The following is a 142,952-nucleotide window of genomic DNA, read 5'->3' on the forward strand; positions in this document are numbered from 1 at the left end:
CCGTTTCTTCTACTCCTGACTGAAACAAATAAATCGTGTTACCCCTGCGTCCTCAGCCAGCAGATCACAGGTTGTACAGCTCGCAGCTGCTCTCGCAGTATCCATGCCGAGGTGTGGGTAGCTCAGCATGAAGGTGTTGCCTGGCTTTTCACACCTTCCTTCCCTCTGAGCTCTTTATTCTTTCGTGTCTTTCATAATGTTGGTCTCTTCTCAGCAAGGATTCGAGTTTATAACCCGCTCGTACTTAACAGCCTGTCTTATCTGCAGGCACGGAGTGGAGTTTGCAGGAATGTTTAACAAAATGAGCTGGGAGCGTTAGCTTGACTGCAGCTCAGCAGGAAAGCGCACCAAAATCCTTTCGCTGCACTTGAGGGTTTCTTCTATAATGATTCACTTTGTGCAGGGAAATGTTGTAAATTTAGGCAGAAATTAGTAGCACAAGTGTGTGAACATTTCTTCATTGACAGTTAAGCAAAAACAGTATAAAAATTAGCGGTGAAGTGGCCTTTAAATGAAAAACCCATTAGAGCTGCCTCAGCCTGGTAGAAATAGAATGCAAATGGTTTTGTTTCAAGAACACAAATGGTTTTATTTCAGGAGTTTTGATTGAATTAAATAGAAGTTCAAATTATCCTGCAATTGAATTAACTGGAAGTCACTGTATTTCTCACATTTTTCATAAAGATGAACAATCCAGTCATGTAAGATTTTAAAGAGTACTTACAGCAGGGTTTTGCTGCCTTTAAGACTGTATGAACTATGAGTGATTTCTCCTTTTCCATGCAGTCCATTCTGAGAGATCCCACACTGTTTATGTGATACACTCATTACCAAAGAACAAAGCTAGCACGTACGTATTCAGAAAGGAATTGAAGTCCTTCAATGTTTTTGCCTCTTCAAAATGAGAAACTAAATGGCAGAGAAGGAGGAAGAGGCCACCTGCAGAGTCAGGTTCAAAGTGTAGGAGTCCAAAAAAATCAGTGCAAGAGAGTGAAACACCTTTCAGACTGGTGGGCGTCCCTTAAATAACTGCATTGTGGAGCTGTTATCACCCTTCAGGGTGGATACAAGGATGTCACTGACGGTGACAAGCTCTTCGTGTGGGCTTCTGCTCAGTCATAATGCGTGTTGTACTACACCTGCTATTCACACAGCCAAATGTTTTGCAGAGACTCAGGATTTTATTAAAAGGGTGTTAGATCTGGTGGCTCAAAGCCCATCCAGCTCCTGAAACAACCACACCAGTTCTGCTGATATTCTATTCCTGTTACCTGCTGCAGCCAGAGAGGCTGGTTGTTAGAGACAAAGCCTTTTGTTGGATTTCTTTGACTTTGGGCACTGACCAAAAATACCCCACCTGACACTGACCCCATGGATGTGCCCACGGAGCGGCCATCTCTCAGTGTGGGACAGCAGACCCACAGATGATTTGGGCAGAACGTGAGCTCAGCTGCCTCCGTGAGGTTTCCTTGCCAGCTCAGCTTCACCTCTGCAGAAGTCCATCCAAGAATCCCCCCAGGGCAGTCTTCCTCTCTCAGGGTTCAGTGTCAACCTGAATTTCCTTCATTCTCTCTCTGGAGCCTTTATGCCTCTCCTCAGCTTGCCCGGCTTGCCAGGAAGAGACTCACAAGGGTGTCACTGTGGGACCTGGTCTTTCTCAGCCAGCCATGCTGGCCTGAAAACTCTTCTGTCTGCACACTTGCTCATTTGATTTCTCACACCCTCTGCTCATGCTGGTGTCCTCTCCCACCAGTTCCTCTGTTTGCTTTGCACTTCGTCAGTGGAGCTCCTTCTGCATGCGCTGAGCTGTGCTTCGCTGTCCTCTAGCCAAGGTCAGGTCCCCACGGCTCATGCACATTGCTGTGCTAGTAGTATACTCTCTCCTGCTGATGATCACATATGCTCTGCTCCTAAAATGGAAGGAGGATGCTGCCTTTTTTACAGGCAAAAGAACCTGAAGGAAAGTGGCACCTGGGTGAGTGTCTGTGTCATCTGTTCTCTGCACGAGAGAGCGATCTTGTCAGATTTATGTTGTCGAGTGAAACACGGAGATCTGCTCTCACCCCTTAACTCTGCCAGAAATCTTACGTGACCTTCAGCAAAACACCGAGTGCCTTCATCCCTAGATCACTGTCTTCAAAGAGGCACCTACAAACTTGTGGGAGAACCCAACTTTCTCCCAGAGCTGCCTGGCTGATGCTAGTCCCTAAAAGGTATTTCTTGCACCTCGGCACCTGTTTGCAGCTCTAAACCTTCCTCTGTATTGTTGGGAAAAAGCAACTCCCTTATGCCTTGGATAGAGCTGAATCCCGCACTGAGGTGAGACCATTCCCAGAGGAATGGGAAGGCTCAATGTTCTCCAGTTATCCAGAAATCACCTTTGCTACCAGGCAAATGTTGAGGTGAAACCAGAGAGTTCAATCATTACAATGCAAATATTGTCAGTATAGGTTTAAAGACAGGTACAGAAATAATGAAGCATGTTAACAGAGCTTTAAATTACCTCCAGATGGGTTGTTTTCTGTGATCAGTGAGCTGTTGGGACACTTACACAGTGATGTGGTGGAGAACCAGTATTTAAATAAAATTCCAGTCTTTGGCACATCCACAAAAGCATCCTGAATTAGGGACAAGCGTAACTTCACATCTCCAAACCTCCTCTGGGATTCTGGTGTTTCCTCACAGTGGTTTCCTGTGACACACAAGTCTCCTATGGACCGGTGCCATCTAATTTAATAGCAGTGATGTTAAATTAGCAGTGTGTGTGTGTGGCATTCTGGTCCTGACCAGATGGCACACAGACCCAGTGTGAGGACAGGGCTTAGCCTCTGGCCTTGACTTTGTCATACACTACTCAATATACTGCGTATAAACACACATGTGGACAAACGTGATTTCTACAAGCATATACCTGAAAATGTCTCTCTTGGATCAAGGTTTAGACATGATGGTAGCCAAAAAGCCGCTGGGGGAACAATGAGCCTGGTGTATATTTTAATTCAAGGAAAAATGTTACAGAGAATGACACTTATTCTTTTTTCTGACTTTTCTGTTGAGGATATGAATTGTTTGGGAGAGAGGTGACCTCTCAACGCGTGCCTGTGCAGTGCCTCACATCCTCCTCTGGGCCTTGGCACACCTGGCTAGCACAAACAGCAGACGTTAAAATAAACCTTGGTCACACTCTGTTTATGTATTGTACATTGCAAATAATGAGATGCAAACCTGTTTTGCCTCTTGGCACCTTGCTGCTTTGCTGAATGTTCCTGCCCTGCTCCGCAGAGGTCATGCTTCAGGTTTTCTAAATCTGACCCTTCACTGCGCGATTGCATTGTCTTGTACAGCACCGAGCCCCCCTATTCTGTGGCTGGCAATGACCTTTTGGTCCCCATGCAGAAGGTCCCATCGCAGCAAATTCTACCCATTTATTGAACACCTGGACAGATGAGCTTTCCTGTACTTCATCACAATGGCAAGACATGCATGGCTGACAAATGCACAAGTAGCAGGCATGGCTCGTGTTTGCTTGTGGAACCTGCTAGCACACCCGGGCATCCCAGGGTGAAGTCACCTCCACAAATGTTCCTGCAGATCTTTCACCTAGCCCTTTCACCTCTCGGTACCAAGTCTTTTCTTCAAAACTTGGTTCATTACCATGACCATGTCTGATGAGCAGCTCTGTGAGATAATTTTACAACGGCTACCTGTTGCTACTTAGAGGAAAGGGAACAATTAGTCTCCTTGGTCAGTAAGAACAGAGGTGTTACCTGACAGCAGATAAAATTTAAGTCTTGAAAACAGAAAACCAACAGTCAGTGCATGAGGATTTGGATGCTGGCCTGAGAGCCACCAGAGAAATCCCCCCGATGGTCAAGCTCACAACATTAGAGAGGCAGATGTAAATGACTGTATGGAAATATGACAGGCTAAAAACATTAAAGGCAGATGATTCAGGGCAAAATCCAACCAGCATGTTGCCTGGGGGTAGCAAGTCTCTTTTCCCTACACCATTCTTTTTCTTGAACAACTCACTACAAAGTCCTTGTACCAGCTTTCCCTGGTCACTACTAGAGGCAACTTACCGGGCTAGAGGACTAGCAGACCTGTCGCAGCACTGCAGATTGTTAGGAAACCTAAATCGCATGGTTCATGTATGAGGATCAGCCAGCTCTCCTGGGAGCAGACGTAATTAAATTTCGCTCAGTCATGCAGGTAGAGAAGAAGCTCTTGATAATCTTGCCTCTTGTCCTTGCACGCCTCCGTAACAGACTGCGTGGCAGCTGGCCTTGCCTCTCTAGAATGCACGAGCTGGAAACCCAGAATGCTAGAGGAGCTGAGTACACCCCTTAGGCTTCAGATGGTCTGTCTGGTTTCTCTCCTCAGAAAGAAGGTGTCCAGCAAAGCTCTCACCAGCACAGCACCCCTCAGAGAAGGAAACTTCATTTTTTTCAAAGGAAAATGTCTTATTCTGGGTCTGCAACTTCTCCATGCATGAAACCTGCATGCGTCTTGCTGCAAACATGTGAAACCTGCAGACTGCACCCTCACCAGGCTGGCCAAACAGTGACCAGCAGCTCAGGCAGCATCCATCAGCCCTTGAACAGCAGCTAGCTTTGGCAGATCTCAGTTTGCTTTATGTAGGAGATGCAACCCTAATTGAAATGAAGGAAACAAGACAGCGCAGGTTCAGGTGCCCCAGCTGGCCAGTCTCATGAGTAGAGCTAAAGCCTCATCTCTTTGTGACTCCAGGTAGGGAGGACACAGGCTCACAAGTCATCAGCAGTCAGTAATGAAAACACAGAGCTCTAATGCCCTTTTCATTGTAGATATCAAAAGACTGTCCCAAAAGGGTCAGACTCCTTAACTCCACCTTACACAGGAGAAACTGAGGCACAGAACTGTGACACGACCTCCCAGGAGTGAGGACGGAGAGCTGGTCTCAGTCCAGCACTCTGTCCAAAGGCAGCACAGGCTTCATCATACAGAGTTGAGAGCTTTAATCCCCAGCACACGCTGCCCTCCGCATTTGCAAAATTTTTCTTCCCACCCACTCCCTTTTCTGGTGATGTGCTCCGCTTTCTTAGCCAGCCCTGCTCACTGCTATCTTCTTGTTGGGTCACAGTCCTCTGATCAAAACGTTTCCTTCCTAGCACGGATGAGCTCTGCAGCACCTCAGTGGCTTCACTCCTTGCTTCCCAGGAACAAGACTCCTCTTCTTCATGGAGAAAAAGAATTAGATAGGAAGAGGCCTGAAGGTGAAGAAACCCTGCCTGAAAGAATCCAGACCTACCAGGAAGATCACAATTCCTCAGTCCCAGCACGACAAACTCCAGCCAGCGTGAGACGGCACCGCAGAGACTGACCCAGAAGGGTGCTGCCAAATGCCATCTAACCCGCAGGGCGCATGCGGTGCTCCAGCACTTGGTTCCGAGAGCAGCTCTGAGGTCCCCACGGGTGTCACCACGGTCTGGCCACGTCCTTTTGTTACTTCAGAAACTCTTCTTTTCCTGTTCAATTCCACCATCTAGTGGGCATCGCTGGAGAAGACACAGCGCAGCCATGCGCTGGGCAAGACGAGAGGAGGAGACCTGTCACAGAACTTGCAGTACACTATACACCTTCCTCAAACAGCTCTTATTCCTACATTATTTTGCATCTTTTGTAAGATCTGCCCAAACCCCTTTGTTACTCAGGGTAACAGATGTGTTTACTTTGCATTTTGGTGAAAACTTGATCAAGTTCAGAGCAGAAGTGTAGACTCAGTAAAGGATTTGAACACTTTACACAAAGCCTGTATTGATCCTGCACATGGAAAGCTAAAGGAGCCATACAGAAGATCCAAGGGGAACGTCCTGCTATGTGAAAGTGTGGGTGGACCCCACTTGTAAGAGGAGATTTTCTTCACAAATCAAATTCCGTACAGTCTGCTTGACACCTGCCAACGACTCCAAATCACCCCTGTTATTACAGTGAAACATCAGATGAAATCCAGTGGTCAGCACATTGTGAAAAGCAAACGTAGAAGACCTTCTCCAGCATGTTCCAAGGCCTGGCTGACCACTGCAGCAGCTTTGATCTGCATGTTGATGGGAATCGGTCAGGAGAAACTAAAAGATTTTGATTTTTACAGTCTTCTCTACAGAAGAAAGAGCAGTGTCATACCTCAGGTAGTACACACCTCCATTACTAAGAGAGAGCTGCCACTGCCACCACTGAAGAAGCCTTTTAGTAGACATTTGGATCACAGTAGGAACTATATCATCACTGTTTCAGCAGCCACAGAGTAAGAACTGAGGGTGACTCTGGAGAAGGGCAGATGGCAATCACTCTTATGTCTTGATTTTTAGCTGCCTGCAACATTCTGCATTAAAAACAGCCAATGATCATTTCCACAGGTACTCAGAGGCAGACGTGTCCAGGGCACTTCAGCAGCACCTGAGACAGAATAGAATAGACCATTTCAGTTGGAAGGGACCTACAATGACCATTTAGTCCAACTGCCTGACCACTTCAGGGCTGACCAAACGCTAAGCCATGTTATTAAGGGCATTGTCCAAATGCCTCTTAAACACTGACAGGCTTGGGGCATCGACCACCTCTCTAGGAAGCCTGTTCCAGTGTTTGAACACCCTCTCGGTAAAGAAATGCTTCCTAATGTCCAGTCTAGACCTACCCTGGCGCAGCTTTGAACCATTCCCACGCATGACGCTAGATCCCAGGGAGTAGAGAGCAGCACCTCCCTCTCCACGTTCCCTCCTCAGGTAGCTGTAGAGAGCAATGAGGTCGCTCCTCAGCCTCCTTTTCTCCAAACTAGACAAACCCAGAGTCCTCAGCCGCTCCTCAGAGGACATGCCTTCCAGCCCTTTCACCAGCTTTGTCGCCCTCCTCTGGACTCACTGAAGGACCTTCACATCCTTCTTAAATTGTGGGCCCCAGAACTGCACACAGTATTCAAGGTGAGGCCGCACCAAGGCTGAATACAGCAGGATGGTTACCTCTTGTGACCGGCTGGTCATGCTGTGTTTGATGCACCCCAGGATGCTGTTTGCCCTCTTGGCTGCCAGGGCACGCTGCTGGCTCCTGTTGAGCCTACGGGTCGGCAGCAGGCTTGGTAGGAGTCAGCAGTGTGCCCCGGCAGCCTGGCGATGCTCCGTCTTGTCAACGGGAGGCTTTGTGCGCTCCTCCAAGTGAAGAGCAGCATTCAGATACATTCTCTGCATCGCATTTCAGGTTGCTCCTCGTGGTTTGCAGTATATAGCAGTGTTTGTCAGTGCCACACAAACCAGCTGGATCTGCATGAATTACTGCTTTCTGCAGATGTTGCTTTGGTGTGCCCTGCACAGCACAGAGGAGAGCAGAGGGGGTGGAGTAGCTGCACCTCCTGTACGTCTGCTAGTGCTGTGTACATGTTCATTCTGGTGCACGGCTGGGTGGTGCCCATGCCTTCCTGTCTGGGAGGGTGCATTGGGGTAAATGTTTTGCAGTTTTCTGTGAAGCTCTCAAACTGCACAGCACAGTCAAAAAAAAAAAAAAGAAAAAGACTAAAAACTTCTATAAACCGCGATAAGGGCAAGCAGTAGGGTTTTAAGCAAAAGAAAAGGGCATTTTGCGAGACTCAGAGGGTTTGGCTCACCCCAGATACTAAATCAAGCTCTTAGGGACAGATCAGAGCTGGCTGTGGGCTCAGGCAGAGCAGGCGGCAGAGTGCTGGGGTGACAGCCAGCCGATTCAGCTTAAGCCAGAAAGGACAGCCAGCAAGTGTCCAGCCTGTGCCTGCTGATTGCAGCCTTCTCCTGCAAAGCCCTCTGCTGCCACCAAGGGACAGGTCAGGGTGGATGGGGATGGTGTCAGGGATGTCCTCACCCACACTGTTGCCATCGGGGCATGCGGAGAGCATTTGGAGTAGGCAACGGTCAGAAGAGTACGAGCTGAAACCCACCCAGCATGATACGACCGAGACAGCTGCTAAATGTAAATACCAGACGTGTGTGTTGATATGCAATACCGATAACAGTAAAGACAAAATGTTTTCTCTGCAGTGCTGCTCAGTGGTGGGGTGGCAGTGAGCCCACACAGCTGCCAGACTCTTCTCCACAGGGTCTCAGCCAAGCTCCTGGATATCCCATCCCTGTCAGAAACACTCCAGTGCAGGGCCATCTTTATCTGCTTCTCTCACCGGCCATAGAGAAGCAGAGTTACTGGCCTGAACTGATATCCCATTCTCAAAATCTTTGTGCAATAGGTCACATTTTCATCTTCAGGAGCAACCATGCTGAGAGGTGGCTTCAAAAGTCCCGACTGCAATAACTGTGTTCATCGTTACTAGAGAAGCAGACGCTTCTTGGATGTCGGCCATCCCTTCTCAGGGCAGCGTCTCTGAGAGGTGCACGCCTCGCCACTGCCTGTAAGAGGAGTATAAACAACTAGCTCAGGGGAACACATCTATGCTGTAGGCACCGAATACCATGTCAGGCACATGTAATTCCATCTGCGTTTGTTTGTTCTTTTGAAACTCAGACTTGTTTCAATACTTACAAACACAGCCCTGCTCATCACACACCACCCAGGAACTGCCGCACGGTACCGCCTAGGCAGCGCGGGCTTCCTGCTTCTCAGGTGGAACTAGAGCCAAGAAATATGGCAAAGCCACAGCTGAAATGCTCTGTTTTGGCAGCAAGATCTCAGAATACAGGGCAACAGTGTGATCCAGGTTAGTGGACAACTGGCTCACACCTGAAGGCTTAAGGTTCTGCATGGGCCTTACATGGTGATCATTATTAGTGAATGCAGAGACAGAGGCTACAAAGGCATAGCCACAGTGAGGAAGCAGAACACTCCCATCACCTCCAGCACCGTGGAGACAGCCCTTGGAAATGGCAGGGAGAACATCATGAGGCACACACAAACTAGTGACCTCACGACACCACCATCTCACATCAAGCCTCCGACACGCCTGCCAGGGTAGCTGTTTGTAGGACGCCCTGTCTCACACCACGCTAAGCTGACTTCACTGTCCATGCACCGAAGGAGTGCACACAGCACCAGTGTGCGACATTTTGCACCGACGTGGCAAATAAAACTCCATCACCTGCTTAAAAATGTTTGTGCACATTTCTCTTCTTCATCTGATAATTCTCCCATACACTCTTCGGGTGGATTTATGAGGGCCCGCAGAAGCAGGTTCGACAGGCCTCCTTTTGCTGCAGATCTGCATCTTGCAGATATTATAATTAGGCAAAATCAACTTTTCTGTGGAATTTTAAGGCAATCAAAGAAAAGAATGCAAAACCAATGATGAACAAAATGAACTTGTTAAGAAAAGCCCTCACCTGAAAAAAAAAAGTTAAATGTACCTTTCAGAGAAAATACAAATCCCAATACCTATAATCGGGATTATAATACAATATAATAATAAACAATATATTAATATATCAATATAGTAATATATAATAATTTATTGTTATTATCACCATTAATATTATATCATTATAATATGTTATTATATCATTAATATTATATAATAATCATCACAATAAGCATTTCCCTGCATCAACAGGCACCTAAACAATAAGGAAGTTCAAGTGAGTATTTGAGGATTCCAGCATATTCTTTCCTTGCATAATCCCAGGAACACATTAACATTCACCAGAACTATGCCAGTCCTCTGAGCAATGCTTTCCAGCTAATTTGTTCTGCTATGAATCAAATCCTGTTAAATAAACAGAATGGATCCATTTCATCTCATTTCACATTTCTGAAAGGAAAATATTCACAATCTGTATTTACTGAGAGCTGAGAACAAGACATTATAAGGGCAAAACTTATGAAGGGCAAAACTAAGGGTGAAACACCACCACCACTCTTCCCCCACTTCTCCTTCAAAATGTTGCATAACTTGAGATATTTGTGATTTGACTTTTCTGGGTCACAGTTATTCCATACCGTTTAATGTTCACAATAGCTCCCACTGAGTGTAGTTATCTCTTAAGCACCACTGGATATCCGACCCCTGAGGCCTTAATTAGGCACTGAGGGAATGGTTTATGTGTCTAAAAGGGGATGCTCACATTTAGGTTACATGCACCTCTGAAAGTAAGGACTTGCCGTCAGTCACAAAGCAGTTGCCACAGGCAGATGACTTATGCCCTGCTCATGAAATGGGAAAAGCTGGAACATCTAGACCCAGCCCTGGAACAGCTCGACCTCCCTGTGCCTTATCGGGATGTGTCACCGGACACTCACAGCCAGTGCACGCAGACGGTGCACATACACACCCCCCCTTTCCTGCATTTGTGCACACTCACTGTCACCCCTTCATCAGACCTATCACCACTCCTTCCTTAAAAAAGATGTTGGAAAGTGATGTTCTTCTCACTTTTGAGCTCCTTGCATAACAGAAGACAGCAAGAGGAGCCCTTCATGGAGAAACAAAGCAGCACTGCCAGGCAATTCTGAAAGCAAACGCTTTCTCAGAGAAGGCACCACACACCGTGCACTACTCCTGTGCACAGTCACTGCACACAGCAGCAAGGGGAAACCTCCTGCCTCTGGGGAAAGCAAGAGGCAGCTCTGCCCATAGAGCTGATCAACACGCAGGAGAACATGTCCATGGAGAAATACGCTGGCAGGCCAGATGAACGCTGGAAGAGGAGAAGACCGACAATGACAGAATCCATCGACACACACGTTTCCACACCACGGACAACAGACACATAACTGCCAGCAAGGAGAGCCTGGAACAGCATCCCCCCCCCCCCCCCCCCAATTCCTGGCGCAGCTGCCCGGGGACACGGCAGCGTGTCTCAACCCACCTTACAGGCTGACAGGGGCTGCTCTGTGCCGGCCACCACAAACACCAGATGACCTAGAATAGAATCCTAGAATCATTTAGGTTGGAAAAGACCCTTAAGATCATTGAGTCCAACCTCAACCTGGGCTCGCCTCGGTCGCCAGGCAGGACAATATATGCTTGTGCAATTAGTGCATGCCTCACCCGCACCAAATACTGCACCCGCTCCCTCCACAGCAGAGAGGGTGCTCACACTCCCCACGCTGGACAGGAACTCCGGGCAAAAACCTCACTTGCGGAGGGTCTGGGGATCCCACTGCCCCCAGGGGTGCTCGTGCTGTACCCTTCCCCAGGCCAGGAACACCTGGTGTAATTGCGATTAGGCATTGTGATTTGGGGGGGGCAGTAACTTGGGGGGCACATGAGCTGCAATCAACAGCAATGCATTTCACCCATAACCCATTCACTGTGAATACACACAGGCTGCTTTTCCAATGTGCACAACACCCACCAAAATGCCAATAAGCTCTTCAGAGGCAAAACCCTCCGAGTATTTGGGTCAGGGAGTGGTATTTTTAATTTCTTAAATCATTGGAATATGCCTTTTTGTATAGTCAGACAACTCCTCTTGCTGCGAAGGTTGTCACATCACCTGCACAGAAGGGATAATACTTTTAACAAAGATGAAAGAGCATGGATTGTGACAGAAGAACAGCCAGAAAGGTTGCAGCGCTGAGGAAGAGGAGCACAGCAACAATCACCAAAGTGAGAAGCGATGCTTTTCAAACCACAGGGGCCTAACTGCAAGGAAGATGCATGACAGAGAAAGGAAAGTAGGAGGAAATAGAAGGCGATAAACAGCTTGAGACAGCATTAAGTAATATCACAAAACCAAGAGAATGAGTGATTTATTTCTTAAGACTGTACTTCCATGTAAGCAATCGCATTTGTCATAGACAAGTGGGGTGATTAAGGCATATATGGAACAACTTGCTGCTCCACAGCTAAACATCTGTGAGAACATTTCTGATAACTTACGGCCAGGTGAAACTGAGCAAAGGGCAAGAGGAAAATGTGTGCGGCGCATCAGGAGCAGTATCCTGACAGTGAAATGGGTTGGTCTGTCCAAGAGTCAAGAGAAATCCCTTCCTATGAGATGCCACCCAACATGCTGAAGACAAAACACTGGTCTACCAAAGATCAAGGCAAAACTTCTTCTGGACCTAACAGGGCCTATCGGGGTTTCTCTCGATACTCCCCTCCATTTGCTCGGCTGTATTCCTTTTCCTGCAGGAACCGGCTGCCGGGGTCCGACTCACCAGCTGGTTGCAAAAGAGCACAAAAGTGATTGTAAAGAAACCTTTCTCCGATATTTTGAGGTCCTTGCAGTTCTGCTTCCCTAGCATACAAAGAGCAGCTGTTAGCACCCAGTCTGAAGGGAGGCCGAATCCTCCTCCTCCTCCTCCTCCTCTTCCTGACAGGGCCAAACCTCCCCAGGCTCCCTTCTGTTCTGCTTGAACCGCCCTCGGGAGCCACCACACCGTCTCCCGGGACAGGACTGAGGTCTGCAGGGCTGCAAACCCAGCTCTCCACGGAGCCGCTTCCCTCGCACCCGGCGGCGCCGGACCCCCCCGTCCCTCAGGGAGGGACAGGATGACAACCCCCAGCAGCTGGACGGGAGACCTGCCAGGCCCGGGACCCGCCGGCACCGGATTCCTCCCGCTCCCGGCCGCCCGGTGAGGCCCGGGGTGCGCCGAGGGGCGCGAGCAGCAGCAGCAGCACCCTGAGGGCGCTGAGGCGGGCGGGGCGGGGCGGGGCGGGGGGCGGCCGTTGCCTGGACCGCGCCCCGCCCCGCCCGCGCTGAAGCGCAGTAGCCTGCCCTCCTCCCCTACTGCGCAGGCGCCGAGGGAGAGCTGCGCCTGCGCTCCGCCGCGCGCCGGCCTCATGTGCTTCCCCGCCGAGCCGGCTGGCAGCAGCGCGGCGCGCGCTCCGTCCCTCCCCCCGCCCGCCACGCACCCTCCGCGCGCCGCCCCGGGGCCCGGCGGGCACAGGTGAGGGGCGGGGGGCGGCAGCGGGCGGGACCATGTGGGCAGGCGCGGGGGAGGGCGGGCAGCGGGCGGGACCACGCGGACCCCCGAGGAGGGGGGGCGGGGGGGGCGGACGACGGCACACACACGGGTGGCGGGCGCTGATGGCTCAGCGGGGGCCGCGACTACGGCGGGAATTTCTGGCGGGGGGGGGCAGGGGGGACCGGTCCTCACTGACAGGGGAAGGAATGGCGGGGGGGGGTCGCTGACAGGGGAGGGAATGGCGGGGGGGGGGGGGGGGGGGGGGGGGGGGGTGTCGCTGACAGGGGGGAATGGAGGAGTGGTCGCTGACAGGAATGGCGGGAGCCCGAGGCTCCTCCAGGCAGCGGGTCCGTCCCCGCCTGCCCGGGGCAGAGCCCTCGCTGAGGCGGTGTCGGTGTCGGGCAGCGAGGCAGATGAAGTACATCCTGGTCACGGGCGGGGTGATCTCGGGCATCGGCAAGGGGATCATCGCCAGCAGCATCGGCACCATCCTCAAGTCCTGCGGGCTGCATGTCACCTCCATCAAGATCGACCCCTACATCAACATTGACGCTGGCACCTTCTCCCCATACGAGCACGGTGAGTGGCCCTGCGGGGCCGAGCTGTCAGTAGGCAGCCGGCCCTGAGCTGGGCGCCGGGGTCTTCCAGGTGGGTCCCGGGGCTGGCTTTGCCTGGAAGGAGCCGTCTCCTTTGCATGACAAAAGAGTTTGTGTCTGATCCTGCGTGTGGGACCTGCAGGCTGAGCCTGTCGGCGGCTCTGGTCTGACCGGTGGGGCTGATCGTGCCACCAGCAAACAGCAAAGATGAGCTCTCTGGTCTTTTATCATTGCACCTGGTTGAGGGATTCAGTCCTCAATGTAGTAGTCCTCTTTGTTATATAAGGCTTTTAGTTTCATTAGATACTCCTAAACTTGCTGTAGCAATCAAAGAAGGTGTTTCCTTACATGGAATTCTTCCAGCTGTCACAGGCAAAACCAACAAATTGCTGATGTGGACTGTTTCCCCTTGACATGTGCACTTGTGCCTTTTTCTGTGTGCCACAGGGGAGGTGTTTGTGCTAGATGATGGCGGGGAAGTGGACCTGGACCTTGGTAACTATGAGCGCTTCCTCGATATCCGACTCACCAAAGACAACAATCTGACTACTGGGAAGATCTACCAGTATGTCATCAACAAGGAGAGGAAGGGAGACTATCTTGGCAAAACTGTCCAAGGTGATGTGAAGCTTCGTTTCTGATGCTTAGAAATATATTCTGTATTTCTGTCCTGGTTGGATGCTTTTGCATCTCATCTTAACTTGAGGTCTTCGTTATACGCTGTCCTTGTGGTGTTTTTTGTTTGTTTTTTAAAAGGGGTGGTAGAAGACAGACCAGTGCAGGTATACCAGCATGTGCCGTACTGAATCACGTTACCTGTAAACCCCTCAAAACTTTCCAGTGCTCAGCAACATACTGCCTATTGTTTGGACTGTGTGCTGGACTTGGGTCCAACTGTCTGATGTAGCCAATACTAAATGTGAACAGACTTGAGACTAATACACCTGTGGATTATTTGTTAGCCCGTTAAAATGGTTATTGCTTTTGATAACTGTCATGTGATTAGAAAACCCAAAGGCTCTTTGAGGATCAGATCAGTCCCTTCCCTTGTTGAGCACCCTTCACAGCTGGTTTGGATAAGGACTTTTACAGACAGTTTAAAACAGAGTAACACTCTCTGCTTAGAGCAAAGAACTGTTTGTACTTGAATCTTCCAGCTTAAAGGAAACGTTGCTTACATGTGTTTAAATTGAGGCAGGATTACATTTCCTGCCAAGGCACTTCTCTTGAAAATCACAGCCAAGAATAATCGCTTCAAAAATGCATACTTCTGGAAAGACACAAGTCTGTGCTCAAGTCATATGGGAAGCACTGGCTAGTTATTTTCAATAATTTGCTCTGTAGTGAGTTAGAGGGAGAAATGTGCGTGGGTTGTGGTTTTAACCGTTGCCTGGGTTTCTTTTTCAGTTGTTCCCCACATCACAGATGCTATACAAGAATGGGTAATGAGGCAGGCACGAATTCCTGTAGATGAAGATGGCATTGAACCCCAAGTTTGTGTGATTGAGGTTTGTAACTCTTAAAAAAAAAAAAACTTTTGCTTCTTGTATGGAGCAAACTGAACTATATGCATATTTTGCATAGTAAATTTTTTTTACAGTAATGTTCATCTTTGCATGTTGTTGAGTTGTTTAAAAATCCCCCTTGTTAGCTTCACTTTTCTGGTCTAATCTTTTGAATGCTCTGTAGAAAGACGTAGGTCTTGGACAGTTATATTTTTGAGATGCTTTGCTCTCTAGTGTAATGTGAATTAGTCTATAGAATGAATTTTAGCTCTTGTAACTTTATATGCCAAAGTCTGAGTTAATCACGCTGTGCCCTCTTCTTCCTTGGTGGATGGAGGGAGGGTAGGTAAATCACCCTCTGGAAACAGTTGTCTTTCCTCCTTAGCAGTAAAGAGAGCCTTGGAGTGACTAGTTCAAGCATAGACCTAGAAAAGGGAATGGCACAAGTTAGTGGTGACAAACCCTGTGCAGTTTCCTGTGCGTCCTATGGGACGTCCTGCTGCCAGAGGAGACAGAGTAGGGCGAAGGCTCTGAGGCTGCTGAGGTGGCTGGCGGGATATGCTAACACAGGAGAGAGGGAGCTTGTCAGAGTGCCTGGGTCATGGTGACTTAGGACTTTCCCTGCAGCTTGAGTGCCAATTTCTGTTCCAGGATTCACAAGCCTGGATCCTCAAGTACCTAGGAGGCACTGTCTGATGATGCACAGGAGGCTGTCAGTGCTCCAAAGAATGCCTTGTCTCTGTTCCTGCACATGTCCAAAACCATTCTATATAGTTACTAAAACTCAAGAGAAGTTTTGCTTCTCAGTGCCATCTAATGTTCATAAATGATAATTTTAACATCTAAATCTTTTCCCTGAAGAGAGAATAAAGGTAAAGCTAATGTCCCTGGAGAGGTGCTGCCCACATGAGAAGCTGTTTTTCTTGTGGCTGTTTGATTTTTGGGGAAATCATGAAGGTAAAGTAATAGTTGGGGTAGATTGGAGGCTGTGGAAGTAGTACATACAACTGGCAAATCCTGGTGCTTTTCATACTGGTGTTGATGCTCCTTTAGGGAATCGGAGGGAGGTGCTGGGCAGATGTTTTAGTGTCCTTTTATGTATGTTTTAGTATGCTTCAGCGTACAAATTCAGTAGGTGATGTTTTGGTACTAACTCTAATTCTAAATGTCTTTGTCTTTTTTAGCTTGGTGGGACAGTAGGTGATATTGAAAGCATGCCTTTCATTGAAGCTTTCCGCCAGTTCCAGTTCAAAGCCAAAAGAGAGAATTTTTGTAACATTCATGTCAGTCTAGTTCCCCAGGTAAGGACCCAAAATGTTTTTGTGGTCAGAGGCTTCCCCAATCCAAAACTTGCTTTCTAAATATGTGTTTCTGAAATGCTATATCTGTAGGCACTGTTATATTTGTGTTTCTGTATGTAGAAACTTCTGGAAGAAATGCAGAGAATATATGGTTACGTATTTAAAAAGGTTCACAAGAAGTGAACAGAAACTTTTCAAAGTGTGTAAATGTGTAATAAATAGTTGGGAGTTGCAGCAAATGTAGTTTTGTGTCTTTAACTGCTGTTTTTCTCTATGGAATTGTCTACTAGCTTTTGCAGGTAAACTTGCTTTCTAGGGCTGAAAACTTTCAGTTTCCTTTCATTTGCATAGCCTTTCATTTCTGCAAAGCTGATATAAAATTCAGTGACATAGCTGGACTTCACAGCCTTTGGACTGTGTGGAAAATGTAAGATAATTTTCCAAGCTCTTCCTGGAGTTCTTTAATATTTCTGTTGCTGTGTGCTTCCCCCCCCCGCAAGATTTATATTAGCTGTAGTTCATGAAATAGGTTGGGTTACTTTTTTAATTTCAAAACATAACACTGTTTTGAAATATAATCTGTTTTTTTTTTTTTAAAGACAGTATTTTAATGTGTGTTTTGATCTTTAACAGTAATTTCATAGACTCTCACATCTGACTGCTATGTAAGCTATAACAATCTGAGTGGCAGTTGCCCTTGGTTCAGAGATTCAACTAAGAAAAAGTATTATGAAGCAGTGCTATGGTAAGAATCAGTTAATTAGGAATCACAAAGAAAATATCCTTATGTGTCAAGTAGGTTAACTCCAGTTAATATCAAAAGCATATGAAGGTGTTTTATGCCATATAATGCCTGGTGGAACCTCATCTGTATTATCTGCTCTGGTTTTGGAGACAATTTATGGTCTTAACCAAACAAAAAAATCTCTACTGCAGGAGTCACTGCTGCAAAAATTCTTCCATGGTTATGTTAACAGTACTGGAAAGCATGAGTTTTCCTTGTCTCAAAACTGGATTTGACAGAGCAACTCGATAGTTACTGGAGTGCAGATCACTCTTTGTTCTCTTCTTCTCTCTCTCTCTCTCTCTCTCTCGCCTTCTGTCCAGGCCAGGTGATTTACGGAGAAAAAATTAGAAATAGAAAATGTTAGGTATTTGGAGGGAGCAGTGGATAAAAACCTTAGGATCTCTGCTCTCTCCTTCCCTCACTATAATGCATACCTACTTACTGTACAGACTTGAACTCTGGATTCTGCTGGTTGCTTTCAGTCTTTGATATTGAAATGATAGGGTACAGGGTTATTTAAAGTTCATGTGAACTGTCTAAGAACTGGGTCAAGGTTTTTACAAGATGAATAGGGTGGAGAGTCCCGATTTAGCTTGATGAATCATTGCTACATATCATCATAATTTGATATACCAACTTCTGCTTTTCTCTGACCAGCCAAGCTCTACAGGAGAGCAGAAGACTAAACCTACCCAAAACAGTGTTCGTGAACTCAGAGGTCTTGGTCTCTCACCAGATCTGGTAAGGTTTGCTGCATGGCTTTGAAGTAAAAAATGCAGTACTGGCATGTTGCAACAACATCCTAGTCTAAACAATGCTTAGGTTGAGAGCTCTTGTATATTGGTAATAAACAAGTAAAAGTACCTGAGTTGGGTTTTTTTGCCAAGTCACGGAGACTGCAGAAAGACAGCTTCTTTTAGAGGTTTGTTATATGAATGTCTGAGTACTTCTGTTTTGCTTCACAACCTTGATGTTGCTGTTCTGTTAGATTGTTTGCAGGTGCTCCACTCCATTGGATACCTCAGTAAAAGAAAAGATTTCCATGTTCTGTCATGTTGAACCAGAACAGGTAAAGATTGCTGTCTGCACTTCCTTGCAATAAATATTCTAGCTGTTTGTCAAATACTGAGTGGAGTTTTATCTGAGTGTAGCGTTTTTGTGTTCTAGCTGTGTCTTTTGTTAGCTGCATAATTCATTTGCTGCTTTGTCTTACCTACATTCCTTACACATGTAACCGTTGCAAAAATAGTCCTTTTTATGCCAGCACCCAGGTTTTCTTATAAGGTAGTTAGGGTAGGCTTATAGAATTCTATGGAATCAGAAAGGTATTTTCTGAATAGCTGTTTTTGACCTTAGTTATCCTTCCACACTTCTTCTGTGAATACAGGAGAATGAGATTTTTTTGGTATTTAGAGGCCAAAGAGTAGTTGCCCAAAATAAGGTTTAAAGGATACATGAATGTATTTCATACACTGCTCTTTGCACGGTATTATCCTTCTGCCCAAGATTTCATGAGGAGAGATTGCCCAGAAAAGTTGAAATGGTATTTGGGAGAAGCATTGCTTCACTTGAATGTTATGTGATATGCAAAAATTCCATGTTAGCATGATTCTTTTTATACTGAGACTACTCTGCATAGCATAGTCTGAAGTAGACCTTGGAAAATAATCAAACAGTCTGTAGGCTAAATATCAGTACTTTCCAATGCAGCTGGAGCTTGAAAAATTTTGTCTTTTTGTGAAAGACCGAGTATCACTTTACAATTCCAGGCTCTGTCAAGTCATTTTTATTAATCTTCTATATAACGAGACCAAACTGAGTCTTGCAGTTTCAAGTATTACATTCAGAATTAGCTGGCAATAATATTGATGTGTCAGCAGTACAATATCTACCTCTTGTTGGCCAGGAATTGAAAGTAAGTTGGCTCTTGTCAGTCACTTTCCAGGAAGTTTAATGCAATTTTACATAGTTGTTTCTCTGACTGCAGTTGCACTTGAACCGAGAAGTAAATGCTATTGACTATAAAGGAGGGAAATTTGCAGCCTAGGGGGTTTTACTGGTGCAGTGTTGAACTCTGCTTTCATTTGAGTCAGGAGAAATGAGGATTTAAAAATAGTTGTGCCAGTATATTTTTGATCCTTAAAGTACAGTCTCATTCTTGATGGACAGGTGACAGTTCTCCAGAGCTGTCTTTCCTTTTCTGAGGAAGTGCATTTCAGTGAACTAGAACCATTGACGTAGATATTCCTCATTGACCTAAGAATTCTTTGCTCATCGTTGTTTAATCCTAAGTTTGATGAAGGACACCCTGTAAAATTTATTGCTGTATTGAGATCACAGATTTCCCTGGGCTTTAATCAAACTGGGAGCCCTAGTTAAGAGTGACAATGGTGGGAAATGGGGAAGCTGGGCTTGTGGGCAGTTTAACTGTAGTTTCAATTAGGATTACCAAGAAGGCTGTATCACAGGAGAAGTCTTTTTGAAGTGTTCTTTGAACTTTGCTATGTGCTCGCATAACTTGCGTAGCAGCTGACTTTACTGCTGCTAGGTTATCAAGTTATAGCCCTTCCCAAAGAGCTCCAGGGAGCAGTAATACCTGGGAAGTGTTGAAGGATGAGCTTTTCAAGTATGTGGAAACTAGTATTAATCTATTCATATGTTATTCAACAGATATTATTTCCTGGAAGTTTAGGTGGTCATATGGTTGTCTGGTAGAGACAGAAGCTCTCTGAATATCTGTCTAAAAATAATTGCACAGGCACTTAGATCTGTTTTAACGACATTCATATTGTATGAACAGGTCATCTGTGTTCATGATGTCTCTTCTATCTACCGGGTTCCTCTGTTGTTAGAGGAGCAGGGAGTTGTTGACTACTTCAGACACAGGCTTGACCTTCCCATTGAGAGGCAGCCCAGGAGGATGCTCATGAAGTGGAAGGAAATGGCTGACAGGTGAGCTGCACCGCTAGGCATAGTTTGAGTTAAGACTCCAGATTAATTTCTCTTCTTTGTCACTGGTTATTAGGTGACGAGTGTTACTTCACATTCCTCAAGTGTTCTTATGTGCTCAAACTTTTTCTTTTTTTTTTTTTTTCTTTACTACAAAAATGCATTTTCTTCCTAGATGTTTAACTGTTTGGAAAAAAAATTCTTCAACGTGAGAATCATAGAATAGTTTGGGTTGGAAGGGACCTTTAAAGGTCAGCTAGTCCAACCCCCCTGCAATGAGCAGGGACATCTTCAACTCGATTAGGTTGCTCAGAGCCCCGTCCAACCTGACCTTGAGTGTTTCCAGGGATGGGGCATCCACCACCTCTCTGGGCACCCTGTGCCAGTGTTTCACCACCCTTATCGTAAAAAAATGTCTTCCTTATATCTAGTCTAAATCTACCCTCTTTTAGTTCAAAACCATTACCCCTTGTCCTATTGCAACAGACCCTACTAACAAGTTTGTCCCCATCTTTCTTACAAGCCCTCTTTAAGCATTGAAAGGCCGCAGTAGGGTCTCCCTGGAGCCTTCTCTTCTCCAGCCTGAACAACCCCAACTCTCCCAGCCTTTCTTCATAAAAACCTGTAAGATAATGTTACTGAGTTCCTTATCTTGTGTTGGTAGTGTACTGTCTATGTCAAAACCAGTTTGAAGTAATTAAAAGGGGGACAGCTCTGCCCTCCCTTTTTATACAAAAAAGCCCCACTGACATTACAAAGTATTGAAATCCTTTTGTAGGCATATGTAGGAGTCATCAGGAGTGTCAATAAAAATGTACCTTTTGAGTATGCTTTCAAGCAAGTGAAACAGTTGTTTTGTAACTGTTCTGTCTGAGGCTCCTAGGACACTATTTTCTTGTGGGGAACAGACTCCATGTTTGTGGTGAAGTAGTGAATTGAGTCTTTGCATTCAGCATTCAGGCCCTTTCTGAAGCCTTAAATGTGTTTGTCCTTGAAAGAAATGAATTTTCAAGATCTAGATGTTTCCCTTTATTTATATGCCCGACAAAAGCCACCACTGTCAATAACGTTTTCTTTTGATGCGGAAAGCCCTCAGTAACCAGCTTAGGTACTTAGCAATTCTGCAATAAACTTTAAGCAATCTCTTAGCTGTAGCCAGGATTGCTGTGTAAATCCCGTGCTGCCAGGTGCTGGGGATTGAAAGTGTAGGCAGTACAACCTTAGGACTCTAGAAGTCCTTTCTGTATTTCTAGCTGCTGAAGTGAACTCAGTCAGAAGCAGCGTGGGAAGATGCTGTACAGTATAAACATATGCAGAGTTGTGCTTTGATCCTCTCTCCTAATAGTTTACTGCAGAGTTTGAATCTAATACACCTTCCTGAAAAGACAGTTTGGATCTACTCAAAATGGCTTTTCAGCATAAGGAGAGATGAGTTAGTTAATACACAACTTTCTGCAACTGTTTTTCTCTGTCACTGGTTTTTTTTTTTTTTTCCTTTCTTTTAATCTTGCTTTGATGTTTTTAAGTCGTAATTATTATAAATGGTCATCTCTTCCAAAGTCGTCGTCTCTCTAGTGGGACAGGCTTTCAAGAGCCCAACTGTTTATGTTACTTGAAAAGCTGAATAAGAATGTAGGTGATTCTTGCCCCCATTTCCTGTTAATGATGAAATCACCCTTGTGTTTTGATTTTGTGTAGGTATGACCGTCTCCTTGAAACATGTTCCATTGCGCTTGTTGGCAAATACACCAAGTTTTCAGATTCTTATGCATCTGTCATTAAAGCACTGGAGCATTCTGCACTGGCTATCAACCACAAACTTGACATTAAGGTAGGGCTGGGTACGTGCGTGTAAAAATTCCCCCATACTCCTTCCACCTGCAGTGCTACCCACCTTCATTAAGTTTTTCACAAACCCATAGACAGTAAGGGAGAGTTGATTCAGCCAGTGAACTTTAAAATTGTCCTTGGATTACAGCATCAAAACATCTGTTGTCAGGCATAAAACAGCTTCAAAGCAAACCAGCCTTTCATCCTGTAAAATATACAAGGTGTCTGTGTAACTGATGGGAACTCTTCAGTGCTCAGTGTTGCGTGCTGAACTGTGATAGAGCGGTAGATACATTTGAGGAGGGCACTGTTTGCTTTAATGTCTCTGACAGTTGTTGGAAGTGATCCTTTTTTTAGGGTTGCTGCTGTTAACCTTGTGGTACTCACAGGTTTTATGATGCTTCTGTCTCAGGCTTTATTAAGGTTTTAATGCTGGTTTGGCTGCAGAGGTGCTTTTAAGGGTCTTGGTTGTAGCTAGATGCTCTGAAGAGGTGAAATATGTATTTGTTGTCAGAAATTTTACTTTCATTTAAATATACTTTTTAAATGTCCAGTGGTTTCATAATGCCAATGAGTCATGGAAATAGGTGCTTGCTTTATAACAGCACTGTTCTACATTTGGGTTACCTTTCAACTTACAAAATCAGTAGAGGAGAAAAGGAGAAAAACAAGTAAGACTGGTGAAGGGTAAACCCTGCGCATGCATCTATGGGTAGTTCCTGACACAGCTGTATTTGTATGGTTCAGAAGGGGAATGGGTTCTGTGAGCCCTGTGCATGGAGATCTTATGTTGGGTTAAAGAACTGTTTAGCAGTATTCCAACCTTAAAAAAAAAAAAAGGAGGGGGGGGAGACACGGACAAAAATGGTTGTTCAAAAGGGTTAGCAGACTGCCAGAACATTCAGAAGTTCAGAGATACTGGAATATTGGAGATGAGAAACTGGAAAATTTGCACGTTTTTTCCATATGTGGCATTGGTCATAACATCCTGTGTTTCACATCACAACAGCCTGTGTTTCACCATATCCTATTTGTTCTTCAGTCCCTCTTGAAGATTAAGTGATGTATATTTGATGAGATAGTGATTCAGTTTTTCCTCAGTGTGTGGTGTGTTTCTGTCTGCATAGCTGTGTGTTCCCGTCTCGCTATGCTCCATTAAGACTTCACATTTAATGAGTCTGGGTCTCGTGGACTTCATGTATGTCACAGCAGAGCTGCAGAGAGGGGAAGACAGAAAAAACATGGCTTCTGTTTGTGCATTGGTAGTAGGATGGTGGGGGAAAGAAGTTTTATTGACTAGCGGACAGGAAATCAGCCCAGAAAAAACATAAGCAAGTATCCAGTAGGAAACAAATCCAGAGCTATCCAGGAGGAATGATGATATCTTAATTTAATGAGAATTAAGGAGACCCTGTACACTCTTATGGAAGTATCTCATCATCCTTTTTTGGATTTCTTGCCAGTATATTGACTCTGCTGACTTGGAGCCAGATACTCTGCAGGAAGAACCTGTCCGATACCATGAAGCATGGCAGAAGCTGTGTGGTGCTGAGTAAGACTCTTATACTCTGGCCATTTCTTTGGAGCATGTCTGATGAACTTGTTGCTATTGACAGTTTTGGAATTAAGAGCCTCACTGGACACTCTTTCTTAGGCACTGTACCAGCACACTCTGACATTGCCCTAAATACCTCTCAGTGGAATTTAGGATAAGATGTAAAATGGAGAAGTGAGGGAGTTTGTGCAAGGCAGCAGTAGAGGAGATGATCATGCAGATGAGAATGTGAACAGGCTTAGTGGGGAAACAGGGTGAGAGGAAATAAGGGGAAAGGATGGGTACTGGCAAAGGCTATTAAAGCCAGAGAGAGAGGACGGAAGGTGTAAATGTGGTAGGAAGTTCTTTAGGAAGAAAGTGTGAGAAGGGAAAAAGCACTGGGATGCACAGGAGTGCCAAGAGTTAGCCCAGAAAACAAGAACAAGTGGGGCTTGTTAGCCCTCAGGGAGGCAGGCTTTGGGCGGTACCAGGAGAACAAAGAACCTCCTGCAGAATTTGGTGTCCTTGTGCCTGCGGTTAGGACAACTTGACACTGCAGCCAGCAGCTTCCACAGCATGGGCATGGCTGGGTGATATGTTTGCAAACACGTTTGGTGCAGAGCACGTGAGTCATACAACACGAACCATTCTAGTATTGTAATCTGCACTGTATTTGGGATTTCTTGGGAAAGTAAAATTTGCATTTATAAAATGTTTCCCTGAAAATTTTGTGACATTTTATGTGACAACTCGTGTGAAGTCATATGGAAACTGTGCTGCAGACCGGCCTTGCCACGTAGGCCCTTTAAAGCCCTTTTCAGGAGTGAGGTCTTGCAAGTCCAAGATTTTATGGGAGAGAGGTGGTACATGGCTGGGGGGAACCATGCTGGTGAGCCCCATGTGAATGGAATCTTTTCATCCTTGTGCAGCGGAGTTCTGGTTCCTGGTGGATTTGGTGTTCGAGGGACAGAAGGCAAAATTCAAGCTATTTCCTGGGCAAGAAAACAGAAAAAGCCTTCTTAGGTGAGAATCATGTTTCATCCATAAGAAGGAGGTGGCTGAATAACAGCCTAACTGGTTTGCAGCAAGAGCTTTACTGATTTTTGTTAGTATCTAGAATGTACAATTTTGAAGATAATTGGCTGAGGAAGGCCAACCGGGTAATAAAGCAGTCATCTGTAGTTAGCTCTGAAGTGGCTGGAGTTGGCTGGGATGTCATGACAAGGAATCTCTATAAAGAGGGGGTAGGAGTCGCAGAGGAAGTTTCAGAGGAGGCTGCGGTGATCTTGGCATGAAGAAATATGTGACTGCATTTAAACGAAATGGACATAGTGAGAGACTGGAAATGTGTGAGCAGAGTGGACAGGGAAGGGAGAGGTGGAGTGAAACTTGTCAGAACTACTTGGTACAGAGTGAACAGACCCCTAAATCCAAGTCAAAGGTCTGTTTCATCCAGGTTTTCCTCTGACTCAGGACTGCTCTGGGAAGGTGTGTGTGCTTTGCAATATGGGCTCAGTGGTCCTTGTCCTGACTTGATCTGTGTTCTGCCTTGCCTTCTGCAGGAGTTTGTTTGGGAATGCAGTTAGCAGTTGTGGAGTTTGCACGCAGTGTTCTTGGTTGGCAAGGTAATTGCACAAAACCCTTCCTGGGTTTTGGTCATTTCTTTGATTGCGTGAGTAATACCTGTAATTTTTTTTAATATCTGTAATTTTGAATTTTTCATTCGTAGGTAGATTTAATTTTTTTTTTTCCTAGGCCTGTAAAATTCCCCATCTCCTTTGCTAATTCAAAGGAAAAAGAACAATTTCCTTATCCTAGTCAAATAAAAATCAATGGAGTAAGGCATGCTTTATGACAGAAAACTTTCCATTGGTTAGAGTGAGGTTCAGCTCCTGAATAAAACACCTCAGTGGAGTTGCGCCTATGTGTGCTGGACATCCTAAATTCCCATTATAGCCAGTGGGAATGAAGACCAAAAGCAATTCAGCTGACCAGGCAGTTGCACCTACTTCACTGAGTTGAATTGCTTTCTGGGCTCCACTGCTTGAATTGACTAGGTCCCTGTTGTCAAAACTCCCTTTACAGAGTGCTAAATTTAGTTTCTCAGCCTGATTCTGAGTCTTACTAGTAGTGAAGGTAGGAGAAAATGTGTTTCTCAGAGTACTTCTGCTCCCTTCCCCCTCCCTGGCTTTATTTAAAATATTCCAAGCTGTTGAATGTGTGCTTTTCCTGAATGGCCCTCGCTTTCATCACCGATTGCACTAGACTGGTTGCCCTAAGATTGCAACCTCCGGGCAGTCTCAGAAGTTCATATCGAACAGTGCTGACAGAGTCCTGTGTCTGCCGCCTGGGCTGAGCTGGCAGCTCTGTGCAGGTGAGCGGCTCAGCACAGGTAAGGTTGCTGCTTGCCAGAAGCACGGCGGTGAGACGCAGCTGTACCTGGGGGAGGTCCTGTAAATGCATGTCATGGTGTGAGGGACTTGGTGTTTCTCATTGATGAACATTACATTGCAGATGCTAACTCGACAGAATTTGACCCCAAAACTGCTCATCCAGTGGTGAGTTTATGGCGACGTGCTTGTAATATCCTTACTGTGCTAGACTTCTCTGCACATACCTGTTGGTACAGTTAAGAGCTTGGATTATTACGTCTTGTGGCTTTTAAGCCTGTCTTCCATCATTTACTAATCTGAAAAGAAAATGTCTTTGCCTCGTTAACTGTATGGCAGTTGCTGCTTCATAGAAGATTGCGGTGTTTGATAGGTGAAACACTGATATTTTCTTTTTATTTTTAATTACACTTTTTCATAAAACAAGGTGTTTTCTAAGAGGTAAAAGGTTCTTAAAAGGCAGTTTGAAAGCTAACTTATTTCACAGAGTAAATGTTAAAGATTTGGTGATACCCAGATTCCACTGCATAACTGTTTAATTATGATCTCAGAAGTTAACATAGACAGACATGAATTCCTTAGAACATTTGTGGACAGATTTGTGAACCTGCCTTTCTTAGACTGCAGGCTCTATGTGCCTCGTCCAGGGTCCACCATTATGATTGGCTTCTGCTATAATTTAAAATGCTACTCAAAAGGAAAAAGTTTTCAAAAAAACAGCTTATGAAGTTATTTATCAAAGTATAAGTGATTCTGATTTGGGGGTTTTGTTTCTGTAAATTTGCTTGTTTGTTTGTTTAACATTTAGTTCAGTAAGTAGCACAGTGTTAGAGCATGGGATCCATGTAGGCCTTGACTGAGACCATTTCCTATGCTAAAGCTTCCTGAATACCCACAACCTTCCATATGTTCTGTACAGCCTGTACTAGAATAACTCAGCTAACTAATCTAGTTCTGTTGGTCTGCCTTGTCAAGACAATGTTCCTTGGGTCGTTTTGCCTGTTTTCTGTATGGATGTTGTTTTTTGTTCCCTTTGTTAATGTTTCAGAGTTTGCCTGGGAGTGTTATTCTCCCTCAGTCTCACCTTCCTCTCTGAATGCTTTTCGCAGGTCATAGACATGCCGGAACATAATCCTGGGCAAATGGGTGGGACCATGAGGCTTGGCAAGAGAAGGACACTCTTCCAAACCAAGAATTCAATTATGAGTAAGGCATTTCTTACCTCTTTTGGAAGTGTTTCCTGGGAATGATGTGCATGTATGGTGGCTATGGGGAAATGGGAGTGTTAAAGCACCCTTGAATGGTAGGTGTTCGCAGGCTTTGTTCTGGTAGTGAAATGGAGATCAATGAATTTGGTCCCCTGTAGAAGAGGCAGATTCTAATGGATGCTACTCATATGAACTTGTTAAAACTTGGCATTGTGTGAACTGTTTGGCATTTGCTCTAAGAAATGTCTTCCTTTCGGTGTAGGGAAGCTGTATGGAGATCATGATTTCGTGGAAGAGAGACATAGACACAGATTTGAGGTAAAAATGCTATTGTAGCTATTGAGCTTTTCTGTGTAATCCAGATACAAGAGATCATGGGGTTTCTTGCTTCTGGTCTTCTAGGTCAATCCAGAATTGAAAAAGTGTTTTGAAGAGCAAGGTTTGAAGTTTGTAGGCCAGGATGAGGAGGGAGAGCGAATGGAAGTGATTGAGTTGGAAGGTGAGTACTTAAGCAATTAGTTTGTGGGTGTAGGTATGTACAAGGGAAAGTGTTCGGAGGGTAATCGAGCAGGTTTTTGTGTGGGACCAGTCCAGGCTCGCTCAGAATGATTCCATCCATAAAATTACACTAAAAAAAGAATCCCATGTGCCTGTCCATTTAGGGACAAAAGGCAGGATAGAAATTCTTCCCCATCATCAGGGCTTCAGCGTGATCAGCGCTTTCAGCTGCAGTTCAGCCACAGGCTTAAGAGACTTGACATTAATATTTTCTGTTTCTTTCTCTTAGAGCATCCTTTCTTCGTTGGTGTTCAGTATCACCCTGAATTCCTCTCTAGACCAATTAAGCCATCTCCCCCATACTTCGGCCTCCTCTTGGCATCTGCAGGAAGACTCACGCATTATCTACAAAAGGGCTGCAGGCTCTCACCCAGGTAGGTTGAAGTAAGACACCAGACCTTTCACAGGGCAGTGCTTCCTCCTGCAGGATAAACCGGAGAATCCTCTTGGCACAAAGTTACTGTGAGGTAACTAGGGGGTATTTGCAGCACCTCTTCTTTCCACTCTTTCTTTGGAACCCCTTGTCTTGCATTTTAAGATTGACTGTAGTGCCATAGAGCTGCCCCGCAGCAAGGTCCCGACTTCAGGGAGAGTAACTCTGCAGACTCGTGTTGTCAGTCAGAGGTGTTTGAGGAAACTGCAGCTGGGCCTGCTCTTTTAGATGACTGGAGACCTCATGGGGTTTTCTCCACGTTCCTTGTACAAGTCCTAGGCACAGGTTGGTCCTTAAGAAACTTGTTCCTGTTGCTGGTTTAAAGAATGGACTCTGGTGGTTGCAGCTTCGGCTTTTTTTTTCTGCTGACTTAAGCTTTCTTTTGTCTCAGTTTGGAAAGCAACTAATGTTTTGGGTAGATTTAATGGTGCGTTTACTTCCTTCTGCTGCTCGCTAATGCCCTGCAGTTCTGCTCAGCAGTTGTGGCAACATGCAACAAATAAACATCACTTTGGTAGTGACCCATTTTCCTCCTTACAGAGGAGAACACAGAGGACTTGCTTGTGTGGCTGGAGTGCTAACGTGCAATAAACAAAAAAACCCAAACTAAATGCAAAAGAGAAATAGCACTGAATGTATTGAACTAAGGCAATGCAAAAAGGAAAGTACTGGCCTTTCTGGGTTGAGCTGCACTGCAGCTGCACCACAGGAATTCCTGTGTTGATGTCTGGAGAACGGCTGTCAGTTGTGCTCTGACTGATCTGCTCTGGAGACAGTTTCTATGTGAAATGAGATGCCTCATTTCAATGCTTCCAAGGGCTGAGGGATATTTTAATTTCCTGCTTTTGCACGTTTGAGTTTGAAATAGCTTCTCACAGCAGAGGAGCTGAAGTTTCCTCTGTACTGCAGCATCCTAAGTTAGTATTATCTGCTCTTGGAGTCTTTTGTGATTGTGATCACAAATTGTTTCATGGTTAGTGTATAATCTAAAAATATTGGTGGCAGTTATAGCCCAGCCTGTACTCCCCTTTGTTTCTGTGCTCTTGTAACTCTCATCATGCTTTCAGGTAAGTCTCATCACTGCACTCTAATGAGGTTTGCATGTGACCCCAAACGAGGGGGAACAGACTATACACGTGAGGATGGGACCACTGTTTGGAGGGACCTGGGCTGGAGGAGCGGGCGAGGCTTAACAAGGACAAATGCAGAGTCCTGCACCTAGGAACCCCTTGCGGTAACAGAGGCTGGGGACTGAGCAGCTGGGGGGCAGCTCTGCTGCCGAGGTCTTGGTGAACAGCAAACTGAACGTGAACCAGCAGCGTGCGCTGGCAGCGAAGGGAGGACGAACAGCATCCTGGGCTGTGTGAGTAAGAGCACAGCCAGTAGATGGAGAGAAGCGATTATGTCTCTTTACTTGGCATTTGTTAGACCACATCTAGAATATTCTGTGCAGTTTGGAGTCGCCCAGTACAAGTAAAACATCGATAAATTGGAGAGAGTTTAGCTGAGGGCTACTGAGACGGTCAGGAGGTTGGAGTACTTGCCCAGTGAGCAGAGGCTGAAGGAACTGGGCTTCTTCAGCCTGGAGAAGGGAAGACTTTATGGGGGACCTAAGAGCAGCCTGCCAGCACCTACAAAAATGTTATCAAGAAGATGAAAACAGGATCTTTACAGAAGTGCATGGTGGGAGGATGAGACACAATGGACATAAATTGAAATAAGAGAGGTTCCGACTGGATATAGGGAAAATCTTTTTCACCGTTAGATCAGTCGCGCATTAGCGCAAGCTGCCCAGAAAGGCTGCGCAGTCTCCGTCCTTGGAGAATTTCAGAATGTGACTGGATAAAGCCCTGAGCAGCCATGTCTGATGTGATAGCTGTCCCTGCAGTGTAACTGTCCTCAGGTCCCCTCTGATCTGAATTATTTTGTGGTTCTGAAAAAGCTGTTTAATGGATTCAAGGCAATCAGCTGTTACTGGGAAGTTGACATAGAATGGCTTATGGGTGGTTAACCAGTCTCCTATTTAATGAATTTCATTTAGAATAACTTTGCCTTATAAAATGCCTGTTATATGTATAATCATTTTAATTCATAAACCTTAAAATTGATGATGACTCAGCCCTATTTCCAAAGGGAGAGCTACGCTAGGAATTTTGTGTCTCTGCTTTTCAGCCTCAGCTAGCAGTACTTACTACCAAACCTTGCTAACAGCTGATGCGAGTCTAGGTCTATAAAGCACTTGTGCTCCGTAAAACAAAATCTTTCTGAATTTCTGCAGGGACACCTACAGCGACAGAAGCGGCAGCAGCTCGCCTGACTTGGAGATAACAGAGCTGAAGTTTCCATCAGTAAATCATGACTGATTCCTGGTAACTTCTAATGACCTCATCCTCTTTCTTTATGGAAAAAATTCCTTGCCCAGTCTTTCCTCCTGGCATCTGAATGTTTCACATCAGTTGGTAGAAAACTGGCACACCATGAAAAGTGCTGGTGCTCACACACGTGTTCCGGCTGTGCTGAGGGATGCATAATACCTCATGTCTGTGTAACAGATGTGGGTGGGTATTTCCTTAGCAAGTTGACACATAATAAAGTATAAAAATACACGTGGGAGTTTGAGATCAAATTCAAATAAAGAAACAAAGCACAAATACAGCACACGTTCCTGAAAATGGAGGCAAAGCTGAGCAAGGGGTTACTGGATTTAGAAAGTTTAGTATTTTGGGAGCAATCTCTCACCTTTGCTAAAGAACTTTTTTGAAATAGCCATTCTCCCCCATCTCTTGAGACAGCAAGTTTCTCTGTCAAACCAGTGGGCTTGAGCTCAGAGTTGTAATAGCTGCTGCAGATGTTACGTGGATGTGAAAATCAGACGTATGTAACCCAGTCTTGGGGGGGGGGGCGGGGCACTAAAACCTAGCATTCAGACTTCCAGCAGAAAAGGTACACTTAATTTTTAAATGCGTTCTCCCTTTGTTTGGTAGGCGATCATGGACGTAACGCTTTTTCCCACTGCTCTGGCTGGTTTTGTGTGGTGGTTTTGGAGAAGTTGGCAGCATTTGTGCACACGCATGTTGAGTGAGAGCAGGGGTTTATTGCTGAATGCCAGGGGACAAAGGATGTTCAACTCTTTCCTCCTCCCCCTTTCCATCATGTAACAGACGCTTCCAAAGTTAACTGCAGAGTGAAAATGAGGGTTAGCCTGAGTCTAGCACAGAAGTACTTCCCCATCCCTGCTCAGGGGACTGGGCCTTTGCAGTGCTGAAGATGGCTAGGTGTTGGGTTGTTCCAGATCTGGTCCAGTAGCAAACTAAAAGCTGAAGAATCCTCTCTCTAAATTTTTATTCTCCTGAAGATATTCTGAACCTTTGGCTTGCTGACAGTACCCAGTGCTCCCTAATGGGACAAGTCTGGGTGCTGCGTTGATACCCAATGGCTCGGAGGCTGTCCCCAAATGAAGAAATTGTAGGGAAAGTGGTGTTGGCCTGTGTGGCGTGTCCCCTGTCTGGCCGACTGGCCTGCTGGTACACGTTTCAGCTCAACTCTGCCTTAATAGCTGCATCATAATGAAGATTTTCCTTTGGTACTGGCCATGGGCAGTGCTGGGAAGGGCATGAAGTTAATTCTTAGCTTAACAGCGCTCACTCCCTACAATTTATTTAAACGTCGACTTCTAGAAGGAGCTTGCTTTCTTAAGAGGCGTAATACACTGGTCTTAATGTTGCCATAGTGCCCCTATAAAACTAATAGACATCTCTTGTCCTGGGAAGAGGAGTGTTGTCAGGCCCCATGTGTTATTTTTGTCTGGGGTGATGTATATAAGACTCAGACTTCAGTGTGCTGTGCAGTTCCAGCCTGTTGCTCTTTGCTGTCAGTAATTCCTGCTCCTTTTCTTTCTCTCTCTCTCCCCAGATGTGTCTTCACTGAAGAGAAGAGTCTTCATTAGATTTTCCAGGCATTCTTACAGCAATAGCTTGAACACTGTCAGCTTTGGGCTTTCTTAAGTTATGGTTTTATAATTTTCGTTATGAAATCCTGTCCCTTTATTTCCTCAACTCTCCTGTCCTTTGTTTATTTTCTGTGTAGATTCTGTTTATTTCTGGAGGAGAGCTCATCACAGCACATCCACCTCTAGACTTTCTTCAATTAGCACTGTCTTGGAGATAAAAAGCAAATTCGGGTATGGGATTTGATGTGTTGGGGAGAATCCAGCTGCACACTTCCTTCCTAATGCATGGTAACGCTGGCATGAGTTTCTATCTTGGACACTGACAGTTGAGTTGCTTTCTCCAGCCTTTCTGCTCCCTCAGCAGTCTTTATTACTTACTGGTGAAATTACGTGGATGACACTAGATTTTGGGGGCTCGCTCAGTTCTTGAGCTGTGCTGTGCTGCGGAGGATGGGTCTGTTCAGCTTTATGCAGTCTTTTTTTTTTTTTTTTTGGGGTGGGGGGATGTTTTGTTCTTTTTTGGTTTTTTTTTTTCAGTAGTATTTAAAAATGTTTGGCACTGGTGGTCTTGGTGCATTCATTGCCGGCAATGAACTTTTAACCAGGAAAATCTTCCTGGAATAGAGTTAATCTGGAACATGATCAGCTCTAACTGTGATATGTCACTGCAGGGATGCAATTAGCTTGGATCGTTGGGGGGGGGGGCGGGGGGGGGGGAAGAAGCAAAACTGTCAGGAAAGCCCATTGTTGCCTGAAACGAGGCCTAACTGTTAGCCCTTTCTATGCCAGTGTTTGCTGGTGCTGCTTCTTGGGCTGGGAAATTTCAACTCCTTGCATCAAGGGGGAGGTACAGAAAAGAAAGTTGAACTACTTTCAGATGCTGCCTTTAACAGCTCCCGTTGTGATTTGCCTTGGACTGAACAGTTCATGGTGCTTTTTTTTTTTTTTCGTTGTTTGGAAGTGGAGCCTTCCATTGCCTTTTTTTGTACGGCGGAGCCGCGTGTCCCGCGCTCGATGCAATACCGACGTGCTGTTCCCTGAGGGAGGGGCTTCGCAGTTTGCCTACAGTGTTACTCAGTTTAGTTCGTAGATGTGTGCTGTCCTACGATGACGAGCTCAGCTTTGCAGTTCTGGGGTGGGAAATGCACTCGCTTTTTTTTCCGTCCCCCCGCCTCTTGCTGCAGTGTAAGCAGCACAGTGTTTGGTCTTTGGTAATTTAGAAGAAAGGAAGAAAGTGTCTCAGTTGTCTGAAGTGTCGTACGTTCAGAACTCTTCAGTTCATTAAAGTTTGGAGAAAGCTGTACGTCTCGAGCCTGGCTGAGTACTAACTCCCGTGTTGTCTGATGCCAAACTTAATTAAACACTGTCCTGTCTCGTCTTAAGTGATCTTTTCCACAGCCCCTCTTGCTTTACTCCTCAATTATTTTAAATATACGCTGTAAAGCTGCTTTTAGCCCGGAAAGCCTTGAGCATTCTTCGTGTGTGCCAATTATAACAGTTCTGCAAAAATGATCAACCGAGTTGAGATGCTCTCTGTACTGAACAGACACTGGCCATGAAATGGCTGGTCCTCTGGCAGTGTGAGATCATTCCTTATCAGTAGCACAACTTTGTTTTCTTTCTCCTGAAATGTTTTTGTTTTGGCCAAAACTGTGCAACTGACTCGGTCATTAAATGCTTATTATTTGTAATAAAATGAATAACTAGCCAAGAGCTTGCTATGTTACTTCCATAGCTCAGAGGGAGGAAAAGGACTAAAGTATAATACTGTCTAATTTTAAATTAATCCAGTGTAAGCTAGAAGAAGTTTGTGAGCTGTATTTGCAGTGTTCTTCAGACATGTATTTCCAAAGTCTGGCTGAAATTCTGGGGCTTCCCCACTGCTTTCCCCCAGCAGTAGAGAAACCTGGGGAACCTGGGCTGAGCCTACAGCCTTAAATGACAGTTTTTAATTGACTTAGGCTGCAAGCTGCCTGTTGGATGGTTTGCTCCCTCCTCCTCCACAGCTGGGAGCGCTGCTTGCCCGGTGCCCACTGAGGGGTGGCAGGAGCAGGCCCGTGGCCAGAGCCCCGGCTTCGGGCTGTGTGGGGCTGTGTGCTGCGCTCCCCCCAGGAGCAGCGTCGGCCTCGCCTGGGCGGTGGGTTCAATAACCAGCTCCCCCCTGCCCAAAGCTGCCCTGGGGCAAGTGTCCCGGGGCCACCCTCGCCTGGGCGCGAGGCCCAGGGCACTCTGCGGTTCCCGACCGCTGCCCTCAGGCAGCAGCCTCGGGCTCTGGTGAGGAGGGGGAAGCGCTTTCTCCCTTTCCATCCTCATCTCGCTTCGCTGTGGCCAGCGCTGAGCGCGGTGGCTGGGCTCTCCCCACCCTCCCTCAGCGGTGTCCCCACTGCAGCCTGCTGCGACCTGGGCGCTCCACTCCTGCAAGGGCTGTGTGTTTTCCTCGGTAGCTGTTAATTACAGGGTCAGCAAGAGAGCTGATTGCCTCGCGCTGTGGCTGCTCTGAGGAAGATGAGAGCGGGGAGCTGCTCGGTGGGGAGGACAGCTCAGCTCCCCCCGCAGCCCTCCCTGGGCACCAGGTGCCAGCCCAGCTCTCTCCTCTTGCCCTAAGGGAGGACGTGGCTGTCCCCGCAGCCCGTCTCGTGGGCATGTTCGTAAAGCCTCCCCCAAGCCATCTCCCCCGGAGCTGGGCTCCTGTTGGGGTGGGACAGGGAGGAGGCAGCCCCGTGGCAGTCCTCTGTGCCCTGCCGGGGTTGGGGCAGCAGCACCCCGGGGTGGCAGGCATTTTCTGCTTTGATCCCCTCCCTTAGCTGCTGCATTTTAGCTCCTTAGCTGGGGCTGCAACAGAAATGAGCATTTAAACAAAGGAAGATGCAGTGAAATTTTACAGATCAAATGGGCCTCCACGGGGCTCATCACTGGAGTTTGGGAGTACGGTCACTGTGGAGGCACCACTGTGCTGCAACAGCTCAGCCCCTTCCAGCCCAAAAGCCCAGGCTCTGCTGCCGTGGGGTGGGACACACTCACTCCCACTGCTGTCCCGGGAGATGCTGGCTGTGGGGGGACAGGGCTGGGTGCTGGCACGGTGGAGCCCCAGCTCCCCATCAGCTCGGGCTGGGAGCACCACACTGCTGACAAGTGGTCCAAGGGCTGAGTTTGGGCCGGAGGCACCTGAACAGAGCTCCTGGGGTGCCCAGTGAGCCCCAAGGCAGCAAAGCCAAGGCTGCAGAGAGACCTGGGGTGCTTCTCCCACCTCACCTGGTGCTGGACCTCCAGGACCAGCCAAGACCCCTTCTCCCTGGCAGCACCCACCTCACTGCCCTCCCTGGGGCTGGGTGCCTCTCACCAGCCTTCTCCAACCACCAGCGTCTCCTCTTCACCACCAGCCCCTGAGGAGATGTCACAAGGTGCTCCACGCACATCTGCAGCCAGGACACAAACCCCAGGCTCATCACACGTGAAGGCGAGACCCACCTTGGCTTCATCACCACCTCCTCATGGTGCCAGTGGGGGCCCGGCCCCGCCGAGCCCAGGGGCACACGCACCCCAGCCTGTGCTGCGGGTGCAGGTACCTTGAGCACGGTGTGGGTCCTGGCTGGGCCCCCTTGGCCTCTGGCCCCTCTGTGTTGCCCAGCCCGTGCCTCCAGCCCCCCTCCCTGTGGGATGGGGCGGCTCCCGGCTGACCGGCAGCTGCCCAGGTGTGGGGTCCATGGTCACGGCAATGGTCTGTGTTGGCGAGCAGTGTGGGGGACTCAGGGCTCAGCTGTTCCCCCCGGCCTTGTGCCCACCGTCTGGCTGCGGGTGGTGTTTGCCCACCCGCCGTTACCTGCCTCAGGGCACCAGATTTGAGGTGTGTTTGCACAGTGATGGGTTCAGGGGCTCTGGCTGGGGGCTGCTCCTTGCCCCAACACCCCCCTCCAAGCTCCAGGCAGGAACAAAGAACTGCGAAAGCCTCTGCCCGCACCACTGCCAACCCTGCACACCCCTGAGAGCAACCACGCTCCGGGACCAGGAACTGGCGATGCCGGAGGGCTCCGAGCCAGCGCTGGGAAGGTGGCGGTGTTCGCGTAGTGATGGAGCCCCTCCACGACGTGTGTGATGCAGTGTGGGGACCTGCAGTGCTTCTCTGACAGGGATGCTCCTGGGGAAAAACATCCCGGAGAGCAGCAAACAGCTGCTTTGGACGGGACCAAGCAATGCTCGAGGATTCTGAAAGGCAGAGGCAGAGCTGCAAAGAGCAGGAGCCTGGGAGGGTGCCAGAGGGGCTGAGCGGAGATTGGGCAGAAGCCGATGCGCCTCGCTATTGTCACTAACAAGCCCTCGTTCATCACATCACCAGATTGCTCGTGTTGTTTTGTTTTTCTCAGCCCAGGTCTGGCCCAGCTCTCCCACAAACAGCACCGGAGGAGCAGGGCAGGAGCAGCCAGGGGTTTGTCCTGAAGCAACACCCCACTCCCTGTCCCCATGCTCCCCGTGCTTCCCCCCATGGTGGGCGCCCGTAGGGAGACGCTGCCAGGGGCCCAGCCCAGCACTCCCATCAGTGCACACACAACCAGCGGGGAGGAACTTACTTATCCTTTTATTTATAAACAAATCAACGTAAAATAAGTGCAGAGGAAAGCACTGGCTGACCCCGCACGGGGACCTGTCTGCAGCGGGCCAGCGGGATCAGCGTCGGGTAAAAACGAGGGGCGTCCCGGGGCCGATGCTGTGAGCGACGGGGCTCTGCGAGTGGCCGGAGCCCCACCTCCCTCCGACCACACTGGTGCAGCAGCAGGGACTGCAGCACAGACTCTGCTGTACAACAAAAAGCCTTTTTATTACTTTGGGGTATTTTTTTTTTTTTTTTTTTTTTTTTTTTTTGCAACTTTTCCCCTTAGGGGTAAACCTGACCCAGTGCAAGAGACTGGAGGGTTGTTCACCACGGGGCCCTCTCTGCTGCTGGCCAGGGCCCTCGAGGTTGGCGGGAAGAGGGCATGAGACGTTGCTCTGGATGCAGAGGGTGAGCTAAAGACAGGAGAAGAAGGAAGTGCTTGCAGTGGAGATCCCCGTCCCAGCCCTTTGGTCATTGCAGAAAGGAAGCGTGTGCGCGTGCGGGAGCGCGCTGTGGGTGCATGCGTGGGCACGCGCCTGGGACAGCCCTCGCCTCCACCACGCCTCTCCCTGCCAGCCCTTCCCCAGCTCATCCCAGGCCGGGGCAGGCGATGCTCCAGGGGATGGCGCAGCCCCTGTCCCCACAGGCAGCCCCGAGCCTGGCAGCTGCTGCCCAGGGGACACGGCAGCAGGGCTGGGTGGCCTCCGCTCCGATACTCCTCTTGCAGCTGCAGTAACATGTCTGGGACAGCGGGTTACCGCTCAAGTGCCATCAAAAATAAATACATTAGACTGTCTGAAACAAACAGGTGCCCCGGGGCAGGGCAAAGCCCTCGCAGGAAGAGCAACGCAAGCACAGGTCACCGCACCGGGACCCTCTGACTTGCCAGACCCAAAACCCTCTCACACACGCTGAGCTGGGACGGACCGAAACACCAGAGGACCAGGAGGGCCCCTGGGAAGATGAACCTTTGCATCTCTGGCTAAAAATCTCCAAGAGCTGCGAGTTCAACAACAGGTAGAAAAATCATTTCATCATTTTAAACAGACAACTCCTTAAAAAAAAAAAAAATTTTCCAAAAAAAAAAAACCCCTCAAAAAAAAAGGAGAGAAGGATCAGTCGAGTCCTGCAGCATCCAGCCAGTCTCCGACGCCGACCCAGTCCCGTCCTTGCCACGGGTACGCCAGACCCAGCCAAGCTCCTCAGCTCTCCCACAGCTCGCTCCATGCTCCCGGGCAGCCCCGTGAGCCGCCGCACGGCCTCCCCAGTCAGAAATAAATACAAAGGCCTCCACCCCCAGCCTGGCGTCCCCAGCCGGAGGAAGGCCGGGAGCTGAGGGGCAGGCAGAGCTCGGGAGGTGAGCGGCCCCCGGGACGTGCAGCCGGGCTCCCCCCAGGTGTGGAAGATGGGGACGGGGGCAGTCATTGCTCTGAGCTCGGCGCGGTGCTACGGGGGCCGAGTGCGCGTCGGGGGCACCATCCCCCTCGCAGCCAGGCTGCTTGGCGAAGCGCAAAGCGTCCAGCCCCCCCGGCCCACCGCCCCTCCGAGGGGACGGGAGCCGAGGGCCGCCCCGAGCAGGCGAGGCCGGGAGCGCACGAGCCACAGCGAGAGGGAGAGGAGCCAGCACGAGCGCCCAGTCCCCACGGGCTCTGCCCAGAGCTGCTGCTCCATCCTAGGGAAGCAGGACCGGGAGCCTGCGGAGAAGCGCCGGCTGGGCAGCAGGGAGAGACCCTCCGCTTCCAACTGGACGCCCACGACTTGAGTCTGGTGCGAAGCCCCGGGGCCAACTGTGCCCCAGCCTCCTCCCGAGCGCCCGCCGGGGCCTGGCCGCTGGCGCAGGCGGGCGTCTGGACCCCTGCAGCGGGGCCGGGGTGTCGGCGAGGTGTCCGTCTGCGGCGTAAATGGATGTGTGTGCATGCGTACCTGTCGGCAGGCGAGCGCGGGTATGGATGGCCAGGAGCGGAGCTTCCAGGATCCGTCCTGCCAAGCGTCCTCTCAGAACTTGCCTTGCTTTAGCTTGTCGATGTGGTAAGTGAGCTTCAGGGCTGGCCCCAGCTTCAGCCCCATGTACTTCATCATCATGTCACTCCGCAGCAAGAGCAGGGCTTTCCCATCGATCTCCTGCAAGGAGGGGAAACAACAGCACTTGTGACCACACCTGTAAGCCCTAACCCTGCCCGCTGAGCCAGGCCGTGCCCAAAATGACAACGGCTGAAGTGGCACGGCTGGGTGCGAGAGCACCGCTCCACAGCAGAGGCGGGTTGCGCGTCAGCGCGGGCATCCCTGCATCCCGCCCTGCCTGCAGCACGGGGGTTCAGCCCCGGACCCCCGCGTGGTGGTGGGAAATCTGCTGGGTGATAAACACCCAGGAGCCATGTCCAGCTGGTCAGCAAATCCTGAAGGGAGGTGGGGAGGAAGGAAAAGGGGGGGTTTCCCTGACAGGGGAACAGTCGAGGCAGTGGCAGTGCAGGGGAGCAGTCTCTCACTCAAGGGCATCGTCATCCCACTGCAGGAGAGATCTCCTGGTAGAGGACGCGTCGACCCTGACAGCAGTCCTGCCGTGACACGCGCAGCCCTGAAGTCAAGGTTGAAGCAGGAGGCAAGGGACCAAACCCTGTAAACCCAACGAAACTGCCACTGCGTGCAAAGCAAATTTCTGGAGCTTCTAAGCAAAGTCCCAGCAGCTGGCAGAGCAACAGTGGAGCACCTCATCTCCAGCAAGGCTGATTTCAACATCACAGCTTTCAAAAGTATCTGATGCTTTACAACCGAGCCAGATGTGTCCCTCACTGAGGCTCAGGAGGGGAGGGATGACGAAGCTCGAAATAACTGGAGAACAGCTTTGCACTTAGCATCTGTGAGTAGAAGTTTTCCAGTCCCTTGCAGCACTCCTTTCCTTGACCTGGTCCAGGCTTGGCCCAGAGCTTTGCAGTGGACAGGTTTCCATGAAGAAAACGTTAACGGACTTATAAATGAAAAATAAAAATCACAACCTCGAACAACAGAAAATCCTGTCCTGTATCAATGCTCAGTTAGTTCTCACACTTGGTAAGATCTCCAGTAATCTCCAGTACCAGGTTTGTTCTGCTTTTCCCTTCTGGAGATGAAAGTGAAGTTCTTCCTCAGGATTGCCAATACAGGGGACTTTCATCCCTTAGCAGAGCTCAGCACTCTCTTGCATAATTAAAACAAAACATTTTTCAATTACTGGTGGTTCTAAAATAGAACTAATTAAAAAAAAAAAAGAGAGTGTTGTCTCAGCCCAGCACAGAGCAAGAAGTGTCCCATCTGCCTCTCCTGCCTGGGGAAGACAGGTATTTTCTCCTACGGCTCTTCTGACTTCACGAGCACCACCAGGTGTAACATGGACTTAATCAAAAGGCAGAGGGAAGACGAACTGTCTGGCAGGAATCAGGACGTGGAGCTGCCAAAATTTTTGTAGCTTTAATTGTACAAACTCCATGCTGTATGTCTGCAGCTATTTTACACTTAAAGGCATGCACAAGAACCAGAGCCTTAGGAGACTCCTTTTTATAGGAAACAGGGGAGTTTAGCAGCAACTCACTCAAGGAATTCCACTTGGAACGTGTTTCTTGCCAGGAGAAATTTGCTACGAGGTGAATATTAAGACTCCAGGATGAACATAGTTTTGTGTTTTCAGCAACAGGGTTCAAATGCAGCTCAGAGCCGAGCTCTCCATACGCACAAAGGCAGCGGTGCTTGGAGCTTTAGCTGGGCTGCGATGTCTTCCCCTCAACGATTTCTGAGTAAGAGGATCCCAAGCCTGAACATGATACGAGCAGGATTTATGAGGAAGTTTTTCTTAGCACAAAACTCCAGCTGGTACAAAGTGCTGCCTTCTTCTGACTCTCCCAGATTTTCCTTCTGTGATGATCTGCCCCCTCCCATATATAATATATACATGTGTACACACACACACACACACGCTCACTCTTACATGTTTTCGAAAGAGGTCAGCATGGGGTCCCAGCTGTGGATCCGATTCTCGTATGAACTGCATCACCTCCTCCACTGTCCAGGACGAGGGGTCGCGGCTGCTCAGCCGCGAGACGTCTCGAGATCCAAGGTATCTGTCTGAACCTGGGGGGGGAATTGCAAGACAGCAGCCGTTACTCCAAGTATCGCCACAGCATCGCGCCAGCAGTTATTCACCCTTAATCTACCACTCAGTCTCGTCTCTCGAAGCAATGGCAGAGACAACGCGAAGGGCACGTCCCAACCGTGCCCCAGAGATTCCTGCGGCACAGGTCTAGCACCGAAGCCTTATTCTCTCTTCTTAGGCCTTACTGTTCAGGGCAGCCTTCTATACTGAGCCCTTTTCCTCACTCTAAACCCCAATTTCCCCTTGCCCCCCTTCAGCTGAGTTTGGCCCCCCCATTCCCACTCGTCCTTGCCCATCTGCTGACGGTTCCCACCTTTGCAGAAAACAATCCTCCATTCCCACTTCTCTCCCCACGTACCGTTTCTCCCCTCGCTCCAAACTCCACCTTTAGCAAATTTAACATGGCAAAGCTGTTTTATGTTTCCATCAGCTGCGTTTTCTGATGGACTGAGCCCGTATGTGAAATTCTGTTGTCTTGAAGCACCACTAACAAAAGTTCTGCTCCCAACGTGCTGGCATCGGCACAGCCCATTGTTTCAGCTCTCTGCCTGCATACACAGACGTGGGGGGAGGCAGACGGATCAAGGCATGAGGAGCCTGAGCTTTTTAGAGGCTTTTATTGAAGCCGTGCACCTAAAATTACAACTTTTTTTTTTGCAAACACCTGGATTTGACGTGTGCTGATTTACTGCAGTGAACAGCTCTCCTGCCCCTATTCCTCCATACAGACAAGTGCCGTTCGCGCGTCCACCCATCCTGGCCACCCACCCCAGCTCCCAGCCTCATCAGGCAGTTCTCAGCTCCCTGGCCGTTCCCGATCCATCCTCACGGACTCAGACACCCATTTATCGCTTTGACAGACCCTGCCCATTGCTTGCAAGTTCAGCTCCTGCCTACTCCTTCCTCTCCGCTGACCTCCAGGTCCACCTAGTCACCACACCAAACGAGTGACCCTGCAAGCATCACCTCTCCGTATTTCCACCCGCCCATCTGCCATGTCTCTAGAGCTACCGTTAAACCTAACAGACTACCTGTTTAACAGTGTAGAGGCCAGTCTCTGGTACTTGCTGAAGTTAGAAAGGTGTAACTGGAGTTAGAAAAGCCCTTTATTGCCAAATTTACAATCGGAGGGCTGGCTTCTTAACTCTCTTACCCCCAGAGCTAAGCCTACGCAAGGCAGAGGTACTGCCCTGGGTGAGGCTAGAGGGTTGGTGCAGGTGCCTGTATCCTTGCAGGCGATAGTCTCTGGAGCTCCTGCTGTGGCTGGATGAATTGACAGAGTTCAAGGCAGAGTCCATGGGGTCCAGGCGAGGTTCCAAGGGCCCTGGGAGGCCATCTCCCAGAACAAAGGTTTCACCTGGAACGCACCAAGCTGCAGTCAGTGCACCCGAACGCCACGCAGCCCGAAGTTACCGCTCGGCGGCAGAAAGCAGAACCGCAGCAAAGGCAGCGCTCGCGCGCGGCTGCGGGAGCAGGGTCGAACCACCGCGTTGGCGGTCTCCTCGAAAGCACAGAAATTAAAACAGGCACTGCTAAAGCACCGCAGCCTGATGTTTGCCTGGCAAATGCCAGTCCAACCAGTCAGCAGTGATAATGGTTGGTACCCAGACTGGAGCAACAGCTACTCTGTTAATGCCACCATCAGCTCCGGCTTGCAGTCCCGTGTCCTTACTGCTTCCAGAGGCCCTTCTGTGACAGCGGGGCACCGCAGTGGCAGGCAGTGGAGGCTGCCCGTTCTGGATGCCAGTGGACACAGGACACACACAACGGCCCTGAGCTGGGAGAGGAAGCTCCCCGAGGAGTCAAGCGCCACACACCACTGGCATTAGCGTGCAAGGTAACGAACGGAGCAGGCAGTTGCGATTGTGGGGGGTATTTAGTAAGACTCATGCTGTAGCCCCGATAGCAGCACACATGCAGAGCAGGAGGGAGCAGCAGGCTCCTCTGAACAGCTCAGCTGCACTGTCATGGCCAGGCAACACTCTCACACCGTGCTGATCCTCCGGCCCCAAAAGCAAGGCGCTGGTGACCAGCTGCTGACCCCTCCTGACCTCCTGCTGGGCCCTTTTTCATTGCCTAACCAAGTTGGTGTCCCTTTGCTGGGACATGCACAGGAGGGACAGGGCAGAGGGCTCTCCCCAGGCACTGGTCCCAGTGCGAGACTGGCTTCCTCACCTTCTCTTCCAGAAACACATTTAATTTTCAGCTGTCAATGGCAGTATTAGGATGGAGGGGCTGAGGAAACTATCTGGGGTGACACATTGTATTGGCTGAGCCAGCAAGATCTCCCTTTGCTGTTACAACTGTGACAGCTTCATCCTAGGACCCCGTGTTTGTAGATTTTACTATGGCGGGTACAACCTAGTCTCAGTCCAGGTGGACCTGATGCCTCATGGGTCATCCTCAAATAACTGCATTCTTTATTATGAAATACCTGGCAAGTTCATACAGCCAAAGAGGAAAGCAGCTCCTACAACAAGGGGTATTGCCTGTGCACTCTAGGCTGGGCCACCACATCTGGCTGGGAGCTGGAGCTCCTCTCCCACCGTCCGTAGAGACCCTGAGGGCAGGTCACAGTCCTGAGCTGCTGCCACTCAAACACCATGGTGGGTGACAAGGAAGAAGAAACCTGAGCAACTGCCCCGGCCAGGCCCTGGGTTTCTTCCGTGGGACTTCCCAGACCAGAGGAGCAGCAGGTGAGAAGCCAGCACAGCGAGGTTGTGCTGAACTGGGATGGTGGTGAGGGCGCAGAGTCGATACTGCAGCTTGTGAGACCCAAAAGCTGTTGAGATCTTCCCAAACTTCCCTGCTAAGCTGATGCTGCTATGCTCCAGTGAAGGGAGATGCAGCTTGCTAGAGCCTGAAGCAGTACCTGAGCATTGCAGAGGTGGGGCCTCACCAACTGGGGCAACCTCTCTTGGAGGCACGTTATTTTCTCCAGTTTCTATGAACTTATAGGACTATTCTGTGAACTGGGATCCTCTGGTTTCAGCGCTTCTGCTGTCTGTGTTTGAGCAGAGATCCCAGAGGCGAGTTCAGCTGGAGGCAGCCAGCTCATGCCTTCCCTGGCTTCATCTCATAAGGCTACAAAATGGAAGCATCCCTCTTGTCTAGCTGTTTGCCAATTCAGTGAAGCAGATGTGAGGTTATCATCTGCGTAACTCCAACCCTCCATCTCGTGGGCTTTGTTACTCTGCACTTGAGGCATTTCTGCCCTTCTTTGCTTTTAGGTCTCTGGGACGCTCTCAGAAACCAGCAGCACATCCTTAAAATCTCATGTAGAAACAGTACTGGTGTGAAGATTGTTATTCCTCTGGTGACCTGTGCTGTGTGCTGGCCCGCATGTCACTAGCTTCCCACGTGGGTAGATGTGTTCTCACCTCCTCTCTACGCGTAAAAGAAGGCTTTCTGACTCATGACTCTTCCTGAACAACTTTGGACCCCTCCTTCGCTCCCGCACCACGTTCCCACCATCCCATTTCAGCACAAGACTGGATGCAAACCCAGCACTGAGCTGGCTGCTCTGGCCCAGGGGTGGGTAGAGATTCCCTGGCCCAGGCGCAGACAGACGCACACAGTGGATGCGACTTACACCAGTGGCACTCCAGAGGAGCTTCTTCACAGCAACTACATTGGGTCTCCTCTCCAACAGGACAGTTTTGCTTAAAACGACTTCCCATTAAACATCTGTGCAAAAGGGTGACGTCTGACTCACATGGAAGTGCAGAGGCATGAGAGGGGTCAGTGGGCACAGCCCTCTGCACTGGTCTGGATGCTCTGTAACAGGAGAGCGGCTGTGGGCATGGGAACAGGTCTGTGCTGCACATCTCCGTCCTCCAAGGAAACCCAGCACCCTCTGCGAGGTGACGCACAGCTTCAACTTGCCAGGAAGCCCCGGGACACTCGCCCCAGATGCGCTGGGTCAGGCAAACGTGCGTGTCAAACTGCTCGTGAAGGCCCCAAAGCTCACACAGAGGGGATTTGTGTCAGCAGAAGGCGTTTCTGGGCTCAGCTAGCGAAGACTACAGCTTGGGAGGCTGGGAGACCACGTCCACAGGTTCATGTCAGTGCAATGCTAAGGATCCAAAACTCACCCTCAGAAAATATTTAACTCAACAATTAACACGCTGTCATTATTCTGATGTGAATGCACTGTGATGCATTCTTCAAATATGTGATCATGTTCTCACACGTGCTTATGATCATACATCCAAAGAAGAGGACGAGGCCATGCAACTGGGGAGCACTACTTTGTTTTGCCCAAGAGGTAGAACTGAAGCTGCATGTTCATCCTCAGGTTACCTGTCTCTGGACTGGTGAGTGCTTGGTTGTGCTGCAAATATTGCAGCAGAGCTGGAGGCTTCTTGGTAGGGTCAATGCAAGAGAGATTTAGGATTTTCTTAAAAATACAAACACACAGAGAACTGCTCAGATGAACTTTGCTCCAGAAAGGGGAGACGGAAACAAGGCAAGAGGGGAATGATTACTAGCCCTGTGAATCATCTGTAGCAGAAGACAACATGCTTCTGCAAGTGGCAGGGCACAGAGTGCATTCAGGCATATACACTCTCCAGAATCCTTTCGCCCTTGATAACTAGCTTCGAGTGAGGAGGAGGTGGTTAATTCTTGGGCAGATTTTCTTATACAAACTGCTAGTTTTAAATAAAGGCTTGCATTTAGACCATTGTACGAAAACATGCCACGATTAGTGGCGGAGAGGCAGGGAGCAGATAATTAAAGTTTAATTAAACAAATAGTGCTATAGATTCAAGAGTGTTGTTTTACTGCTAAAACATGGAGTTTGGCCACAAGCATAAATCTGATTTGCACAACTACTAAACACCCACTGTTTCCAACAAATGATAGTCTTTGAAAAGCAGGTCCTCACTGTGCTGGAACTGCAGCTTTTTAGCAGAAAGCTACACGAATGCCACTGGGTGCAAGAAGAAAAACAATGTACGACGTGAAATCCCCTCCTCATCTTTCTGACTTCTTGCCAAAGGCACGATGAACAAAGACTTCCCACTGCTACTCACTGCCTTCAGTTTGGCAAACTGGAAACTGTTCAGGTACTGTTGTCTGTCGCTGCTGAATCCAGAATGGGCTCTGCTGGGGGAGTTCATCACCATGAGAAGACGTACCTCCTTGCTCGAGAAATATTCAATATCTGAGTATTTCAGGCTCATATTCTTAAAATATATCCTCTGAAATGCAAATATTCCTGCTTGTACTTAAATTTCATGGTGGAGGAAGATGAATAGGCTTTTAGCTGTGGGATAAAAACTAATTTCTAGATGGAACTGCACCTCATTTCCCCCTGCCCTGTACACCCCCTGCTTGGACCAAGAACAGAACAAGACCAAGTTGCTGTAGGAAGTTCACACACCAACAGGATCATCACCCTCACGTGAGGAAACACTTTCTGCCCACTTCTCTCTACTTTTACAGAAGAGGCTGGAGTATTCTGGGCATTCAGATGGCATGACCCATTCAAAGGCCAAGAGATAACTGAATAGACTTTGAAGTAGACTAAGAATCAATCTTGTAGACGACCTAACGTACATTCCTCCTTGGAATTACCCATTACAGAAGTCTTCTCTCTTCACTGACAATACAGAGAGTGTACAATATTCACCACCTAACCAAGGCACCTTAATCTTTAGAGCATACCACTGCGCTTCAAGAACAGGCCGAACACTGCATGTTCCACCTCCTGGTAGAGGAGGAGCGGGCAGGCTTTGCTAATGCTTACCTAAGTGCAGTGGTTGACGTATTAGAGGAGAATGTCAAGGAGACCAGCAAGGACATGCATCTAGAGGTGAGAAACAGACTGGGCCTCAGGGAACAATTTTTGACTTGTCAATATGCTGGAATAGATGAGACAGTCCCACACGTCACCTTGTTCTTTGCTGCAGCTATGTGACAAACCTACAATTTTAATCAACGTAGACACTAAGGCCACTAGAAACTGTCCATCACAGGGGGCAAGTTCAGATCAGCTGTGCTTAGATACAGGGTCAGTAACCCTGAAGGGCACAGGGCACAGTGATGGATGGAGACTAAAATTACCATAGCGCGTGGGAGGCTGTGCACTCTCAAATCTGGGATCAACAACCCAAGCCCAGCAAACTCAGCGAGAATGGTGATTCTAAAGGGACAGCAACAGAGCACAAAGCCACTGAACTATGAGCCCAGCCAGGAGTCTCCAGCAGTTTTTCAGGGACATATTACAAAGAATTGAGACTAACACCTTGGCAGATTTCACCATCAATTAAAAGGCTTCAGTAAGGTTAAATCTCCAGTCTGCATTATGGAGTGTTTGCCATTCAAAACAAAAGGGAAGGTGGAAGTGTATTTATTGAAGACTCCTGCTCAGGCTCAGGTAGTCCTCCAGCCACGTGGACCCCCTGGAAATCTCCCACCTGCACATGCAAGGGACACCTATGGACCACATACCAAAGAGGACATTTCTGCAATTGCTTTTGAGAACGTGGCACAGCACATCTGCACCAGTGTTACCCGACGGACACCGCAGGAAGCAGCAGCGCTGTGGGATGTGATTTGATCTGGTTTAGCTGGTGGAGCACACGCTAGTGAGACCCTCCCTGCTATTTAGGGAGGATTGTGAGGAACAAGATGGGATCCTGGGAAAGGGCAGCAGGTTCCTGGCTGTACAGCTGCACATCAGCATCTGTACAATACACTGCAGCAAACCATCATGGAAAAATTCGGGGGAAGATTGACTGAAGCAACTGGACAGTTTTATGACTGTTAATACCATGCATAGCAATGGAAGCTAAAATACGGGTAATTAAATCCCAGATTATATGGTATTAGATGATGACTATCAGGGTTAGAAGGAGTTCCCCTGCATTCCACATGCCTTACACAACCGCTTGGGGAACCTGCCTTGGCACAGAGTGGTTTCTTCACTTCTCTCTGAAATGCCAAGCACCGACCCATGCCAGAGACAAAGCAAAGCAGACTTCCTAAACCCACGGCACGGCAAATCTAATCCTGCTGTATCCATTACAAGTCACTATAAACAGCCAGCTTTGGGAAGAGACGCTGTGCTCACCTTCCAAAGGGTGACGGTCATTCTTTGGTAACTTGGGGGAGAGAGGAGCACTGTATGGAGGGGAATCTTGGGAATATCGCTTTGCACCCCGGCCTGGTCCCTGCAGAGTGCCGTCTAACGAACTGCTTCTGTCTAGGAAGAGAGAACAAGCCCTATTTAGGAGTGGAGGCTTTCTGGGAAATTCAGTCTTGCCAGAGTCACTTGAGACTCGCATGCATCGCCAGCCTCGTAACAGCCTTTTAAAACTGCAATCCAGCACATCTGTCAGTGCTTAACATTTTATATTTTGCTTTGCAAGTTTTATCAGAGAAAAAGGGTGGCGAGAAACCTAACGACGAATCTTAACCACGTTTTGCCATATTTCACCCCAAATATCACCTCTTATTGACTTAATTCCATTTCTCCTCATTCTACCCCTTGTCTCATCCCGCATGATTCCTCCTCCTCCCCACTCTTCACCTTTCAGACGCACGTAACCCTTGAATGATTTGCAAACAACCCTTGGATGATTTGCAAACACTCTTGTGCCATACACAGTGCTTGATTAAACCGTACTCAAATTTTCAGTCTTTCCCCAAATGGATCCCTCAAGCGCCCCAGCTGTCGCTGTTGCTCTTCTCCAAATGCTTCCCAGCGATGGGGTTCTCCGTATTGCATGCGGCAGACGAGACGTCAGGCTGGGCTGCGAGACGTCTCTTTGCAGATGGCTAAAGGCTGCACACGAAGTGTCAGTGGGTGGATGAACACAGAGAATGGAAGCGCTAACACGGATGGGAACAGCAGCCAGGCAAGCGATACAGTGGGTGGCAGACCATACCCCATCTGGACAAGGCACGGTCAGTTGAGAAGCAATGAAGAGGTTACCCACCAGCTGCCGCCTGCCCACGCGGGCCACCAGCGCTCCTGGCTGGCCCCTTCCAGCTGCCCGGAGCACGGGCGACACGTGTGAGCCTGCAGCGTTCAAGGTGTGTGGGGAGAGAGGGGTGAAATGCTCGTAGACAAATGCTGGGAGCTGGACAACAGCACGGAGCAGCCCCAGCTGCCGGTGCAGGGCAGGAACGGGTGCTGGAGGGGGAACAGAAATACGGCGGGGAGCGACTGGGACCGGACACCAAGGGAGATGCATCACGCCAAACAAAGAAACGAAGGTACAGATGAGTGGGAAGTATCAGACGGTCACAATTTAGTTGACTAAAGAGAAATACAAAGGTAGAGAAAAGTATCTGTTCTATCAAAAGCCTTTGGGGAAATGAAAGATAAGCTGCTTATACTGAGGCCCTGGGACTCCATCAGTATGACCAAAAATCACTGTAACATTATTAGAAAGACAAATACTGTCCTCAGGACAAGCCCCTGTAAGAAACATTCATTGCCCAGACAGAGATGGAAAACAAATGCTCTTAGTAATGTCTCTGGATATCTCTAAATGTAAAACTGCATGACCTTCTTCACCAAACAGTCACAGAACCACAACAAAAGGTGATGCTTTTTAAAGGTTTTATCAGGTTTTGTTTTGGGTTATTTTTTAAATTGGTTGATTTTAAAAGTAATGCAAACACAGAAGGTCAGGTTGTAGAAGGTAACCCGTGAGTCAAAAGTTAGGTCAGTGTAAATTAATGGAAGGACAAACTAAAAGTAGGCCTGTAGTTAGGGTCTCTGATTTTAAAGGACAAATTTTAAGAAAATAAAGAAATGGAGTAATACATAGAGCTGTGTTCAGCAGTCACGATGCAGATCATCAGGAAAAAAAGAAAATACCTTCAGTTCAAAAGATGCCATAAACATCATGACTGTGTATCATCAGTGAGGAAATAATCTGGGAGGAAAGGACCCCAAATCTAAGTGGATAAATGTTCACTTTGAGAAGGACACTGAGAACAAGCAGATCATTTACTGGATATGAAAAGGACCTGCTCAGCATGGAGTCATATACCTCAGAGGATGGTGAGTACAGGGACGAAGTGAACTTTTTAACTCATTCCGTCTTTTGATACAGTGCAAAGGAAAAGACAGGACCGCATTTTCAGCTACAGAAGTAACAGAAAGGTAAAGATTGAGAAAAAAGAAAAAAAGGTTGTCCTTGCCTGCAAATGATGGGACAGCTTTGAGGGATATTTCACCTCACCTAACTTGGGAGATTGGTGGGGAGGAAGAGAAGCACATCTGCCCATGCCTGGGTTTGTGCTGTTGGCCATCCCAAGGCAGCCAGGATGGATGCCTTTACAGTCAGTGAGAGTCTGCTCACCTCACCAAGTCAAAGTCAACGTCAAGGCTCCTACTTTAGGATGCTGTAACTTGCACTGACTGCACTGGTACCTCCTCCCCGACTGCAGAGCATGCCTACACAACTAGCTCAGGTGTCAATGCCTCTGTGACATCCACCTGCGTTCAGTAAAACAAATCCCACCCTTCACTTCCAGTCGCAGCCATGCTGAACACCAGGGCAAGGCTCAAAGGATAAAAGAAACGGGACAGGAACGAAAATATACACCACTGACTAAGAAGTGGAAGCCAAATAACTGAACGTACTCAAACTGGGGACATGAGGGTGCAGAGGAAGCCAAAACATAACTTAAGAAAGAAGGCGCACATGAAACCCTAGGTCTGCTGCAGCAAATTCTAACAAAACTCAGTGACGCGCTGCTCAGAGTGACTGGAAACATGGTGCTAACGTTTAAAAAAGAAGGTGAAAAATTGATTTTGGCAACAAAATGCTCATGTCTGACCTCAGCAGTACTGCGAGGCTTGTAAGACGTTCTGAAGGAAAGGGTAAGGAAAATATTGCAATTACACATGGCACATACTGCGGTAGACGTTCATCGGAGGAGACTAACCCAATAGCTTCCTTATCATGGGAAAATAACTGATCTATTACACAAAGGAAGAGTGGTCAATGTCATCTACCTGGAATTCAGCAAGGCACTTCACATGGAGAACCACCAGCTGAGACAGAGAACATGAGGATTACCAGAAACCTTGTTATATGCAAAAACATCTGATTTGAGGGGAAAAGCAGTCAGCAGAGCACTGAGCAAGAACATGAGGTTGGAGAGCAATTGCTAATGAAGTTTCGTGAGGATCATTCTGGAGCCCAGTGTCATTTAATATTTTTATTAATAACTTTGGCACAAATTTTCGAGATTCACTGATGAAATCTGCTGATGTCTTCCCATGTCAGGCCAGATAAAGTAGCATTTGAAATTCTGCAGAAAAAATATATCTATACAGAACGGAGTACCAGAAAGGAGGTAAATCCAGCAGCAAAATGCAGATATGCACTTGAAGCATTGTCCCATGAGCTGGGAACTTGCAGTTGACAGTAACGGATGAGAAGAACAGGGTATGCGACCAGGACGGGTTGATCATCACCTGCTACAAGCGTACAGCGACGAAAAGCGGCTTCCAGAGACACTTCTTGTGAACATGGTGGTGCCAGTGCTGTGGCACCAGGTCCCCATGAGCTCTTCCCCAGAGTGCTGGGTTGCACTCTGGTTACCTCATGAAGTTTAATTCAAACCAACACTAGATGAGGAGAGCAGAGAGCCTTTCTTACCAGAGCAGCCAAAAGGCGAGCTCCTCTGAAGGATACGACTGCTCTCTAACTACTTCCAGAAGAAGGAGAACTAAGTCAAGCTAAAAGACAATGTTAAGACAAGGAGACACAGATACCAAGTTGCCTAAGAATAAATTTGGGCTAGAAACTACAACATAGTTTCTAAAAATTCAGCAAAAAACCTTGGAGCAGCCTCCAGTGGAAAAGCAAAATCCCCAACTCCAGAGTTAATTAAAGCAACACCATATGCTGTGGTGCCTGTAAGAACAGGACCCAAGGCTCAATGGTCCAGAAGGTCCCTCTGGTTCTATGTTTTCAGATGGCTCCAGATCAGAGCTACCTGTTTACAACATTTCACAGCCCATCCCTGTTCCTATTAACAGCAATCAACTTCCCATTTTCTTGCAAATCTACTGTTTCCTGATGTACAACTTGATCTATTTCCCCTTATTTCCATGATTATGCCTTACTTAGCAAGACAGAATGCCAGGATGCAGCTGACCTAAGGGCTGCTGCAGACCTTCCTTCTTCTGCCCCAAGCACACGCACGGATTCTCCATGGCATCCACAGTGGTGCTCCTGTAAAGCGAGTTTGCTCTGGGAATTGAGACCAGCTCCCAGTTCTAACCAGTGATCATTTTCTGGAAGAACCAGCCCCTTTCAGGCACACAAGCACCTGTACTGTAGAGGAAACAAGGCAGGACACACAGAGCTGAAGGTGAGGCCACGGCAGCCTTGACACTTGGTGTGATTTAAGCTGATGTACAACTGCATTCTCATTCTTCCATCACCAGCCCTAACCTCTCAAAATAGCCAGTACTGTTTCTTTGCCCTCACCAGATGCCACTGTAATGTGTAGATAACAATGTTTATCATTTTCTTTCAGGTGCTTGAGAAAGGTGTTAGATGACCAGATGCCCAACAATCCCTGAGACATCAGAATGAACTACAGGACTAGGTGTTATCACTTCTCTGGACTGTGGTTAATCTTTCTTTAATCCCTACAAACACTCTAAAGAAGAGTTCAGGATGGGCAGGTCTCAGCATCGTGTCATATCTGGTGCTCCGCCTGAGTTTCCCTGAATTCTGACTTTGCTCTTTATACTTTTCCACCCTGCCAGGCAGCCCAGCACAGACACCACTGACATCTCATGGTGGCTAGAAACCATGTGTGTGAGCTACAGGACCCTCTGCATTCAAGCCTGCTGCCACGCCCAGACCCGGGGTCCTCTTCCTCCCATTCTGGTGTTGCTCTATCTCATGACGACAGGGTAATTTCACGCTGAAACATGGGGATTTCTTCTAATTGAGGGTTCCCTAGAGGGGCAACCTCTAGTCCCAGTAACTAGACGTGCTGCTCCTGTACTTGCCACAGCAGCCAACGCACTTCCTACAGCTCCTCTTCTTACAGCACAGAACGGCTCCCTGCTCCTGGCATTGCTGGCTCCAGCATGGCTCTGCACAGCCCCAGCCTGCAGGCAGCTGATCAGCCATGGAGGAAGCAGAGGACAGTCACTCCGAGATCCTCACGCTCTTTAAACTCTTGCTAATCCCTTCCCCTGAGTATGGGTGCTTTGCGAGATGCAATGAAGCACTGTGGCATTAGGCTGTTTCCCCTAAGCTTCACGCTTAGCAACTTTTCCTTAAACAGTTCTTCCTAAGTGCTTATCCTTTTACATTAGAAATTCTTGCTTTTCTCGTCAGAGCCATAATTATCCAAAGGATTAACTTTGGAAAGACCTCAAACAGTACAACAGCTATTTGCTAACTTGGAGGGCAGAAAGGTAGCGGAGGAAGGAAGACAGGAGAGCAGATCAGCACAAGACACTTGTCAACTACCTAAAGAGGGTGCAGATAGCTTTTATCCTCTCAATGACTGGCATTCCCGGGGAGGCAGCTATCACCCCAGGGGCTGCTGCCACTACACAGCACTGCGAGGAAAACTATTGGTCTTCTTGTTTTTCACCACTTTCGCTTAAGAGCAATTTTGCAGCCTGATGATTTACATTGTGGCATGAACTATCTTGCCAAGGGTATGTTGCTTCAACGCAGTGGAGCATTAGCCATGCCAAGAAAAACAAAGCCACCTATGCCTCAGATCGCTGCAGCATGCATCATCCCTGAACGGGCTACGCTTTCACTGAGGGCTGGATGTGCTGTCTGCTGGCAGCAGATTCACGGCCAGTGTAGAAACCGCTCTGCTAGGTTTTAATTCCATTTCTAATTACAGTTTACCTGCTGCATGTTATCACTCTTCTATTTCTCATGCAGTCTTTCACCTTAATTCCTAACTGGATGAAGTCACTATAATCAGATTACAGGAAGCGGGAAGGACTGGGGGACAAGGAGAGGAGGGAAGACAAGGAGACAGCACGGATGAGCGGAAACCTACAGGCAGAGATGGAAATCAGAGCGACAGGCAGAAAATACGGCAACTTGAATCCTGCGCAAAAAGAGCCCTGCAGGCATGTGCATGACACTAGGTGTGATGCAATGAACCCTGCAGAGAGGGCTCTGAAACACACGCCTGCCTCCTGAGATAAAGATAAAATCTGAGTTAAGACACGGAGCACCTGGGGTCCCTACAACGCCGCCCCCGCCCCAGCTCCTACCTGGTAGATACCTGTCGTGGTCGTACTCGTGTGAGCGCTGCATGTGGCTGTTCTGAGTGAAAGGCTGGTTCCCAAAGAGGTTGTCACTGCGAAGATTGTGGCAGAGCTTCTCCAGGAAGCGGAGGACGTAGGTGATACTGTTTACTGCTGGCAGGTTCAGAGTGTGCTGTTCCCGATCAAACACAGCTGGAGACAGAAACAAACAGAGCCCAACACGTAAACCCCCAGCAAAGGCAGGAGACTACGCCCAGGGCTGCACAGCCAGCTTCTGTATCTCAGCATCGCTGGTCTAGACTAGAGCAAACAAAAGCCACTGCCTTCCGCTGGCTGAGCGCTGGCGAGCTTGCTTCCCCGGGACAGGCTAAAACCAGTCTGCTGCACCCAGCATCAGGTACGGGGCCGCAGCGCCTGAGAAGCTGCGTTCGAGGGAATGGAAAGGCATTCAAGGAGGGGCCTGCACTCCCAGCATCCGGGTAAACACGGGTTTAAAAGCAAAATTAAAAACTGGGGTGTTTCTTGTCTTTCCGTCAGGAGTTCTGAAAATCCCACCCGTTCTGCCTCCTCCTGGGGGCTCGGGCAGTGCTGGGGGACGATAGGTGAAGCCTAACGCTGCCCAGGCTGATACCAGGGCTGCATGCTGCCTTCTCCAGCAGCCGTGCCTGGAGGCCACGCTGACTGCTCTGCTCTGAGTCAGACGCTAGCTGTTGCTTCACTGACACAGATGTTTGGCAAGAAAGAGAAGACAGAAATCTTGTGTCTGCCCCTGGCCCATGACTGCACCAAGCTTCAGGACAGACATCTTCCAACGAGCGAATTCTTGCAATGACATCTCTGAAGGCAAAGTGCTGCGGGCCAGTTCTCACCTGAGATGACCTCTCCCCCGTGGCCTTGTTTTAAGAAGGAGAAGACTGTTTTCTGATGATAAGCGCAATCAATGCAGGCCTGTACTGCTTGCTGCAGAACAACAGAAGCTCGAGCTGGTCCAAAATGGTCCGGCAGCTGCTGAACTTTCTTCTTGTCTAGGTGGGGCCCAGTGCTGCCATTCTTGTTCAAGTAAATGCAAACTGCCAAGATGAGAAATGTGTTTGCCATTAACCCACTCAAGAAACCAAGAAACAGATGCCTAAAATCCAACCTGAGAGATGCTGAGATTTTAAGACTGTCAAATCACTCACGACTGCCTGTCTGCATCCTAACAGCAGAGCCACTTTTAGAGGTGAATCACCTCCAAAATCTTCCTGCCTCACAGTCACCTTCCAAGCTGCTGCTGTTTCTCCTACGCTTTCCTCAGGCTCCCAAAGGCAGGCTGCAAAGTGGTTCCCATACTAGTCAGGTAAGGTGGCTGTAATGTTCAAAGGAGATGAAGGAATGCAGCCCCCACTTTTTAGAGAAACTGGGTCCTTTAGGTTCCTCTGAAAACTGGCCAATTGTGTTCTGGGGAAACAGAGGGCTCAGCCCATATCCAGTGCTTGACCGAACACATAAAAAGCAGCTTTGAATTAGACTTTCCTGCCTAGATTCATCTTCAGCTACATCTCGCAGCTGTAGCAGAGTATATACTCTGTACTGCTGCTCCTACTCCTCCCCTGCTCCCTCTTGTCCCTGTTTGCCTCGATATCCTGGCTGAAGCTGAACAGATCATTGCCACTGTCGTGCAGCAGTTGTTCTGCATCTTGCCGTAGCTTCAGCAGCTGTGCCTGGCACGGTTTGGGAGAGCTCGCGCTCTGGATTCACGAGAGGTGCTGCACACCGTACTGCCTCTGGGCACGATGGGCCACGAGAAGTGCCCTTCGAGAGCTGTGGAGTCACTAGCATGCACGCGGTACCTCAGGGAAAGGGGTCCCTGCACTGAACAGATGGACTTGCAATCTTCCTATGACTTCATTATTTCCAAAATGGACAGAGAGATAAACGAACAGCTGATCTGAACTCGTGTGCCTCTCTTTTCCTCCCGACACACGCTCTATTAGGCCAGCCTTTCTGGAATTCTAACGTTTGCTGGTTTACAGGTTTAGGAAGAAATGGGAATATCTCGGTGTGTCGCTTTCTGACTGATGCAGCTCCTAACTGTGCAATCTTGTCAAGAATGCGGTTCGAGACCCTTACCTGTGGGAGCCTGCATGGCAGAGCTGGGGATTGTAGCAGCGTCCTGGGGCACAGTGCTTGTGTCTGGTTCTGGGGTACTGGTTGTTGGAGAGGTGGGTGCTGGGTTCAGCAATGTCCTAGGTTTCCTCTGCAGAAAAAGAGGAGATATTTCTCCTTTTATCTCTGCTCTCCTTTACAACCCATGATCACTACACTCTCTCCTCTGCATCCAACAGACAAGGCACTGTGGAACATGACACACTTCTGATGGTGATGACGGGGAGTCTCAAGAACCTAGTAATCAATAGGTGTGTATTTTATAAACCACAATCCTGAAAAAATAACAAGCCTGAGATCTGCCACCTCTGCTTGACTTAGACTAGCTACACACGATGGACGAAGAGCTTATTCCACCGTTTGACCATCCTGTCATGATCACAGCATCTGCCATGCCACTTCACAGCTAATGAAGCTTTGCAGCTCCAAAGACACAGTTTCTTGATGGAAATGATCTTTAGGACACAGACATTCTCTACAGCTCTGGGGCTGGACTCTGAGGGATATTCCCAGCCCACATACCCCTTTGGTCTCCTACTTGCTGCAGTCATACAGCCAGAGGTTGAGACAAACGTGCACAAACACACGCATGCACCATCCCATGGCAGAACTTGCAGCACCTGCTTTTCACCCGCCTGCATCAGCATCAGCTTTTACCTTACTGCCAGGCTTGGGGCCTCTCTTTCTGGGGAATTTCAAAGGCTCCACTGACTTGGAGGGTGTAGGCATGGGGTGATGGATTAGCGCTTTGGTCGTTCGACCACGCTTCTTCCCTGTTTTGCGACGCCTTTGCCCTTGTTGATGCCCCAAAACAGTCTTTGTGCTACTGTGCATGCTAGGTTTCTCCGAGTTTACTTCGGAGGCAGGTAAAGGGCTCTTTGGAATCACAACTGAAATAAAAAGAGAAAAAGCAAATATAATTAAATCAGGCGAGAATCAAAACAAGAGCAGCCTCCATCTTTATACAGTGTCACATGGAAAAACCTGGAGTATTCATAGCCCCCTGAATGGAGGCTACTGCTCTCCATGCTAGAATAAAAACCAAACGCACTGATCCTTGGTTCAGCATTCGAGCTGTGGGACACTGTGGCTTAGCCTGGACGGGCTGAACTCCAGAAGGATCACGCTTTCAGCCATACCTTCCTTCCTGAAAATAACTGGCACCTACACCTCTTCCTTCTGCGAGTGGTGGCCTGCCAGTGATCATGTAAAATGCACTGAAAGCATTCCTAGGGGAAGGATCAGTCAAGACCTGCCTGACAGTTACAGAGCCAGTGCTGTGCTGGAAATCTCCTCTCTCAAGGCAGAAGTCAAATTTGCTCTGTCCCTAAATTACCAGTGAACTGCAGTGGAAGGTACCAGCTCCATCCTCGATGCCTGCAAGGACTATTGCTCCTGGCCCTGAGTAATAGCTCATCTCAGTTGGATTAGCTGACCTGCTCCTCTCATGTACTGCCAGAGGTAAGCGCAGTGCCAGCACACAGTCCGTTCCATCTTATCTTCTCACGTTTTCCACGACAAAACCAAGTTTCTGGTGTATTTGCCCACAAATCCCCTGAATTTGGTCATTCATCTTTCCCAAGTCCTGCTAAAGGCTAGAGATGAGCTGGCCCAGTGCAGCAGACCAGTATTTCCTTTAGATTTAAACTTCTGCTAAAAAGAAACAAAACAAAACCCTCCTAGATTTTGAAAAATGCACAGTGACCTTTAGGATGTCTTGTTTCTCAGACCTGGAAACTTCACTGTGTATTCAACATGGGGGCTCTGAATTTGAAAAAAAAACACTTTTGAAGTGAGGGGCTTTACAGTTAAGGAGAAAATCTTGGCCAAGGAAACAGAGTGCAATAAAAGATTGATACCAGGATGGCACGCAGCCCTAACAGTGGCACAACTGTGGGTATATAAAGAGATTTTTAAGGTTTTTCTAATGAGGGTTTTATGAACAGTTACTGTGAGCAAGGACTCATTCCCTTGGCACAAAGACACCGTTTCGTGCCGACAGCTCAGAAGCAGCAAACCGAGCCGAGTCCAACTTTCTAGGGGTCTGGAGAAGATCAGTGGGCTGCAAGGTGACAGCAGCAAGCCCCGAGTCAGGAGATATTCCAGGGATGGGGCAGTGAGCTGACAGCTGTTAACTACTTCACTGCTAACCAAAGCACAGACTGAGCGAACGGTATAGAATCATTTAGGCTGGAAAAGACCTTTAAGATCATCGAGTCCAACCGTTAACCTCACACTGCCAAGTCCACCACTAAACCATGTCCCTAAGCGCCACATCTACACGTCTTCTCAATACCTCCAGGGATGATGACTCAACCACTGCCCTGGGCAGCCTCTTCCAATGCTTGACAACCCTTTCGGTGAAGAAATTCTTCCCTATATCCAATCTAAACCTCCCCTGGTGCAACTTGAGGCCATTTCCTCTTGTCCTATCACTTATTACCTGGGAAAAGAGACCAACCCCCACCTCGCTACAGCCTCCCTTCAGGTAGCTGTAGAGAGCGATGAGGTCTCCCCTCAGCCTCCTTTTCTCCAGACTAAACAACCCCAGTTCCCTCAGCTGCTCCTCATAAGACTTGTTCTCCAGACACTTCACCAGCTTCATTGCCCTTCTTTGGACACGCTCCAGCACCTCAATGTCTTTCTGGTAGTGAGGGCCCCAAAACTGAACACAGTATTTGAGGTGCGGCCTCACCAGGGCCAAGTACAGGGGGACGATCACTGCCCGAGTCCTGCTGGCCACATTATTTCTGACACAAGCCAGGATGCTATTGGCCTTCTTGGCCACCTGGGCACACTGCTGGCTCCTGTTCATCCACCTGTCGACCAACACCCCCAGGTCCTTTTCCGCCGGGCAGCTTTCCAGCCGCTCTTCCCCAAGCCTGTAGCGTTGCATGGGGTTGTTGTGACCCAAGTGCAGGACCCAACACTGAGCCTTGCTGAACCTCATACAATTGGCCTGGGCCCATGGATCCAGCCTGTCCAGATCCCTCTGCAGAGCCTTCCTACCCTCAAGCAGATCAACACTCCCGCCCAACTTGGTGATGTCTGCAAATTTACTGAGGGTGCACTCGATCCCCTCATCCAGATCACTGATAAAGATATTAAACAGAACTGGCCCCAATACTGAGCCCTGGGGAACACCACTTGGGACCGGCCGCCAACTGGATTGAACTCCATTCACCACAACTCTCTGGGCCCGGCCAGCCAGCCAGTTTTTTACCCAGCGAAGAGTACGCCCATCCAAGCCATGGGCAGCCAGTTTCTCCAGGAGAATGCTGTGGGAAATGGTGTTAAAGGCTTTACTAAAGTCCAGGTAAACAACATCCACAGCCCTTCCCTCATCCACTGACCGGGTCACCTTGTCATAGAAGATCAGGTTAGTCAAGCAGGACCTGCCTTTCAGAAACCCATGCTGACTGGGCCTGATCACCTGGCATGGCTGGTATGGGGAGATGTGTATAACGTCCCATCAGTGGCAGCTTATTTTGGCCTTACGTGAATGAGCCACTGGAGGTGGAGGATCCTGCTTTGCTCTTCTGGTCTGACTCTGTTCACCAGCTTTGACTCTAGGGTACCCTGTGCTCTCCACGGGGAGACTGGGCATGAACCTGGCTGCCAGGTCCAAGAAAACCTGAGCGAATGGTTCATTCAGGCAGCTCAAAACCAGGACTGGTGTTATCTCACAGCAGGACTAGACGACTTCACGTGGGCAGACGCACCAGCCAGGCACTCCTCCAGGTCCAAGCAGCCGTCGGGACTCCCAGCCTCCAGCCACACAGGCATGTTTGTCTCATTGGCAGTGCCAAAGTCGGCTGTGCAGGGGGCAGGAGGGCAGGCAGAGCTGATGTCCAGCTGCCAGCCCAGTGTCACAGTGAGGCCTCCTGGCCAGGGCACGTTTAGGATGCAGAGGTCAGCAGGTACCGCAGAAAAGGGCCAGGAACACCAGGTGGCACTCCTCTTGCTGCTGGCAACGACTGCTGCCACTGGCAAATCTTGCGTACACTTCCACTCTCTGCTCTGAGATGATGAACTCTGCTGTCCCTGCCCTATCGCACTGAGCTCCTGGGTGTTGCTCTGAGTAACCTGCACAAAAAGTGAAGTGCAGAATGTCCTGCAGTTGTCTTCGGGTGGTTTACACCCACCCCAACCTCATTTTGCACTGGTGCAAATAACATGGTGCATGGTGCATCCAGGAACTGGCCCTGTTCTGCTTGTCACGTGGGCAGGGTAAGATTTCTGGTGCCCTCAATTTTTTTGTTTAGTTTTATTTCCTTGCTTTTGTGCATTAGCATTGTGTATCAGATGCTGGGGAGAAGTACACAGTCATTCAGGGATCTATCTAACTTCCCAAGTAATGTCGTTTTTTTGTGTCAGGCAGATACAGAGAATCGCAGTAGAAATAGGGTTTTACTACTCCTTGTTTGAGATGTTAATATTAATGGCAAGACTACTTTGCTGGCAAGAGAAGGAATACGATAGCTCAAGTGCTTCTTACAGTTGATGGTTTTCCAGGACAGTGAGTGTCACCTGCTACAGGTGACATCTGGCACCGAACAGCGCGAGCAGAGAGGAATGGCACAGATAGGACAGGCACTGATCACTGAATCACTGTGCCTCCAGCCTTGCGTGTGCACAGCTGATCTCAGCGGAGAAATATTTGTATTAAAGGATTTACTAGAATCCCACAAGTTGATAGAACAAGGATAAACACAGGTAAAATGCTCCGTACTTCAAAGAAACTCTTAAACATCAAAGGGATGTGTAAACCAATGCAAGGGGCATTTTGTTTGCAATCTGCACCAATGCTAAGTGTCTAAACCAAGCTGTGCCGCAACAAGGTTTCTCTAACCTGGAAGACAAATTGAAGATTCTACAGACAAGCTATGAACCAAACACACAATCTCAGTTTTACTAGTGAAAAACCCACAGAAACAGTGCATTTGGAAATTTGGGATGCAGTAGGCAGAGCAGCTGCACTGCACCCTTGGCTCCCAGGCTGGAATGACATCGCAGAGAAATCCCTGTGCCAGGGAAAAGGAGACTGATGTCAGGTGAACTCCTGGTGTGCAAGCTTTCACTGTATAATTTTATAATAAAAAATGATTTCATCTTTTGGTGCAATAAACGCTAGAAAGATCTATTGTCCACTTCAGCCGTAAAGATATTACAGGTAACATTAATTTGCCAGGCTTAAAGAATCAGTTTTCGTTTTAGGGCAATAAAAGCCCGTAACTCGGTGCGGGCAGACCACACGATAGGAAACCTCATTTCATTCAGCCACCCCAGAGGAGTTTCCACTGCGCCTGCCGCCCCTGGCAGCACGTCCCTGCCACAGCCACGACCCCCGCAGGGATGGAGGAGCTGCTACAGCTCAGAAGATTGTTCAATGAAACAGGCTAAGTTACATCTAAATGTGCAGCCAGCTCGGGGCATAAATACACAGAAGATGACCTAGATTGTTGCTTTGTGCCTAACAGTATTGCTGAATACAATGCTGAATACATTGCTGAATATGCACTAGTATTTTTCCCTGTGGCTGCTTCAATGAGATGATATAATGCAGAGACATTTTTCTGATCCGGAGCAATTTAATGAAACGAGGTCTTATAATCCCACGATCCAATACCATTCAGCAGACTTGCCTGGCTTTCTGTTTGATTTTAACCAGAATCTGAGAAAACACCAGCCCGTGCTAATTCATTTCTCTTGCCCCTACCAGACGTACTGAGCTGCACACAATCAGCGTGACGAGGAGACAGCAACCACTTCAGAGCAGGGTCGTCCCACCAGCTGCACCTGCGCAGCCCCAAAAACACAGAGTTACGGCTGGCCATGCTGCTGTCTCGCCACCGAGGCATTTATAACCACTTCCAGTGACTGGATGCTTCCTAAAGGAGCCTAAAGTTTTTGCCAAGTGCCTGTTAGTTTTCCTTCAGGATTTCAGCCCCTGATGTTACAAGGACGTGGTCAAGAAGCACAAGATTGCTGCAGCAAGGAGCAGTGCAGAGCGCTCAGCCCTGCTCGCACCCACCCCGACACCCGCCGAGCTCCAGTACTGGTAACAGCTGTGCCCAGCAAGCAGGCTCATCTCACAGCTGCAAACCATTGCCCACATATCCTTTAACTGCCAAAAGCTTCAATTTATTGCGTCTTATTCAGCTGGTGACGGTGCCAGCCCAACAGTGAGCATCTGCCAGGGACATCGCCACCTTCTTCTTCCTTGTATCACTGTCTTCACTCCACAGTGAGCCACCAAGAGGAGCCAAATTTTGGAAAATCAAGTGGGGCCCTCTTACTTAAAAAATCAACAGTTTACTGTCGCTGAGAAAAGCAGCGTCTCTCTGCCCCACAGCTTTTGTGCTCACATGAGCTCTGAGCAATCTAACGCAATGCCAAAGCTGGCCTTCCTTTAGGCAAGGAGTTGGGACATGCAACCTCCAGAGATCCCTTCCGACCTGAATTATTCTGTGATCTGAACTCGTGGTTAATCATTTCAGCTCATTAATGGAACAGAAAACTAATCAATGAAAGTTTTCTGCTGGCTGAACTGTCTTTTTTTGGGTCATACAGGCATCCAGCACAAGGGCGGACATGGAGGAATGGGCTGGCTCCTTGTTGGGCCGGCTGGCATGGGATCAGTTTGGCTGCAGTGAGAAACATCACCCTAAAGATGCAGGATCAAACATTGCTGAACTTAGAGCCAAAGAAAAGACAGGCACCACTGACTGGGCTATTAATCACTGAAGGATTAGTTTAAACAAGAGTTCTGAGCTTCCTGCAGAAACAAAGAGAATTCAAGACTTTAGGCTCTATTTCCTAATGCCAAAATATTCCTTGCCAGTTGACACACGGCACCGGCAGCACCTGCAGCTGCCCACCGCACTGTGACTCAAACTATTATTTACAGAAGACTCTGTAAAGTTGCCGTCCACACTTTGAGGGTTAGCCAATACTAGAAAGCAGCATTTGTCACTCATCAGCTTATCTCAGGCTTGTCACAGCTTGAAGAAGACAAAATTATGTCCTTGGGATAAGAATAACAAAGCCAAAACATGTAGGAAAATATGGAACAGAAAGCTGAAGATGGAGAACGGTTTCCTACCTTTCTCTCTGATACACCAGCTATTTAACAGTCTGCGTTTACTAACAGCTGCTGGACCACAAAACCTGAAATCTCCATTTTACGTGCTAAGGGCTACTGTACTCTCAGATGCAGCCATAGCTCACACCCCTTCTCCCTAGAGATATCAGTAATGACCATTACAGTGTCCTGAAACACAGGGGGTGGTTTCTGAGAAGACTGAACACACCATTCATATCCATTTTAAAGCACCTATGAAGAATGCCCTGTAGGCCACCCGTCCAGTGGTTCTTTGGTGCTCCAGCTGCCCCATCTTCAGCACTGCACGGTCAGAAGCATGACTCAGAGAGGTGGGTTAGAGAGACTCATTCAAGATAAGCAAATTTGCCAGAGAACAGAAATCTTGTTGAGATCTGGCTGAATCCTTCCCTGGATGCAGCAGTTCAAACCTAGACATCCTGAAGGCTGGAGCTAGACAGGAACCAGAGCTCAGTGCCTGTCTGAGAGTAAGAAGTGAAAGCTTCAAACCTCTGTGATTCTTCTCAAAGCAGAGACCTTCATCACTGGCCACCACGAGCATGACTGGGTCATAAATACGGGCTCTGGGAAGGCTCAAGACTTGGTATGTCCTGCAGGCTAGGCAGACATAACACAGGAGAAAAGATCAGAGCATGAGTGGGAGACATGGGCTCCTTGTAAGGACAGGGATTAAGAACAATCCTCCAAATCTTGGAATTTAAAAGTCAGAATACAATTATTCTGATAATTCAGTATTTCCTGCAGGGATTCCTGCTCTCCAGCCTAAAAAATCTGCTTGAGCTAAGGCCGAGAGATCAGAGGATATATCTAATACAATAATACAGCAAGAGGATTCAAGCGCTGCATGATTTGGCATGTTCTAGATGTTCTCATGATCAGTTATCTTAACTCCCAAAGATGCATTTTCTTTTTACACAAGATTTGTCTAGTTTCAGCTTTTGACTACCGAAACTTGCTGTTGCCTTCGCTGGAAGCCATGAGGTGCTTCATTCACTGATCCCCTCCCAGACCTCACTGGCCAGTGGTTACACGGCAGCACGCACAAAAATGCAAACCCATGGTCCCTAAAACTGTCTCCATCCTGCTCATCCTGACGATTGGGTTGCATTTTAATGTCTGTTTTTGCACAGGACATCCATAGGCACATGAGGAAGAGCGGTTACTTAAAACTAAAGCAATGCCTTACGCATTTGTTGAACCTGAGAAAGGCTCTGAACATTCATCATGAGTGTCCCATTTCTTAAAGGCTTAGAAATCTGCACAGTCTAGAGCAGCAATTTTCTTATTTTGATTGTTTGCATGCGCTTGGATGAGCTCTGTGCACTGCAGATGCCACGACATCCCACTGGCACAAGCTGTGGCATTTTTATGGTTGTTTTATTTACAAAAATAAAACAACTAAAAAAAAAAGTCTCTCAAGAGTCACAGTGATACCAGCAACTTCTATTTGCTTTTTGCACAAGTCTTACATTTACAGCTCTCAAGGCAGCATTCCTGTGTGCCCTAAACCATACCGGTAATTACACTCAGCACTTTCTGAAGGCAGCACAGCCAGGGATCTTAAAAACCTTCCCAGGTGTTCACTGCACCTTGCAACACATCTCAGAGATGCTGGGCAGCACACTGACAGCCGGAGGTTTAGTGACTTGCCTGAAGTGCCAGACCAATAACAGTATTGCAAAACATCCCAAGTGTCCTACCTCTAATTATAACCACATACGGAGATGTGAAAAAGAACAACTGAAGACTGCAGTCGGTGCTACTGGAGCTGAAGACCAGAAAAACCCTCTTCTGGACCTGCAGGGTCTGCTTACATGAATCAAAACTCAGAACTCACAACCCAAAGAGACCTCTCCATCACCAAGGCTGCCCTTCTGTGCATCACCGTCCGCCCCATTCACCCAGTCATTTGCTAAACCCAAGTAGCTAATTTTACCCAAGCACAAAGTGCATCTGACAAAAACATTTTCCGAAACAAAACTGAGGCTTTATCCAATAACACGGCCCCCAAGAGGAATCTGACCTACTCGGGCAGTGTCAATACAACTTCTATAACAGAAACCCAGCCTTGTGAACCCAGATGGGCCTGGACTGGTCAGTGACCACGTGGACGGATGTGACACAGCCTACCTGCCTTTCCACAAAGCCTTGGAGATCCTCACAAAAGGCGTTTATAAAAACTACAGAGTCATGGGATAAGAGGAAAGGTTTCTATAGGGATACATCAAGGGTTAGAAAAGGTAGGGGCAAACAGTCATTCTTGTGGAAGACAGAGATCTGTGTGGAGGACACAGGGATCCACACTGGGATGTGCACTGCTCAACATATTCATGAGTGACCTGGTGGGGGGATAAGCGTGGTGAGAAAGTTTTCTAATGATTCACACTTCCCAGGGCAGACAGGATGGTGGCAGCCCATGAGCAGCTCCAGAGAGAAGCTAGGAGACTGAGTTTCAGGGCAAGAAAACAGCAGGTGACCATCACACCGATAAATATAAAGCAATGAGTGTGGAGAAAACCACTCCTACCTTCAGATGCAAAATGATGGGCTCTGAGCTGCCTGGTGCTCCTTCAGGAGGGAGAACTTGGCCTGTAACGTTCACTGCACAAGAACATCAGCTCAAAGCACAGCAGTGGCCAGAAAGAGCCAGGGAAAAAGATTCCACTTTGGAAAAATGAGAGATCAGGATGTTGGACATCACGGTAGAAACCAACTGAATAGAAATCCTCATTACATTGGTTAAAAATCAAGCAGAAAGCCCCCAAACCTGCAGCCGATCCCTGGATTCTCGTTTCCACAGAGTTCCAGCCTTTCCGGGGATATCTTCAGCCAGGGCTAAGCTCTGCCTTGCCCCGCTGCATGCCAAGAGCCATCCTGAGTCTGCCCTTCACTGATCCTATTAAGAAAACTCTTTGATCCGATTGAGCATTTTTAAGAGTTCCTTCACACTGCTTTGGCTCTTTTGCTTAGCATACAATGTAAAATATCTTTTAATGTTTTTAACCAGTTTCCAGCATCACTTCAGAGACAGTAACTCTTACTATTACTTAGCAGTTATTGACGCTTTTTAGAGTATAAACATACGTGTGCAGATATTCCTCAATGCAGGGGGAAAGTGCTTAGAGACCCGGCACAACAAGTGTTACGGATGTGCAACACAATAGACTTATTCATCAAAATGCCCGCGGGGTCAGCACAGTCCCCATTCTGCTGATGGCAAAATAAACAGAGATAAGTGACTGGCTCATGATCAGAGACAAAGACAGTGACAGTGCAGTGAAGAGCAAGGATGCCCAAATTGTTGTCCTCAGCAAAAGTCATTTTCAGTTTAGTGCTGAGCACACAGATTTACTTAGTCCCAAAACCCAGATCTTAATTTCTCCCCCATACAGGAAAGGAATTAACTACTTTGTATCCACTGGGTAGCATTACAAAATGAACGGGTAAACTGAGTTATGCATCTTTTCTATAAAATACTGCAAAGGCTGGCATTTGGATAAGGGAAAACGGCACCATGCCTGCCACCACTGGAGCAGCCAAGCAAGCTTCTCCCTGAATAGCAGCTCATAAGCCCCTCATCTCTCAGCACGTTTGCCGTGGAACATCTGCACAACCAGCCATAAACGTCTCACCCTGCCAATTATACGGCTGGAGCTTGGAGGAGCAGCACATTCCTGCTTCTTCAGCCCCCCATTTTCCCTGCCATCCCCTCTTCCAGCTCCCAGAAGGCAAAGCAAAGGAGCAGAAAGACCATGCTGGGAACAGACCTGGCACAGGCACTTACACCGTAGAGAAAAATGGCAGTTTTGGACAGTGGGGCTGGTTCGAGGGATTTAGTGTGCAGATCTGGATTGCACAGGAAGCCCTCAACAGACTTTCAGCCTATACTGCAACAGTGCTGTTATTTATTCTATGCAGAGTATCCTCATCACCCTTAGAGAAATACTCGCTTGTATGAGCCAGTGTCCAGCAATCTTTGCAGCCCATTTTTACAAAGCTGGTGGCCTTGGCTTGCACTCTTTGTGCCAGCATCGTTTTTTCATTTCTCCAGTGCTCAGACAACTTAACTCTGGGTCCAGCTCTGCAAAGCCAGTTAGATGCTCCTTTGCAGGTGCAGCCAAGAGCACAGGGGCTACCAGCTCCCCCAGCCTGTCTGGAGCACAGCTCCTCCTCCTAGCCCAGCTACCAGGTCGGACAACAAGGAGCTGCAATGAGCCTACCAGGGCATATGGTTCAAACGCGGAGGACAAGCAAATGCCAAATTTGTCTATAATCACTCTCTTCACATCCCACAGCGGTTTTCCTCCTGTCCCCATCCCACTACCTCGTATTCCAAATAAACCGGCTGCAACATAACCTGGGTTCTTGCTTGCTGTGATCCCCCTATTAGTCTCATCTTCTCCAGTCCACTGCAAAAATAAAGCTGTTTTAACAGCGTGTTGTTTTAATCAGCTGTGAAGCAGCTATGGAATTAAAACAGATAAATTCTGAACTACAAAAAGGAGACGAGAACTGAGCTGGGCAGCTCCAGCATGAGAAACGCATCAGCAGAGTTGAAACTCAAGCTCCTGACTGAGTGGATGCACTAGCGGGTGAAAGAAGACATACAGGGGCAATCAGGGAGCGCCAAGAGACATGGCAACGCCAATATTTATTGGCAAAGTCAGAACAAAATCAAGTAAAAATCTGAACTTCAATACTCAAGCTTAATTTGATTACCCCAAAGCCAGGCTGAGATCATCTCCTGCATGACAGTGTCCATGGACACGTGTTGAGTACTCCAGCAGCAACTGCCAGAGCCCACCTGTGACCCCCTGGAGCTGTTCAGTAGATTGTACCTGAGCAGAACTGGCACCTTTGGTCCTGACACAGACACCGACAACATAAACAAACTCATTTCCACACCTCAGGAAAACCATCGTACTGCAGCTCTTCCAGGCTTAGTGCTTCAGGAGAGGCCATCAGCAGAGCATGTGCCCATAGAGGGCTGCCAAAAGCACCAGGGATGACTGACACATATCTGGTGCACATAGCAGTCCACAAGAAAATCCCGGAGCCATGGTCTCAGGAAGCAACCAACCTGCAGACTAGGTAAGACTTCAGCTTGTGCAAGCATGCCCAAACCAACCTGAACTACAGCTGCAGCAGGACAGAGGTCACTAGTTTCTTCATAGATTTACAGCCCGCGGGAAGTTTGCAATGGCATGGCTATACTGCTATTTATATCCAGCTAGCTCAAGGACACACATTCAGTGAAAATATGTGGCATGAGAGGCCACCACAGTCAATCTACTGACTGATCACGTCTTCTGCCCCTGAGAGTTAATTACCAGCGGGGTTCCAAAACCCCATGTTGAGAATGGTTCTGTACTCTTGCCGTATTCAGGCTATTCAGGACTGTTCCTGGAGTTTCTGCTTGTTCTGATCTTCTCTGAAGCTCTTTTTTTAGCTTTGGCTTCCTGGTTAAATATTAGCAGAACACCTTCAACGTATCAGTGCACAAAGAACAAGGAGACTGCTAGGTGGGTGCGGTTTATTTCACCTTTTGTTCTTTTTTAAAGCTGTTCAGAAGCTATAAAAATACCGAAGATCAAGAGGAGAACTGTGACAAGCCGCAAAAGGTCCAATCTTCATAACAAGTCGGGCTGTATGTTCAGTACAAAGTTCCTAGACTGAATAAAAATGCATGCTGTGGCAACATACACCTGTTCGCCAAAGCCAGGGTCAGAGCTGGACTCAACAGCATTTACTTCCCCTCTCCAAAAAATGTGGAGGCAACAAAAAAAATGAAGAAACTACCCAGCAGGTCACAAGAAGATGATGTAATATTATTGCTCCCATAGAGTCACTGTGAAAAATCCCACCAAAATGGGCCCATTTCTCCCATATGCATATACGCTGCTCCCATCACAACCATCCCATTAACTGTGCGCAGCCTTTACAGACCTTTGTGAGAAGAGTCTGGTCGATCATTCTGGTTGCTTCGGCACTTGCCCACATCAGAAGCGGCATCCCTACAAGGGACCAAGCTCCTGTCACCAATGGCTGGCATATGTGTGCTGGTGACAGGCAGCAACTAGGCATGGAGCCCTAAATCCTCGATGCGAAGTTTCTTAATACTAAGTGTTTAAAACACTTGATCTAGATGGGAAACTGTGCTCTCCCTGTGGCTCTCCGAAAGATATACAAACTGTTACACTAGGCATACTTTAAGCTTATTTAACTCTGCTTCCAAACCTGGCAGCAGAGGACAGTTAGGCAGAGACACCAGCCCTGCTTGTAACCAGCAGCTCAGGACATCCTGAGTCAGACACTTTCAGACCTCCAGAAATAAAAGCCCTGGACCGCTGCTCTTCCTTGAGTTTGTCCAACTGCATCCTGAAAGCACTCAGACCTTCAGCCTACACAAGCACAGCCCTGCACCATGTCCCATTAGCAGAAGCATTGTTACTGGTCAGAGATCTTGCAGAAATGGAGCAGTGACCCCAGCACTGTTCACCCAAAGAGAGGAAGGTTTCAACAGCGAGGCTCCTGTAGAAACGTCCTGCCAAGACTCAATAACACCCTGAGATTTTGAAACCCTGTTTTGGGCCAGGAAGCAGGATAGAAAAGGGAAGGAAACATCCTGAATACAACCTGGCCTCTCTGGGTTATGAAATATTTTAGAATAAAACACGTGAAGAAAAGTCAAGTTGGGAGGAAGGCCTAGACACTGATATTAAGGACAGACTCAGGGACGGTGGAAATTCTGCCTTTCCCAGGTCAGCTCCTCTTCCCAGAGGCTCTTCCCAGCCCCAAGACATCACACAGTAACATCAGGTCTCTGACATGCCAGATTCACCGCTCCCACTGAGCCACAGATTTGGTGTTTGCTGAGCCGCAGGCACTGTCAGCATCCAAAGAGGGTTGGGGGAGCAGCACACCCTCCTGCAGTGCTGGGCTGCTTTCGTCCAAGCCCCTAGACCTCCAAAGCCAATGCGTATTCCAGGACACACATCCGAGCCAAGCCAGGATTACTGCTAAGCGCCTTGGCTCTGTGCTCCAAGCAGCTCAAGAGCTTTTTCTTGGTATCTTCCGATAGCGGTCTCAAAGGCAGCAACACCCAGGTACCATGGCTGCACGTGCATTAGACTCACGGATAAAAGAGAAAATGCTGAACTTCTTTGTGTAACCTTCTCCCACCATCAGTACATAAGCTCTACCTGTGTGGTCCCAAATCCAGCCACCCCAACACAAACAAACGCCACCCATTTTGATGTGTGAGCTCCAAATCCCAGCTCAGTCCTCAAGGGACAGTAATTAATATTCTTTCATCTCCTCCAAGCAGTAAAGCACAGGAGCTCACCTGAGTGTTACCCTGCCAGCTACTCCTGATGAGGATCCTTCACCCACCGCCATGTTCTCACCTCGAAGGAGGAAGAGAAACCAAGCAACATCAAAAATAAAGTCATAAAATACACATTACCTTTGCCCATGCGCAGAAAATCTAGCATCTGATCATCATCTTCATTTGAGGACACCAAGCAGTTAACCAATAAATCACATAGCAGCAACGGTGGCGAGAGATGAAGAACTTCATGAACTTTCTATCCAGGGTCACCATTTTGTGCCTCTCTGTTACCTCCTGGAGCTATCGCTCCTGGCGCAGCACCCAGGCAAGGGCAGGCCAGGCCCTGCCGGCACGCTCTGGTCTCTTCGGCAATATGGGCGGGCTGTGTAACGCATGCAACAGATGGCAAGTCCAGGAGTGGATGTGAGCTCCACTTCAACATATCCCCATGGTAACTATCTAAAACTATTAACTTTTGCTTGCTTTGCAAGCAGAGGGAAGCCCTCTCAAGGCAGCCAAGCCCAGGGAGAGGGAGCAGCGTGCTGACAGTTCGCAGCAGACCCGGGCGAAGGCAGTCAAGGCAAGTGCCTGCTGTTTAACCGCGCTGAGCACCAGGGCCTCCAGTGCCCTCGCTGCAGCTCCCCATCAGCCTTGGCACGGCGGCCGGGAGGACGTGCTCCGCATTAGCTCTCCCCTACCCGGCTGGGTGCGGGGCCTCTCCGCCAGCTGGGCTGGTGCCAAGGCAGCAACTCCACTCCTCCAAATTCCAGCGCTGGAGCTGCTTCCAGCTCTACCCGCCCAGCCTTAACGCTTTCACTGCTGCCCAGCACTGCGTCACCCCTCTCTCTGTCATGGAGCATCCAGAAGGGTGGAAAAGAGTGTAACGAACCCAGCAGGGAACTCCAGAGGAACTCGGCATCAGCCGGAGGCATAGCCCAAATGGAGGAATGGTGCAAGGACCTTCTGAGTTACAGACTTTGACGGCTATACTTGTGACTGTGGGCAGGTTGCTGCGGGCTGCATGCGTCCCTGCATCCTTGTTTTTAAGGTTACACTATTTCGCTGCCCTCCAACAGTGATGTACTAAACATGGTCGAGCAGACTTAAGGGACGCTATTACAGTGGAATAGGTGTGTGTACGCATGTGTGTGGGGGGAAGGTCCTTGTGCAGGTATGGATTAAATCTGGATTTCTCAGGACCTGGAAAATGATCTGCTTTTCAAGAGGCCAGGGAAGACTGTCCCTGCCACAGCATCTTCCAGCAGCACTACTGTTGGGATCACGCACAGAGCCACCAGCGCTCAGCTGTAAGAAGGGCTCCTGGGGGGTCTTGTAAACGTCTCACACATTTTGAGGCAAATCACAGCTAAAGTTCCTGATACTGTAGCATAAACTCCAGAAAAATGCACGCATTTCTTTGAAATTTAAAGCTAATGTTTAAATAGAAGAGTTCTACATGCTTTCTTGTGTAAAGACCCAGATCTTGCAGAAAATCTCAGATTCAATCAATTCATTCAATCATGCCCACAATCAGCATGTATAGGCAGAAAGCCCTGATCTGGTCTGCTCAGTCCCTTTTTCCCCACCTGTGTCTGTTTGCCTGGTGTAGATAGACTCTTCAGTGCATCACCTCCTCGGGTGAAGAGCTCAGAGCTGGAAGCCTCCTCGCAGAGGTACCTGAGAAGACCCCGGTTTGGTTTCTCTTCCCCCAGGGGCTTACAGCTCTCCATCCCACAAACCACTTCAGAAAGGAAAGTAACTTCTCATGGATCCTCTTCCAGTGTGTTTCCCTGACTACAAAGAACTGAACTTTCCTCTAGTCTGTGATCGGTTGTGAAACCCCAAATTTCCCATGGGTAACAGAAGCAGACACACTCCTCTCTACAAGACCATGCCTTGGCTGAGGGGGATTTCCCTCATCCCACCTCCCTGCTGAGGGCAGGTGGCCCCGGAAACTACAATCATTAACCAGTCTCTTATCTTTTTCTTCTCAGTGATTTTTATCACAGTCTCGTATTTCCCTCTTCAAGCTGTTTTGCCCTGAACCTTAGCAGCAGCACCTCCATTTGTGTGTGCATCTCTCACTCTCTTTCTCCCCAGACATGATTTAAAGTAACTAAGCAACAATCCTCATTCTTTAGGTCGATCCTAAATATTGATTTTCTGTACTGCTTATAATGGAGAGGGACCCTCCAAAGCAGCTTTCCAAATCCGCGCTCCACTTATGTCAGTACCCTGAGAGCAGGATTGTTTCTGTCCTGTTTAAGAGCCATGAAAGCTTGAGTTGCCCACAGACTCCCCAAGGAGCAGGAAGTTTAGAAAAAGTAAAATGCATGCAAAAAGTTTTTCCGAAGTACTGCCCTGGTTTTGGCTGGGCTAGAGTTAACTTTATTTAATAATAGCTCATATAGTGCTGTGTTTTGGATTTGTGACCAAAACAGTGTTGATGATAACACACGCATGTTTCAGCTATTGCTGAGCCGGGCTTGCACAGTGTCAAGGTCTTCTCTGTTTCTCACCCCACCCCGCCAACGAGGAGGCTGGGGGTGCACAAGAAGTTGGGAGGGACACAGCCGGGACAGCTGAGCCCAACTGACCAAAGGGATATTCCATACCATATGACGCCGTGCTCAGCACATAAAGCTGGGGAAAGAAGGAGGAAGGGGGGACAATCAGAGTGATGGCGTTTGTCTTCCCAAGTCACCGTTACACATGACGGAGCCCTGCTTTCCTGGAGATGGCTGAACACCTGCCTGCCGATGGGAAGCCGTGAATGAATGCCTGGCTTTGCCTTGCATGTGCGGCTTTTGCTTTACCTATTAAACTGTCTGTATCTCAACCCACGAGTTTCTGCACCTCTTCCCCTGTCCCACCGGGGAGGGGGTGAGTGAGTGGCTGAGGGGGGCTCAGCTGCCTACCGGGGCTAACCCACAACAGCTGACCTACGTATTTTACTCCTTCAATCTCTGCTTTCCTCCCAATTTACATTTCTGCCTAACATTGCTACAGTGCAGACTCGTACGTTCCTTATGTGCGTCACAACTTAATCTAAACCTTGAAGCTCTCTGCTTGAGAAATATCAACTAACTCCTGCACTGTATCTACTACAATGTCAGTTGAGTCACTACATAACTCAAACGGAAAAGCACACAGGCCTGGCAGATGTGGATAATTCCTTCCCTACCCAACACACCTTCAGGGTCTTCTGTTGAAAAAATCCACGTCATTAGTAATGCACACACAGTGTATTCTGGCCTCGCTTTTGTGTGCTGCAATATCTAAAGAAGGGGAAACACCATTCTCCTCTGTTTTGCCCTAATTCTGAAACTCTGACCCCACCATGCAACAGGGAAGTCCAAAATCTTTGTAGTAAGTTTGGGTTTGATGGCCCACACAACCTTAATTCAGCTGTTTTATATGTATGCGCTGTGATAGATAAATATTTCTCAATCAATATTTCTCTAGGATGACTGCTTGACTCAGTAAGAACGGACATGCAAACAGCTCTTCTGGAAACAGTCAAAAAAAGCTAATTTCTAAAGCTCTGAAGTGAACCCACAAGTCATGAGCACCTCCTGTGCAAGGTAACTACAGAAACTATCATTAACACAGTCTGCCCTTCCAGCAGAGCTCAAAGCTGCCATCCAGCACTTAGTTTAACAGGAAGTCCACCTCACCTTATATTCCTAAAAGCCCAGGATATGTGTTTAAGGGTAAAAGAGCACATGTGTAAGAGGCATGAAAAGACATATAAGATGCTGTACGCTACATGGTAGGAGTGGAGTAGGGATTCCTGGCCAAGAGACAACCCCGGGAGTGCCCCGCTGGCATGGGTGGGAAGCTGGAGGAAGCTTGCTGCACACCCACAGAAACCCCCCCTCCCTTTGGGACAGTCATGGGGACCTGCCTTCCCCGACTGCTGCCAAGCTGGCGTGGAGAAGCTGAGGATGCACAGGACGAGCTCTGCCACATTTCGCCTTGCTCTGTAAGCCCAGCAGAGCCGACCTCCAACCCCAGCCCGCAGGCTGACGCAGAGCAGAGAGGATCAGGACCGACCGTGTGCGTAGGCACCTCCAGAGCTACGTTTCCCCTGCGGCGCGTGTTTATCTGAACCCCCCAGCTCCAAGCCGTGCTGCATCGAGAGAGGAGCTCCAGGAGATGCCCGGGAGCCCGCAGCCATCTGACCACCGGTCGCGGCGGAGCTCTCCCAGCAGGCCACCGCACAGACAGCACATCCTAACAGCGATGTAATTACCAACCTGGCACGCAGAGAGCTGTTCCTCCTCGCCGTTTGACCTCCCTTTCCTCCCTTCACACAAACACGTGCCCTCCTGAAAGCTCCCCTCGGCGTGGCTGGCTGGGCCCCAGCTCCACCAGCACCCTGCCCAGCCGCCCCAGCTAAGCAAACACTGGTGGGAGTGGGAGGCCCCAGAGCTGGAGAGGGGATGTGCCTGGGAGAAGCCCCGCACTCCTCCACCTCTGCTGGCAACTAGCAGAAGGGACAGATTAGAGCTGAATTAAGTTACCAGCATTAAATAAACATGCCTGGCCTCTTTGAAGTTCTGCTTCCCTTGAACATGAGCTCATTTCACGAGGCCTCTTTTCGGTCAGCCCCAGGAAGCCATCAGTCTCGATGGAGTTAACTCTTCACAGGACTTCTCAGCTCCCCCAAGCACCTCACCCTGCCGGTACCCATCGGCTCAGGGCAAGATGGTCAGTCCAGTATGTGAGCAGAGCCTGGTATAACCACGGTTAGCATCGACCTCCTGCATGTCTCCCTGGGTCTCCCTGATTTAAGGGGAATTCCCACCAGGAAAGGGAACCGGCCTGACTCCACCGCGTGGTCCTGCAGGCTCCAGGCTGGCACACAGGGAAGCTTTATTGGAGCTGAAGGAAAGGGGGATCCCTCTGTGGTGAAGCATCCTCCAACCCTGCCAACAGCAGCACTCTCAGGTCCTGGGAGGACTGTGCTCAACCCTCCTCCAAAGCAGGGCTGAGGAGTAAATGAACAAGGGAGGAATTTAATTACAGAAGAGGAAAGTTCCCAGCTCTCCCTTCTTTTGGTTTAATCCCACAAAGTGGAAATTGGAAAGTCTGGGGCAGGAAAGGGAGGGGGTAGCCACAGAGAGGAAAGTAAAATACCACAAAGACAAGGCTGATCCCGACTCCACGGTATTTTTGCATGGCTCATGCAAACTCTGCCAATCCCTGCTCTTGCCCCAGTACTTGACAAACACGGCACAGAGAGCAGAAATCTGCCTGAGAGCAAGGGCTGCCTCTGCCTGGGAGGGGGGAGATGTGACTTTTGGGGTTCGCTATTTTTGTACATGAGCGGGAACTGCAGAGTCGCTGCCGATGGAGCCGATGCGAGAGGAAGAGCCTGTCACTGCTGCCTGCCAAGGGGGGAAGCAAATGCTTCTCAAGACGGCTCCAAGTTACCACGGTGTTGCCCCCATGATGGGCTGTTATTTCTGGATGCTCTGCTTGCTCTCAGCTTCAGCCCCTGGCACAAGGAGGCTAGAGAGGAACAGAGCTGCCTGCGCTGGGTGCCGCGGGTCAGACGGAGGTTCCCACTTCTCCTGGGAAGGCGGCTTCCACCTTGCTCCTGAAACCTTCCACCCCCAGTTTACTGCCAGGAAAGCTCCCACCCAACACAAACATATCTTTAGCCACTCATACAGTACCTGAGAAGCACCTTGGAGACGCTGGGCAAGAGCCCCTGACTCCAGGGCACCGCTGGAGAGGTCAGCCACCGGCCGGGAGGTCCCCAGCAGCTCTGCGGAGCCCGCAGGGCGGCAGCGGGCAGGATGCAAACAAAGAGCAGGAAGCAAGGGAGAGGCTGGGAATATCAAGGCCAAATGCAGAAATCCAAGATAAACAGTGAGAGTGCCTTTCAGTTCCCAACCATAACAGAAATCATCTCCACTCGAGGGGAGCCCATAGCTTGGCTTGCACACAGGCCATGCGAGACGACCTAAGGCAATCCACCCCAACACCAGCCTTGCAGCACGGAAGACAGAACTGGCTCACGTCAAGGGACAGCAGGAAAGCACCAGCCTGACAGGTTAGCACAAGCTGACCCTGGATTTTCAAGAGGAACAGTCTCATCAGAGAAATGGCTTTCCTAAGTAATTCCTCACCTCCAGTAGAGAGGTTGCTCTCCTGCTTCTCATTTCATTGACAGGCATGTGCCAGACTTGCCAGCCAGCAAATGCCAGAGGGATGTGCACGGGGACAATGACAGCTTCCCTGGTTCTAAACACAACTACAATGCTAGCAAGCTAGAGACACATCTGAAAATCTCAACAGCCAGTGCTCGGACCTTTGCAAGGCAGCAAGTTCCCCAATACCACTCCTAACCAACAACCACGGTTCTAGGAACAAGGCAACTACAACCTGATTCAGACCTGCATTCTCCATGTTCACAGTAGAGATCACAGTGTAAGGCAGAGCAAGATAACTGTCAGAAGTACAAACAGGCGCAGTCCTGCAACTTAAATAGTTCTCATTATTCCCTTATTATATCCACAAATAGCCCAGTCCCCCTGTGAAAAAGTCCCTAGGAATGTGTGTTCCAAAGACGCAGGAAAGACTCCAAGGAAATTCCTGAAGAGGAGCAGACCTCAGCAATGCTGTACAGCACCACCATCCCTCCAGAGAGCCATCCTCCTGCCCATCTTTACGGATGGCTGTTCCGGAGCACCTTCACGCCAGGCTGTTACACTGCTAATAGGTATGATCATCTGTACCTTTACCACGCATGAAGCAGCATAAGAAAGCCAGACAGGGCACCCAGATGTCCTTGCTGCTAGCCTCTGCCTGTTTTGCTGCTGTTTGAGAGCTGAGTGGAGGAGGAAGACAGCTAAGCAACAACGTGGGCCTTACCTTTTGTTCCAGGGGGCTGCAGATTATCTCCAGTCAGCGAGCACCAGCCTACGGGAAAGATGTCCCGGGAATCATATCGGCACCAGTAATCGAAGGCACCTCTCCAGCCATCAAATGTTATGAGGACCTCAGAACCTCTCACCTCCCCAATGGTGGCCGGGCAGATGAAGTGAGGGTTCTTCCTGTCCACTGCCTCCAGCTTCATACCTGTCTTGAAGAAGTTTTGGGATGGAGATGGTGGTTCCTACAAGGAGAAGTTGAAAATGTGCTCAAAGAGGATATGCCTGTGCCTCCCCAGACCAGGGCTGTCCCCTCCATCAGCAAACTCACCTCCACGAGCAGATGAAGAAGGGAGCTAGTGGGCTGGATTTGAACCCCAATTAGGTATGCACACGCTGGCCTAGCTACGCAACCATGTGCCCTTTAAGTCAAGAGGCAACGAAGTCCACTACTGACTGCTCTGCCATCACCTGGCTGCTGGACCACATCCAGACAGTGCTATGTTAACACTGCACCGTGACAACTCTGTCATGCAACACAGGCAGAAAATAAAGCTCCAAAGAGCCTCTATAGGATACTCCCACCTTGTTATCTCAGAGCAGGAAAACCTGAGATATGACAGTCTCTCTCCATCGTTCTTCCCCCACCTTCAGCTTTGCTAGACATGTGAGAGATCCGCCATCCATCCTTATCTGGGGCTTGCTCTTCCTAGTCTTTTATACTTGAGATACACTAAAGCCACACCAACCATCCCACACCACAGCACACGCCTCTAGACTGGTTTCTGTCTCTCTCTGACTTCACTAAGGGCGTGAGAATACAAACTACGAAATCATACTTGCAGTGTTGCCTCACAGCAATATTTGCACTCCTTACAAGCTCTGGTACATTAAAAAGTTTCAGAGAGGTGCTGACTTTCACATATTGCATTCCTGACTTTGAGTAGCACCTGCAGCCCAAGTGAAAAACAAGCACATCTCTCAAGCCCAAGCGCTGAAGCCCAAGACACTTTCTTAGCATCCTGACACTGCTACGACACAGCCGCAGAGGATATGGGATGCTGTCTTAGAGAAGCAGCACTGTGGCAAAGCTGGGCAATGTTCATCTCCTCTGGGATCAGCAGATCTCACACGAGACACCAGCTGTGATTTTGGTGCTCTGCAATAAGGGGACATGCCAAAGGATGTCTTCACAAACAGTACAGTAAAATACCTTGTGAAAAATCCGGACAGGAGCCATCTCTGCTCCATTCAGAGTCTTCAGAAGGAACATAGGCCAAGAGGAGGCATTCAGCCGAAAGCCTGCAGGGAAGGAAGCAGAGATGGAGACTTTAAGGCTGTGGGGGGGCCACTGGATCCGGTGGCACATGCCTGCTCTGACGGGAACTTTGCAGCGGGCACACATTGTGATCCCACACCACCCTCCTCCTCACGCTAGAGAGTCAGGTTTGACCTTTTCCAGACACTCTGAACGCAAAACATTATGTTGTTGAAAAGAAACATCTGGAAATGGATGTTTGACTGCAATATTTGCTTATCATAACAAAAGTCTGCACATTGACCATACAGGCAGAGCACTTTTTGCAGCGCTAGTGCTGGCAGCTTCAGTGATCCTACTACAGGGGAGACATGAATCAGCAAGTGCGCACTCAGGCTATGAAATTTCTTCCTCAATAGGGAATCTCAGCTTCTGGGTGGCCTCCTCCACCTTTTAGAGTGAGCTGGAGGCAAGCTAACCTGAAGAAATAAAGAGGCTGTGACTTGGCTGGGAAACAGATTTAACTGTTACAGGAAAGGATGGCAGTTTTTGGCTCAAAACCTTCTGTGAAAAAAAGTAGAGAAATAACAGGAAGGGGCTTAGGGGAAGAAAAAAGCAAATTCACATGCTCTGAGTCTATGGCACTGAGTATGACTGCACAACCGACAAAGTCTCCAGATATCACAAAACACCATCTCTGCCAAATGTGCATCTTCCTGTACAGGCAATTTCTGCTGCTCAGCTGAACATGGCATTGCACTTTCTGTATCTGTGGTGTTTTGAAGGTAACCCTGGGACTGGACCTAGACGGAGAGCATCCCATGATGATTAATATGGCAAAGTTTTGCCAGGGTTGAAATGCCAGAACACAACCAGCTCAGTACAGGCCACTCTGCCAGCCCTGCAACTCTGTCAGGGCTGCCTGGAAACCAAACAAGCTAGCCACAAACCTCAGGGGATGGGAGAGCTAAGCTCCCAGAGGGCAAAGATAACTTTTTATGTGAATTATCTATGTAAAGAAGGGGAGCAGCAGCAGATGTGTACACATGGAAAATACTACAAGGAACACAGAAAATCCTGGCTGGGTTTTCTGGGCCCTTGCACTCTGCAGGCAGAAAGGACAACTGCAGAACTCGCTATTTGTTACCTGTCTTTATGCTGGGTGCAAGAGAACCACTCTCGTCTGGCCCAAGGTTAAGCAGGCGATACAGACCAGAGCTGGGCACACAGACTTCTTCCAGAGTATGAACCCTCTCCTCTGGCACAGTCAGAAATGAGTTTTGCTCTGCAACTCGATTACACTTATTGCCATCTGCTGGCAAAACCCAGACAAGGCACAGGAGGAACCCATCACTGCCACCTAGGACAGGTACCCACGCCTCCTGGGCAGGCCGCACCAGAGCTGTGAGCTGCACCCTGGAACCAAGGTTTCAAAGAGATGGCTGCAAATGGACAGCAGCCTGCACGAAAGTAACATAAAAAATGGCAGCTTTAATGTTAATAGCTGCAGCAGGTTTTGTCTGTGACAATTATGAAGGGAAAAGGTATAATTAGACTTGCATACACACAGCTTCACGTGCTGTGATGTGCCAAAACGTGCACCTGCTGATGTTTCCTCCTTCTTCAGAAAGGTCAGTCCCAAGTGTCCCATTGCAATTTAGACTGTACTTCCACAAAAGCTCACAAACGGTGCTCCAGGAAAAACCACGAATAAAAATATTCCTAACTCAAGGTATCCTATTGAAGGTTTCTTGCATCACTATAGATCGGCTTGATATTATTTGGGGATGTGCTAATTGAGAGAGAGATTTATGAAGACATTTCAAAAATAATGGGCAGCAGAATGCAAAAGCAGTTTAATCTTGCTGCTTAATCAGGAAAGAACCAGCAAATCAGCTCATCATTTGGCCAGTGTCAAAACAAAACAAAACAAACAAAAAAAAAAAAGAGATGTGTCTTTAACTGAAGACAAGACTGGAAGAAGTGTTCAACTGTCCAGGTTATTTATAAAGCTGTAGCCAAGCAAAATTGAATAAATAAACAGATGAAATATTGCAAGCATTCTTTCACGTGAGACAGGACTTAAATCACTGGGAACCTTTTCAGACATTATGTTTCCCCATCAGATGGTCTCCAGCTAACCTGCTATTGCCCCAAAGACACCTGGGCACAAATACACTTAGGCAGCATGAATGAAAATTTAAATGCTTTTGAAATGACAGTGTCAGGATTAGCAGTGATACAGCAGATGCCTCAGCCCTAATTGCTCTCCTGGTTATTCTCTACATCGAGTTTTACAGATCCCCAGCAAAGCACCTCCACCCAGACACCAGTACTGTGCTCGGCTCGAAGGGCGAGCGCAGGGGAAAGCACCGACGGATGGCGCCGTTTCATGTCAAGCACATCTTTGAGATGACAGCACTTGCAAGCAGGATCAAAAGCCTAAAGCAATGGGCAACGGCCAGAGATCGAGCCATTGCTAGAGCTATGTGCCAGCACTGCCTGTGTGACTGTGAGGTGTCTCCCAGAAAAAAAGAACCTGGATTCGTTCTGTGCTTATACAGGCAATCACCCAGGAAAGGCCATCACGGTCGCTCTGCCTTCAACACTACTGCCCACACCCCTGGGTCACCAGGACTTTGGGGTGCCCCTCGATGGCTTGTGTGCCCTCTGGGAAATGGAGTGGCTCGCATTCTTTCACACAAATGCATGGAAAATGTGTTTTCCCTTTGAGGTACACAGGGAGAATTTCAGAAGGCATAAGAGTGTGGTCAGCATGTGCTAATCCTGAGCTTGAGCTGCAAAGAGTGCAAGCAGCTCACCTAGGTGCAAAGAGCTCTTTCATCTACGCTCTAAAGCATCTCCCTATCCATACCACGATGTCCACGTGGAAATACAGACCTGGTGTGGGATACACCTGTTTAACAGCCCAAGCTAACAGGGCTGGTCTACATCACAGTGGTAGACAGGGGCAGTCCATGGGTCTCTGTCCCAAGCACAGAAATACAAAAGAAAGTAGGGTTTTCCCCACAGATAATGTAGGTGCTTGCTGGACAGCTGAACTTCAGCTCACCCAGTGGAGGCTGCAGCATCCCTCCATTCTTCTCACAGTTTCCTATGGGCTGGATTTCAGCAGAGTCCACCAGCCGCCAGAAATCATTCTTGTTATCGCTGCCATCGAGGCGCAGGCGGAGGCGTGCGCCTGTCAGACCCACCACCGTGGCAATGCAAGTGGAGGTGGTGTTCCTAGGGTCCTGGGCTTCTAGTTTCATACTGATCTTGAATTCATTTGCAGGTGGAGTGTATGACTGCAAAGAGAAAAACATGGACCCAGTTAGAGCCAGGATATCCAATATATGCACCACCTCAGGCATAAAGCTTAAGTCCTAAGAGCATCAAAACGGATTCTACCGAAGACTGACAGCATCCTCCAAGCACGACATGGGAGCAGACACCACAGAGCAGCAAAGAAAGTTCAGCAAGCCTGGCAGATCTGTAACCCAGACCACTGTCTTTCAGTACTGCATTATCTAGACAACTAGACCTACCCTTTTCTTTTAGCCCTCTTCTCAGGAGAATCACCCAGCCAACTCAAGACCCAAACAGATACTCCTCTGTGCGCTGCCCCTCCATCCGGACCCAGGTGTACCATGCCGATTCATTCCTTTATCCCCTGTACTCAACTCGACCACCTCTGTGCTCAAGTACCTGATGCCCAGGGGGCTGCTATTCCATTCACAAAGATAGGGTGAATTCTGCAGAAGATCTCCTTGCTGGGCAGGATCCACTGAAAGCTGGATCACAGCCTACTCAGAACATTTTCTCCAAGGGCCTGTGCTTGGCAGAATAAAAACATTCTCGTGTTCCCATCCATGCACATCTGAGAGTAAAATATTCTGTGCTACTCTAACATTTGCAGCGCCTAAACGTATCTTTTTTATATTTGCTTCAGTGCACTTGGATTTCTATTAAGTCTCCGATATCCTTAAACATCTTCCTTGCCAAAAAAGGGGCCTACCCCAGGCACAAAACTCCTGGGTCATCAATGGAGCGTCGCCCTTGACCTTTCTTGTTTTCACCCTCTTACCTGCTTGAAGCAATGGGCAGGAGCTGGGATGGCACAGGTCTCTTTCAGGTATTTCTCCCAGGTGAAGTGACCTGAGAAAACAAAAGGATTCCATCGAAACTGATGAGCAAAACTCTCAGAAAAAGAGATGGCTGGACTCCTAACGCTGGCAGTTCTCCACTTCTCACAGGGGAGGTGCTCACAGGCAACATGTTTTCATCAAGATCCTCTGATGTTTGTGACCACAGAAGATTTACAACTGCAGCTGACAGGCAGAACAAAGCATGGTGCTGCCTACGGCATCTTACTGCTTCTGTGCTGCTGAGAAGGGTCTGCAAAAAGTGAGGATAACAACCTGCAACTTAATATAAAATACCCAGCACAGATGGGAATCCGTGGAGTCTTCCAGACAACTGCCCCTTAAAAATCATCGTTAAACACATTGCTTAGTGAGGGGATTAAGAACAGTCACCACGGGCTAAAAGCAGCCCAAATCAACAGCAAACTGCACTGTGATGACTTTACGGTTCCTCTGGTCCTGCATGCACACAGCCTGCCCCACGAGCCAGCAGCTCAGAGCAGGTACCAGCCCGTCCCCAGCAATTAGTGGACAGGTCAGCAATTAATTTCCTGAAGCAGACACGGAGTCCATAGCTTGGGCAGGATGGAAGCAGGGATCCTCCAAATGGGGATTTACTGAACACATCCAACACCAAAGGCCCTTCCCATAAGTGCTGCTGCTGGGGGAAGTGCATTTTATCCTTGCCTGCACCTTTCCCATGTACAGCAGGAAGGGTAAAAGCAATATGCCATCCAGGGAAACCTGTTATTAAATGAGGAATTAAAAGCTCCTGTGACCCGAGCAAATCATGACTTTTGCCATTTAAACTGAGCAGCTGGGAAAGGATCCTTCCAGCATGACATTAGCTTGTATTCATCTGAATGGCTCCCAGGAGACCACTGTTTTCAAGTCATTTCAAGAGCATTGGTGGCAGCACAATTAAAGAGTCAGCTACCGCTTCCCCTATTCACGTCAAGTTTTTAATCAGTCTATTTTCAAAACAAAAGCTACATTAAGAGCCATTTTAGCTACTGCAGTGCACACCACACCTCTAAAAAGTCAGGCATTAAGGTCAGCGTACATTACTTTAGTGCTGTCTCATGTGCACAGAGAAGGGGCTTAAGGGCTCGATAATCTACTAGCTTCAAATAAATAAAAGAAACGCTGCTTTCTTGCCACCTCCCATGCAGATGACTAGCACACTGTTAAATACAGTGGAAATGAACAGAAAAAAATACAGTTTCATTGCCACACTGGCTGAATATATTTCTGTTTACAGACTCTGACAGCAGCTCCCCATTCCTCAGAGTACACGTTTCCATCCGTTGGCGTGTATTTTCTTTTCAGCCAAAGGTCTCACACCAGGGTGAATGATGAAATTCAGTGATTTACTGCAATGATGCTCTTAGAAAAACAAAAGTCTTTTGCTTTAATTGAAGATACGATTTTACACTTGGTTACGTCAATGAAACTCTTTGTATGAATAATGCGTAATAAATACCCAGGCAAAGCAAACCCAGGCACTCCTGGCAGGGAAATGCTTTATGCATCCCACCTCTTAACTCTGGTTGCTGATCTGGGCTCATCTCAGACTGGGGTGGTCCTTCAGAGGCTCTTGTCCACGGAGCACAGAGGACTCCCATGGTGACAGCACCGGGGCAAGGAGTGCAAGCCTCAGCCCCAGGGCCTGAGCAAGCATCTTGAAAGGGATCAGCTGCGCTTGACAATTTTGTTTTAAAAAAGAAACCTACCCTCCCTCAGCTGGTTTCAATCCCTTGCTATTAAAAGTAGTCATGGTTTTAAGCCTTCCACTTTTCACTCACTCTGCATCAAGCGAGGCCCTTCTGCTCCCTGCAGCAGCTCACGCTGCAGTCGAGATCGACGCTGCACAATCCCAGCAGGAACAGTAAATTTCTGAGACAGCTGTGTGCCTCTGAAAATAGTGTTTGGACATGGAACTTATTTGAGATTAATTCTAGAGCCTGTTGGGACCCCACCACTATACGAAGACACAAACAACACTAGAACTGCAGCTACTTACGACTCACGGTTCCAGTGACTTATTTTGCAAAGAAAAGCAGGAGCAGCAGAAAGACTCCTCTAAACTCTAAGAAAAGACAGAGTCGATACAGCAGAGTTAAGCCTTCCTTCCATCTCTGTTCGTTATTGGCCATTTCTTTACATAAAGATGGCATGACAAGCACAATTAAAGACTGCAATTCTTTTTCAGGATTACTCTCAAACCAGGACAGAAACTGCATGCTGAAATTGGAGGCTGCCACCATTGCCTTACTACAAGAGGAAGCCCTGCACAGAATGTAGGGAGTGGTTTTAAATGAATTCAGTAATAGTATTTAGCTCACGATACAATGTTTTTCAAGCAGGAATTTCAAAGTACACAACTAAAGATGATCAGCTTCAACCTAAAAACTGCAGGAAGAATCAGAAGAAAATGGCATAACACAAAAGTAGGGTTTTTTCCTACAACAAAGGGAGAGCTGCCAATAAAATAGAAAAAAGCAGGAGGCACTCAAGGCTTTCTTAACCGAGGAGCAGAGAACAAGCCCTGAGCTCTGTACTTGAGAAAGAGCGCATATGGTTGAAGATGGATACATCACACTTGGCCCTCTCAACCTTAGCTCCTCTGGACTGTACCCAAACCCTGCTCACCATACCGATCCCCACTCACTTCCAACACTCAGCTCCAAATGGATCTACCCCGGAGCCTCCACGCCAGGCGTGCTGTCGGCCAGGACGCCAAAGCTGCCGGGTGCTGGCTGATGCCATTTTACAGGCTCACTGTGTATGGAGCTTATAAGGCCAGAGGGAAACATTGAGATTATCTTGCTTGGCTTTCTCGTTAGCACAGACCGACTATCTTGTATTTTATATTCTCTCAATATTCTTATTCATATTAATAAATTGGATGCCTTACTGTAGAGGGACAGGATGTTTTAGTCTGCAAGATGCTTGTTTCTTATCTGGCCTGGGCAGGTAACACTGGAGAATGTTTTCTGAGTGTTGGTCAAAAAACCCTGGTGGCTTTTCTCCAATTGCCAGTGAATCACTTTGCCTCATGAAAAAACAGCACTTCAGCCAGTCCTAAAGTGTCCCTTTTACTGGTGATGGAACAGGAGTGTCCACGGACAGAGCTGACTGTAGGGACTGAAATCCTCTCTCGCCCTGAAAAGCAAAGGGGAACGCTTGCTCCGCTGCTGCTGCTGCTGGCTTCCAGTACAATACGCAAAATGTCGTATCAGCCCTAAAATCATGCTCTATTTTGCCTGGTCTCTGCCTTCTCTTTCATGTTCCCTCCCCCGCCTTGCAGAGCACACCATACTGCCACAGACTGGAAGGATCATCATTTGAATGGACTGTGTTTCTCCGTATAATATACATCAGATCTTCTTTACAGGAAGAAGCGAGAGGAGGACACTTAATGAGAAACACCCCATTTTTGTAATTACATCTGTGAGCTAAACAAAAGCCAAGGATTGTAAACCTGTATGACTCCCTGTAACTCGGCTGTGAAAATGCCTACTAAGGGTGACTGTCTATCACTTTTGCTTGCCTTTGGAAAGCTCCTTACCGTGTGCTTGTGCCAAACGGAGATACCACTTGCAGGCAGAGTGTCAGATTTGGGCTCTGATGTCTTAACCTTCAAAAACATTTACTACAAACAAAACACTCCACACACCCAAGGGGTCAAACTACAGTAGTTGTGAACAATGCAACTCTGTGCCCTTGTGTTCGGATTCTCATCGTGTTGCATTTAATGTTGATCTTTTACCCAGAATTTAAATGAAGATGGAGTTTCTGTTTATATCTTTAACTGAAGTCTGGTTTGAGCTCCATTAGCATTTCAGCTCCCGAGGGGTCATCAATCCAACTGAAACGATACATGTGCGTTTCAGGTCACATCTGTGAAGGAGAACGTGCCCTACCCGGATCAAGGCATCCCATTAAAGTCTGCAGCCCATATGTGTGTCTGCTAACGAGCATCAAGGCAGCACATGAAAGCAGCACAGTTTGAGCCAACTCGGTATGAAAATTAGCAGAGTATCATCTCTCTTCGCATATCCAAAGGCGACAGTGGCCTTCCCCGATGTCTGGGCGCAGCCTCCCAGGGGGTCAGCTCTCCCACCACAATGGCAGAGCTCCTGCATGTCCTACCCGTTGTAATTTCCAGGCACTTTGCTCAGCCATCAATCCGGCTGCACATTCTCCACTGGTAACAGCTACAACCAATAACATGATCCCACTTACTCACTGTCTTGTTCAGAAGAAATGCGAGAATGTGTGAGCCAAAACTAATAGGTTTCAAACACCAGGACGCTGTCTGCTTTGCTACTTCTCAGAGGTGTCCCAATTCAGTATTAGCTTTGAGCAGAAATCCTTTCAGCTTGGATTACAGGGTGCTCTGTGCCAGAAAGCTGCTGCAGTTTCACCTCCCTCACTGTGTACCCAAGCTTCGGGTAGTGATGAGCTGCTCAGAGTTTCTTGCAGGGAGATGATCCCTGTTCCTTGCTGCTACACCATGTGCTTGTTGAGCAGACACACGCACATCAGCCTATCTGCAGTGTTTCCTCCCTAGACCAGCAAGCCCTGGGATGCAGTGAGGTGCGGAGGTTGGTGTGCTGGGTTACCACTAAGCGCTGATGGGAAAGCACGCCGATGAATTTCACAGAAAGCTCCGTCTCAGGTCGGCGTTGCCACTGAACAACAGCCAGTCCTCTGACATCTGCAAACGGTGCAGCGCGTGGAGCAGAGGCAAAACTGCAATGGAGCCCCCAACACCCCGAAGGCTGACTATACACAGGCCATGTGAGCTGTGACGGTGTCCCATAATGTCACGTGCAGCTCAGCACGGGGTGACAGAGGACCCAGGACTTTACTGGAGGTGCTAATAAACTTCCTCCCCTTGGAGAAGATCCTTCCCAAATTGTGATGCACAGTATTTCAGTATAGGGGTAGACAAGGACAGATGAGATGCCCCAAGAGAGAACGGCGAGGGCTGATGGTGGCCCACAGTCCAATGTGTCTGAGAACCACCACCCTGAGTCTCACCTCAGGGCCCAGGCTAACTGAGCCCCCGAGGCACAGCAGACACTTCAGCTCTCCTAGGGGCTCTCAGAAACACAGGAGAGCCTTTCACGAAGGCAAACACGTGTTTCCTGTTAGAAATGGCTTAACTCAGGCAATTGTTTAGTTTCTTGTCACTCTGTATCTGGTGGGAAGTATGGACCCCACTTTCTTAATATAAGGACATGGAGAATATAAGGACATAAGGACATCACCTTCTTACACTCTGTAAGTAAAATACAGGCCCTAAAATCTTTCGCTAAATTATACAAGCCTTACATAAACTTCCTAAAGTTGGAAGTAGCCTGCATATCCTCCCTGAGAGATAGCAGGAGCTGCCAGTTTTATGAACTCAACCTGCAGGCGCTGCGCACAGGACCACAGCCCGCCCTGCCCGTGCACGGGACACCTCATCTCCAAAAGGAGCAAGACACAACCAACTCCTGTGCCGCTACCGCCAGCCCTCGCCCTTGTGCTCTGCCGAGCCAGCCGGCATCGCCTCTGCTGGGGTAAGGGCCAAATTCCTGCCGCTGGGGATAAGGGAGCGCAGGTCACACCATGTCTCTCCTACAGCAATGAGGAGCGGGCTACCCACTGCTGTGGACGTGGAAGAGGAGCTTGTGGAGGAGTAAGAGGCTCCTTATGCCCAGGTCGCATGTGAAAATGTGGGCAGAGTCACTCGGCACTCATGGCTGGGCAGTAAGAAACAGATCTGCTCGATCCTGTCTGATTTAAAAATGAGCCGGCTCAGCTGTGTGCTTACCCCGGTGTCTTCTGTGTGCTTACCCTGGTGTCTTCTCAGCTATTTTTGACTGTGGTCAGAATTAAACACACGAGGGCTGTCCAAAAGCAGTTTTTATCTGTAAACTGATTTGGCATGCTGCAGTTTCCCACATCCAAGCAACTCAAAAAGCTTTTAGGGAAAAAAAAAAACAAAACAAAGGGAGAAGGGAGAAGGGACCTCTCTTACCTTGGTACTGGGAGGGAGACTCTGATGGGCGGCCGTACTTGTGCTTTTTACCATCTTTCCAGTCTATGGCTGAGACAAGAAATAAAGCATTTGTATCAGTGAAAGAAGCCAGCTAATGCACTCTTCAACATTATCTGCTCATGTCACCTGCTTTACAGGCACTTCAGAGGAGAGGAGTGACCTCCCTGTCCTCCCTGTCATGACCCCAGGTAACATGGATGATTTGTCTGAATCTATGGGGTGTGCTCCCTTCCTCCACACAGCTCAAGAGAAGACCTAACACGAGGTATCTGCATTTGCATCTTAGTCTCTGCCTAGTCCTCACCAACTAGTGTTCTCCCACAATGGCAAGCAATAACGTAAAAAGCAGAAAACTGCTACAGCTTCATCATTTTAACTATGTGAAGAGGTGGCAAGGCTCGAGAGGAACAAACGTGAAAGCCACTAACAAACGGCTCACGTGGATCTTGTACGCCGAGAAGTGGAGCCTGAATCGCTCCTTGTTTATCAACTCCAGGTTACTGCAGCTAGCCTTACTCACACAAACAGCGTCGAACCTCTCTGGTGATGGGGAGAAGACTTCTCCAAAAGTCACACAACTGCTCTTTCCACGCACAACACTGGGTTACCACCATGTGTCCTGAGCAGCTCGTAGCAGAGCACAGCAAAGTAGCACCAGCTCTGAAGAGCATCTCATCCGAGTTGTCTTTGGTCATGACAACTTCGGGCCTCAGAGTTGCAAAAAAATAAAGTTCCCAAGAGAGCTCTGGAAAGTGACAGAGCAAGAAGTGGGGGATGCCCATCCCTGCTCCTAGCAGCCTCCAGCCCAACGAAGGGATGCCAGATCAGTGTGCCACGGCAGAGCTCACCCTGAGCGAGCTCCTCCACCTGCTGCTGCCTGACCGACGCACCCTGGGAGTGCTGCTGCAGTCCAGCTCATTTATTTTACAAAGTATTTTTAGGGCTATTATAAACAACATTTTGGTAGTGCTCTATGAAACGCACCTTGCCCCTACAAAAAGCAGTTCCTTGTCAAAGAAGAAAACAGGAAAAGTTTTGAAATCTCCTGACAAGTAGCTGAAAGAGGCAGGCCATGAGCTGCTGCTAGAGTGGCCTGGTGGGTCTCAAGATGTCTGAAATGGACAGCTTTTGGACCATTATTTTTGCAATCTTTTCTTGACGTGTTCTTTTCAATACAATGGACAGGAGGATGGCATGTAGGTTTTATCCCTTAAATGAACACGAGGGACATACGGAGTGTGGCCACAGCATCACTAGATGTGGACCAGACAAAGAGCCTCCTTGGAGGGACATGAATGAAAAGGATGGAAGGACAACCTTCCTATAAATGTATTCCCATGAAGGACAGTATTCTGCCATCTCCTTAAGAAAGCAAGAATAAAGGACACAAAGTATTTAAGTCAGAAGCAAAAAAGCCCCCCAGGATGGGTAACGCTCCTCTCAGTGTTGCAGGATAGCTCTCTAATAGCATCCGTGCACTCAAAGTAGCCTCTCGCCATACTCTGCAGGTGAAGTTACATTTTATTCTTAACCTTTAACATGCAAAAATCCTCATTAAGCAGGCTGCAAAAGCAGCAGAGAGGGAAAGAAACACAAGAATTTCTGCAGGCAAATAAAGAAAAAGGAAAAGTTCAATGCATTATTAAAAAAGCAGGTAAGTAGGACAGAAACCCATATGTGCACGATGCAGGTGTCGCTTCTGCAACCTATGGCATGGCATTCACAGCACAGGTCACACAGCCACGCTGGCTGCAGGCGCCCTGCTCCACGAGGCAGAGAGGACAAGCTGTGTGCGAGGCTAAATTCAGCCAGCCCTGTCCACAGCCACACTGCTGACTAATCAACCTGCCTCTTTTATTACCAAGCCCTCCAGCTGCCTCGCAGCAGGCTCTCCCCACTCCCTGCTTTCCTTCATTTATTTTCACTTCATTAAAGGACAAGCAGTGTTAGGAAGAGGATAATGCTTCTGTAAGATGAACCACCAGAGAAGCAAAGGAGACGTTTAAAAAAAAATAAAGGGAGGAGAGAAATCGAGCATAGAAATCTCCTGCAATAAACCTTGCGAGCGTGTAGCAGATGTGAACAAAGAACTGCGGAGGATGCTCCATCCTCTACGCTTCTCCCTTCCCCCATCCTCTGAAGTGCATATGATGAGATCACTCCAGTCGAACGCACATGCATGGCACAACACTAAAGGAAATCAATAATTTTATTAAGCACACGAAGTCCAAGCAGCACAGCTGCAGGCAGCCTGCTTGACTTCACCTTTCTGTTGGGGCAAGCAGGACACAGGTAGCATGTGTGCGGCCGCCCTGAGCGCTGCGGCTGCCACTGCGTGTAATGGGACGAGAGACTCAGGTGGCGAGAGGTAAGCGTCCGTAACAGATTTCATCTCCACAAGGTAGGCTGGTCTTTGGTTTCATGCCTCATTAGAAGGGGGAGGCTTGTGCCAGAGGAGAAGCAGTTTGCCTCACACTGGGAGCACTAGCAGATGGTGCGTGCCGTGGGCGCCGCAGAGCACCCTCGCCGCCTGACACTGTGCCCCACAAGCTGCAGGGGTGCACCCGGCAAGGGACTCTTCCTCCTCCTGTCTCGGGGGCGGATTGATGAAGCGTTCTCTGCACGCTGCCACAGAAAAAAGCGGCTCCGTTTCGAGCTTGCAAGCACACGTCCCCCACACTCCCACCCCATCGCCAGCCTCCTGATGCACTCCGTCCTTGGGTCTGCATCAGCTTACTACCGGGCCTTCGGCTGTGCCAAGCATCGCTGCTCACCTTTTTGAGGGCCTGGTTTCCGCATTATATCACTTGCTGCTGTCCTTATCCTGGGACTGGCTTGCTTTTAGATAACCGAAGATGCCTAGGACAAAAGAAATAAATATGAGAAAATTCCCCATTCTGGAGCACCCGGTTATCTGCAACATTAACTAATCACACAGTGGGGAGAAAATAGATGCTCTTTCACCCTGGGTTGCACAGAACATCTCCTACTGAACATAGACAATTCATTTCAACCCCCCTGAAACTACAAGTCTTTCTCCAATATGTGGACAACTTCTAATTTATGGCAGCGGGAGTGGCATAAATAAGCGAGAGGAGCATATGCCAGTCTCCGTGCTAACTCTACAGCGGGTCCCAAGTGTGTGCGTGGAAGGGGGGCCTGCTCTTGCTCACTAACAAAGGGAGGCAGAGCTGAAATTTATGAAAGAAAACACATGGAAACATAACATTAACTCTAGCAAAGCAGCACGGCAATCCCCAGCTCACCACTTGCAATTCAAATTGCTCACAGCAGTTCTGGGTAATAAGGATGAGAAATTGGACAATGACCCAGGAAATATTTTTGCTATTAGTACTGCAACGAGTGTCCAAGTTGCACTGCATTCTTTTTTTTCCTGGTTGGAGGAAAACTGGCTGGACTGTCCCCGACAAGAAAAAGCATTTGCATTCTTGTTATAAGCAAACATTAGTGAAAATCAGAGCTCTTGGGAGATGCGTGCTGGACACATACACAGAGACCAGAGCTCCTGCACAGCTGGTCTCGCAGGGCAGTGCCTACTCTATGCACCGAGCCTTGCCAAGCCCTGACAGAAAATATCTAAATGAATGGCTGAACCACAAACAAGCCCTTAGGAAAGCTAGTAAAAGCATGTTTTGACACTACACTAACTAATGAAAGATTAATTGTGTCAATATAACTCCATTTTGTTCACAGTGGGGCAGTCAGGCTGGAGGACGTAAGAGGAAGCTGTCTCAGGACGCAACGCTGAGTTTCTGCTTAAAGGGTTATTTACAGATCCAACTTGGCGAGAAGTTTTGATTTTGAAAAGGAGCCTTTTTCCAAACTTAAGAGAAATAAAGAGTTTAATTTTCTATAAAAGCGCTACAAACTACAGTCTTTACGTGCAGTGCTTGCAACATTGAGCAATACTCTGAGAAGGAAAATACTAAAGGAATATTAAATACGAAAGGAAAAAAAAAACCTAGTTGTTTTTTAATCCAAATCAAAAGGTACACAGTAGTCTCTTATTGCCTCTCATAAATAGCGTGTTTGTTTGTGCATACTTGTGAAAGGAGTAAAGTTTCTTTTCCTTTCAATAGCAGAAGGTAATCTACATGTGAAAGCTTATTTACAACTTTTAATGCTTCTTTCATAATTTTCTTCAGTCATTTTTATTAAAAGCTAGCAGTCATGGTAGGAAAAGTCCCCCAGCCATAAAACCCAGGGTGAAAGGTGTTATATAAAGGCACCAGACAAGCATTCACCATCTCTGGCTCTGCACCTCTGCTGTCTGCTCGGCTCTCCTGGACGTGGGACTTTCTGAAGTACCTGAACACTAATCATAAATCTCACACGTTTGGCACAGGACGGGTGCTCCTATGCCACTCAGACAGCTTTTGAAAAGCTGCTTCAGCCTGAGCACTTCAGAGCCCTACCCAGCAGGGATGTGTAACCCTTCTCTGCAGAAGTATTTGGAGGAAAAATTCGTGACCATGTACGAGATGCTCAGATACGATTTGTGGAAGGCTGCAGCTCGGGAGGAGAGGTGAAACTACTGCACCCTCCGTCCTCACGCAGATAGCAATGGGAGTAACCCTAACCACTTGTAAAGTACACAGATGACCGCTGGTGTCCCTCAGGCAACACTGTAGTGGGCTCCCAGCAAGATCTCATGTAGTGGAAGAGAATGAGACATTGTAAATGTTGCTCCTATTAAAATAATAATAAAAAAAAAAAAACCAAAAAAAGAAAAAAGGCGACTTTTCCCCAAAGGAGAAGACTTAGGGGACTGCATGGGGACTCCCACTCTGCTGAGAGCCACATGGGAACCAGTCTGGGGACAAGTGCGCTCCAAAATATGCTTCCAAGAAACTATCCAAATGAGATAACCCCAGCCTGACTCCTGCCACCCTTCATGGTCCTCCACCACAGCTCTGCACCATCCAGCTCCCCGGTACATTCTCACACCACAGGACAGCTACATGTGGTTTCATCCTGCAAAATCATAACTCAAAAATGAAAAAAAAATATGCAAAATCATTACTGTGCTTCAGGGCCATGTAACACCCAGAGAAGAGCCAGAGCCAAACTCCACGATGCACAGCTTCAGCCTGCCTGCCCTGGCAGCAGCTAGCCCTGCACAGAGCAGATGCGAGCCACCAGAGCCACCAGCCTCACTACACCCCAGGGACAGGGACCGGTCCCTGCCTGCTCTTCTTTAGCCACGGAGACACAGCCCGTGTACCCCAGCCTCCTGAAACTGGTATAAGGTGGGCTTTACTAACATAGGGCTTGGGAACTGGTAATTCCCACTGGCTGTAATTTCATTCTATAGTTGCCCAGAGAAGCTGTAAAATCTCCATCCTTAGAGATACTCCAAGCATCACCAGCTATCACCCTGAGCAGCCTGATCTTAACCTTGAAGTTGAGTCTGACTTCAAAGCCAGCCCAGCTCTGCATGCAGGGCTGGACCAGACAACCTCCAAAAGCTCCTTCCAACCTGAAATGCCCATGATTTTATTTTACTGACAACTGATTGGAAGGCAAGTGGAATCGCCCTATAGGCTTCAGCAAGCCTGCAACACCTCAGTGAAGAAGACAGACTTCAGTCTAGACAGAAGAAAGTGAACAGCAGAACAGGCAAGCTAACAGGCACTGCAGGACAGGGAGAAAGGCAGTACAGATGTATGTGGTCTTTACACTGTTCAGCGACTGAAGGCTAAAAAATATCTTTAAGTAATAAATAGCAGAAGCTACAGTTTGGTATCCAAGGGGGAAAAATGGGCTACCCACACAGATAGATGTTCCTGAATGACCTTAGACACAAACATGCCCCTGATAAGAACTTGTCAGCTGGGTCAATGACATGAAGGAGACAATCTTACTTCTGCATCAAATAAATATTCGAGATTTACATAGCCCAGCGCATGGCTGCAATACTCCATCTCCAGAACCTGACACTTGTACAAAGCTGCATACCAGAGTTAAAACTCCCCTCTTTTTCAAAAGCTGTATTTCTCATGCTTGTGGATATCAAGATAATCTTGCAAGCACGGACCACAGTTTTACATGGTGTTGGTTTCCAGAATTTAGACCCTGAAAGGACAGAACAATGTGCAAATTCATTTCAGCAGGATGGTACCTTAAAATCTAAAAAGGCCAACTGGCTTGATGCTTTTTGTAGCAGATAAAGTGCCTTTCCCACAGTTTCAAACAACTTTCACTCACCGAGATATCAAAAGTGCCAACGGCTCCACTGAACTGTCATGGGCTCTAGTTCCCCATCATTCCTACAAGACAGCAAAGTCAGTACAAATACTGCGGCATATCAAAACCTGAAAGCATACAGACAAAATGAAAAAGTTTGCATTTAATTGCAGAAAGGCTAGGTTACCAGTTGCATTATTCATGTTCATATTTAATTCATTTAAAACATCCAAATTTAAATTTAAAGACAGCTGCAACAAACATTCCCACTTGCCATAGCAAAGCAGCGCAGAACTTGACACAATTTAAGTTCAGCTTGCAATGAGTACACGGGACTGCAGCTGTTAAACACCTTTGATATGAGTAAGATCACATCAACTGAGTTGATATAAACTAGTTCAGCTTTTGTAAAATGAAACCATCACACAAAGAAGGATTTAAAAGACTAGACCTGATTAGTAATAAAAAGGAGAGAGACCACAGGAGAGGCATATAAAATAATGAATAACATGAAGGGAGTGAATTGGGTACTCCAAATTATCCCTTCCACAGTGCAGCAGGGCAAACCTATAATACTAAAAAACCTCAAGTATATACCAGGGAGAAGGAAATTTTGTTTATTGGAAACTAACAGACATGCAACTTCCTCATGGAGGATGTTATCAAGACAAGTAAACAAGTAACACTAAAAAAGGACAAAGACATTCAAAACCAAAACAGCATTTACAACTGTATCAAAGTATGAAACGCACAGGCCGTTGGTACTCACACCTCAAGCAAAAGCTGACTGAAAGGTGGGGTGACCAGCCAAATCCTACCCACCACATTACTGCGTTAGCTGCTGCATTTTGGCAAGGAAAAGCTGAGCACTTGCCTTCCTGCCAGGCTGCTGGCACCGGGTCACGGCCAGAGGCAGGACACCAGCTTGAGAGGTGGTTTTGTTAGCACCCCAGTGAGCCCCTGGATTGGTTTACACCGAGATTTACACCTCAGATGTATTTTCCTTTTTCTTGTTCAAAAAATAAAGGCAGCACAGAGGCAGCCAGGGCTGAGAACAGCATCCCAGGGTATCCCCAGCTCAGACTGCCACTCTCTCCAGCAGCCACACCGCACAATCCTCAGCACAAACATCGCCGAAATGCATCTTAATCTAATTAAGTTCTCCCCCCCCACTGCTCTTACCAACAGGCTCTTCCAAAAGCTCATCCTTATCATCCCTAAGGGCAGAATGATTCAATTTACCTGTGCCAGATTGGAAGAGACCTTCAGGGTTATAGGGTAGCCTGCTCTGCAATATTCTTCCACTAAATGTTGCAACTGCAATGTCAGTAAAACAAAAAGTGAGAAAATGTGGGTGGAAGATACTGTCACATCTATACAAACCTCATAAGATGCATGTAATCTCTTTATGTACAAAGCCTCCGCTCCTTCGGAGTGCATAATTATGAAAAGAGTTAAAGCTGAGGTTCTTAATGTCTCTTCTAGGCACTTCTTTATTCCACTAAAGGCACCACTCGCATCTGAATTATTTCCTGGGGTTGTTTGGACTTCCTATTATATGAGGAAGATTATGGTGAACCTTGGGATGGAGGCCAAGTCAGTTCACAGCGCTACCATGTTTGATTGAAAGGGTAACTGAAGTTTTGTTGGCAGCGTGCCAAGCTTCAAACCTCTTTGGACAATGCAGTTGCCAGCAGGCAAGATGTTTTCAGAAAGAAGAGGAAGAAAACTACCAACAGCGAAGCTGAAAAATGGTTTTATTAGGTCGGATACATACCCCACAGACTAGGATCATGAAAAAAACCAGAAAACTCTGCAAATTGCCAGAGGACTGTGAGAATGACGCTTCTTGGAAATCCCATGGGACAGCGACAAGAGAATCCTGATGGTTTCTCATAATCCAAAATGCCTGCAGTCATTGATTTTTTTCCCCACAAAAGCATGGGTCTTGAGCACCACGACCAGTCCAGCTAGTAAAAATCCCTTCCACATAACCTCTGCTTCAACTGAGTTTTTCTTCACGGGTATCTTTCCATCAAACACTATCAATGTTTCCAGTAATAAAGAGCTATCCCTTACAAATTCCGTCGGGGAAATGCGAGGGCAGCATGATAAGTTCCTGCCCGTCAAGGGTGACGGCGGTGCTGCCATTCCAGCTTCCCGTGCCGGGTCCTGTTTCAGCACCATTCTGGAAGCCCATACGTGCACCATGGGTTACACGAGAGCGTCCAGTTGCATCCCGACCCGATCAGAAAACCAGGCACAGAGACATGATGAGCAGATGCATATAACCACCTCAGCCTGCTCATTTAACATCTTTTTTTGCCATTTTTAATTTCTATGGTGGAGAAAGAAAGGCACTTTCAGCCTACCTGAGAAATTAGAGGACTGCCAGCATGTGATTTGAAACACTTCTTACCTCTTTTGGTTTTCACACTGGACTTAGCTCCTCAAATTTCTGCCTGACCTGTGGCCATCATAACTTTTGCTGGTCTAAAATCATGATTTTCCCCCTCAAAGCGTGCTCTGGTGAGCTAGCCGACTGATACCTCTTCTGGGTAGAAGCCAATGACCAGCAGACAGCTCCCTGAACCAGCACCACCCTGAACACCACCCTCAACTGACAAGGAGTACTAAAACAAAATGACAAACAAATGCTTACATGGGACCTGAAGGAAGCTCTCAAGAGCAAGTAGCTGCAAAGTTTGAAGAAGTGAGTCAGAATTTATCTTGACCAACAGGTTTATTTCCTTCCACCTCCCTGATACCGTTCTCCACGACAAGACTGGAGTTTTATTTCTCCTTGTCTGTGCAAAGCCACGTTTTGGCAGCTCCGAATAACGGCTGATGAAGCTACAGCACCTCTGAAAGCATCTCCCCTCGTTAGGTCTCGAGGGTCATTACGTTCGTACTAGGAAATTTTTCAAAGAAACACTGTAACAATGAATGTTGGTATTTCCATCTGGAGTACTGATCCCCTTGTGTGAGTTGAAATATCTGATGGCTGCAAACCATTACTTGTCTTTCTACCAGAAGGATTTTGTGTTATTTCCAACATCTCTCTCTCTCTGGAACTAATTTTATCTTTCTCCCATGTAAGAAGTGGACTGATAAACTCCAGACTTCACGACTGGCTCCTCAGAAACACATTCTTGTGAAAGATGTTAAGACACTGAGGTGTCTCGAAGACGTGATCACAAGCAACACACTTCCTTAGCCCCTGAACCAAGTCTCAGGGGAGAACATATTTTAAGAGAGACAAAAACATGTACAAAACTTGGATAGACCATGTCTCTACAATGCAAATATCAACTTTATGACTTCCTTTTGAACACCTTCAGGTTGGAGGGGAGAGGATATGGGTCAACCTCCTAGCAAATGACAGCTGGATAATCAGACACTGCTGAGTTGAGCTCAAGGGAAAGCCAACAGCTCAGGATGAGGCTGAAAACCAGGGACCACTGGAAGGAATCACTCACCACTGCAAGGGAGGCTGCAGCAGTTACCACCTCTCATGACTGCAGAGGAAATGAAATAAAACCTTGCAGGATTCCAATAAAGGTTTCCTACACTCTGAAAAAAAAAAAACAACCCAGCATGGGCCTTGGCTCAAAATAGAAACATCTTGCCGTGTATCACTGTGAGCAGACCGTGCTCTCCATGAAGATTCAAGAGGTGGCAATAAAAACTACATTTGGCACGCTCCAGGAACAGGATACCCAGGCCGAGAGAAACGGAGACAGGAAAGGGCTTAAAAAAAAAAAGCCAGGTGAGATAGTCTGGCTTGAGTCTGCTAAGAGGAAGCTCTTTAACATGTTGAATCTTCTCAGCACAGACTTTTCTACTGATGAGCTGGGAGTTAAAGACGGCCTGCTCCACATCTGCCATTTCTGTAGCGATGGGAGCGAGTACTCTGGCCCTTCAAATCCTCTTTAGAAAGACAGGGGTTGACGGCTGTAAGAAATTCACACATTGTTGAAAAATCAGAACTACATTTGTTTTAAGACCAGTGTTGCTTTGCTTCTTAAAAAACCCCCACACAAATAGAAAGAAAACAGTGCAAAACCTAAAGCCTCCCCATGCAGGGCAACATAGAATCATAGAATGGTTTGGGTTGGAAGGGACCTTAAAGATCATCTAGTTCCAAACCTCCTGCCATGGGCAGGGATAAACATCAAGCAGAGGATCCTGTGTTGCTCCTCCCCGAGGCAATACCGCATTCAAGGCTTGGAGCAAAGACCTGGGCTGCCTCTCATTGCCAGGGGGACAGGGAATGGCCCACCATGAAGACTGGCTGATGTGGTGTAGACTTAAGCTAATCATACAAAACCAATCCCCTGTCATTACAGTTGGGGTTAAGGAAGCTTCATTATGCTCCAAAATTATTTCAGCAGATCCCTTCATCACTGGTCCTGCTGCTGAACTGACTTTCAGGCTTTGCGTCGCTGTTGTTTCCCCTTGGGTGAGCAATGCCTGTGTATCACATCCCAACGTGAATGAGGCCATCATGGCTCACCATAAATGTTCTCAAGGAGTGCTGGGAAAAGCAGCAGGTCTCTGTTTCTGGGTGTTAAGCAGAGACATTTCTGACCCGTACCATCACTGTACCTCCAGTGGAGCTCTCCCAAAGGCACTGTAACAGAAACCAACACAGAGGACTGACTTTCTAGGCAGATGAGGCACCTTTTACACGTCGAAAACCAAGGGACTGATGCACTTACCAAGTGCTGTATACGAAGAAGATGCCAAAGCAAGGAATTGAATCTGTGTGCCTTGGGCTGATGTTTCTGCCACTGAACCATCTGCGTTATAACTATTCGGTGTCAGTAGGACTCACACAGTCAAAAGTTACAGTTTTCTGCCTTTAGAAGAGGAATGGCTTGGGCTACAGCAGTGGAAGCTATCTAGAGTGGCATGCCAGCGTAACCAACACCCAACCCACAGAGGTCACCTTGAAGTAGAGGAGAAAATTTATCACATATGTGGCACTCTGTACTCCTGACCCCAGCATATTGTGACCATACCCCGACACCCTGATGGCTGGGAGCCAGGCCACGTGCCAGTTTTGCACATACCTGGGTCTCCTTTCAAAACAATCCCAGGAGCACGGAAAGGTGCAGAGATATGATGCATCCCAACATGCCTCTGCGCTGGGTCATGCATCCCCCATCACCCGGCGAGAAGCTGCAGGGCACACATTGAGAGCAGGGTGCAACGCAGAGCACCCTCTCCCATGAGGGTGCACCCAGCCTGCGGAGGCTCAACAGGAAGGCCAAACTGATGCAAGCAGTAAAGAAAGTTTTGCAGCAATGTGGCTATTTTAATCTGCACTGAGCCACATGCCAAATCCAAAAGCTATTAATGAAAGCAGATGGCTTACAGAAGACCTTGAAATGGGATTCTGTCCATGACGGTTACAAAGTCACCCCATACAAAAGCACACAATAGGATGCTTCAAAGTCTTTAAATAAGAATTTAAACAGGAGTACATAAAAAAAACAGTCCATGGTTTCCATATCATCACCAGGCTGTAACAGAGGCACAGCCTTCTCTCCCAGCTACGTGACAGGCTAATACAGCACCCCTCCCACAGTAAATCTTGACTGCTTTTCCAGACAGCAGTTACACACATGATGTATGTGGCCCCAGAAATGTGCCCCAACGTGTAAACTCTTCATAGGTCTCTGTTCAACACCCAGTATATATATTCTACAAAAAACCTGTTTAATCAACCTTATACTTATTCTCTGCTGGAATGTATCTTATTAAAAACTAAGCTCTTTATGAGGTGGGAGATAAGGGAAGGAAGTATCAGGTGGATAAATATATACATGATTTGTAATACTAATTGATGAAATGAAAGTACCTTAATTCCAGGAAGACAATATATACCCACGTCCCTAGCAAGGGGAAACAGGAGGTAATCCAGAAAGAAAGGTCTGACTTCCAGTTGTGTCTCTATTGGAAATGTCACAACAGACTGTGCAAAGATGCTGCAAGCTGGATGTGAGAATTCCTGAAAGAAGATTTTGCATTAACTATTTCTAGTAATGTAAGTTTGATAAAGTTTCAGCGTAACATCCTCAGGAGACCATAAGCAGGAAAGGCAGCTTGAGGGGGAATAAAAAAACCAAAGGGATGGTAATTAGGGGACACAACAGAAATGTAAATGAGGAAAGCCTTGGAAAGAGAGGGGAAGGAGACAACCGGATCCCTTACGTTACCCTGTATCTTGCAAGCACTCCAGCACAAGGGAGGAGGATGGTCCCCAGGGGCAGACACACAGGGCAAAGTGTTTCCACTGAAACAGCAGAAAGGGAGATGAGCGCTCAGGGAGCAGATAAGAGCAAACCAGCCCTGAAGAAAAGGTAAGGGACAAAATCACCACTCTAATGAGCTACAATACTAGAGACGTGGGGGATGATGATGGTTACATACACCTAGAATTGCATTTTCCTGTCTTCCGCTTTCCTTCTATAACTGATCCTAACAATTAAATTGAATGCTTACAATAACTCTTGGGAAAATACACAGGATGAAAACTTTCATCCTTAAGCCTCACATGGCATCAAAGGAATCGCTAAGCATGTTACTTAGAGCACGTAAGGTGCTCTCTTCCCTCATCCAGCACAAAGTAATGACCTTCTCTGGAGTTAAGTATTTCTTAACTTTCTGGGGTCCAGCACCAACACAGTCATGTCCTTACTGGCAAGCAGCACTGGGGGGGCCCCGCAACTCAAGTCACACTCAAGGGTGAATTCTTCATAGATTCGTATACAAAACCCTGTCCCTGACTCAACATCCATACAGCCAGCCTTCCCAGACCTGCCAAATACAACTCCCTCTGCCCTCCTGAACCTGTTTTCTCAGAGAAGACAAGGTCAGATGATCCCTTTAGTATATATATCCTTAGAACGACAAAACTCAGGGTCTCCCCTTCCAAGCAGTACAGCCAGATTCAGAGTCAAGCTTTTCCCTCCAACACTCCCAGCAGCTGATTCTTCTTGTGCAAACGGAGGACAGATGAGAAAAAGTTCCTACTGATCTGCCCTATCTGCAAAAGAAATGAAAAAACATATCTGAGCCCTCACAGTATGGAGCAGAGCCACGCAAACCTGGATTTACCCCTGCTGCTTGGGGCATGGAAACAGAGATAATCCAGTCCCTCATTGAGGGAAAGAGTGATGTCCAGGATGGTGAAGGGAGAGGCTGTGACATTACTTCTGCTGCCTGGCCTCCTGCAGCCCAGCAGCAGCCTGCCAAGGCAACAGGGCTGCACGGGAGAAGAGAGCTCACAGAAACGCGCTGTACCCCAAGGGGAATGGCATGCCAGGGCAGAAGCAAGGATCTTTGTTTTATTTTCTCGCCCATGTAGAAAAATATTAATTCATCTATTTCTTAGGAAAAGGAAAGGAAATTGCAGCAGTGCAACATGTCAATAGAGACTAGAAGAGCCAGGCTCACCGAGGATGGGTATTAATTACTGCTTTCTATTTTTATCCTGTGTGTAACTCTGGTCTCATCTGTAACTTAAGGAGCTAAAATCCCAGGAGTCAAAACTGGAAATCTACTGAAATAGGTGAAATATCCTCTACAGGCTGCAAAGTCTGGATACAAAGAAATTCTGACAAGTGTCCATCAAAACTTCTGTAAATTTTAATAAGAAAAGAAAGAGCAATCTAGCAGTACACAGAAATATTATCTCAAGAGAATTTCTCCCAGAGAGGAAAAATCACTAGCCAGTTCCTGCAAGAGACCCAGAACAAATTTCTTTTAATTATGTAAAAAAAAAGTTGTTAGGGTGCTTTACATTCCTGAAGGGCCAAGAGTTTGGAAAACTAAAAAATATATTGTGAGGCCCTCCACTGTTGTCTGTACAAGACACTATGAAATCTCTTATTTTGGCAACAACATGTACATATGGTAGATGCCGATATTAAAAGAAAAAACCCATGACCACAAGCAACCAAAAGTCCATCCTGCAGCTATGAAAGTATGTTCAATGTCTGCCAAAGAGCTAATGAAAAAAAATGCACTCTTACAGACTGTATCTGCTAGACATTAAACTACCTGCTGGACATTTTGTACAGCTTATAAAGCCATAAAACATCACAGGGCATTTACAGATTTTCCAGCTGACAACAATATGAAATAACTGAACAGACCCAGAACAGACTGAGTCCTCTGGTCAGGCACAGTGGATAACGCTGAATATATACTGCCACATACACAACTAGAAATTGTGCCAGCAATGCACAAGACGAGAGCAAAGCTCACGGTGATGGAAAATGAGCCAAGATAACAAAGCCATCCCTCAGCCTCACTGTAATGCTGGAACAACAGCAGGAGTGCCACATTTACAGTGCAGGGGCTTGGATAATGCCCAAGTGGAATCAGCTCCTCCTGCCCTGTCTGGGGCACAGGCAATTCACTGTCAAGCGAGCCGCTACCTCCTGCCATGCTGGGGGACGTGTGGCATTGTAGAGCCACCCAAAAACCTCCATTTTGGGACTGCGGAAATGACAACATGGACTTCACCTCTGGAGACACGTGACAAGCCAGGAGGATCGGCCATCTGCCGTGGTTTACTTCCCTTGTGGTAAGAGTCAAGGGCTCCAGGCAAGCAGCGAGGTGGTGGCCTCACTGGTTAGAGCTGATACCTGTTGCCAATCAGTCACCAATATCTTCTGGATGATGTCATGTCAACTGTACATAACATGAGGCACAGCAGATATTCTGCCACAGAAAAAAAAAGCATTTTACTGAGTAATCTGCACACAAGGACAGAAATACTAATAGCACCAAAACCTGAAAGATGTAAAATTCCACCACCTAGGGAACAACGTGGGAACCATGCATTACACTGTGACTGAACTAGTAAGAACTACTAACACAGATATAGATTAACAACAATCCTAACATTTGGTGGCTGATAGCACATCACTACATTAGCAGAGTTTTCAATCTTCCATCCGCAGCTGATACTCAAATCAGTGGGGAGAACCCACCTGAAAACATTTTTTAATGATGCTGCACTACCTCAAGAGTTATTTTCTTTAAGAGTCTCACTAACAACTCAGGACGCCAGCTGATGACAAGGATGTCTCCACGGTCTTTTTGCAGGCAGGCGCAAGCTCGCCAGACACCAGAAACTCTGAGCTGGAACTCTGCAATTGCAGTCGGAACACCGCTGCCTAGCCCAAACACAGCGTCATGCAGCCACAAGGCTCCCAGTTCAGGGCTGCCTCGCACTGGGCTTGCTATCAGCAAAAAGCAGGGAGCATCGCTTTCCACCTGGCAGGTACCTTTCATCAGTCTTGCAGGTCTGGAGAGCTAGCATACGCACACACAGAAGGGCATTTCTTATCAGACTGTAGAGACATCCAGCCACCAGAAGCGTTCAAACAACTGCCTAACAACACGAACATGCTCTAGGTACACGCGATAGTGAAAAGTTTCACCAAGGACATCTGCAGAAGCAAAATGGAAATAAAATTACGAGGTTTAATACATAATGAGACTAAAAACTACAGTGGCAACGACTTCCAGGAGCTAGGCAGATAGGAGGGTAGGGGCACCATAAAGGCACCATACACATTTGTTGCTGCTGCAGTCTCTCCTTGCGGGGCTGCAGGAACAGTCACACGCTGCCAGTACAAAAACACAATCCAGGAAAACACATGAGCCCCAGAGATAACAATTAGCAGATATTAGTGGCTAGAAAATACTGTAAGGAAGCAGGATAACTGTGTTACAGAAATCTTCATGCAACACAGAGAGCTTCAATATCGTTACTGCTTTATGGCTAGGAGTCCACCCCAGCCCATCTGGGCTTTGCGAGGCAGTAACTCTCATCCCAGGAAAGAATTTCAGAGTGCCTCATCCCTTTTTTCCCCTTTTCTGAAAAAAAAAATCACAGCCTATTTCAACTGTAGATCTCTCCCTGAAATGCATCGTAACAATTTTATCAATGATTGAAATGAAGAAATGTTATGATAACGCCTTGAAGTTATTAGGAAGACTCATTGTAGCATGGAAAGGGATGGGAAATTAGCTGCAGATCGTGACGTTCCACAGCAAATGCACATTTCATAAAATGTTCAACCACAGGCAAAGGAGACAAAACCCCACTCCGTGACAGAGAACAATATTCTGCTCCTTCCTACTCAGCAAGTTTTATCAGCAGCGTCTCTATATGGTGTTTTGAAGTAATGTAACTTTTAATGTCATCTTGTTGATTTTTATAAAATGTATTACTAACCAAAAACTCTGTAAGATGTTCGAGACGTGCATTTTGCTATAGAAGTATGAGACAACTGGGGAATTCATGATATACAATTTTAATAAAACACATGTCACCTCAAGCACCACATTTTCACTGACATCAGCACAGATCAAGGACTGTTAGTTATGGCCAATACAACACAAGGAGTCAGGACTAGGGCTTCCCGGCTGCCACACACGTGTAATTAAATATACAGCAGTGCACGAGAGCCAGCAGACGCTCTCTGAACACACAAGGGAAAAGTAGAAAGGAAGACCAAACTCTACACAAATGATGGCTTTTACATTTACAGAATTTTTCTTCTCTTTGGTAGCCTGCCAGAGAGAAGGTGAAATGTCAAAACGACAGGGTTAAAGTACAGCAATACCGGCCTGAAATCAAGCAAAGCTCCTTAATCATCCGAATAGTCAGGCACTGGAGTAGATTGCCGAGGAAAGTCTGAATCACCACATTGGAAATCTTTAAGAACAGCTTAGACAAACCTCTAGGAAACACTACATGTAGGTAATCCTTCAAGGTCACTTCTAGAAACACTGAAACAACCAAGACTTTCTTCATAAGCATATATCTGATCACACAACCACTGCAGTATTTGGATAGACTGTAGTATCTTTTTTTTTTTATATTTGCCAGAACAAGACGGAAAAAAAAAAAGCAAACAAACTCAGCGTATAGAGAGTGGCAGCCTCCGGGCTGCGGGAACATTCGCTCGGCTTATTTTTAGAAAGTGGAATTGGTGCAACTTCCTCCTCAGTCCACATCAGACTTCATCAGCTCTTCTGCCTGCTCACTGTGCCTTCACTTAAATAACGCTCTGTGTGCGCAGAGCAGAAATTTCTCCTACCTACGTGTGCCACTTGGGCAGGAAAGGCCACGCTCCAGCGAAAGAGGGGAGCGGGGAGGCGAGAGCCTCTTTGCAGCAGCGACAGCAGGGAGCGGAGCGCCTGCTAGGAGATGCCCGAACACGCTGCAGAGCCCACCCAGCGCATGCAACCCGAGCTTGGGGAGCCAACCTCACCCTAATGCAGTCACCTCTGCAGACCGGCCGGTTTCAGAGATGTAAAGCAGCACGGTGTGGACGGCGTTTCGTCCCTCTGGGAGCCAGAGCCAAGCCCAGGTTCTTGCCTCGGAGAAGTGCTGCTCGTCCCCCCACGACGTGCGTGCAGCCCAGCCCGGCTTCCTAAGGGCTCTGCTCGCTGGCTGCTGGCCTCCCCCGCGGGCTGCAGGCAGCAGGGGACACGGGGAGGGCAGGCAGCCTCTGGCAAGTGGCCCAGGGAGGCTCTCTGACGGCCAACAGCCTGGAGGTAGCAGAGAGCGAACACAAGCCACCCCCCCGGCTTGCTGGAGACGCAGCTGGACGGGCGTCCCACCACTTCAAACGCAGGCGGAGAGGGCTCAGCGTGGTGGGAGGAGGCAGGGGCTTACTCGAAACAGGGAAGGGAAAGAGAGGCCCAGGAGCAGGGGATAAGGTGCGGCCGTCGCACAAGGGGAGGTCAGGGTGAACAAAAGCCAGTGCCGGGAGGCATCGCAGCAACTGCCTCTTCCAGGCGGGCGGTGGGCAAGGCGATGGCAAACGGCATCCGAAGAGACCGTGGCTCACTCGGTGCAAACCGGCTGCGGGCCGAAGCAACGCTGGGCTTTTCACCCTGTGCAGCGCTCTGTCAACGCTAAACTGAAAAAAACAGCACAAGTGTGCTCCAGCTCCCCCCCAGACACAAATTCCTTGCTGGAAAGCAATCGCTTTTCCCAGCAGGACCTTTCCCTGGAGCCAAACATCAGCAGTACCCTGGGGGAGCTCAGAAGGGTGCGCCTGCCCCACACACACCCAAGCAAACCGCAGCAGATGTAGCTCCAGCAATGTGTGAACCAAACTTGTTCCCTTGCCACAATATCCAGGAGAAGGGACCTGACACAGTGTCCGGTGCAATGTTGGAAGGGCCAGGAGAGGGGAGGAATCGCATGTTTCTCAATGGGCGAAGATGGAGCTTCACAAATTTCCACTGGCATCTACTCCTACGGTTTCCGTTGTTAAAAACAAAACCGAGCCACAGGGAGGTTTCTGGACTGTTCACACTGTGTCAGTCTGGAAAACATAAGAGCTAATTGAAGTTGGGTAACTCGGAGCATGCCGGCTGGGAGGAGGTACCTCCAAAAGGAGGTAGGCTTCTGACTGGTGCTAATACTATTCAATTTACAACACATACAAAAAAACTTCTGAGCAAGAAATAGAGGGGGGTGTATGTATTTCAGAAGCACAAGCTTGTCCCAGGGAAAAAAAAAAGTCCTGCACTGAACTCTCACATCAGCTCCCTCGTGTTGGTAATAGCCGTATTGACTCACCTCTGCTCTCATTTCCTTGTCTCCAATGACCAGTTTCCAACCAGACAGTGGAGCTGCAAGGGTGACTTACCGGTGCTGATAAAGTCAGATCTCAGGAAGACAAGTGCTGGTAGACTCCTCTACAGAAGCTTAAGACATCACCCCGTCCACCTGGCCTGTTGGACAAGGCTGCCATGCAAACAGCAGAGGCAGCAAAACCGACATTGTCCTTCAGTTCACAGCCAAATTCTTGAATTTTTGCTCAGGACGAGTCTGCATAAAACTGCGAGACTATGCACAGCGAGAGTGGAAGCACGGACACAAACTCTGCTTAAATCCCTGCTACAGTGGCAGAAACATTTGGTAGGTGTCTGAGCAAACCCTGCAGATTGCAATACGGTGTATCACAGCGTCTAAATCTGCTAGAGGTTGTCTGTCAGAAACCTTTGTAAAAGAGCTAAGTATTATTCTGTTTTTTTAAGGAAATTTAATGCAGATGGAGATCTCTGGGAATTAAAGTTTTCAGCACCAGCCAAGCTGCAGTGATGTCCCTGTACCGAACTCTCCTGCTTGGTGAGAGCTCACCATTGAAGCTACCTCCGAAATTTCCTACTGACAGACACTGCTATGCAGGACAATCAGCAAAGAGCACAGCTTCGCAAACCAGAGGTGGCGATGATCTCCAGTGCTCAGGTGCCCCCACCAGACACTGGTTGGACACCACCTGCTCAGGCCACCAGACACGGACGAGTCTTGTTTGCTTCAAGCCCAAGCCCAGTGAGACCTAGTGATACAGATGGAAGATTTCAAGTGCTTCCTGCTACTTTCTGACTTGCATTATCACTTTAAACATTGAGCAAGCATTTTATAAAAGTCTCTGCTGTTAGATATTTAAGCTTGGTAAGAAAGGGGTTCTTTACAAATGTATTAGAAAAAAAAAAGCAAGCATTTTCCTTTAGGACTAGACCCTGTCATCCTGCAAATGAAGTGGGATGAAATGTTGTTCATGTCACATAGCTTGGAGCGCACGTGCTACACCAGGGCATACCGCTGGGGCAAAGGAGGGGGTCATAGTTATAGTTCCGTTACACTGAGAGTTTAATTGTGGGGATGATTTTTACCTTGGCATGTTTCTGAATTATATAAAATATACACATACACAGGAGATTAACCACCTTGCAAAAGAAGCTGGCAGCCGGAACTGCTGCTCTGTCCTCAATGCATCTTGCTTCATTTCTCATGGACCCCTCCTGGCCATCGTTAGGAAACTTTTCAAACATAAATGGACAAATAAACGACTCAAAATCTGCTTGTCTCATCACAAAGTGAATTTCAGTTGCAGCCAAGAAAAAGAAAAGGAAAAAAGACAGGGGGCTAGATGCAAACATTATGGCTTCAAGAGACCCAAACATGCCAAGCTTTAACTTACACCAGCTCCGAGCCCACAGTGCTAGCACGCTACTCCAGGTTTTGCAAATAGGAGTCCACCGAGCACGCCAAGTCCTTTGCCACAAACGCACAGTTCAACACGCAAATATGCAAACGTCTGATCTGCATTCTTTTTCACATAACAGCACTTAGACATACCCAAAATGGGGTCATTTGGGCCCACTTATTACAACCGCTCCACAGAGGCTCAGCTAACACAGTCCTACCAAGCCCAGCCTGACGATAGCACGTTAAGGAAAGCGTGGATTGACAGCAGAGTCCAGAGAGGGGCACAGATCAGCTGTGCAGACAACAAGCCCATGCGAAAAGAGCAGAGAAACAGCGCTTGTTCAGCTTAGGAAGAGAAAAAGAGGTCTTCAAATACTTCAGATTTAGCTGCAGAGATGTAGAGAGTAGAGTGTTCTCCACGTGCCCTGGAGATCAGAGAAGAAGGAAGAGCCTTAAAGTGCAAGACAAAGATTTAGATTAAGCACCAAAAAATCTCTGTAATGGTGAGGAGGCCCCAGTGTCAGCGTACATCATCTGCACAGGATGTGAAATTGCCAGCAGGAAGAGCCTTAAAAGAAGAAACATTACTCAGGAAGGGTTTAAATGTGTACCTGACCTTACCCTGGGGTTGGGAAACAAGGACAACATCTCTGAGGTCCTCTCTAGACACGCTGTGTCTGAGGCTATGAAACAAAGTTTCAGAGATTCCTTTAAATTAAATATACGGCAAGGACACAACCCCCAGACCACTCACATCCTAGGCTGAAATGCAGCTACTTGACGAATAATATCATCATTTTATACCCTAACAGCATCTTTCATTTAAAGACACCAAACTGTGCCGCAAAATTCATGAAGTTTCCAGAGAAGTGACTCAAGAGTTAAACATTATTAAAATTTTAGACACAGGAAAACCAGGGGGCACAGGCTCACAACTTGCAAGGAATGCCACTCGTGCTCCTATTCTAATCTCTGCATTTGCTTTCTTTTAATTAGCTAATTACCTGATTTGTTTAATACCAAATATTTGACTAAAAAGCAGATTATCAAGATGTAGATCTATCATTTCCTAAGATGTGAATACTGAAACAGGAGGACCGAGGGTCAGCATATCTCTCTCAAATAAAACACGCTTTAACCTTTAATAAAATAAGTACTTTAAATAGCACAGAAATACCTGTATTTCCCTCTTGCCCGTTGTAAAGGACTCCCCTAGTTCTGTCTGCATTTTCATACCATCTACTGGGCAGATCCTGAACTACCCAACCGCACAGCGCAGGCCCTGCAAGGCTGCAGCCCACGGCAGTTTGTCCCCAGCTGAGCCCCCCACGAGCCGAGTTTTATTGCCCACATTAGTACCAAGCCACAAGCCAGTGCTTGCTACGAAGCGCAAGGGAGGTATGAAAACACCATCCCATACTCCAAATATTTCCAGCAAGCGCATGGTGACACCACAGCCCAGCCAGCAGCAGTGCGAGGGTAAGACAAGAGGAAGGCGGAGGGGAGGAGGAGAGGTGGCCGTCCCTCTGCCAGCAGCCTCGCTACAACACGCCGCACACCGCTGCTCAGGCAATTGAACCGAGGTGGGAGAATATTTTTCCCCAATATTACTGGCTGCTGAAGAGGAGCTACCACATGGCTGTTCTCAGCCACTCAGTGCACGGTGTTTACTATAAACAACAACAGTAAACAGAAACAGAGCCAAAAATCAAAGCTGGGTACCCCAGAGCCGGGTCTCCACATCCTGACTTTACCCATGGAAATAATTAGTTTAGTATTCAGCTGCTGAACCTAAAACATCCGAGGCCAAAGGCAGCCAAGTTGGTCAGTGCATCCGAAACTCAGGCTGCCTATCTCTACCTTTAGTAGTCAGGACTCCAAACTGCTGCCACGGTTTTACATGGGAGCTTCAAAGAGCCTGGGGATTAAACCTGAACAATGTGTGGCAGGAGCCAGCCTGACACTGTATTTATTTTTAAACACCTTACTGTGCACAAAAAGCTCAAATCTTGTCTTACTCCCAGCTCTATTCAAGCGCTCGACTCAGGGAGGCTGTGAAGAAGGCACAGACGTTTCCCCAGGGATGGTGGCTATGGGATTTCTCCGTCTGGTCCCCGGGATCACCCTTGACACCTCCAGCGGCAGGGACCTGGCGGCGGGTCCTGCTCAGAGCATCGCTGTCCATCTCCACAACACACCGTGGTTACAGGAGGGTTTCACTGACGTCCTAAAAGGCTCTGGGGAGGGAAGGGCACAAACCTTCCCCGGGCACAACCCACAGGCAGGGGCCACCTCCTCCAAATCCTCCGGCAGCTCGGTCTTGCTTCCCTTTTCACACAAGGAGTGTCCGGCAGATAATAAACAGCGCCGGGGAGGGGGGCAGGCTCAGGCGGTCCGCAAAAACCGCTCCGAGGCCTTGGGGTGAACAGGACAACCGTGGCCCGGTGCTGCTGGAAGAGCTGCTGCGTCCCGTCCCCCCGCGCTGGCAGGGCCGTCCCGGTCGAGCCCTGCCCGGGGACACCTGGAAGAACAACAAAGCCCCTCGAAGGTGCTTTACCGGGAGCTACAACCCGGCCGGGATGAGGCAGGCGACCCACGGGCAGGCGCGGGAGGCCGGCGCAGACCACCCCACCCCCCCCCCCCCGGGCCTCTGCCCCGCTGTCGGCGGGAGCCCCGGAGCCGCCGGGGCGGCCCCCGGGGCGACGGCGAGTCGAGCCCTGACGGGCACCAACAGGTGCCGGCGGTGACAGGCCGCCTCCGGCCCTCAGCCACCGCGGCCCGGCCCCGCGGCTGAGGCGGCGGCCGGGCCGCGCTGCGCTGCGCTGACAGGCGGGATCCGCGGCGGGCCGGGCCTGCCGCGCTGCCGCCGCGGGGCCTACGCGTCCGTCCCCCGCCCGGCCTCCCGGCAGCGCCTCAGCGTGCCGGGCCAGGCCAGGCCGTAGGCGCACCGTGCCGTCCCCGCCGCCGCCGCCGCCACCCGCCCCTCACCTGCGCGGCCGCCGAGCGCTGGGGCTGCTCAGTCCCTCGCCGCCGCCATGTTTCCGATGCGCAGTGAAGGCGGGGAGCGGGGGAGGGAGCGCGGACAGACCCGGCCCGGCCCGGCCCGGCCCCGCGCCGCCCCCTGCCGCCCGGGACGGCGCCGCCACGCCACGCTCGGGGGGGGGGGGGGGGCGTTCGGGAGGGCCGAGCCGAGCCGAGCCGCTCGGCTCGGCTCGGCTCGGCCCTCCCGAACGCCCCCCCCCCCCCCCCCCCCCCCCCCCCGACACTGCGGGCAGCCCCACGCAGGGATAGACCCCCGTCCTCACCCCACACTCTGGGCACGGGGCAGACCCTCACCGTGTCCCCCACGCCTGGGGAAGAACCGCCCTGTGCCCACCCGGCAGCCTCTGGGCACAGCGCAGACCCCCACCATGATCTCCAGCCTGGGAACGGATCCTCCTCCACCCCCCCCCCCCCCCCCCCCCCCCCCGCCATGCCCACTCACCCCCCGCCCCATGCCCACTCAGGACCTTCTGGGCACGGGGCAGACCCCCACTGTGAGCCCCAGCCTGGGGATGGACCCCCCATGCCTACCCAGGACACACTGGGTATGGGCAGACCCCCACTGTGATCCCCAGCCTGAGGATGGATTCTCCGTGCCCACCCAGGACACACTGACCATGGGGCAGACCCCTACCGCCTGGGAATGGATCCCCCAGTGCTCACCAGAGACCCTCTGGGTACGGGAGAGTGATGTCCATCCGTGTCTGGGTCCCCACTGGGGATAGCCCCGTGTCTGCCCCAGGACCCACTGGAGACACCCAGGACCGGGCTGGACCCCATGCAGCACAGCCAGGCCGTGGGGACAGACGACACCCAGATATCCCTTTCCTCCCACCCCGAGCAGGACCTCACCCTGCACGCAGCCCTGCAGCACCCTTCCAGCTAGAGATACCACAGATGTACCTCAGTGCCCCCAAATCCCCCCCAGACAGAGTAAGACCCCTTTGACTCCCAGCTAAAAGGATACCCCATGTTGTATCTCATCACCTTCACGGCACCATCTGCAGCTTGCATCCAGAGAGACCCTTGTGCAAGCCAACCCCATGAGCACCCATGAACCTTGGTGACCTCTCCTGACCAGAGACAGACCTCCCTGTGGACCTCCTTTGTCCTGTAGAGCAACCAAAGCCTACACATGGTACCCCAAAAACCTCCCCTAGCATCCCTTACCTAGGGAAGCCCCTATGTGACACATGGCTACTGCAAAGGCCACCTTTGCCGCCACGACCCCCCATCACTGTTGTCTTCCCCCACATCCCTCTGAGCCCCTTGCACCAACACACCCACAGCCGCCTCACCAACACATCTACCCGTAGCAGAGCCCACCATCTGTTCACCCCAAGCCCTCCACCCTCTGTCCAGTGTAGCCACCTCCCATCTTGCCAGTCAGGACACGGTGTTCCCGGAGCCAGGTTCCCTGCTGAGGATGCCATTTCCCATTTGCTCTACACAAATATTCCGGCTGCTGGATTTGCCGTGCTGAAGACCCTACTTCCACTGTAAGGTATCACAACTAAAGCAAGCCATTCATCTTAAATAGCAACCAGGTCATGCTGCAGCTGGATACAGAGCATGAGATCACGTTGTCTCTCGGCTTGCTGGATTGCCTGGAGGAAAAAAAAAAAAAAAAATTATTGGGTTCTGGAGATCCAGTTCTCATCTTCTAAGCTGCTCATGTGAATGGTCAGAGGATCTAAAAAGGACCTCTGCCAGGTAACAGTGACTTCTCATGACCCAGATATTTCACTAGGACAATGGAGACATCACTTTGGAGTGACTCACAGACATATGTGACAAGTCTTCTCAGGGAGAAAGCACCTGAACACTTTCCAAAGTGCGTGTAGTGACATGGCCAACATCTGAGTCTCTCCCTGAATGACTTCTTGTTCTGGGGGATTACATGGAAACTTGTGCGTTTTAGGTCAAAACTGAAGCAAAAGATCAGAAGGAAGCATCCTTAGTGCAGACAGGGCTTGGTTGAGTTTGGAAAGCTTGTGCCTGAGAAAGCTCTGCCAAATGCAGGGCTTCCTACAGTAAGCAGCTTTGTTATATGCGATGGAGGGAAGGTAAAGCCATGATTCATCTGTTTGCTGCGCGCTGCCAAAGCTGCGGTACCTCCCAGTCCTGGCCAGGAACCCGCGCTGATGCTGAGCAGAGGCACACGGCGAGCAAGGGCTCTGGTGGCGCAACGAGAGGGGGGACCTTCCCACCGTTGCCCATGGGGCAACCTTTCAGGAAGGTCTGAAACCACCTCAGCCCATTCCTGTGCTCTTCCCTTTTCCTTCAGGGAAATTAGTGCCATCTCCTGTGTTGGGCTGAAGGCTGCAGGAGGATTCCCAGGGAACAGAAATGGCTGGCTGGCCTCCGTCTACTGAAGGCAAGAGACAACACAATGTAGGGGCTAACGCTGTCCTGGTTCAGATGCTGGACTCGGTCCAGCCTATGCAAGGCTTAAGGTCCTGCCCAAGGCCAAAGGAGCTTCTGCCTGGCCAGTAGCTAACTTCTGGGGTCCACAGCTCTTTGACCCCCTCCTCAGGAAAAAAAAGGGATCAGTACTCTCAGAGCAAAATACAACCTGTATTTGCCTGTGTCTCCCCAACGAAAAATGATTAATAAAGACATATACTTCGTCAAACAGGGTGGGACTTCTAAGGTCTGGGGAGAAAACTGTTTGAGAGGAAACTGTTCCAGAGCGGCTGTTTGGAGGTTTCTCGTGTCTTTTTCTGAACAGTGATACTGACCACTGCTGAAGACGAGCGCTGGCCTAGAAAACCTCTTGTTCCTAAAATATCCACATCGAGGGGATGGACAGTTGGAAATGCTGGTGAGGGCTTTTGTTTTAATACGTGGAGTACTCAGTTATGGTAGGACACAGAGGTATGTTTACTTCTGTATCAGGGCTTCATGGTGCTGCCTATCAACACGGCATCTGAGCAACTTCCCTATAAATTCAGAAGTATTATCAACACTTCTCATGGGTTTCATCAACTCTGGTATTTCCTCATTTCCACAATAATTAGGATTTCATGAATGGAATAAATGCACAAGAGCTAAGAGCTGCAAGATGGAGACAGGAGAGAAATTTCCCCATTGACTTTAATTTGGAGTTAGCAGCAGCCGAGTTCAGAAGGATTTACATATGACATCCATATGAGCACCACAGGAATTCAGTTTGATTAATATTACAATGGAAACGAGCTGCAGAAATGGTTTGCCGTTTATTATGAAGTCTTGCCAAAAAAGCTCAAGCACATTTGCAGTCTGGTTTGGGCCAGCTCTTGGAGAGTGCCAGCACGATAAACGGCTGGGAGCTAACGGCTACAAAAGGGCACCGATACCCTGATGCATGTGATGTCAGACACACTGGAGCAGGACCTTCAGCAGGAGAGGATGGAGGTGAATATAAGGCAATGTGACTGGGAAGAAAACCTCCTGCTGTCTGTACCTCTTCCCTCCCTCTCCCCTCCCTCACTAGTGCCTCTCAGCAATCCAGGACCCAACTTCCTTCTAGGCTGGTTCCCACTATTTGCAATGTTCCCATTATATCATTGACTTTGTTTTCTGCCAGAAATTGATCCTGAATCTGTCATGGATGATATAAATATAGCCCATGTTCTGCTAGAAAAAAAGCCTAACGTCCCATGGTCCATGACCTTCTTATCCTGAATCTGATATGTAATAAAAAGGTGAATAATAAGGCATAGAGATGGATACAGAGGAGGATGATCTAAAGCAACATGTGCACACAGTAATCCTGGCTCTCTCATCGATATGTTTTTTGACCTGACATCTCCCTTGGAAAGGGGAGGTGGGAATCTCCTCCCCATGCCTTGAAAAGGCAGGAAGAAAGGTTATTTACAGAGTTTAAAGCCCTGACAAGCAGCAGATCACCTTGCAGGACCTCCCATACATTCCCTTTCCCAAAGCAGTCTCATATTGAGACCAGCTGTTGAATTTACCCGGGGTATGTCTTCCCAAAAGGGTCCACTTTTGTTCTGAAGAATTCATGGGCTGGAAAATCACCTTTGTGAATACAAGTAAGCTCTTTTGGTAGTGGGAAATTGTCTGGCTTCATGTCCCAAACGTTTGCAGGCAGCTCTGCATTTCCCTGCCAGATTGCAGAGTGATCCTCTATAAGAAGGCTGCATGCTGCAAACCCATGCAAACCCCTTCCCCTTTCAATCTCCTTGTGAGGCAAAAGAACAAATTTTCTTATTATAACACATTTCTCTTTCTCTTATTTCTGATGGCTCTTTTCAACTATTTCTATCTTTTCCACATCCACTGTGGATGCCTGGGTGCAAAGTGCCAAGCTGTCATGGTGCCATGTTCAGGGCTCACCCCCCCTGTTCATCGTACCCACTCCTGTCCAGTATATGCACCCAAATTTAAGCTAAAAACCCTCTGTTAAAGAGTCACTCCTGCAGTTCAGGTCTGCTTTGCTCACCCATAACTTCTTCCCAGAGCTGCTGCTTTCTTGAGCACAATCGCCCATCCCATCCACTCCACCTTTGCTGCTTAGCACCCCACCAAGCTTGCGTACATATATATCATATTTCTGTTATTCTAATATCAAACTAGCCAGCCCATAATTATCTGATTTCAGGCTCCCACAATAGCTCAATACCAGCACCCTTCCTGTCTCAGCAGTTGTCTGGTATCTGAAAAGCCTGCTATATACCTCCGTCAACTCTTTAAGGATGCTTCTGTTTGGGTTATCCAGGCCTAGGTGTAAAAAATAAGTTTACTTTGAGTGTATGTTGTTTAAATTTCTTGGCTAATAGCAGTCTTGCAAGTGCCTCATCAGCCTTATGTATTACAAGAAAAATGATCCAGTTTCTCTGCAAAAGCAGTACTTAGGAAGTTATCGAACACCTGATTGTTACGGCTGTTAATAAATTCCCTGTGTCTATTAATGGACTCATATGGGTTTGAATTTCCTTTGTTCCTAGATTATTCTAAACATTTCCTACTGTTGCTCTTTAATCCCACCAGCCACGAATACTTTCCCTAATAGCTTGTTTCTCCTATTCATACCCTTCACAAATTACTGCACCTCTTAATCCAAGCCGACCTCTCATCCTCCCGTAGGGATTCACGACTCAAGAGTCCTCTTTGATCCACCTCTCGGAAAGAAACGCCGTTCCCCAGGACATAACAAGCTGCTGCGGATGGGTCATTAGCGCTGCCACTGCTGGCTCGCAGGCTCCCAGCCAGGCAGCGTGGGGTGAGTCAATCATTCAGTCTGCAGGGAAGGGGCAGGGGGTGAGCTGCCTTGCGCCGCGTGGGAGTGAGCAGCAGCGACATAAAAGAGCCGGGGCACGGTCGCTTGCTGCTCAGTGGCCTGTGTCCATGCTTTCACTCGTGCCAAGAGAGCGGAGGGATCCTTCCTGATGCTCGCAGATGCGGCTGGATGTGGGAGAATATAAATCACGTCTCTAAGTCCTGTCCTCTGACACCCGGCACGCAGGGGTAACACTAAGCAGGTCAGAGCTGGATGAAAATTTTCATCAGGTCAAAAAAAGACATTTTCCCTCCCATCCAAACTTTGAAACCGATTGTTTGAGGTATTTAATTTAGTAGGGAAAGTTCTCATGTTCAGTCCTCCTCTTGCACTTTCCCCCTTCTTCCCTTTTTGTCATTTTTCCCAACACAACGCCTGCTTTGCTTTTCAAATTATTGTAGAAAATTTCAAGCAAAAGATTTTTCTTTTCAGAATCATAATAAACTATTGGAATGAGGAAACAGCTCAGGTGATTGATTCAGTTTGATTCATCTTTTCTTAAACTGCCTGTTGCATTTCTGGCATTGCTTAGATTCAGGGTCATCTTGGACTCATTGACCATGGATCGATATAAAATATTATTATTTATATGTCTTGCTATTTGTTTGCCCTTACTGCTCTTTGACACATACATATCAATTTGGGATCATCAATTTACTATTTTTTTCCCTCCTTTTCCAGTGAAACAGGACAGGATTCCAGCTGTTGCTCTCCTCCCAATGTTGTGACCATTCTGAGTATCTGAAAAAAAGTTTCTCCAGGAAGTCCCCATCTCCGTTCAATTTTTCTGACCAAATTTTTCCTCCCCAAAAATCTGGCCAATAGCTTGCAGCTCCTTCAAAGCAACAGACACATAGACTGCTGGCTAGGATCACCCTCCCAGTGAGCATGGCACCTTTCTAGTCCCTTCAGAATAGAATATCCCTTTAGAATACAACAAAATATTAATTATTTCATGCTAATTTAAAGAATCCATAATCAGCAAACCAGAACATAGAGTCCACAAGTGACTGAAGGTTGTATGCATCTTTTTGGGAAGCTTTTCTTTGTGAATCTGGTATGAGTTCATCTAAGTACTGCTCCAGCTCGGCTGGTTGTCCTTGGCAAATCTGTCATTTTGCACCGAGGAGGGTGCAAGCTCAATGACATTGTATGTTTTCAAGTTGACACTCTGGAAAGCCTAAATCCAGGAGTCACAAGGGAGTTAGCTGGGAAGCTGTCTGAGTTGTGAATGGTGAGATTTAGCAAGCCTTGAAAACTTGGAAAATCCCAAGGGACTGGGGGATTACAAAATTGTCTTGATGGTTTGAGAAGGGAAGCCACGAACCCAGATCAAACGGTGGGAAGGATAATTGAGTTTCTACAGCTAAGCGTTGGCTAAACAACGTAATTAATGGCTTTTGGCATGGAAAGTAGGTCTTGCCGGACAAACTCGTGGCCTTTGCTGTGAGAGACTGGGCCTAGTGAAAACATCCACGCTGGTCCAGGCCATGTCCGAGCAGTTTTAAGCAGGCACCTTGGCAGCACCATGAGATAGGGAGACTGAATACAAGTCAGTGTGGAAACAGTACCACCAAGGAAATCGTTAAATGCTCTAAACTAGGAATGTTAAATGTTAGGTGTCTCTGACTTCATGACAGGGCTCCCTACCAACACCAGCACCTTGAGATGAAGGAGAGATGCTGTTCCTACTGGGACCAGAAATTAGAAAGACAGAGCTATGGAGTCGTTTTATTAAAGATGTAGATGACAATCAGAAAATCTACGGTAATGTTTGCAGATGACAAAAAGACTGAGCAGGACAGGTTACTGCTGCAAAACCATCAGGATCATTAAATAGTCCCAGTCCAGCCACTGTGTTTGAAAAGCCATCCACAAAACCGCACCTGAGAGCCGGGAAAACACGTTCCCCAGGACAAGAGACTCCGTCTCACAAAGCATCATTCAGGGCAGCTTCAGAGTCATTCTGTGCATCCACCTGACATCGGGTTTATAAAAGGGGAATAGCAAGAAGTCAGGAGTGACCTAGATCCTTCACACAGCATTGGAAAATCTATTATAGGAACACCGCTGCAGCTCTGCTGTCAGCCTCTGACGAGGCCTGTAGGAGCACAAAAGACGGTTGGAAGAAAAGCTACAAAAGTCTTCTGGGGGCTGGAAAACATCCTTGACTTGAGGTCAAGGAGCTCTTCACGCTCGGCACAGAAAGCTTAAAGATCTTCGCCATGGCGTGCCCCTCTCGCGGGGAAGCAGCTGGATGGTGCAACGAGATGGAGGGGCTGGGAATGTAAACGGGGGTGATGCAGAGCGGGAAGAGCTGCCAGTGCCTGGGGTGGCCTGACCAGGGCCAGGGAAATCGAGCACTTCCCTACAGGCAGTGCTCTGAGTCACGTTTTTGGGCTTTACCCCTTCATTGCTGACCCTGGTGGAACAGGGGAATTCCTGCACTGAAGCAGTGATTATATTTAAATATTGCACACTGAGCTTCTGTTTTTATCTGCAGAAAGACTTGTCGTGCCTTTCTGGGCTTTCCTTTCTCCAAATTATTGCAGGCCCATCCCACTTGGAGATGGAGCATGGTAGACCCTGCTTTCACCTGCGACGGAGAGTCTCCACTGGCCCTGACCGATGTCTTTTAATCAAGCACAAACCCCAGGAGGAATCTGCTCCTCAGGCTGGCAGAGACCTGAGGGATTTCGACCTTGCTCGAAGCACGTGGTTTGCTGTGTTCACCTGGGGGGAATCACGGTGGATCCCACCCGATCCAGTGGCCCTGCTGGTCCCTTTCTGCTGGCAGCTGGGTCTTACAGGATTGAAATATCTAGCCTCACTGCAGTCTTTGGGCTCAGTAGAGAGTATTTGGGTGAGACTATGATCTATGACAGATAAAAGTTGCAATAAGTGGTCTCTAACGGTTACTTTTGGCTTTAATTTTTGCAGCCCTTCTGTGTGCAGAAATAGCTGCTCAGCCCATTCATCTCTTCCAAATTAAATAAAATTATTTGCTGTTTGCATGTGAAAAGCCTCTCCCAGGTCAACAGATCTCAGCAGCTTTCGCTCACCCCATGCCCGGTTGCTGCAGTGCCACGGCCCGGTGAGGGTAAATCCTGTGACTAGTGATGGTGGGAAAGCAGAGGCCAGCCCTCGGTCCTTCCCACGGGGCTGGCAGTGCTCTGAATTCCCCTGCTTCAGGGAAACCCTCGCTGCAAGCTCCTTGCTCTGGTAGCATCAACCGCGGGTGCCACACAGCCCCCACTGCGCTGCTGCGGGCGATGCTCCCTGCCGAGCTTGCCCGCTTGCTGGATCGGTAGTTGGCAACCATTTCTAGCCTGCATTTGCCTTTTTCCCACCACCACTTGCAGCAAATCCTTGAATGCATGCTCTGCTCAAAGCCGGTTGGAAAAATCATTTTGGCGAATTAATTTGTACGAGTTGTTCATTCTGATTATTGACGGGCGGCTGGGCTCTGCGGGGACGCAGCTCCCAGAGCAGGCGGGCGCCGGGGGCCACGGGGAGCTCCTGGGGCTGGGCTTGTAAGAGTGTTTTCCAGGGCATCACTTTGTTTCCCTGCAGATATGTCACTTGCTTATTTATTGCCCACCTATACATATAAGAATACAGAGATTGCTTTAAAGAAAGGGGGAGGTGTTCCTGCGCAGTCCTGCTGGTAAATGGCTTCCAGGGCTATTTCAGGACATGAACTTGGAAATCAGGCTGTTCAATATGGAAATGGAGCTGTCTTCGCTTTCAAAAGTACTTTTCCTACATAATGTCCTAGCTCTCCTCGGGACGTTGCTTTCAACCCCTGCCAGCATGCTTAGGAGACTTGCATGAGAATTTTTTTTATTTTCCAGGGCTTATGCCGGATTTGCGTCTGCCCAAACTCCACACCAGACGATCCCAACCTGCCCGCGAAGGGCTGTGCTGTGCGTGGAGGCTGAACGGGTGGTTGTTTCCCATCGCCTACACTCTGGCTTCAGGTTTTTAGTCCCCTGTGCTTATCCTCAGCTCGAGGATCTCCGGGGTCAACACTGGGGCCTTGGGCCAAAGCGCTGCCATCGCAACGGCTCGAAACGGGACGAAACCCGGCGGCTCGGGGGGCTGAGGGCAGCGGAGGGGCAGAAGCCAGGCCCAGCCGGGTACGAGGCGCAGGAGGGCAGAGACGAGGCCTCCTCCTGCACCGCCGGCCTCAAACCCACCGGCGGGTCTGTGCCCTCTGCCCCCCGCACCCCCCGGATGCAGCGCCCGCGGGGCCGGGCACGGACGGCAGGGGGCGCCACAGTGCCGGGCCCTGCCTGCAGCCCCGGGCGCTGCCTGCACCTGCCCTGCCTGCAGCACTGGGCACTGCCTGCAGCCCTGGGTACTGCCTGTACCTGCCCTGCCTGCAGCACTGGGCACTGCCTGCAGCCCCGGGCGCTGCCTGCACCTGCCCTGCCTGCAGCACTGGGCACTGCCTGCAGCCCCGGACGCTGCCTGCACCTGCCCTGCCTGCAGCACTGGGCACTGCCTGCAGCACTGGGTACTGCCAGCACTGGGTACTGCCTGCACCTGCCCTGCCTGCAGCACTGGGCACTGCCTGCAGCACTGGGTACTGCCTGTAGCACTGGGTACTGCCTGCAGCACTGGGCACTGCCTGCACTGGGTACTGCCTACAGCACTGGGCACTGCCTGCACCTGCCCTGCCTGCACCACCAAGCAATGCCTGCAGCCCTGGGTACTGCCTGTACCTGCCCTGCCTGCAGCACTGGGCACTGCCTGCAGCCGCGGGCGCTGCCTGTACCTGCCCTGCCTGCAGCACTGGGCACTGCCTGCAGCACTGGGTACTGCCGCCAGCACTGGGTACTGCCAGCACTGCGTACTGCCTGCACCTGCCCTGCCTGCAGCACTGGGCACTGCCTGCAGCACTGGGTACTGCCAGCACTGGGTACTGCCTGCACCTGCCCTGCCTGCAGCACTGGGCACTGCCCGCAGCACTGGGCACTGCCTGCAGCACTGGGCACTGCCTGCACTGGGTACTGCCAGCACTGGGTACTGCCTGCACCTGCCCTGCCTGCAGCACTGGGCACTGCCTGTACCTGCCCTGCCTGCAGCACTGGGCACTGCCTGCAGCACTGGGTACTGCCTGCACCTTCCCTGCCTGCAGCCCCAGGTGCTGCCTGCACCTGCCCTGCCTGCAGCACTGGGTACTGCCAGAACCTGCCCTGCCTGCAGCACTGGGCCCTGCCTGCAGTCCTGGGTGCTGCCTGCGCCTGCCCTGCCTGCAGCACTGGGCACTGCCTGCAGCACCAGGCACTGCCTGCATCTGCCCTGCCTGCAGCAGCAGGCCCTGCCTGCAGTCCTGGCTGCTGCCTGCACCTTCCCTGCCTGCAGCACCAGGCACTGCCTGCATCTGCCCTGCCTGCAGCACCAGGCCCTGCCTGCAGTCCTGGCTGCTGCCTGCACCTGCCCTGCCTGCAGCACCAGGCCCTGCCTGCAGTACTGGGCACTGCCTGCACCTTCCCTGCCTGCAGTTCTGGGCATGGCCTGCACCTGCCCTGCCTGCAGCAATGGGACCTGCCTACAGTACCAGGCACTGCCAGCACCTGCAGCGCCCTGTGCCACCTCCACCATGCGCTGCCTGCCTTGTGCACTGCCGGCAGCACCCTGCACTGCTCTGCACGCGCACTGCCTGCTGTCGGCACCTTCAGTGCCCCGCGCTGCCTGTCCCGAGTGCTGTCTGTAGCACTGTGCTCTGTCTGTAGCGCTATTCACTGCCTGCAGCGCCACGCACTGCCAGCCCTGGGCACTGCCTGCAGTGCAGTGCTGCACTCTGCACCCTGCACCGTCTGCACCACCTCATTGCCTGCTGCTCCGTGCAGGGCCTGCACCCTGCACTGCTGGTGCCGTGTACCACCTGCAGCACCGTGCAGCGCCTGCAGTGCTGTGCATTGACTGGTGCACTGGGCACTGCCCGCAGTGCTGTGCGCTGCCTAGAGCACCATGCCCCACCTGCCTGCACCGAGCACTGCCTGCACCACTGTGCAGTACTTCGCACTGTGCACTGCTCTGCAGTGGAGTGCACAGCCTTGCATCAGGCAGTGCCTGCACCATGCACTGCCTGTAGCTCTGTGTGGTAGGTTGCATTGTGTGCTGCCTGCACCATCCCTTGCCTGCAGCAGCGGCCTCTGCTTTGCACTGTGCACGCCCTTGCAGTGCCACGAACTGCCCTGCCCTGCAGTGCAGCTCCTGCAGAGCCCAGAGCCTGGGCCACGCTCCCTCGCTGCAGGGGAGCTGCAGGCTGCAGTAAGGCCGGCAGCGTTACTCAGCTACCCCGGGGGATGCTGCGTAGCTGAGCACAGGGAGGTGCAGCAGGGTGGGGAGAAGGCGTGGGCAGTGCACTGCAGCATGCAGGAGACTGGGAGCCACATGCAAGTTTGGAAAAGGGGCGAGGGGGTGTTTGGTGATGGGCTTACTGGGATTGCTCAGTGTCTTAAGGAGTTTGGCCATCCGTGTGCACCCAAAACATGGACAGGCTGTCACAGTGCTGTGACAGCTGCCCTGAGCTGCTGCGTGCATTGCACCCTGCAGCGCTGCATGAAGCAGCGGCTTTTGCCTCCCTCTGCAATGCGTGTCCCATTGCGTTTGGGTGCTCTGGCCTTCCTGCGCTGTGGGTGACTCTCTGCGAGGAGTCGGGATCTCTTTGTCACATGAGTCTGTGAGCAAGTTTGGAAATGCTGCCAGAGAGCACGAGAAAGCCTATGGGCAGTATGACAGCCTGGCAGCTCTGTAGGACCAAAGTGACTTTGCCAAATGCCACGTTGTGTTTTCTGAGGACTGGGCAGAAGCCTGTCGTGTTGCTGGCGTGGGGAGGCAGCAACGAGGAGCCCCAGCCTTGCTTTTCCTCCATGCTTGCAGCCAACTGAGGGGGTCCACTCGATCACGAACAGCTTGGGCATCTCTGCCATCACCCGGACCATTTGGGACTGCAAATGCCAGATGCATCACAACGGGGAGTTGCTGCTGCAGCATGCCTGGTCCTGTTCTCTTTCCACCTGAGTACATCAATGCCCAGGAAAACATCACAGCTTTCCTTAACATCTGACCTTCTCAGACCTTCTGCAAGGTTGCATATCCCAAAGATTATCAGTAAGCTGCCTTGCAGGAGAGAAAACCTTCAGCAGCGCCAGCCCGGCTGGCGGGTGAGCTGTGAGTCCTGGGAGAGCTGGGCAAGGTCCCATGCGCCTGGAAGCACCCACTGCACGGGGTGTGCCTGCCGATGCCAGCCCCAACGCCAGGGGAAGGGGCTGCAAAACAAACCCCCGGCAGAAGAGCAAGGCCTGGAAAATCCCTGGGTCAATGATGCAGTGCTGTGAGCAGCCAGTGCTTGCACGGGCTTGGGAGGGAGATGTGTGCAAGTGCAGACCCACCGACATCGCAGTGCTGTCGGGACCTGGTGGCACATTTGCAAAGCCGATGTTTTCCTTAAAAATGGCTGAAACAGAAGAAGGATTTCCTCTAAGGCACTTCATGTCCATTGTGGTGTGCTGTACTTCATGAAAATGGACCTCCAGAGAAGAACTCGGCCGTGCACTGAGGGAGACCCCAGCCCATGGCCTGCAGAGACATTTTGGCATGAGCACAGGCTAAAAAGAAAAAACTTTCCCTGCATCTTGATTTGGAAGTTGTCATTTTGCACATTAGAAGTGAAGGACTTTCTGCCTTTCTCCTGAAATCTGTAAGAAAACATTTGATAGCAGTCTTCCCCTGTTATACCCGGATGGAATAAGTGTTGTGAAGTGTCTGGGCTCAGCTTGGAGCCATCATGATAATTAAGCAGCTGGTTTTAACGCTGGTGCCTAAAATGGTCTGTGCAGTTCCTGGGAGAGGCCTTGGGGTGAGCTTTGGGGAGCTGACCCAGTGCTGCTGCAGGAGCGGAGAAGGATGTCCCAGCAGTGCAGTTAATTTTCTGGAAGTCCTTCTCCATGTGGCTGGGTTGGCGAAGGCAGCACGGGCAGCGCAGGCAGCATGGGCAGTGCAGTGACAGGACCACACCAGGCGACCTGCCAGCCTCAAATAACCTCAAACCTGAGCCTGTTTGGGCTACTTGGAGCAGAAGAAAACGCTGTTCCCCGCCACATTCCCCCTTCCTCCAGGCCTGACCTCACGGAGCACCAAATCAGGATCATTTTGGGCACTTCTGGGAATTTGTGGACAGATTTGGGGGTTTATTCCTTCGTCCTGGCTTGCAGCGGGATGCTCCAGCACCATGTGCCTGAACAATGATAACAGGCACTTCTGCTGCAGCCAGCCCGTCTTGCCCCAGGCTGGCAGGCGGCGTCGGATGCAGCTGTACCTGGGAATCCCGCCGGCAGCCGGGAAATGTGATGTGGGCATGAGCCGCTTTGCTCTTGGCAGCCAGTGGTCACGCATGAGTTGTGGTGCTTCTCCAGCAGGTCGAGGCATTGCTTGCTCTGCCCAGGGGCTGTAACGCTGCAGCCCACAGGTCTTGCGTGGGCTGTTCCCAGCATCTGCCTGGCCGTGGCCATGGTGGAGGAGCTGAGTCCTGCTCCCATGAAGCTCTGCAGGGTCCCGGAGCAGACGTGTCCCTGCTCCAAGGCAACACAGTGTCCTGCTGTGGTGGCTTTCAGTTGTTCTCCCAGCTCCAGTTGTGCTGCTTCAGCTGCAGACTGGGGGAAACAGGGATGCCAGTGGGGGAAATGGTCCATAAGGTTGGTATTAGGTTCCTTCCTTTCTCCCAGCACTCGTTACCAGGCTGGTTGTTTCTGAAATGCTGAGGGACAGGAGTTCCCTGGTGCTGGCAAGTGTCAGCTGAGCAGAATGGGAGCAGAAAGCTCCTCTTTGCCAAGGGGCCCCATTTGTCTTTTAAGACCAGCTCCCTTATTATGCTTTTTAATTGCAGCATCCTGCTACTTCTGTGAGCATAAAATCCAACGGCCGCATGCACAACTGAGTAACATTGTCTGATTTGATTCGTATTTTAAAATCCATGGAGCCCAAACATGATGCACTTAATAGCAGGCAGATTTACAGATGAAGCGTCACGCTGCACCCCACTACCAGTTTCAGGAGGAGTTAAGTGTTGTTATATTATACAAAGAGTGTTTCAAGGCACATCTGAAGTCTACCCTTGGTTATTTAGGGGATCTCCGTATGTTTGGGGTCTTGCCTTGATCCGCTCTGAGCCATTGAGAAAGGCTGTGCAAGACTTACCCCCTTCATGGGAACTTGCTTTGCTGAGAACGGCGGGACCTGGGGATGCTAATTTGCCTCTCCCAGAACATTAATTGAATTGCAGATATAAACTGATATCAGAGTATTCTGGAAATAAGATATAAAAAGATTTCCTGGCATGGTGCTGCAGATTTTTCTTTATTAACATTTTGCAGAGAACAAAATATGGCTGACAAATACCTGCTATTAGTTTCAGTGTTTATTACAGTGTCACCAACTGTACAACAGGCATGAGATCTGCAGGTTGTTAAACACGGAGCCTCAGAGCCTGTGGTGGCCTACAGGAGACAAGAGGATGGGCATTGCCAGTGCCTTGAGTTCCTGATCCTGCTTTCCAATAATTAGGTAAAATAAGCCAGATGAGTAGGAGGTGAGGAGTGCTCCTGATGTGAAGGAAGCAAAAACCCCACCAGTCCTTGGCAGATCAGGGAAGGGTAGGTCTCTTCTTGACCCAAATCTTGTGATGGAGAAGACACTGTAGTAGTGGTCATGCAATGGTTGAAAATTACAAAATTGCTCTTTTTTAGGAGCTCTGCCTCCCCCCTAGGGAGCACCTCTTATTTTAGGGGCAAAATAGTGCTGAGCTCAGCTTGTGGCTGCTTGTGGCATCGTCGAGCGTGGCCGGCGGTGACTTCCCACTGATGATCCTGAAGAGCATGACGTGTCTGCGTGGCAAGGGCAGTGCAAGACGGGCTCTGGGAGGGGCTCAGAGGAGATCAAACGTTTTCCGAGAGACTATGTCTGTAAGCGGCCGTGGCAATTTAAGCATGGGAAGAGATACAAGAGTGTGCGTGAGTACTGAGGAGGAAAAGACGTGGGGGAATTTTAGCACGGGAGAAGCAACAAGCCCATAAAAAAAACTAGAAATAGTGGTCTGCAGATGTGTAAGTTCATATCAGGATACTGATGGTATATGAGAAAAATGTCTAAAGAGGAAGAGTCGAAGTACAGCAATGCATGGGACAACTCCAGGGGGACTTATGAGTCTGAAAGATGAAAGAAACACATGATACTCATGAGAAAGAGAGAGAAAAACAGATAGGAGATGAAAGCCTCACAGGTACCATGGTTCTCCATCTGCTTTCATAGGTAGGAGACACGCCGGTGGTGCCGAGCAGCCTGGAAGCACAGCTGCTCAGAGTTATGTTTCCCTTGCAACAGTGCCTTTTGTTAAATAAGAAAAAAAAGCCTGGAGAAGTTTATTTTTTACATTTCCATTTTGACAAAATTGGAAATGAAGAAAAGACAGTTTTGGGGTCTTGCTTTCATCCTTCACAGTGTACAGTGTTTCAGTGGCAAGGATAGAGAAGAGGGGGGAGCAAACGCTCCACATCCACATCATCTCCACAGGATGAAGAAAAGGGGGGAGCAAATGCTTAGAAGAGAAAAGGAAAACAACATATGAAACATAGGGTAGGAAAAAACATATTTTTTGAAACCAATGGAATTAGCGATATCAAGGTTTTAATCTTCCCTTGCAGCTAATGCAATCTTCAAAGGCTTGGACTTGACTCTCCTCTTAGTCCCGGAGAAGGAAATAAGTAGGTGAAGCTGTGAAAAACAGACTGTGAGGACTGAAGGGGAAGCGAGAGAGACGGGAGTACAGTAAGAAAGCAAGCGCTGCTCCTGCATGCTGTTATGGTCGGCTATGACCCCGCTTGTGCCCAGCTCTCCGGGGGCTTATGAGATGGTCCAAGGCAGCACTTGATGCTCAAAGGTGTTGCACCCCCATCCAGACCCGATGCAGTGGTGTTGTGCAGTGCTGGCATCGGAGCTGTTATTACCTTCTGCGACATGAAACGAGGCAGGTCGGGAAAGCAGAGGGTCCTGCGGGAGACTGGTTTTGATCTGAGGATGGTAAAATCTTGGTAAACCTTCCCCAAAGCCTGGCAGTTTGAACAGCTTTTAGCAAGTCTAGGTCTAGCAAGTGTGGAGTGAAAGCTGCCGTGGGAGGAGCGGGGTCTTGCTTTCTGCCTTTGCCCCCGTGCCTGTTGGCATGGGCTGTGGCTGCCCGACTGAGTCCCTCAGAGGAAGACGTCCTTGGAGGAAAAGGGGTTAAACCAAATCCACTTCCAGCATTTATTCATTCCCATCCCCGATATCCTCTGTGTTTGAGACAGCAGAGCCCTTGCACACAGACCTCTCCACGTGCTCTGTCCCAGCATGTGGGTTACCCGTGTCGGGCTGCACAGTGGAGAGAGCACTGGCTCGGGATCTCCTGGTGGGTCTCCTCCTGGTGGCACCCAGGGATGTGGCCCTGTGATGGGTGATGCTGCCCAGCTGAGCCCCGCACAGACAGGCTCCTGTGGTGCCTGGGCAGTGGTGGGACCAGCGGGGGCTGCGGGTGGACACCCAGAAGCCAGGAGAGGCTTTAGGGTGCCATGGTCGTCCACGAGCCTGCCCTGGTAAACCAGATAGCTCTGCTCATGCTGCTGCATTGGGGTCAGGGGAGGTTTATGTTCCTCGGCTCCTCTGTGCCAGATTATAAGGTAGAGGCTGAGGCAGCTCCTTCTTGGGCTCACCTGGTGCCCAGGGCAGCGGAGAGATGATCCTTGTGCTTCTTGGAGCTGGACTGAGACAAAGCACTGTTGGAGTCGGGGGCATTTTTTCAGCCCAAGCAGAGAGAAAGACAAATTTGAAGCTCTGGTAAAAGCAGCAAAGCTCTTGTGACCATCACTTCCATCCCCACCTCTAGCTTCTCCATCCGAGAGGATGCTCTAACACACCCAGCTGGGACTAATCCTGGCCAATATGCTAAAACCCGGTCCAATACTGACTCAGCACAGCTAGGAGATTTAAAACTTAACCACAGCAGTTTAATTTCTTTCCTGCTTCTAAAAGTTTCACTGCCCAAGTTCCCACCGTGCTGCAGAGCTGGTGGCGTGGGCGCTTCGCCAGGAGGGAGCAGGATGGAGGTGCAGGTGATGCTACGGAAGACCCCAGCCGCCGCGTTTCTTGGTACCTCGCCTGGGCTCAGGCTGTTCCTTTGCTTTTGGGGCCAGCCACGTTCGTTAGGCAATGGGAAGGCTCCCTTGCTGCTCTGAATCACTGCTGGAGCGCGTTAGCGTGAGGCTCCCTGGCATTAATTAGAGGCAGCCAGATTTGCAGTGAGCTCATGACGGTAGTGACGTCAGCCACAGATTTCTTAAGTCCCTCTGAAACCTGGAGCTGCTTTTGCACGGTGTGTGCCTGGGCAGAGTCCCATGCCGTGTCACCTGCCCTGCCCCTGGTTGAAGCTCCCCTGGGCTCAGCGCGGTGTGATGAGGTGCACAGGGTCCTTCACTTGAAGGGGAGGCTGGCACTTATGGCAGTATTTCAGAAGACAATTTCTCTCAACCTTAGTGAAAAAAAAAAGAAAACTGCTGTTTTCCTATATTTTTCAAGGTGCACTCTAGCCTTTTCGTGTGCTAGTTGACTTTCCTTGAAACGGCATTTTCCTTTAGCTTAATTTTAGCCACTTCAGCTCCTTGTTGCCCGTGCTCCTTCCTTGCTAGACATACTGACCTGTGCAGCAATAACCCCTCATGCCGTTGCTGCTGCCAGCAAGCGAAGGGCTCTCCATGGGCGTGGGGACCGCAGTGCTCTGGCGGTGGGAAGGTGCAGCGCTGACTTCAGCAGATTTCATATCCCAAGGACCTGGTTCCTGACCCAAACGGCTCCCAGCTACCTCCTCTCCTTTCTTCCAAAAAGACCCTTGTTTGCACCCATCATCAGGTGCAACAGCCTGGAAAAAGATCTGGGCTGGCCATGAGAGGTGGGTTAAGCTGAGGCTGATTTTTGAAGAGCCTAGAGCCTAGGACCTGGCCATATTAAAAGACCACTGAGGGAAAAGGAAAAGGAGATGGATTGGAGAGCTCATTCTGAGATGGGGATAGGGATGCTTTTTAGGAAATACGGTAGTTTGTTTGAGTCTTTGGTGCTGGACAATTTTTAGTGCCCAAGAGGGGGAAACTGAGGCAGCATGAGAATTTGGGGAGCTCCCTGCTACATTTCTCATCAGTCACACCAAGTGACCAGAATTTCCAGATCCACTCCAGGCTCTGCACAGTCCTGTCATTTTCTTCTTGATTTACACATTTTATTGCAGAAAGATCAGTTGGGAACATCCAGAACAGACACCCTGATGCAAAGCCTTCAGTTTCTACTCTTTGACTCAAGAAAGACTGCGAGTTGACTGTTTTAGCCCTACAATAGCCAAAGATGTGGTGTGGATGGTGTCACTTTTAATATGGATGCTTCATTTATTATAATCCCCCACCTGGAAGTCAGAGATGGGGTCCAGGACTGGGCTGTGCTACCACAGCTCTCCCCATATCTGAGCACCTGGACCACAGTGGGGTCCTGTTTGCTGTGCTTCTGCCCTCCAAGGGGATGGGCAGGCTGGCAGCAGGAGGAGGAGGACACAGATGCCCTGGGGAGGCTTTGGTCCTGTGGCCACCTGGTCCCCTCGCACTCACCGGGCTGCAGCTCCGCGGTACACTCCCGGTACGGCAGGTCCCTGTGCCGGAGCGGAGGGGCTGAGGCTGGAGCTGTGCCAGCCCAAGCTGAGCTCTTTCTGCCCCGTTAGGCTCTAGCAAAGGATGGCAGCAGCAACCTGCTGGAGGAGGTAAAAGCTGCAGGTTGCTGCAGAAGAGAAATACAGCCCGTAATAATAGTGAGCATCCACCTACTGCCCCTTTATAGGAGGCAATAAATCCTGCCAGACCTTTTCCAGGTGGCTCCTGCTTGCAGTAAGGGGAGAGGTGAGCTCCTGCCGTCTGTCCGGCCATGGGAGCCCCCGCTCCCTGTGGCAACGCACTCGCAAGGTGAAATATCTCCAAATTACACACACTTGATCGTGGCATGAATTATTAGCAACTGTTGTTGGAAAGTGTGGTTCATGTGAGAGGAGTGAACGGTCTTTCTTCTCCCCAGTACAGGCATTTTTACAGCCAGCTGAAACCACAAGAAAAGCGGGCAGGAATTCAGGCTGTTGGAGGTAGAAAGAGACACAGTTTCCAAGAGCTGATTAAAAAAAAAAAAAAAAAGCTTGCAATGTGTGTTCTTTTGAAACCAAGCAAAGGAAGGACTAACTGCCATGCCAGCTTTGTCCTTTATTGTGCACTGCGCTGCACGGCACAGCGTAGCCTCCCTCCGTGCCTCTGTGGCAGATTATATTTGGTCATCTGGCCCCAAGGTCTGACAAGGCTTCTCCTCCCGGTCTGGCTGCAGTGCCCAGGCTGAGCAGCATCGTCTCTCAAGCAGAGGGCACAGGGCTGAAAAAAGACTGACATCCCTGACAGATGCGGTAGGGGAATTCAGATGAGTGGGGCCCAGCTCTCCCCAGTGCACACAGGTCTCCTGCCTTGTGCCCTGGGATGCTGTGCTCCCTGGACGGTGGTTTTACGACTAGGCTGTGGACGCGGACTGTCCAGGGCAGCTGGGTTGTGCGGTAACTGGGAGGGCTCGAGCCAGAAGTTACCAGCCCCAGTCCTGCAAACCTCCTTTGAAGTCATTGAAAGCCTCCTCTGAACAAGAGCAGCAGAACTGGAGCTGGTTTGAACGCAGGTTAGGAAGCAACCTGCCGGGCAGGCGTTGGGTGTCTGTGAAAGCCTCGTGCTGGGAGGAGGTCAGCAATGACACCAGCAGTGTCGAACCCGCTGGCTCAGGCTCCATCTTCATCTGCAAGGATTGCTCAGGGCTAACGCTGCACCCTGCTAGCTCCGAGCCAGCCAGCACCTCTGCTCCCAACGGAGCACACTCCAACTTCAGGTTAATCATGTGTGGGAAGTTTGCAGGATCTAGGCTATAACTGTTACCATCCTGATGTTTATTAGTAAGACATCAGTAGTTTAAGAAACTGCTGCAGCTAATGCCAGAGACCACTTATATCCATTTTTTTAGATGTTCGTAATTGTCTGAAACATCCAGCTGAGATTTCCACATGCTGTCTGTGCCGGAGGATGAGCTGTTTTGGAAAACCCAAAGGAAAATTATGATGATGCTTCTGAGGATATGAGCAGACAGATATTATTTCCCCATTGTTTATAAACAACTTCTTGTGCCTTCAAAAAGTTCAGCTCTACAGCTGGAAGAGCCCACAGGGAGATGTTGGAGTTCAGCAGCGATGTGGTCCCCACCGAGGCTGTGCTGACAAGGGACTTGGTGCGTCCAGCAGCTTGTCCTGGTTTCGGCTGGGATAGAGTTAATTTTCTTCCTAGTAGCTGGTGTAGTGTTGTGTTTTGGATTTAGTATGAGAATAATGTTGATAACACTGATGTTTTAGTTGTTGCTAAGTAGTGTTTATACTAAGTCAAGGATTTTTCAGCTTCTCACACCCAGCCAGCAAGAAGGCTGGAGGGGCACAAGAAGTTGGGAGGGGACACAGCCAGGACAGCTGACCCAAAGTGGCCAAAGGGATATTCCATACCAAATGACGTCATGCCCAGTATATAAACTGGGGGGAGTTGGCTGGGAGGGGCGGTTCGCTGCTCGGGAATTAACTGGGCATCAGTCAGCGAGTGGTGAGCAACTGCATTGTGCATCACTTGTTTTGTATATTCTAAATATTTTATTATTACTATTTTATTATTATTATTATTACTGTTATTATTTTCTTCCTTTCTGTCCTATTAAACTGTTTTTATCTCAACCCATGAGTTCTACTTTTTCCAATTCTCTCCCTCATCCCACTGGGTGGGGGGAGTGAGCGAGCGGCTGCGTGGTGCTGGGTTGCTGGCTGCGGTTAAACCACGACACAGCTCCAGCACCAAGCCCTGATACTTGAGATCACGGTTTGCACGGGTCACCAAGCTTTGAAATGGGAAACTGTGGGGAGCGGTGGTCTTGAGCACCGGGGCCAGGCAGGCGGCATGGGTCACCTGGGCCCAGGGAGGGTGCTGGCAGGTGCAGGCAGTGCCACCGGTGCAGCAGCTCTCCAGAGCCTCAGGAGATGGCGTACAGCCATGAGCCCGCAAGATGCACCAGCCATTTGGTACAGAGCTGCAACGGCCTGGCTGGCGATGTGGTTCAGGGATAACTTTGCAGTTGCGGCCTGGAGAACTGTGATTTCCTGATGGGCAAGGGAGGTTCCTCCCCAGGTTGATTTCCTGAAATATGAGAGTGGCTCAGACAGCGTTTGGGGCTCTCCAGCCCCTGCCAAGGTTGCTGAAACTCCTGGCAGTGACCTGTGGGATGCTCTGCCTGCCTCCCAGCTCCACCCCACTGCTGCTGGGAGCCGGGGCTCCTCCGCTGCCCAGCGCTTGCCAGGCCAGCAGATGGGCAGCCATGGCTTCCAGGCTCGCTGAGTCCTCAGCAGCTTGCCACACAGGTTGCTGCAGAGCGGGGATTGCCAAACCGCTCTGCAGCTTGCCAGATGGACCACCAGGCTGGCAGGAATTACCTGCTCCCTGCTGCCCGCTTGGCAGGCTGTCGGCATCCCCGGGCTGGCCCGCTCCCTGGGGCGCCTTGGCCCAACGCTGCAGCAACCTGGAAGGATGCTCAGCAGCTGGGACCATCAGGACTTCCAGGTGCCTGCCTGGCCAGCCGCCGCGGAGCGGGAAAGATGTGAGTTCAGGGAGCCCCGGAAACGAAATCCTGTCTCCGGCACTGCAGCACTTTGGGGGGTCTTCTGCTGCTGCTGCATCTAGCAGGGTGCCACCGAGGCAGGGATGCTGTTGTCCCCACTCGCTGGCACTCCTCATCCACTGTCAGAGCCCTCCAGGGTGGGATGCAGCTCAGGGCCCCCGCGAGCTGCTGTGGAGGGGTCTGGGCTCTGCACTGACCCACTGATGTGCATGAGGGAGGTGCATGCCACTGAGCCTGGGGATCCTGGCTCCTCCAGAGCTCGTCCATCCTCGTGGTGCCGGACTGAGGGGTCGTCCCATCTCCGTGCCCACCCTCTGATCTCCTCTGCCCTTCATTCCTCTGGGCTCCGACAACGCAGCCAAAATGGGCTTGGGTCTGCTGCAGGAGATTAGTGGGTCTCTTTTCACACACACCCTCGCCCGCAAATGCACAGGGGCCGAAAGTCTGCCAGGCAATTACATCCAGGAACATAAGCAAGTTATTGAAAAGCCTTGCTGGCAGAAACATCAGGATCTAATTTCAGCGTGTGAGTGAAAATATTATTCTCCAGTGTGAGAGGAGAAGTGATGAAAGAACAAGAGGCTTTTTGAGAAGAGTCGGGAACACCAAGTTACACCAGGACAAAAGTTGAGCAGCAATTTCCCAAACCCCAAACTTCCTGCAGAAAGGTTTTGGTTGTGATTAAACCATTGTCAAGAGCTTCCCTCTGGTCCAGGATGTGATTTCTGGTCCCGGGAGACTGCAGAGGAGGTTAGCCAAGGTTGGAGCAGGAGCCAGTGGCTAGTTGGGAGTTTGCAGGGGCTGGGGGATGCCACGGGTGGGAGAGGCTGAGGCCATGCATGGTCCTGTGCAGTCACTGTGAGTATGGCCTCGTCTGCTGTAGGTTCAGGAAGGAGAACTGTGCTCGGGCACTGTGCTGGCAGCAGCAGCAGCAGAAGGTTGCACCATGCCACAGGTCTCCTGGAGTGTGGTCAGCGCGGCCAAAGCAGGTTTGCAAAGCAGAGAGGGAGGGTCTAGTGGGTGCATCAGACCCTCAGGGATGAGACTTGGCACAGCCCCCCGTAAGTCTCAGGGCTCAATTGCCCTGCCAGGGGGTGGTCCATGCCTGCTTCGGTGCCAGCCTGGCACGGTGGAGGGACAGGGCAAGCTGTCCTGCCCCAGGCAGGGTGCACAGCCCTGCCCTCGTGTGCCGCAGTGAGGACTGGGGCTGCCACTGCTGGTCCCTGCAAAAGGCCAGGACAGGGGGAGGAGGTGTTGGGGCAGTGCCGGGGGGCTGAGACCCTGCTGCTCTTCCTCCCCTCATCCCCACACACAAGGCCTTTGGGGCCGGTGCCGGCGTGTGGCTGCTCTCCCCACGGCGCAGGGTGTGCGGCATGTGTCTCCAGCAGCTCCCTGACTCAAGCCAGGCCCCTTCCCAGGCACGCTAATCCTCTCAAACGCTCGTAGCTCCCAGTACAATAGCAGCCTTTCAAACCCCAGCGCCCAGGAGAGCGGGGAAGATCACACGTTTCGCAGGAAAAGGCTGGGGGTGCGTAGAAGGACGTTTGTCTCCCTGAGCTGGGCTTTGGTTGCTCACGAGCTGCCTGCCTTTCATGTGCTTTCAAAGGCAGCACTGATGTCTGGAGAAGCAGCTCTTTCAAATTACAGAACTTCTCTGCCTGCCTGCGTTGTGCTGAGAGCTGTAATCCCAGGCAGAGAGCTGCAGGGGGAGAGACGCTCACATGGACACACACGCACACCATGGCTAGACACGCGTGCACAGGTGTGCGCTTGGTGACACACACGTACGGATGCTCTGAGCAGGGCTTGGAGCCGACCATCTCCAGAGGTTCCTTCCAGCCTCAGCTGTTCCGTCACTCCATGAACGGTTTTATCCTTTGCAGGAAAAAATGCAGGGCGATACAGCAAAACTGGCAACCGCGCACACAGCCCGGCTTGGGCTCTCGTTGCAGTGTCATGCAGGGAGATATGGTGGGAGGAGCTGAGCCTCTGAGCAGGTCGTATCTCCGCGGCTGTCCTGGGCAGGACCTGTCGTCCTGGAGTGGAGCTGTACGGGCAGGACCAGCCCAGCCGTCCCACTGGCTGTGTGGAGCAGGGCTACGAGCCTGGAGTGAGATGGCAGAGAGGGTGGCTGGTGGACTGCAATGCCTCGCCTTCCTGCCCAGCACGTGGGACATCCACACCGAGACCTCACCAGCACTGTGTACACCATGTGCTCGGTGCTACTGCCATGCAGAGGTGGGTGATGGGTTGTCCTGGCCTGGCCGCTGTGGTGGAGCTGCGGTCCATGCTCCCATGCAAAGTGCGGAGGAGGTGAATGCCCTGGGGATGCTCTGGGGCAGCTCTGAGCCCTGGCTGCATCCTCTGGCCCACAGGCTGCTCCCTGCAGCCACCCCATGCCAGCAGCAAGACCCAGAGGGGCCCTGGGGGCTGTGCTTGGCTCTCGCTTGGCATCGCCTGCCTTGACCTGATGCCTGTGCCAACGGAGCCGCAGTGCCGGCAGGATGCAGCTGATGCCAAAGGGCTCCTTACCAAGAGGCTGACCTGCAGCAGCACACCCCACGTGTCCCAGTATGGTAGGGACTGTGAGGGCTGGTTTCTCCACCCCATTGCTCTGGATTCATTTTTGGCCCACGGGGCAGTAGCTGAGGGCTGCCAAATCTGGATGCAGGATGTACCTGACTGGAGCAGCGTGGGGTAAAAGAGATGCAGGTGGGAGGAGCATCCTTGGGCTGGAGCGGAGTCAAAGACGAAGGGATGAAGTCCTGCATCCTGGGGGCCAGGCTAGGTCTGGGTGACACTCAATGTGCCAGTCTTGGACTGAGCATCAGGCAGGGGCAGCACACAGCTTCCTGGGACTGCATGGAGGCAGGGATGTGCTTGCTGTCGGTGCTGAGCAGAGGAGGGGGTCCTTGCACCGAGCCCTGCTGCAGCTCTGCCAAAAAACATCCAGGGAAAGTAGGGAGGAGACATGCAAGTGCCCAAGCACCAGAGAGCCTGTAGGCCCTTCCTCCAGGTGGCAAAAATTTTGGGGCCCATTTCCTCCGCTTTGAGTGCACTTCACATAATATTTTATTTGGAAGAAGGCGAGAGGATAGGAGCCAGCAGTGGACACACTGTTATCCCTGCTGCCAGCTGGAATTGGGGCTGTCCCAGGGAGCAGGGTGCTGGGACTCCCTCCACCGTGGGCTCATGGCTGTCAGCACCCACGGGAGGTTTGGGGATGGGAGGTCTCGGTGGTGCACATCAGCCTCCAGCACGCCTGGACCCTGCTGGGCAGCTCTTGGCTGAGGATGGCTGTGCCCTGCTCCCTGCTCCTGCCAGTCCCAGCCCAGGCACATGGACTGGTGGGCAACGGGAGGGGCAGGTGGAGGAGACAGGCTCTGCAGGATTAATAAATCATCCCTTTCCCCTTCTCTGCCTGTTCTCCCTGCCTTTTGCACCCCTCCCGTTTGGCTGTGCCCATCCACTCTGCCTCTGATGCAGGAGTTACACTGGGCATGGCAGAAACAGGGTTGCTGCGGCTGTGCCAGGCTGCCTCGCCTGGACCCTGCAGCCGTCACTGCTACGGAGGCGGGATGGGATTGCTTCCTCCTGTACCTGCCATGGGCTGACACTGCCCTGCTGCTGCCTCAGCCCCCCACCTGAATGCCGGGCTAGGTCTGTGCAGGGTAAATGAAAGACAAGTCCAAGTGAACACCCAAACCATGCAAACAGCGCTCTTGGACGAGCAGATCTTCACAACAAGATGCGGAGAAGGTCATGGAAACAGGATTCCTCCTTCTCCAGGGCCCCAGCATGACTCCAGGGCCTTCCCAGGAGCGTGTCCAAGCACCAGGAGAGCTCAGCTGCCTAGAGCAGCCCAGGGCTGCTCCAGCCTACCCCGATTCCCAAGCCCCTGGCTGCTCCCAGGGGATGGTGAGGAGACCTAGGCAGGCAGTCCTGTGGAGCTGGGGGAAGCTGCTCCGTGGGCAGGGGAGAGCTGTGGATGGGCATGGAGAGTTCACTGGCTTGCACCTCAGTGCATGGAGCCACCAGCCCAGCCTGGGAGCGTGACATGGGATATCCAGGAGACATCTACAGTGTGGGGGGAAGAAGGCTTTCCTTGGTGCCCTTTCTTGTCAGAAGAAGGTGATTTTTGGCAGTGGGAGGGCCACAGCACTGCCTTGGCATTGCAACGCAGGGCAGACAGCGAATGGAGAAACCCCCGGGGCTGGTCCCTGGCTGCCACCAGGCCACTGCGGACCCATCCAAAGGCCGTACGTGCATGGGTGTTCCTAACATGAGCAGGAATGGCCTAGAAGGACTGAAGTCCTGAAGATCAGGGCCCTTCCTCCAAACTGAAGAGGCAAGTGTTTGACCTCCCTCTGTGCAGTGCCAGACAAGGGGACTGCTGGAGAGGAACTGGGACACCCAGGACCACGGGTTTCTGTGGGAAAAGGCCCACTGCTGCGCTGTTGGAGTGGCTAAGATGGGGGGGTTCATGGTGGGATAGGTGACAGGCAACTGTGCCCTCACCCATCCGTGTGCCTTCCCCGCACTTCTGGCACCAGCACCTGCCTGTTTGCCCGTGACATGAGGACCCGGGTGGGAGCTGCCGTCCCCTGCCCTCCCTGTCCCTCAGTCCCGCCGCCAGAGGCTCGGAGAGCCGGAGGCATCCCTGGAACGGCGCCGAGGAGCGGAACATCCCGTTTCCGTGGCAACCGAGTGTCTCCTGGCAGCGGGAGCGTCCCCACCAGAGGGCAGTGGGCACTCGTGGATGCGCCGCTGCCCCGGGGAGGGGCCGGGCTGCGGGGGGCCGGCGGGGGGGGGGGGGGGGCAGCTGGCCCTGCTGCCAGTCGGGGGTCCCAGGATGGGGTCCCAGCCCTCACCCCTCCACGCCGGAGGCCTTTGCGGGCGTGGTGGGGAAGGAGCTCCAGGGATCGGATGCCAGCACCCCACAGGTGATGGGGTGCACACCCTGCTCATCCGCGGGGCACCCAGTGCCGTTCTCTGCTGTGACCTCGGGGAGCCCTGGGGTCAGCCCGGGGACATGGACCTGCTGGGGTGGTGACCATCCTCTCCTCCTTGCGGGTCTTCTGGTTCAGCTGACGGCAGGCACTGATGGTGTCACCTCCAGGGCTGAGCTGTCACCTTCTGCCAGTCTACTGCACCGTTTGCTCATTTAGTCTCCCTTTTATTCCTTCTGAAGTGAGACCCACACTGGTCTGAGCCCTGCTGCCTCCCATGGACCTCCCTTTAAACTAAGGTGCTCGAACAGTTATTTCAAGTGAAACCAATGCAGATCTGAGTCTGGATGGCTCCCAAGGGAGGAGCTCAGATCACCCCAAGGGAGCCATGCCATGCTAGAGGGGGCTAATTCCTCTCATGGTGGGGCAAGACCCCTTCTCAGCTCCCTTAACACATCTCCAGCTCCATCCTGCCTTCGCACTGAAGCCATCTGAACTGGTGCCAAAAGCACATCACCACCATCAGTAACATTGCTAAGACAAGCCCTCTATTTACATATTTTACAGCATTAAACATGCACTGCAGCCCACACAACACACCACAGGGGCTTTGTGTCCCCTCGACAGCAACTCCTCTGCTTGGTGGGGACACCAGCTGGCTCTCCCCTCGGGTGACCCATCCTTTCTGAAGGAAAACACCAGCAGGATCCCCCATCCTGGGTGCTACACGGGAGGTTGATGACTAGTAAATCCTCCTGCTCTCATAGAAAGGCCTGTTTTGCTCTAGCAGCAGGATGGCCAGGAGCTTTCCCTGCCTTCAGTCCTGTGCCTTTGTATGATGCTGTGCTCAAAATTTCTACCCCCTGCCTGCTTTGCTAGGCCTGGCTGCACTGTCTCCAGTGCCATCATCTCCCAGTGCCTTGGCCTTACTGGGATGGCTGCATGTCTGGGGGTGTGGAGGGAAGCTGGGGAATCTCTGCAGCACCTTGTGGCCCATGGCCAGAGGGTGCCTATAGGGACATCACCTACCTTCACGGGGGAAATTAGGAGATTGGTGTTTTAACCAGATCCTGTGTGAATTTGCAAGAGTCAGAGGGAAAGTGTGTGCAGATTTCAGTCCTCGTTTGAATGCAGCTCAGTGCCACAGCATTCCCAGGCTGAGAAGGAGTTTTCCCCGGTCCCTTGCATGGCTCTGTAGCCTCAGGCACACAAGCACAACAAGAAACATCTGTCCTTCTTTCATGCAATCAGTTTCAATCACTAATAATTATCTCTCCTCTTCCTTTTTCCTCCTCTGCTGGCTGCTGTCCTAGTGCAGCGTGGGACTACTGGAGACCAGGTATCCACCTGCTCAGTGCCAGGGCTTGCGCAGCATGTGGAGACCGAGCCCTGCTTCTTTTTTATGGCCAGCCTTGGCCAGGGCTTAGCCTTGCTTGCCAGACCCTGCAGTCCTGGGGATTATGTTGAAAACCCTAGCTCTTGGAAGCAGGTGATGGGAGGATCTCAGCTCTCCTTGCTGGATAAAGGCAGTTTCCTTCTTCACGGGGAAGAAAGCTGTGAGTACAGACTGACAAAGCAAAGGCACCAACATTTCTTACCCTTTTTAAAAGACATTTGCAGGCAGTCTCCTGGTTTTTTTGGGCCTGATCATGGTAATGTAGGCCTTAGAGCCATCATTCATCTTCTGCCTCTGGAGCATGCAGGAAAGTGAGGATGGTTTCTTAACACTGCAAGAAAACACAACCCCCAAACCACATCGTTCTTGTGGCAGGAGGTTTTGGGGTGAGTGCTCAGCTGGAGGGGTCACCCTGCTGCTTGTGGGCAGATTTTGGTGTCAGCTGTCCTGGGAAGCTCTGCAACCTCAACCCGGGCAGCAGAGCAAAAGCAGGCTGTGGGGAGCTAGCAGGGCTGGGGATGGTGCTGGCTCCTGCAGAGCAGCAGGCTTCGAAGTCTGGCTGCTGGGCTCCAGCCATGCGGGGCTGTGTTGTGCAAATGGCAGCGCAACAGGGTGATGTTTGTGTGGCTGGCAAGGCAAGGTGTCAGGTTAGATCTGGGTTTACACTCAGCTTATCGGATTAGATCTGGGCTTGTTTTAAACACTGGCAAGTGGTGAGCTCCTGGCTCTGAATACCTGTGAAGATGAGACATATATATATTTACACATCTGTTATTAACCTAAAAATATAACCAAGTGGCAGATTACCTGCCTTGGTTTTTCATGGAGATTCAGAGCTCTGAGTCCTTGCAGAGAATAGAAAAGGACTGATCAACACTGAAGGTCTCCAGAGCTGGTCCATGCCCAGCTTATCATTGCCAATGCAGCACAGGATGAGCCTGTGGAATGGGCACAGTGGGAAGAAGCCCTGAGGATGCCCAGTCCGTGTTTGGACACACAGCATTTATCACAGCTCAGCTCTGACTGACCCAGGACGGTGGGTATAACACAGGTCTCCCACACCAGCTGCCAGAGCAGGTTCCCCTGCTGCGGTCAGAAGGAGCCCTGGGGAGGCCCAGTCCTCAGCACCCCCTCTTCTGCAAATGATCTCAGCGCCCATCTGAGTTCCTGCCTTCCCACAAAAGAGGGAAGGGTCACCAATTTCCAGGGCTGCTGGACCATGTAGTTTGACCTCCCACCACCTAAGTGGCCCCAAGATGTCCTGACAGCATAGTTCCCCAAGAGCTGCCTCGTGGTGGCAGGTGATGAGTATTCACCTCTTCTTTTCAATCTGCTGGGAGAGAGGAATGGGTTCACCCCCAACTCCCTTCCAGAGCTGGTCTCTGCTTGAGCATTCTTCAACGGTGTGCGGTGTTCCCTGAGCAGGTGAATCAGTGGCCACCTCTGAAGTCATTGCACTTGGTCATCAAATCAGCGCATCTTGTCCCCTACAGCCTTGGCCTGGCAGGGAGATGCTCCCTATGTGCTGTGAGCACCTCAGGGACAGTGGGTGCCCGAGCACTGAGCTCTAGGACCATTGCTCTTCCAGCGCTGCGGCTGCCTGTATGGTGTCTGGGCATCCCTCTATTTCCATCAGCTGGAGCAGATCATGAGGATTGCTGCAGTTATGGCACCTACCTAACTGGGGAGCTTTCTCTCTCAACTGGAAGTTGTAAGCAGATCATGGACTGCAGCGGTGGCTGAAGGTGAAAGCTGTCCAGAGAAGTGGGGACCTCTGGGTTGTTCATTTACGGTAGGCTTTTATATTTGGGATTTTGCACTCACATCCTGAGGGAAGGCCCCTGGCTTACACAGCATCCCTGCTCACCTCACCAGGATGACCCGCTGGCCCTGCTGCCACGGTGTCCAGTGAGCCTTGCTGCGGTGGCTCTGGGTACGTCCCTCACCCAGGGCCACTGCGGTAATCTTCAGGAGAAGTAACCTTCAGGGTACAGCAGTCTTCTGGAGAAGAATGGACAGGAACTATTTAACCCACCGAGCAAGACCTCCTCCCTAACCTACCCATCCATGCCCCCGTTGAGAGCCCTCATGAAATGCAGCCTCACCCGCCTGGAGCCAAGGCGTGCAGAGCTGGGACTCATTCCCACCATCAGCAACCCAAAGAGGTGCGTGCAGTCGAAGCCAACCATGCAGGCTGCCTTGCAGGCAGGCAGCAAAAGACCATCCCTGAAGGTGGTTGCTTGTTTTACCTTAGACACTGTCCTGGCCCTCTCAGAGAGCCTGCCTTGCCCTGGAGATGGTGGTGTCCCTTCGCTGGGCTGAAATATTTCTGACTTTAGGGGACCACGATGAGATGAATCCCATCCCAACGTACATGCCGAGAGGATCCAGATGGAGAATTGGCGTAGAATATCAGATGCTCCTCGCGTCTTTCCAGAAAAACCTTG

The 142,952-nt window shown here is 49.6% G+C and overlaps 2 protein-coding genes across 2 annotated transcripts; one reads left to right on the forward strand and one right to left on the reverse strand.

Moving 5' to 3' along the window:
• Positions 1–12,794: 12,794 nt before the first annotated feature.
• On the forward strand, positions 12,795–32,370 carry CTPS1 (CTP synthase 1). The gene is made up of 19 exons (XM_050909793.1): positions 12,795–12,840; positions 13,264–13,437; positions 13,902–14,072; positions 14,862–14,962; positions 16,144–16,260; positions 17,705–17,788; positions 18,036–18,116; positions 19,848–19,999; positions 21,695–21,827; positions 23,290–23,378; positions 24,290–24,371; positions 24,910–24,985; positions 25,875–25,918; positions 26,860–26,956; positions 27,221–27,276; positions 27,361–27,457; positions 27,746–27,890; positions 30,228–30,318; positions 31,862–32,370. Exons 2-18 carry the CDS (start codon positions 13,272–13,274, stop codon positions 30,310–30,312), a joined length of 1,776 nt encoding a protein of 591 aa, XP_050765750.1. The 5' UTR covers positions 12,795–12,840; positions 13,264–13,271; the 3' UTR covers positions 30,313–30,318; positions 31,862–32,370.
• Positions 32,371–38,042: 5,672 nt separating this feature from the next.
• Positions 38,043–112,068, reverse strand: SCMH1 (Scm polycomb group protein homolog 1). The gene is made up of 16 exons (XM_050909945.1): positions 112,026–112,068; positions 95,018–95,079; positions 91,564–91,648; positions 88,769–88,837; positions 82,677–82,747; positions 81,663–81,897; positions 78,545–78,633; positions 77,333–77,576; positions 56,652–56,884; positions 55,959–56,085; positions 54,716–54,916; positions 53,853–54,038; positions 47,688–47,819; positions 41,763–41,966; positions 40,445–40,587; positions 38,043–38,607 (listed from the first exon to the last, which is right to left on the reverse strand). Exons 3-16 carry the CDS (start codon positions 91,586–91,588, stop codon positions 38,482–38,484), a joined length of 2,085 nt encoding a protein of 694 aa, XP_050765902.1. The 5' UTR covers positions 91,589–91,648; positions 95,018–95,079; positions 112,026–112,068; the 3' UTR covers positions 38,043–38,481.
• Between the last annotated feature and the right edge of the window lie 30,884 nt (positions 112,069–142,952).

This window comes from Gymnogyps californianus, chromosome 22 (assembly GCF_018139145.2).
Source record: "Gymnogyps californianus isolate 813 chromosome 22, ASM1813914v2, whole genome shotgun sequence".
Taxonomy (NCBI): Eukaryota; Metazoa; Chordata; class Aves; order Accipitriformes; family Cathartidae; genus Gymnogyps; species Gymnogyps californianus.

Excerpts from the sequence above, each read along its gene's own strand:
- CTPS1 (XM_050909793.1), top strand. The coding sequence starts at position 13,272 with ATGAAGTACATCCTGGTCACGGGCGGGGTGATCTCGGGCATCGGCAAG. Across the intron at positions 24,986-25,874 it reads CAGTGTTCTTGGTTGGCAAG|ATGCTAACTCGACAGAATTT; the intron begins GTAATTGCACAA and ends ATTACATTGCAG. Across the intron at positions 26,957-27,220 it reads AACCAAGAATTCAATTATGA|GGAAGCTGTATGGAGATCAT; the intron begins GTAAGGCATTTC and ends CTTTCGGTGTAG.
- SCMH1 (XM_050909945.1), bottom strand. The coding sequence starts at position 91,588 with ATGCGGAAACCAGGCCCTCAAAAAG. Across the intron at positions 56,086-56,651 it reads GCCCCAAGCCTGGCAGTAAG|AGGAAACCTAGGACATTGCT; the intron begins GTAAAAGCTGAT and ends CTTTTTCTGCAG. Across the intron at positions 47,820-53,852 it reads CCACGACAGGTATCTACCAG|ACAGAAGCAGTTCGTTAGAC; the intron begins GTAGGAGCTGGG and ends CTCTCTTCCTAG.